Source organism: Doryrhamphus excisus, linkage group LG3, assembly GCF_037039965.1.
Source record: "Doryrhamphus excisus strain RoL-2023G ecotype Guam linkage group LG3, RoL_Dexc_Guam_v1.1, whole genome shotgun sequence".
Lineage (NCBI taxonomy): Eukaryota > Metazoa > Chordata > Actinopteri > Syngnathiformes > Syngnathidae > Doryrhamphus > Doryrhamphus excisus.
In genome coordinates, this window is record NC_136359.1 from 22925882 (window position 1) to 23070060 (window position 144179).

The window sequence follows — 144179 nt, forward strand, 5'->3', positions numbered from 1 at the left end:
GTAAGGAACAGAGACAATGAAGGGCAGACTCACATGCCGAGACACCCAAGCCTGTTTGAATCAGATGATACTAAGCAATAACAACCCATATTTTTTGGGCTGCACGGTGAACAAGTGGAGTTTGCATGTTCTTCCCGTGCTTGTTCTTGGTTAATTGAAACATCCATCCATACATTTTCTATACCGCTTATCGGACCGGTGGCCAGCCAATCACAGCCGAGCACATATAGACAAACAACCATTCACACTCACATTCATACCTATGGACAATTTGGAGTCACCAATTAACCTAGCATGTTTTTGGAATGTGGGAGGAAACCGGAGTACCCGGAGATAGCCGAGGGTGGAATTGAACTCAGGTCTCCTAGAATACAGCATATTATTATTCAAAATATGTAAATGTTCCATATTTTTGGGGGGTCTAAAAGAAGCATTTTCAAGCATAAAAATGGTTAAATAAAAATACAAACATCAGTAAAAAGATGCAAAGATTTTCATGTAGTATCCTATACTAGTCTCTAGGTGTCAGTAACATTGCTATAATGTTCCGTGAGACACACAAGCACCAAACATCAATGCCAGAAAAACTTTTTTTTTTTTTTTTTACTGCAGTTCTGAATGATGTCACAATAGGAATAAAATTCCTAATAAGAACAAGCTAGGAGACCCTAGTTCAATTCCACCCTCGGACATCTCTGTGTGGAGTTTGCATGTTCTTTCCGCGCATGCGTGGGTTTTCTCCGGGTACTCCGGGGGGGAGAACATTACGGGACAGTACGACCATTTGGAATGACCTGAAGAAGAAATACTTTTGTGTACTAAGTAACAAGAGTCAAACAGGGGGTGTCGAGGAAAACATGTGAGAGCTGTTCACTTCATGAACAAAACTACAATACCGACACGACAAAATGCAAACCACTCTTTAGCGACAATAAAAGAAGAAGGCCATGTTCTAATGAGCCTCAAAAATGATGTCATTATCATATTTTGATGTCAACCCCAAATGACCTAACTGTTGGCGCTATAATAAGACGACTTGGAATGAGAATTAATAACAACACATGAAAGACTCGGCAGACTGGTTCTCAGCAGTCTACTTGCCAAATCCAAGGTTTACATGATCCCAGCCATCTGACAGCTGCTCAATAACCAACACACGTCGAGCCAAATGACTTTATTATATTTTACTTCAAGTGTCAAGTTTCATAAGAATGCAAATAATCAAGAATTGCATGTCCGTTATTTTAACGTTATCATTATCGTTAAGCAGCCTTATTTACACTTCATTAGAAACTGCACACAGTGACTTCCTGTTAAAAAACGTGTTATGTAATCAATGTGTGTTTACAGCTGAGTATAAAGGTTGGCGGTCAAGTGACCCACCCAATATATGTAATAGCAACTGGTTTATAAATGACTTAAATTTACCCCAATAATTGTAATATAGTCCATTTTCATTTCACAAATAAAGAGTAGAAATAGACTAACAATAAAATATAAACACGCTATAGAACACACTATGCTGAACAGTAGGTGCTTTCACTGTTGAGTCCCCAAATACCAGAAAACACCCCAACAACACCAGGATAAGATGCTAGATTTGTCGCTTTTGAGAAAATATGTCGTCAAGGGGGTTTGGAATGTTACCTTAAATCCGGGGTCTCAAACATGCGGCCCACGGGCCAAATGTGGCCCGCAGGACACTAGTTTGAGGCCCCCTCCTTGACATGAAAGTTTAATGTTAGTGCGGCCCATGCAAGTTTGATATGGATGCTGTATGGTATCAGAAAAAATTATTACGTTTGATTAATGTTCATGTTAAAGGTTAAATAACTGTTAATAGTTATCCTCCCTATCCGTGTGGAAGTGGTAAGTTTTTGGCTATTAAAAAAGTATAAATGTGACTATAGTTGTGTTTTATCATGTCAACAGGGCTCTAATAATGCTTTATTAATTTTAATCTGAAAAAAATTGTTTAGGTTAATTGGCGACTCCAAATTGTCCATAGGTATGAATGTGAGTGTGAATGGTTGTTTGTCTATATGTGCCCTGTGATTGGCTGGCCACCAGTCCCGGCTGTACCCCGCCTCTCGCCGCGACCCTCGTGAGGATAAGCGGTATAGAAAATGAATGAATGAATATGCTGTATTCAACTATTAAACAGCATTCTTTATTAATTAATTAATTGTTAATTAATTTATTTATTAGTAGAGGAACGACATCAAATTTTGAATTTTTGAAAATAAACATTTTTGAGACATTTTTGAGCAGAGGACTACAAAGACAACTGCTGATGACATCATAGACATGCGACGAGCTGACTTCCGGTTCCGGTTTTGTGATAAAATACATTGAGAACGAAGTTGCACGAGCTAAAATGTACGCTAACTGTAAAAAGTACACTGTTATCTTAGTTTTTTGCCATTCCCTGGCGGTCCTTAATGGTAACGCCTCGGGAAAAGCACGGAACTACTGTGTAGTTGCTATGTATCTTCAAACAGACAGAGATAATCATGTATCTCAGGGGAATGGAGTGAGAAAAGAAAAGCTCAGGGCATCCAAGGCTGAACAAAGAAGAAGGAGACAGCCAGGTAGCACTTGACACATCAAACAGCAACATTTATATTATTACATTTCGGCGTGAATGCTTAACAAACATTTAGAGGACTCTAGCTAATATGTAATTTTGACTATAATAATAATAATCGTTTGTCTTTTTAATTGTAATGTATTTTTTGTTGCATATCCGTAACAGTTTTATGTTTGTCTACTGGGCGCTTAGCGCCCTCTTCAGGTTTGAGGTGGTATGACAGGGCCAATAGTGCTTAAATTGATACCTTTTTTTTTACTGGAAAATATTCATAGACTTTCTTTATTGTCATTGCACAATAACACAGCAGTGAAATTGCCAACGAAATAATAATAAATAATAACAATATAATAAATAAATAATAACAATAACAAAATACTAACAATAACAATGTGGAAAATAAATAGACATCAAATATGAACAACAATGTACATTCAGGCTCATTGAGTAATTTTATGATTTGGACTTTTTATTTGTTGATCACTGAGATTTTATACAAACAAAATATATTTACTTCTAACAAACTTGTGTGATCAATTTAACAATACAACAATATCAACATGGTGTCAGTCTTTGTAGTTTTCTAAGCAGAAACACATTCATGACCATGAATGCATGATACTGCTCTGTGCAATGGATGCAGTGTTTCTTTGGTGCTTCCATCGGTAACCACAGACAGGCGATTGGAAGCCGAGCATGTCAGCGGATGATGCTAGTAACCAGTTTTTAGCATCCTGCTGAGTCACTGCCATCCCACACCCCTCCCCATCTCTTAAACATTCTGACAGCACACACTGCAAGGCAAGCCGCAACGTCACCCATACTCCATTACTATCCAAAAACTCAGGGAGATGCTTGTGCATTTTATGTGTGTACTTATTGAAGGACAATGATGAACTTTTTCTATTTCAATGAGGTACCTAAGATGGTACCTAAGATTGAAGATACCAATGATGCTTTGGTACTCCTGGGTGCAGGGGAGCAGTTATATTTGGTTTAGTCAAAAATAAAATTATTTAACATTATTGTTCGCGGGGGTGCTGGAGCCTATCCCAGCTGTCTTCGGGCGAGAGGCGGGGTACACCGTGGACAGGTCGCCAGCCAATCACAGGGCACATATAGACAAACAACCATTCACACTCACATTCATACCTATGGACAATTTGGAGTCCATGTTTTTGGAATGTGGGAGGAAACCGGAGTACATGGGGGAGAACATGCAAACTCCACAGAGATGGAATCGAACCTAGGTCTCCTAGATGTGTGGCCTATGCGTCTAGCCCAATTCCAATATAATGTAAAATGTAAATAAAATTGCAAATTCAGTAACTTATAACTAAAAAATAACATCCATAAAATTGCCTTTAACTATAAAAATAAATGACATGAGCCAGAAATTATGTTTTTACGTTGTATTCTTACCTGTATTTTTGAATGTTTTTTTTAAACTGTCAATCAAAAAACAAAAAAATAATGTTAATACAATTTAATGTAAATACAATTGCAGATGGATAGTAACTTTAATTATTTGTGTTGCATTTATACATGTAGTTTTAATTATAAATAATAAAAAATAAGATTAGAACACCTTTTAAAAGTTACCCTGCATTATTATATATTGTTTTTCTATGGTTGGGATATTTAAGAATATTTTTATTACAATTACAAAAATAACTCAACCAAAATTGCCTTCAATTAGCTATTTACATTAGCCAGAAAATATTATTTACCTTTTATCCTTACATGTTTTTTTTACTGTAGAGTTGAAAACTTTAAAAAAGTAAATTACATTAAAAAAATAAATTAATATATAGTGTAATAAATTTGACTTTGTCCAAAATAAAATGTAAACATGGTTTGCACATTTAACAATAAGCAAAATTAACAACCCTACAGTGGGATATTTAACAATAATTTAAATAAATTAGCAAATTCAACAACTTCAACTTAAAAAAAAACTTAAACAAAATGTCCTTCAACTGACATCACAATAAATGCCAGAAATTCTCTGTTAGACTGTATTTCATTGTGAAATCTCAAAATCAACAAACATTAGAAAACCAAAAATATATATTTTTTGAAGATGTAGATTAGAAAACCTATAAACAAACAAAAAAAAGTTGGAAAAAAATTCTGTTCAAAGAAGATAAAAAAGATGAAAATGTATAGCCAATATAATATTCATGTATTACTTGTATAATCATGAAATGGTGATGAATAAAAAATGTGCTGCATGTAAAATACGTGGACCTTTGCCTGAGTGGATTGACTTACAATACAATAAAATTGATTATACAGTAAAGTCTCGTTATATCGATATTGTCGGGAGTCGGAAAAAATATCGATATAACCGGACTGTCGATATATCCGATCCTGCGCCGAACTGCATTAAAAGTGGGCAATAATGCACTCGACATTGTTCTATAGTATAGAACAATGTCGAGCAGCTTAAATCAATCTTTGCTTAAGGATTTCCATCACCAGAGCGCAGCACACACACCGATTCCCGCACTTCCTGGTTCACAGGTCATGCTCAACCCGCCCCACATAGCTGGCCAAACACATGCCTGCAACAGAAGAACCAACTGCGTTCGTGGTTTCTCTCGAACGAACCACGAACGCCAGCATGTACATATGAAAAACATTGATTATTGCAATCGATAAAAAGATATCTGAATACAACACAATTAAATACATGTATTTGTACGCTTGTGTCTTCGTTGGAATAGGTGTGTATGCTATGTCAGTTGGTTCTTCTGTTGCAGGCATGTATTTGGCCAGCTATGTGGAGCGGGTTGAGCATGACCTGTGAACCAGGAAGTGCGGGAATCGGTGTGTGTGTGCTGCGCTCTGGTGGTGGAAGTGTGAAAAATAAAGTTGACTGGAAGCAGCCGTTCGCCGTGTTCTTTTTTTGGTATTGAAATCCTTAAGCAAAGATTGATTTAAGCTGCTTTTGTATCGATATAAGCAGACCAAATTGGCTGGCGGGAGATGAAAAGGGCATCGTAGTAACCGAATTATCATAATAACCGGGTATCGTACTAACGGAACTAATTATATCATAAAAGACTAGAAATTTGCCGGGAAATGAAAATAGTATCGTAATAAGCAGTAATTCGTTATAACCGATATCGATATAAGGAGACTTTACTGTCATCTGTTTTTGCATGACTTTGCGTTGTGTTCAGTGCACAGATTTGAAGTGGTGCAGTGTGTGTGTGTGTGTGTTTGTGTGTGTAGGGGTGTGGCCTCTCACTCTGGATAAGAACCAAAGCCACGCAGAGACACCTTACTTCCCTTCAATGTCACACGACTAATATTTGTTGACATTTTGAGCGCGGGGCTACAAGTCAAGAACATGTGGCTATTGAAATGTTGAATATTGAAATGTTCCATGACATGCTATTATGATATTTATGATATTTATGTTCATGTGTAACCTTTTTTTTTGCATTACCATCACGTGTTTATATGTGCGGGGGGGAGCATTTTCACAAGTCTCCATGCAGAGGTGGAGATAGGCGAGGGTGGGGGCTGCTTGACTGCAGCATACAATGTGGTGCACAGCTGTATGGACCCCCCCCTCCCCTTCTACAAGGACAGCAGAGAGCTCCAATGACAATGTTGAACTAATGTATAGGGATGCCATACACGCATCCATGAAGTGTTACCTTATTAATATATATGTATATATATTAATATATTAACTGAGATGTAACAGGATACAGAAGAGAGGTGCTGAATGAGTAAGTTTTTGGCTCCCTGGAGGATAGGAGGTATTGTGCATGAGCTTGCAGGTTTCCCCCCCCACAGCCTCCCCTCTGCACCCACCCATCCATCCCATCTCCTCTCTTGTCCCTGCGTCAGATGATGCGCAGGCGCGCTGGCTATAAAAGCACCCGTCCCGGACCAAACTTCTCACTTTTCTTCTCACAACCTCCACTTCCCGGCAGAGACCAGCTAAGCAGCCGCAAAGATGAGTTACTCCAGCGAGGTGTACAGCAGCAGCTCCTATCGTAAGATCTTCGGTGATGCTCCACGAGCGGGTCGTGCGGGTCTGGGCGGCGGCAGCATCAGCAGCAGCCCGTCCCGAGTTCACACCTCCGGGTACCGCAGCCGCACCTACGGGCCCCCGTCAGTGATGTCCACCGCCAGCTACCGCAGGAGCGCGGCGCCCGGCAGGGTTTTCTCCTCCTCCATGCAGGACTCCCTGATGGACCTGACTCAGTCCACGGCGGTCACCAACGAGCTCAAGATCATCCGCACCAACGAGAAGGAGCAGCTGCAGGGGCTCAACGACCGATTCGTGTCCTTCATCGAGAAGGTGCACAACCTGGAGCAGCAGAACAAAGTCCTGGAGGCGGAGGTGACCTTGCTCCGGCAGCGCAACAGCGAGCCTTCGCGCCTGCACGAGCTCTACGAGCAGGAGATCCGGGAGCTCCGCGCCCGCGTGGAGGAGCTGACCCACGAGAAGAGCCAGATGCACCTGGACTGCGTGCAGATGAGCGAAGCCCTGGAGCGCCTGCGCGAGAAGCTCGACGAGGAGGCCAGGCTGAGAGAAGAAGCCGAGAACGCCCTGAAGGGCTACCGGAAGGACGTGGACGACGCCACCCTGGCGCGCCTGGAGCTGGAGAAGAAAGTGGAGTCGCTCCTGGATGAGATCGCCTTCCTGCGGAAAGTTCACGAGGAGGAGCTGCAGGAGTTGCAGTCGTCGCTGCAGGCCACTCAGGTACCCACGCACGTAACACACGTCAACGTTATATTGTAGTACAACGTTGTATATTGCACCGTAGTACTTTTATATACACTCGCCCGGCTCTTTAGGAGTACTTTCCCCGCATGCGCACTGGCTAATTTATGGCCCTGCAGTCTCACCCCTTCCCCTTGAAAACTTATATTAACTGTCTTTGTATAAAATAAAATTTAAATGTTCTGTTTTGGCTAAAAAAACAATCAAATGTAATGTATAAGAGAAAATAATTGAGTACAAAGTATTATTTTGTGTTAGTTTATCAGACTATTTTGCAGTAATGTTATTGCAAATATCCCTAAGGACATACATGGTCATTGTGCTGTGAGGCATTCAATGTCATTTGTTTCGACTCCACTACAGTGTTATCTGATTTAGCTCTAATTTTTTTTTTTTTTACTACAGTAAAGTATCACTGTAGTATTGATGTGGGGATGGTAATGAAGATTAAGATTAAGATATGCCTTTATTCGTCCCAATTTGTAATATGGTAATCAGGAAAAACAAACATTAAAACCACAAAAACAACAGCAAAAATGGGGAAATCAGCAGTGATTGTATCAGAATAAAGTCAAAATATGAACAGAAAAAAAATTAATTAGAAAACATTTAAATTTGATGAGAATAAGGTGATGTTATGAGGGAAAATAATGCAGTTTTAGTACCATAAAGCTGAAATATTAAATAAAAAAGATTTATTATTTTATTAATACTCATATTATTTGTAATTGATCATTACACGAAAGAAGGAGGGGAAGGGAGAGTGGGGAGAAAAATCATACTTGGGTGTGGTCCCCCCAAGTAGCAGGAGTCAAGTCAACCTTTTGACTTGACATAGTATTCAACACAGTATTAAAAGTGTGTATTTTTTCAGTCTATAACAATAATACTGTTTATTATGTTGCATAATTCAGTGTGTCAACAGCTTTGGTGAGTCAGGGTAACTTATAGTGGAATCAATACATTGAATATGCAGCAGAGAGGGATGGTTGCCGGGTAGATTTCTCCAGGGTTTTGTCGCCTTCTGGCAGGCAGTTTTACTGCCGTGTAAGCGATTGACGGCGTAGCGCAAGATGCTTGAGTCAGCGGTCTTCCGTGGCAGAGCAGTGCACCTTTTTTTTTTGGTTTCTGGGAGTGTTAAAGACCTGCCTCACTGTTACTGCTTTTCTGCTCTTTTTGGGAGTGCCGTAAAAATAAAACAGGAGTTACTTACAAAAAAAAAACACCAACCAGTCATACATGGCACTTCCACATCACGAGTATAGAGCTGCAACAATAAATCGACAAATTGATTATTAGTTTATTATCAAATTTATTGCCAACTGTATTGGTATTACATTAATTAGCCATTTTAGGACCTCGGCTTTGTATTTTTTTTTTATTAGCCCACACATTCTAAAAATATAATTTAACAAGAACATTTAAAGGACTCAAGCCAAAAATCAGTATGTGGATCAAAAAAAATCCGATGAGGCGACTCCGCAATCAGGAAAAAGCCGAAAGAAAATGAACATTAAAACCACAAAAACAACAGCAAAAATGGGGAAAATCAGCAGTGATTGTATCAGAATAAAGTCAAAATATGAACAGAAAAAAAATTAATGAGAAAACATTTGAATTTTATGAGAATAAGGTGATGTTATGAGGGAAAATAATGCAATTTTAGTACCATAAAGCTGAAATATTAAATGAAAAAGATGTTATTTTTTAATCCTCATAATGTTATCAGAGACAAACAAAACAACAAGTAATTTTTTAATTTTTGCTAAATTTGGTTGCATAGGTCTATGAGAATAAAGTCAGAAATATTATGGGAATAAAGTCAAAATTACTGGAAAATATTTACAAGGAGAAAGTTGAAATACTGTAGTTGGAAAATTAATTAAAAAAAATAACATCAGGAAAAAATATCTGTAAGTTCACAAGAATAAAGTCAAAATTCTAAAAATATATGAGAATTTTATGAGAATAACTGGTAATAAAATAAAATTTTAAATAATAAATAATAAAATAATGTCCTTTATGTTGCATAAAATTGAAATATTAAAGTAAAATAATTCATTAAAAAAACATGTAAAATGATGAGAAATGAACAAAACAAATATAGTGGTACTTTAGGTAGGTTAAATTAGGTTGGTGAAAAGTTGTAATATTATGAGAATAAGTCGAAATATTATGGGAAAAATGTCATAATATTATGAAAAGAATATTTCAAATATGGGAGAAAAAAAGCAAAGAGCGACCTTCATACTAATAATACGCTTTTTCACGTACATCACACAGCTGAGATGCAGTTTTTTCTTCACATACAGTGAAGAAAATAAGTATTTGAACACCCTGCTATTTTGCTATTTCTCCCACTTAGAAATCATGGAGGGGTCTGAAATTTTCATCGTAGGTGCATGTCCACTGTGAGAGAGATAAACTAAAAAGAAAAATCCAGAAATCACAATGCATGATTTTTTAACAATTTATTTGTGTGATACAGCTGCTAATAAGTATTTGAACACCTGAGAAAATGAATGTTAATATTTGGTACAGTAGCTTTTGTTTGCTATTACAGAGGTCAAACGTTTCCTGTAGTTTTTCACCAGGTTTGCACACACTGCAGGAGGGATCTTGGCCCACTCCTCCACACAGATCTTCTCTAGATCAGTCAGGTTTCTGGGCTGTCGCTGAGAAACACGGAGTTTGAGCTCCCTCCAAAGATTTTCGATTGGGTTCAGGTCTGGAGACTGGCTGGGCCATGCTAGAACCTTGATATGCTTCTTACGGAGCCACTCCTTGGTTTTCCTGGCTGTGTGCTTCGGGTCGTTGTCGTGTTGGAAGACCCAGCCACGACCCATCTTCAATGCTCTGACAGAGGGAAGGAGGTTGTTCCCCAAAATCTCACAATACACGGCCCCAGTCATCCTCTCTTTAATGCAGTGCACTCGTCCTGTCCCATGTGCAGAAAAACACCCCCAAAGCATGATGCTACCACCCCCATGCTTCACAGTAGGGATGGTGTTCTTCGGATTGTACTCTTCATTCTTCTTCCTCCAAACACGCTTATTGGAATTATGACCAAAAAGTTCTATTTTGGTCTCATCTGACCATAAAACTTTCTCCCATGACTCCTCTGTATCATCCAAATGGTCATATGCAAACTTAAGACGGGCCTTGACATGTGCTGGTTTAAGCAGGGGAACCTTTCGTGCCATGCATGATTTCACATCATGACGTCTTAGTGTATTACCTACAGTAACCTTGGAAACGGTGGTCCCAGCTCTTTTCAGGTCATTGACCAAGTCCTGTCGTGTAGTTCTGGGCTGATTCCTCACCTTTCTTAGAATCATTGAGACCCCACGAGGTGATATCTTGCATGGGGCTCCACTCCGATTGAGATTGACCGTCATGTTTAGCTTCTTCCATTTTCTAATGATAGCTCCAACAGTGGACCTTTTTTCACCAAGCTGCTTGGTAATTGCTCCGTAGCCCTTTCCAGCCTTGTGGAGGTGTACAATTTTGTCTCTGGTGTCTTTGGACAGCTCTTTGGTCTTCGCCATGTTACAAGTTAAAGTCTTACTGATTGTATGGGGTGGACAGGTGTCTTTATGCAGCTAACGACCTCAAACAGGTGCATCTGATTCAGGATGATACATGGAGCGCAGGTGGACTTCTAATGGGCAGACTAACAGGTCTTTCAGGGTCAGAATTCTAGATGATACACAGGTGTTCAAATACTTATTTGCAGCTGTATCACACAAATAAATTGTTAAAAAATCATGCATTGTGATTTCTGGATTTTTCTTTTTAGTTTATCTCTCTCACAGTGGACATGCACCTACGATGAAAATTTCAGACCCCTCCATGATTTCTAAGTGGGAGAAATAGCAAAATAGCAGGGTGTTCAAATACTTATTTTCTTCACTGTATACTGTGTATAATCGATCACTCGATTAATCGAAACAAATTGCAGGCCTACAAGAGTATCGTACAACTTTGTAAACATACAAGTCAGAACAGGAAATGCATGATAACTAAACAGAAGAACCCTGAAAACTCTCTTATGTCCAGGTGTCAGTGGAGATGGACATGAGCAAACCGGACCTGGCGGCGGCCCTGAAGGACATCAGGGCCCAGTATGAGAACCTGTCATGCAGGAACCAGGCGCAGGCAGAGGAATGGTATCGCTCCAAGTTTGCAACCGTGACTGAGGCTGCAGCTCGCAACCAGGATGCCATCAAGCACTCCAAGGAGGAACTGACCGAGTACCGCAGGCAGGTGCAGGCCCGCACCTTGGAGATTGAGGCCCTCCGGGGCCACAATGAGGCCCTGGAGAGGCAGATTGCTGAGATGGAGGACCGCCATAACGGTGAAATTGGAGACATGCAGGTACGTGGATAGGTTGCACACGCAATGCTTTTGTGGAAGACCACCACCCAAGTCTTTAAACGTCATGACGTTATGTGTGTGCTTGTAGGACACCATTCAGCAACTGGAGGCTGCACTGCGCAGCACCAAAGGAGAAATGTCCCGTCACCTACGGGAATACCAGGATCTGCTCAATGTCAAAATGGCGCTGGACATTGAAATTGCTGCTTACAGGTTTGCTGAAGTACTCTTTACTGTTTAATGCTCGGTTTCAAAAGGCGTGGTAAGACTGCCCCTTTGTGATGTCACAGAGGGGTGGACTTCCTTATATGGGCGCGGCTGTAAGCTTGATAAATAGGTGCAGATTCTGGAAGTACTAGCATGCTAGCATATCCCGTGTAGCTGCTCTACAGGACTCCACAACTCAATACAAAGGGACGGAAAAATGTGCATAATCTGTCCCATTTAAGAGTAGAACGTTTCAATAGAATATGAACTGAATATACTGAATATATATATAAATTAAAAAATATTTAATACTAATTTAATATTAATTTAGTATTAATTTAATATTAAATTAATAATAATTTAATATTAATTTAATATTAATTCAATATTAATTCTATATTAATTTAATATTAATTTAATATTAAATTAAAATGTATTAATTTAATATAAATGATAAATTAAACGGATAAATGAACATTAATGTTACTTTTGCATTCATTGAAGATGGGATTGTTGATAAATACACAATATCAACAATTGCTGATGTTGCAGCAAAGTCAACTTGGACACCACCTTCTTGTTTTGCTATGACTTCTTTGTTGAGTTTAGTGTTTCTTCCTTTTTTAAAAAAAATCAAAATGCTAACACTTCCCAATGTTCTTTGGCTTCATTTTGGGTTACTTTGCAGCCTTAATCAATACGAAAAGCAACATGGACACCACCTTCCTGTTTTGCTATGAGTTATTTGTTGAGTTTAGTCTTTCTTCCTTTTTTAAAAAAATCTAAATGCTGACACTTCCAATGTTCTTTGGCTTAATTTTGGGTTACTTTGCAGCCGTAATCAATACGAAAAGCAACATGGACACTACCTTCCTGTTTTGCTATGAGTTATTTGTTGAGTTTAGTATTTCTTTAAAAAAAAAATCAAAATGCAACACTTCCAATGTTCTTTGGCTTCATTTTGGGTTACTTTGCAGCCGTAATCAATACGAAAAGCAACATGGACACCACCTTCCTGTTTTGCTATGAGTTATTTGTTGAATTTAGTAGTGTTGCTTCCTTTTTTTAACAAATCAAAATGCTGACACTTCCAATGTTCTTTGGCTTCATTTTGGGTTACTTTGCAGCCGTAATCAATATGAAAAGCAACATGGACACCACCTTCCTGTTTTGCTATGAGTTATTTGTTGAATTTAGTATTTATTCCTTTTTTAAAAAATTTAAATGCTGACACTTCCAATGTTTTTTGGCTTCATTTTGGGTTACTTTGCAGCCGTAATCAATACAAAAAGCAACCTGAGGTGAGAAACACAATTGAATTCAAGAAATAACTTATGGCAAAACCCATAGGTGGTGTCTGTGTTGATATCACGGCCACATCGTGCCAGCCAACAATCGGGTCTTGAATGAAGGTAAAACTAACCTTAAATGTTCATTTATCCCTGCGAGAGGCAAGGTACACCCTGGACTGGTCGCCAGCCAATCACAGGGCACAAAATATTTTCCTTTTTAGCGGTATGCTTCCAAGTAGTTTCATTCTTTTTACCACAACTAAATTATATCCAATTTTCCACCTACGGAGGAAAACAAAATGGCTATTTTTGGTTATATCGAGTTCCAACGTAATAGCGACAAATCTGTCCTTGACTTGTCTTTGCAGGAAGCTGCTGGAAGGCGAGGAGTGCCGCCTCAGCACCGTCGGCGGCGCCATGGTCCAGTCCGGTTACCCGGGCTTCTCCTACATGTCATCCCGCACATACTCCTTAGGAGCATACCGGAAGTCTAAGCCTGAAGAGGAGGAAGAAGAAGAAGAGAAGGAGGATGAGGATGACGGGGAGGAGAACGACGACGACGAGGGCGAGGATGAAGACGAGGGAGTCGACCAGGAGGGAGGTGAAGGCGAGGAAGAAGAAGAAGAGGAAGAAGAGGAGGAAAAGCCAAAAGAGAAGGATGACAAGGAGAAGAAGAAGGAGACCCCCACTGGGAAGACCAGCAAGAACTAAAACCGCTTACGTAGCATCACCAGCATCACCACATCTCATCGACCATGCTTATTATCTCATACGGTTGCATCATCCATTTGCAAAAAATGCTGAATCAGCAGAAACGTGGGATCCGGTAAAAGCTAGCATGACGATACTTTTCCTTGTCGGCAAATATTGTGCCATTTCTGAACAACAAGAGCAATCAAAACCTTCGACTAGCACACACGAGCACACAGACTTGACAGCCACGCCAACGTTTTACGGTGCTATGTGATTTTTCACAGATAAAAGTTGGCCGACATTTTTATCCGAGCACGATCAGCTCAAAACGTAAACATAATTAATTAAGTCCGTCCATTCATTGCTCTCTTTTTGTCAAAAACACAGCAATAACGCCAATCAAAAAACGTTTTTTTGAATGCAAGTGCAGGTTATAGTCAATATCACCGTGCAGGGGTGCCGCATTAAGGTACCTCCAAAATTGGTTTGGCTCAACGTATTGTATAGTTTGGCTGCATCCCTTGTTTCCATGCGTCATGTTCCACCATCTTATTCAAAACAAACATGACCATATATTTTATGTTGAATGTAGCCAACGGGAGTGTGGATGAGCGGCAGGCAGCTGACCGTGACACTGATAGTCCTCCACTGTGACTGCAAGTGGCAGGTGGGTCACGGTTCTGCAGTGTACACAAGGGCTATTTTCACCCTAACCCCCTTTCCTTATTACTTTACCTTGAACCGTTAGTAACCGCCGTTCATTAACTCATTCATCATTTTCGCGTCTCTTCGACGAATGCATGGCCTGATTCTGCAATTTGGAAATCCTGATTTGCTTGTTGTCGTGTGTTCAATTTCAACTTGCCTTAACCGTAACCGTAACTGAAATGCAACAATCACATTGTAATAGTTTTCCGGGGGGGGGGGGGAGAAGAATGCTACATACATAAATGTGACTGTACATGCTGCTCCTATCATGCAGTGATATTTCTCTCAAAAGCCAAATAAAGCTACTAGTGAAGTGTGGGTCGCGAACCAAACAGCTTTTTCCAGATTTCTTATGTGTTATTTTATCACATGATGCGACGTCCGACACCATGTCCACTTAAACGTTGACATTTTTAAAACAATGTGTAGGAATATTACAAAGTTCTGAAATATGACTTGAAGTCTAAATTCGCGACTTCAGGTTAGAGCACATTTCACAACAGGAAGTTGTGCCTTTGGTCACACTGAGTCAAGGCAAAGGCTTCAGGAGGACAGAGGATCAAACTAGCAACCATCAAGTTGGGAAACGACCCCTCTACTTCCAAAGGGGTAAATTTCTATTTTGTCATATCATTAAGCAGCATTGAATATAACTACTGTCTAGTTACACAGCATTAAAACCTGTATACAGTGACTTCCTGTTCAGTGCAAAGAAAGCTTCAAAATAAAAACATGGTGGTATTAGCCTGGATTCTCATACAGAAACTAAATAAATACACCATTTTTTTTACTGAGGTGGTACTCATGCCTAAGATGGAGGATCGAACTAGCAACCATCAAGTTAAGAAACGACCCCTCTACTTCCAAAGGGGTAAATTTCTATTTTGTCATATCATTAAGCAGCATTGAATATAACTGCTGTCTAGTTACACAGCATTAAAACCTGTATACAGTGACTTCCTGTTCAGTGCAAAGAAAGCTTCAAAATAAAAACATGGTGGTATTAGCCTGGATTCTCATACAGAAACTAAATAAATACACCATTTTTTTTACTGAGGTGGTACTCATGCCTAGGATGGAGGATCGAACTAGCAACCATCAAGTTAAGAAACGACCCCTCTACTTCCAAAGGGGTAAATTTCTATTTTGTCATATCATTAAGCAGCATTGAATATAACTACTGTCTAGTTACACAGCATTAAAACCTGTATACAGTGACTTCCTGTTCAGTGCAAAGAAAGCTTCAAAATAAAAACATGGTGGTATTAGCCTGGATTCTAATACAGGAACTATCAAAATACACCTTTTTTTTTTTTTTACTGAGGCGGTACTCATGCCCAGGATGGAGGGTCGAACTAGCAACCATCAAGTTGGGAACCAACCCCTCTACTTCCAAAGGGGTAAATTTTTATTTTGTCATATCATTAAGCAACATTTAATATAACTACTGTCTAATTACACAGCATTAAAACCTGCATATAGTGACTTCCTGTTCAGTGCAAAGAAAGCTTCAAAATAAAATCATGGTGGAATTAGCCTGGATTCTAATACAGGAACTAACAAAATACACCTTTTTTTTAGATAAATAAATAAACAAATCAAGAATAAAGAAAATCAATCAATCAGTAATAAATAAATAAATCTAATAATAATAATAATAAAACGGCAAATAATAAAAACTTAAAAAACCACATATAGTTGGTGGGTAGACAAACTATTTTTTTCAGATTAAAATGAACAAAGCATTATTAGAGCCCTGTAGACATGACAAAACACGACTATAGTCACATTTATACTCTTTTTATTTACAACATATTGCGAAACTGCCGGGTCTTGAGACACATGCTAACTCGCAAACTAGAGAGCTAGCGACCTAAACGGTAGCCTTCAAGTTATTTCCTTTAAACTTAAATAGCCAAAAACTTACCACTTCCACACGGATAGGGAGGATAACTATTAACAGTTATTTAACCTTTAACATGAACATTAATCAAACGTAATAATTTTTTCTGGGTACATGATACCATACAGCATCCATATCAAACTTGCGCGGGCCACACTAACATTAAACTTTCATATCAAGGCGGGGGCCTCAAACTAGTGTCCTGCGGGCCACATTTGGCCCGCGGGCCGTGTGTTTGAGACCACTGATCTACATTTTATTCTAACAATTGCCTGCCTGGTTTTTGAGTGTGTTCCAGCCTTCCAGTGTCAGCGTGATGAACGATGATCTTTCTCGCTTGACACGAGGAGACTAATGGCTCTGTCAGGGCCCCCGTGAAGTGAGGGCATAGACATGGAGAGTAGATTTATTGCAAATCCGGGGGTTGCAATCAATGCCATGGCGAGAGCATGTCATGCATTGCTCGCTGAAACGTCGCCCTTGATCCGCTCATCGTGTTTGTGAGCCGCAGTCAGCAGTTTTGCTGCGGCGGCGATGCATACTCAATCGAACTCTCTAGCGATTCCTTTGGGTTGAAGCTGGATGTGCTCAGCATTGATATTTCATAATAATGTTGATTTTATGTACGTCACATATGCAGTGTAGGGAAGTAACCATGCATGTTTGACTGCATATTCACTTTACAATACTTATTATTAAATACAGGGCTTATTATCCTCCTTTATTGTCTTATTGTCTCTTCTCTCCCCCATCACCTCCCTTCTGTCTCCCACACCCTCACCCCGTTGCTCCATTGCTATATATAGACTTCTGCATTGCAGATGTCCCACAGCCCTGCAGAACTGAAGGAGCTGCTAAAGAGCCTGTGCCGAATTTTCTATTTAGTTACCCAGTCATATCGCTGCGATGATATGATATAGTAGTGCGACACGGCAGGTATCCTGTATGTAGCAAGCATGAGGTCCACCCCCCCACAGTTAGAACCACTGCAGTTAAAATCATTGAGTGTGCGTGTATGTGCGTCCATTTATTGTGAATATTTCAACGGCAGGAATAATATTACTTATATTGTGTGTATTCTATTGGCTGTGTAGATTATTTAAATGTATTACAATACACTGTGACTATTTTGCACCTAATTCAAAACACCTATAGTATGTGTAATTGTATTACTGTTATTGAACATATAGCATATCCTTTAACCTAAAATGTCCTTATATGGCGGCAGACTTTTGTTTTTTTAAGTAATTTGCAACAGCAAAATTACTTAGAATTTGCTTGAGAATTAATTTTTAAAAGATTTCTTTGTAAAACAAAGCGAATAATGGTAATGGTAATGGTAATGGTAATGGTAATGGTAATGGTAATGGTAATGGTAATGGTAATGGTAATGGTAATGGTAATGGTTTTATTTCATTTGAACATGCATCAGATTACAATTGAGTGCATCCCATAATCAGTTTCCAGTTCCACATGTCCAAAAGGAGTAGGAAGAAGCAAAGCTTATTAAATCCTACCCCTCTATCTGGTAATTTTACAATTAGTAACTGTTACATTTGTTCACTTCCTGCTTTCCTGATATAGTTTAAGTGATTTATCAATTAAATTAAATTAAATTAAATTAAATTAAATTAAATTAAATTAAATTAAATTAAATTAAATTAAATTAAATTAAATTAAATTAAATTAAATTAAATTAAATTAAATTAAATTAAATTTTAGTTTTATTTTAGTTTTATTTTAGTTTTTTTTAAATTTATTTTTATTTTATTTTATTTTTGTCACATACCAAAGTAGGAGGTAAAAAAAAAATCAAGGGTAAAAAAAATGCTTCCAAATTTATACAAAAAAATTGTTAAAATCTACAGTCATGAGCTTTGGCAGCTACAAAAAAATCACTTGTTTTCTCCATAGACCTCATCCACAGACCTCACAGCTACAAGACCCCAGTTCAATTCCACCCTCGGGCCATCTCTGTGTGGAGTTTGCATGTTCTCCCCGTGCATGCGTGGGTTTTCTCCGGGTACTCCGGTTTCCTCCCACATTCCAAAAACATGCTAGGTTAATTAGCGACTCCAAATTGTCCATAGGTATGAATGTGAGTGTGAATGGTTGTTTGTCTATATGTGCCCTGTGATTGGCTGGTGTACTGTCCAGTGTGTACTCCGCCTCTTGTCAGAAGACAGCTGGGATAGGCTCCAGCACCCCTCACGACCCTCATGAGGAAAAGCGGTAGAAAATGAATGAATGACAGTATCTTTTAATGCCTTAATCACACCCACTACAAACCAAGTCAACACCCTCGGAGATGTCAGATAATATTGAACCGTTGGCTCTGCAGCGTCCACCCCCCTTTGCAACAAGCTAGTAAGTATTTATAGATGCTGACTGCTGACACACACACACACACACACACACATAAACAAAACATGAGACCCTGCTGCCACTTGGTGGTAAATCTGAAAATTACAGTGGACCCCTTTTATTTCCTTCTATATGTGCCCTGTGATTGGCTGGCCACCAGTCCATTGTGTACACCGCTTCTGGCCTGAAGTCAGCTGGGATAGGCTCCAGCACACCTCCACAGTGAGGATGGGCAGTATAGAAAATACATAGAAAAATCTAAATGTTTTATTTAAATCTTAAATGCAAATATTAGCTACATTTAAATGAAAGTAAATCCTAAATCTAAATATGAACATTAAATTTAAATATAAATGGCAAAAAGTCAATCTTAATCTTAATCTTAATGGGGACCTATCATGATCATTTTCGGCCCGGTACTACATAGAAATCTTTCTAGATCTTACAGAATCTGCACCTATTCCAGCTGGATTTCCTTGGATTTCCAAAACGGTCTGTTTTAATTTATTCCACCCACGGTGAGCCTCAGAGTATGCACATTGCAATGTGATTGGTCACACTCCCGAGCCCTACTGAGGACTTCTGGACTACTGCCGAACCCCACTTTCTGATTTTTGTCAGTATTGGAGTTGATAATAAATGAATAAACCGTGCAGAGAGCGGTTCTATGTTCTATTTCCATGTAATATTTACATTTTAGATTTAAATTTGGATTTATCATTTAGATTCAAATTAAATGTTTAGATTTAGCATTTTGTTTTACAGTTAAATTTTAATTTAAGTTAAAAGGTTATTCAAATGTGAGGAAAATGAGTTAAATGTGAGAAAAGTGAGCTAAATATTTAAAATAAACAGCTCAACTGATTGTTTTCTCGATAATGTTCAACTCGTGGTGAAACATTTGCACAGTTGTGTGCGCTTTGCATCAATGACGTCACAATTTGCCAACAGTTGTCAAGGTAGCGTTAGTGTTAGCGATTGTGACGTAAACACACTTTAAAAATAAAAGCACAGTTTGAACTCTACAGTAGATAATAGTCGTAAATAACACAGCACTCATTTTCGTAATCTTAAATACGACAAATCTTGAAAATGCTTCTTCGACTGAACATTTATTTTAACCTTGTTGTGACATTATCTGCAGCTGCTGAGAATATATTTTGAAAACCGGAAATGTGTTCCAATTTTCCACATACGCCAGTAATGAAAGTTAAACCCGTGTAAAAAAACATATCTAGAGTACCCTTGTGTCAGGGAACCAAGGAGCTTCATTCTTGTTTTTCGGTTGTGGTTCGCAAAGATGACGGCAGAACTGAGGCACCGTGGAGCCAAAGACACCGAGGCAACCTTACAACAACAGCCGTCTGAGGACAAGGTTAGCTTTTTACATTAGCTCCGAATCCGTCCTGCCCGCCTGAATAATGTGATGCTAACGCTAGTTAGCCAGCTAGCCACCTAATTCATCAGCACAGGGACGGTGTTATTACAGAAAGTAAACGTTTATTGCTGTTTTTAAAATGTGGCTTATTTGTTCTCAGCCACCGATCGACACTATAGTGACGATGCGGATTGTGTCACCCGTATTCGAAATACCAGACCCTTCAGGATTTCGCGATGTTTTAACCTACATAGAGTACCTTGTGTGTACTTCATGTACACAGGAAGTAAGCGTGCTTCCTTGTCAGAGTGGTTGTTGAAGCTGGGGGGGGTCAAGGCAAACCTCGTCATTGGGGGCCTCCACATCCTGCTACTGCACTAATAATTTTTTTTTTTAATTTAAATTTAATTAATTAATTTTTACGAAAGGCTAGAATGTAAGTTCTCAAATTTCCCGAGCTAGATAAAGCCTTGAACGTTCTCCTGGTGGATTATTAGCTAACTAACACTTAATATCACTGTAATTGTTAAGAATATCAATAAATATTTAATATACTGCCTTAATACGCACATCTTTGTGATGAAAAGTCACTCCCAGCTTCATCCTTAAATATGTCTGTGCGTGTGTCTTTTTGCTGGTTGATTTATTGTCGATGATATTCGACAATATGCTCCTTTTGAAAAACAAAACATTATCAAATATTATCACATATCATTATAATTCACATTTGAACCACTAGATGGTACTCAAGTGCAGTGTACCTGTGTGAAGTAGGGGTGTAAGAAAATATCGTTTCCGCGATATATCGCGATACTTTGTTCCACGATACTGTATTTATATTAAAAAATATGATATGGATATTTTTAGGTATTTATCATAGACTGTATATGGTATTTATTCAAGTGCAGACACGGCAAAGGTTCATTTCTGATTTTAATTGAAACCTCCGATGGTTACTTTTTACTTCCTTTTTTTTTTCTACACAAGTTTGATATGGATGCTGTATGGTATCATGTACCCAGAAAAAATTATTACGTTTGATTAATGTTCATGTTAAAGGTTAAATAACTGTTAATAGTTATCCTCCCTATCCGTGTGGAAGTGGTAAGTTTTTGGCTATTTAAGTTTAAAGGAAATAACTTGAAGGCTACCGTTTAGGTCGCTAGCTCTCTAGTTTGCGAGTTAGCATGTGTCTCAAGACCCTGCAGTTGCGCAATATGTTTTAAATAAAAAGAGTATAAATGTGACTATAGTCGTGTTTTGTCATGTCTACCCACCAACTATATGTGGTTTCTTATGGTTTTATTATTATTATTATATTTATTTATTTATTACTGATTGATTGATTTTCTTTATTCTTGATTTGTTTATTTATTTTTCATCTTATTTTGTACAGAAAAATAAAAAGTAAGATATTTCAGAACAGTGGAATGTTTTATCAGAGCTTTTATTGTAGAAAATTGGAACCAAAGCAAAGTTTTTAAAATTTTATTTGTTTTTAATAAATGCGTTTTGTTTGTTTTTTTTTGGAAAACCTGATGCGGCCCAGTCTCACCCAAACCCAGGCTCCAGTGGCCTCCAAGTAAATTGAGTTTGAGACCCCTGTTTTAGAGGAAACAGAAAACAGGAAATGCAAGCGTCTATTCCTGACTGAAAATACTGTTTCCTGGCTTCCATGGTTATTAACCTGGATGTCTGTGTGTCTCATTGGAAGAGGAGGGCCGGTTGTTGTTGTTGTTGTTGTTGTTTAGATCGGCTCCAACAGGCTCAGGGTTATGTGAAAGAGTGGTGGCTATTTTTAAATCAAGCCTCCAGAGAGGCAGCTGTGGTTGCCGTGGAAACCACCAGGCGTGCAAGATTGTGTACAAATGTGCACAAGTATTTTTATGCATGCAGCTTTTGGAATTAATTATAATCTGATGCGTGTGTATATGTAGTTTTATATGCTTTAGTATCGGAATACAAGTGAAAGATCCACTTCACTGCCTTGAGATATGAGTCACAGAAGGCAGACTGTATAGTCAAAGGAACCAATCCTGATTATTATTATTATTATTATTTTGCAGTATTCAGTGTTGTTTAAAATGTGATTCTAGCTTTTTAGAGTCCTGTGTTGTCATGTTGCGACAGTTGCACAGCATACGGTCAGCGAACCATCTGCTGTGCTGTGATAACTCCCATTCCTAATTTGGTCACTAACCACAGAGGGTTCACTCTTCTGCTCAGTGTTAGTGATGTGTGAAGACCCTCGCACTGAGCAGCAGTGCAAAGATCACCGTGTGTTTTAAAAGGCATTCCATCCATGAACAGATAAATCGAATTATTTAGATTATTGCTAAATGTTCATGATACAGGTACTAAACTTTGTTTTATTACAACCAAAGCTACTGTACTGTACAGCTACTATGAGTGGCGAATATGATTTTCAATAGTAATGTTATAGAGTCAATGGCAGGGACAGTACAAGTAAAGTGTGATTCAATAGCCACGTTTACATGAGGAGTTTTTCTCTTTCTGAATGACATTTCCGAAAGCAATGGTATCCATGGAAAGGAATATTCCAATGGCGTGTCTACATGCGCCGCTATAATCAACCAGAATAGTCAATGGGGCATGCCCAGTAAAGCGTAAACACCAACATCACGTGATACCGACTTCCTGGACTTTTTCTTTCACTTGTTGGAATAACTCCGTATTGCCAGTTTTTCCTTCGTCCGGTCTTGGAATTTAGTTTGAATCAAAAACAAACGTTCCTTAGCAGTCCAGTGCCGAATGCTCGCCTCCATTTTTAAAACTGAAGAACATCTGGAGCTGCGTGTTACGTCATATCTCAGCATTCGCTGAAAGAACGCACCCGGGAACAGGAAAAGATAAAGTTCAATCTTGCTAATATTTTATAATTAAGCTCGGCGCATGTTTTATATAGATATGTATTTTCTTTTTGAATAAAAGTGGACTTGTGAATGGCGTATAGAAGGGTTTAGATTCTGTTCCACAGATGGCGCTAATGCACATTGCAATGGTCAATGTGAAACTTTCCAAAATGAATCAATATCATTGGTTCCTATACATTTATTTAATTGTGGCGGCCTGCCATTAGTGTTTTTTTTCCCATTACCTAAGCGTGTTATACTCATCTATTCAAGAATGTCTTTAAAAAAAAAAAACAACAACATAATGTACATTTTTAATAACACAAACCAAAATGCTCCGTTTTGTACAGTTGTTCAGAAAGAATCAGAATTTTTGAAAATCTCCAGTTTTGCATCATCATCAGATTAGATGATGTCATCATCTAGCCCTCCACTCCTGCAACCCAGCACCACAGATAGCTTGCGGCCCTGTGGGAAACACAGAATGTGGCCAAACATGATAATGGTTGTAAAACGTGAATACATGTATTAGCATTTTAAAAATAACAGTAATACTGAGCAATACAACTATTACACAGTAGTTAGCCAGTAAAACAAGAATTTTGAGGAACTCTACTTGAACCAAGAGGCAATTAAGCGTAATTGGTATGGCGAGTACTTCAATAACAAGGTGACCATTTTAGCAGTGTACTATGGCCATAATATAATTTGTGTTGTGTTTTCTCCTGCGACTAGTTACAATGCTATATTTGGTGAAATATATCTGATCGGATGTTCCGATCAGGATTTTATTCTACTCATAATCCATGAAAGTTGAAACATTTGAATACAATTGGCCAATATTGCTGTGGAGATGTTGGAATGTTAACTTTTTTTTTTTCCTGTGCTGCTTTTTATTTTAGGGTTCAGATAGTGAGCTGAAGTCGGAAAAAGATGACGGGGCAGACAGCCACCCTAAGGTGGACTCAGGGGTCCCGGAGGTGCCAGTCCCACCTGATGACACCCCAGAAGTGTTAAATAAAGCCTTGTCCGGACTCTCCTCAAGGTGCAGTTTGTAGTTTGACTGGAAAAATACTTCAATATACAAACACTTGTTATTCATACATACTGATTTTAAATGCTACAGTGACTTACCCCGCTCTCCTGTGAGACAGTTTTGGTTGGATTTCAGTCATGACAAACATACTAGCAAACTTTTTACATAACTATATTTCTCATAAATTTGGTTTGGTGGACGGGTTTCATCTCTTATATCCTTATTTCAATAAGAAAAAGCTTGTTTAATGTTTCTTTTAGCTCTTTTACTGTCTTTCAAAACACACATTGTACCCTTCAGATGGAAGAACTGGTGGGTTCGAGGGATTCTCACTCTGGCTATGATTTCCTTCTTCTTCATCATCATCTACCTGGGCCCAATGGTGCTTATGATGATTGTGAGTATGACCAGCATCAAGCATCATCAGCCTGTTTGCTTTTTACTGCACCAAAAAACGATGAACTGGAAATAATTTCCATCATTTTTACTTTTAATGGGGTTCAGCAGGATCAGCCTCGGTTGAGGTTTGCATTCTACAGAATGACATTCTAATTATGTTGTCATTATGTTGTCATTGTCACAACTACCGTATTTTCTGGACTATAAGTCGTTTAGGAGTATAAGTCGCACAAGGCCAAAAATGCAAAATAAGAGAAATACACTTGTTACTTGCAACTTTGGGCTATAAATTTCCCTGCCATGTTTTTTTCAAAACCATATTATTTTTTTTTTCATTATTACCATATTTTCTGGACTATAAGTCGCTTAGGAGTATAAGTCGCACAAGGCCAAAAATGCAAAATAAGAGAAATACACTCGTTTCTTGCAACTTTGGGCTATAAATTTCCCTACCATGTTTTTTTCAAAACCATATTAATTTTTATTTTTAATAATTACCATATTTTCTGGACTATAAGTCGCTTAGGAGTATAAGTCGCACAAGGCCAAAAATGCCAAATAAGAGAAATACACTCGTTCATTGTAACTTTGGGCTATAAATTTCCCTACCATGTTTTTTTCAAAACCATATTAATTTTTATTTTTAATTATTACCATATTTTCTGCACTATAAGTCGCTCAGGAGTATAAGTCGCACAAGGCCAAAAATGCAAAATAAGAGAAATACACCCATTCCTCGCAACTTTGGGCTATAAATTTCTTTGACATGTTTTTTCAAAACCATATTAATTTTAATTTTTAATTATTACCATATTTTCTGGACTATAATTCGCTTAGGAGTACAAGTTGCACAAGTCCAAAAATGCAAAATAAGAGAAATACACTCGTTTCTTGCAACTTTGGGCTATAAATTTCTTTGCCATGTTTTTTTCAAAACCATATTAATTTTCATTTTTAATTATTACCATATTTTCTGGACTATAATTCGCTTAGGAGTACAAGTTGCACATGGCCAAAAATGCATAATTAGGTAGAAAAAAAACATACATAAGTCGCACTGAAGTATAAGTCACATTTTTTGCGGGTAATTTATTTTAACTATTTGACCAAAACAGACATTACGTCCTCTTGGAAGGCAACTTCTATCAATAAAATAATAGAGAACAGGCTGAATAGGTGTAAGATATGCTAACACTATTCTTATTCGGCTACACAAAAAATAAACATGAACAGAAAAGGTGTCTTTTTTCATTTACAAGTCGCTCTGGAGTATAAGTCGCAGGAACAGCCAACCTATGAAAAAAAGTGTGACTTATAGTCCGGAAAATACGGTAATCTAAATGTCCCTTAAGACTTCTGCGTGGTACTGTACCTACATATAAATATAAACCTGTGTTATGCATGTCCGACATGTATGCACTGCAAAGTTAAAGTGTTCCATGCACAGTAATGATTACCTACGGTCAAATGAGCATTAATGCTTCATCCGTAACTGTGTGTTTCCTTTTGCAGGTCCTGTGTGTTCAGATCAAGTGCTTCCAAGAAATCATCACCATTGGATACAGTGTTTACCATTCGTACCATCTGCCATGGTTCAGGACATTGAGTTGGTGAGGGCCTCAGCCTATAAAATCAATATGAAACACATATTTTTTTTTTTTACCCCCCACTTATTGCATCTCATGTTTTTTTTTTTTTAATTTGTTGCAGATTTCATGAGGTTTGGTGTCTTAGTTGTTGAAACGTAGTTGTAGATCATTAAGTGAATCAACAAGTAAAGCATAATCAATTAGATGTTCCCCGATTAGATTAGAACTCCCATTGTTCCTCCACGATCTATTAGATAGCTCTTTTATTGTTAAACTACTGGACATGAGCACTTATAATGTGCAATTATAGGTTAGGTAATAAGTTAATGGTTGATAGTTATAGTACGTAATAGTTAATAATGTAATATTCCTGTCTTAAATCCCTGATCAGGATTTCACAATTTGGTTCATCACACATTGTGCTTTGAGTACTGCATCTCCAGATGTTTGTTGTTGTGAGGGTTAACGTGGTTTGCGTACAGGTACTTCCTGCTGTGTGTCAATTACTTCTTCTACGGCGAGACAGTCACCGATTACTTTTTCACGTTGGTGCAAAGAGAAGAGCCGTTACGCATCCTCAGCAAATACCATCGCTTCATCTCCTTTGCGCTGTATCTCACAGGTATAACAGTAACTCACACACACAATGCCATAATATCATCTTGTGTTAGCTTTCTGGTATCACCTCTTATGTTAATGGGTCAGTTTTGACCCATGTATTAAATCAGCTATAAAATACACTAAAAACAATAAGTTACCATCAAATTTGCTTCTTAGGCTTCCTCGTCTATGAAAATGTTGGTTTAAATACATTTGGTGTGGCCATGTAGGCCATTTTTTGTCACTATACCCGTCGATTTCAATTTCCATAAAAATGGTAAAATGAACCTCAAAAGAATCATATTCATAAATTGAAGGTTCTTTTGTTACCTGGCTATCACTGAGGGATATAGAACAGTTCACCACCAGCAACCTCTTCATCTGACTCGCATCATCCGTGTCTTCTGGATCATACTCCACGTTGTCCTCCTGCTCATCTCAATGGCTATGCTGGTCTATCGTCTCCGTAATGGCCACCAAAAAATTTGGTCCAGATCTTGGTTCACTGTACTTCTTGGCATTCTTTCCATAATCCAAATTGTAAATGTGAAATCAGCCAGTCAAATGAGTGAATTCACATCACATGTCTGGACCTTGTTTTTCTGCGGGTATACTGGAAAAGCGGTCAAAAAGCTTACATGATGAGAAGAGGAGCTGGTTGTCATTGTGTTGGCTAATTGTGCACTTATGATTTCAGTTTTGGCTCAAAATATTGCTTTATAATCATATTATTATTATTACCGGGTCGAAACCGACCTTAGCAATACAGTGGTCATTATTTCAACCAGACCATTTTAAAATTTAGTAAAAATTATTTTTTGGTGTTTTTTTTTTTATTTTTTTTGCCGACCCTAACACAAGAGGAAGGTTAAGGATAATTTTTCAAAACCATATATATGTGGACTTAAAATACAGGTGGCCCTTGGTTTAGGACGTTCTGTGGTTATAAACACATTCCTATAAATTAAAGACTTAATTTTGCTCATTAAATTAAAGACTTAATTTTGTTCCGTAAACGTGGTGTAGTGGTTAGCGTTCTGGGATTTGGAGCGGATTCATCAGGTTCGAAATTCCACGAGTAAGCATCATCGGTATTCGTCAGGAAGGGCATTCCGAATATCAAGCCAAAAAAATCAGTTTACAGACTAGAAAGATCTGCTGTGGTGACTCCGTAAGGAAAAAGCACAAACAAACAAACAATCCAATTTGAGAATACAACATTTAGAGGTCAGAAAAGTGGAAAAAGCAGAATAGGTTGATAGAATAGGTGATTCTTTACTAAAAAATGTACCACTCTTAAGTGACTTAATACAAAAGGCTTAATCAATGAATGTTCCAAAAAGTACAATACAGTAGAACACAAACTCCAATATCTGGCCTTTCCCCCTCTCCTCATCCATAGAGGCTTTGGGCGAGCCAGTTTTTAATAAGAGTGGCTAAGGGACTTTTTATTTGCACCTTATTACTGATCTATACACCTTCTCCCCAGTGCTTATTCAACTATAAATAGAATGTATCCAACAACCTTGAGTCAGTCGCTGCATATCAACACTGTCTTTCAGCTAAAGTAGGTCAAACTAGAATTATTCAGTTTGACCAAAGATGACCTGGATTCTGACTTAATTAATCTGCCTCTAATGTACATTGCATTGACAACTGTGCGTATGTGTGCATATTTCAGGTTTCTGCATGTTTGTGCTGAGCTTGGTGAAGAAGCACTACCGCCTTCAATTCTACATGGTAAGTCGCACCCGACCCGCTCCTTACCTCCGCCATGAGGGGACTTTGGTTATTGATGAGGCCTGGCAGAGGGCGTTTATCGTTATTAGACACGTGGGCAAGTGGTTGTCCTAGAAATCACTGGCAAGCTTTCATCTTGACTGAAAACACAACATTAGCCACGTTTACATGGACCCAAATATTCCAATTCCATTCGGGTTATTTGCTCAAATGGAAAGAATGTAACCTTTGTATACACCTCATTCTGAAAGAAAAGTGTCAATCTGAATGAATATATAATGGGATTCCCAGGGGTGGAATATTCCTTTCCCCAATCCGATTGAGGTATCTTGTACCCGCTCAAACGGAAAGTTGTCAGACTGCGTTCTTCTTCTTCTTCTGTTGTTTATTGGCGGTTGGCAAGCAGCTTTGGTGTGCATTAGCGCCATCTGTGGAACAGAATCTAAACCAGGGGTGGGCAAACTACGGCCCGGGGGCCACATCCGGCCCGCCAAGTGTTTGAATACGGCCCGCCCAATCTTTCCAAAGTATTTCATTTAAACTCAACATACAACCTGGCATCATGGCCTGAGCCAACCTTTTGATGGTTTTATCAATTTCGTTTTTTGACATGGTCTGTTGTTTACAAAGTGCTCCTGAAAAAGGGACACAAGCACATAATAATAATAATAATAATTATTATTATTATTATTAGATTATTAGATTATTAGATTATTATAATAATTATTAGAACTATTATGATTATTATAATTATTATATTAATGCTAATTATTATATTAATTATATATAATATTATTGTTATATTTACATATTTTATATAATAATAATATAATGCTTATTATTTTAATTTTATTGTAATTATTATCATTTTTTTTTTAATATTTAAATATAAATATAAAATAATAAATAATAATAGCAGATTGCATGACAATTTTACAGATACAATAATACCAGGTGGACTGTTACGTGTAAAATATATAGCCGCCCCCCCCTGTAAATTTTGTCATATCAATGCGGCCCGCGAGTCAAAAAGTTTGCCCACCCCTGATCTAAACCCTTCTATACGCCATTCACAAGTCCACTTTTATTCAAAAAGAAAATACATATCTATATAAAACATGTGCCGAGCTTAATTATAAAATATTAGCAAGATTGAACTTTATCTTTTCCTGTTCCCGGGTGCGTTCTTTCAGCGAATGCTGAGATATGACGTAACACGCAGCTCCAGACGTTCTTCGGTTTAAAAAAAATGGAGGCGAGCAATCGGCACTGGACTGCTAAGGAAAGTTTGTTTTTGATTCAAACTAAATTCCAAGACCGGACGAAGGAAAAACTGGCAATACGGAGTTATTCCAACAAGTGAAAGAAAAAGTCCAGGAAGTCGGTATCACGTGATGTTGGTGTTTACGCTTTACTGGGCATGCCCCATTGGCTATTCTGGTTGATTATAGCGGCGCATGTAGACACGCCATTGGAATATTCCTTTCCATGTATACCATTGCTTTCGGAAAGGTATTTCGGAAAGAGAAAAACTCCTCATGTTAACGTGGTTACTGTTCGATTATTTCCAACAGTCAAAAGAATTGTTAGGAAAGCTGGTTGCTATATTACACATAAATGTGTATTAAGCAGAATTTTTTTTTTTTTGGAATTCAATCAATAGTGTTTTCATAACGAATCATTAATCATCATTAACCACTGGAACCAAAATGTCTCCTGAACACCAAAGCAATTTTCTCCAAAAAGCTTTTCAGAGTGTTTTTAAATGTAATCTGTGTAATTTCTGTTTTCTTTCAGTTTGGCTGGACTCACGTGACTCTGCTGATTGTTGTGACTCAGTCTCACCTCATTATTCACAACTTGTTTGAAGGGATGATCTGGTATGTAAACAGTCGTCCTGCACTATGTATTACTTCAAGTAAGCAGTTGTGTTATTTGTAGGATTTTCTTTTGTTTATGCTCGTACGTCTATAGGTTTATTGTGCCAATTTCCTGTGTGATCTGCAATGACATCATGGCCTACATGTTTGGTTTCTTCTTCGGCCGCACCCCTCTCATTAAGGTTTGTTTACATCAGGTTTTTCAGATTTAAATATAATTCCCCAAAACAAGCAAAATTCGTGTGTATTAAAGTGCTGTCTTCCCTGCAGCTGTCACCCAAGAAAACGTGGGAGGGATTCATTGGTGGATTGTTCTCCACTATCGTGTTTGGCATCATGGTGAGACTTTATGTCTTCTTAGACAGTCGCTGTCATCTTATTGTTACTTTGGTTTTAAATAACTGGCTTTTTAAATATTTCTTCACAGCTCTCCTATGTGATGGCAGGCTACCGCTACTTTGTATGCCCAGTGGAGTTCAACAACGATTCCAACAGTTTCCAGGTAGACTGTGAACCTTCGGAGCTATTCCAGCTTCAGGATTACGCACTTCCCAGCGTCCTGGAGTCTGTAACTGGATGGGTGAGTTCAGGACATTTGCGATGGACATATTTGAAACGCACTCTAATGTCATATTATACATGGAGAAGGTTTTTGTTTGTTTTTTTGCTGTGCTATTAGGAAAAAAATGTTGTATAAAGGTATAATGCAGCTGATGATTACTGCTTCTAATCTTCTATGACTTTTCTCTGCAGACCACAGTGCGCCTCTATCCCTTCCAGATCCACAGCATCGCTCTGTCCTCTTTCGCATCAATCGTCGGGCCCTTTGGTGGCTTCTTCGCTAGTGGCTTCAAGAGAGCCTTTAAGATAAAGGTAAATGGATATTATACAATAGCCACGTTTACATGAGGAGTTTTTCTCTTTCCGAATGACCTTTCCAAAAGCAATGGTATACATGGAAAGGAATATTCCAATGGCGTGTCTACATGCGCCGCTATAATCAACCAGAATAGTCAATGGGGCATGCCCAGTAAAGCGTAAACACCAACATCACGTGATACCGACTTCCTGGACTTTTTCTTTCACTTGTTGGAATAACTCCGTATTGCCAGTTTTTCCTTCGTCCGGTCTTGGAATTTAGTTTGAATCAAAAACAAACCTTCCTTAGCAGTCCAGTGCTGATTGCTCGCCTCCATTTTTAAAACTGAAGAACGTCTGGAGCTGCGTGTTACGTCATATCTCAGCATTTGCTGAAAGAACGCACCCGGGAACAGGAAAAGATAAAGTTCAATCTTGCTAATATTTTATAATTAAGTTCTGCACATGTTTTATATAGATAAGTATTTTCTTTTTGAATAAAAGTGGACTTGTGAATGGCGTATAGAAGGGTTTAGATTCTGTTCCACAGATGGCGCTAATGCACACCAAAGCTGCTTGCCAACCGCCAATAAACAGCAGAAGAAGAAGAAGAACGCAGTCTGACAACTTTCCGTTTGAGCGGGTACAAGATACCTCAATCGGATTGGGGAAAGGAATATTCCACCCCTGGGAATCCCATTATATATTCATTGGGATTGGCACTTTTCTTTGGGAATGAGGTGTATACAAAGGTTACATTCTTTCTGTTTGAGCAAATAACCCGAATGGAATTGGAATATTTGAGTCTATGTATACGTGGCTAATGATGGGATGGATATTTGACTACATTTTGTTGATTGACGTGAGACCAAGTCAGTCATTGTTAAGAATGATGACGTGTGAACTAACAGGTAGTCCATGACAGACTCCAGTAAATGTCTTGTTTTCCAGGATTTTGCCAACACCATCCCAGGACACGGGGGAATAATGGATCGATTTGACTGCCAGTACCTCATGGCCACCTTCGTGAATGTATACATTGCTAGCTTCATCAGGTACACACAATGGGAGAATGACTTCACGTGGGCTTTGGTACAACTGCATTCAATTCAATTCATGCAAGGCGATATCAGTGTGTGCTCTGAGGCAAAAGTGTGACCTGCGGGCCATTTTTGGGGCCGTATCTAGCTTTTTATTGGCCTTTATCATAATAAAAAATAAAATGAATTCATTTGTAATGACATAAACAACCATGATAAAAAAAAAAGACCAGTTGAAAAATTGCAAGAGCTGACATTTAGCATTTTGTTTGATTGTCCTTTGTCAGGCGGCCATTTTGAACTGAAGTTAGTCATTACCACACAGACGAGTGATACCTTTTGACGCCCCCCTCACAACCTGAAGCACCATTGTTTCATTGAAGCAAAAAGCACCCCAGATTATGATGCTGGAAGAATCTCAGGTGGGATCTCCTTGTCATGCCAGTAACGTTGGAAGCCATTGTGACCATCAAGGTTAAATTGTTCCTCATCATACTTCCAGCCTTTTATTATCCCACGTTAGGTGCTCTTGTGCAAATTTGGGTAGCAGATTGAAGCAGATGAAGAGTTTTTTTACCGTTAAAACCCTTCTCTCGCAGATGCTGGCATTGGTAACAACCTTAATTTGGTCTGAGCATCATCCCGTATTTTGATGGACAACCAGCCTGTTTCCTTTTTATGCTTGTTTGCAATGAAGTGGTTTAGCAATGTTTGTATTTTGAGGCTCTACTTAGAACCTTCTTAAGATCCTACAGTGCAATTTTTGAGCTGGTCTTAAAATTTCTGATACACATTATTTAATATTACACCAATTTGCTTTGTCACTAAGATGCGGGTGTTTTATTGACCTATCTTGGCATATATCAACTTACCTGTGACTGCTTTTAGCATCTTTTATACACAAAATGTACCATACTCACATTCTATAGCAGACCTCTGTGGAAAAGCTTTGCCATGTTGACAATTGCTTGCTAGACGGTATTGATCTAATCAGGGCTCGACAATAACGATGTACCGATGGCCCGGGGCAAGTTAAAACAAAATTCGGGCAAGTAAATCCAATCAGTGATATTCCCGTCGGGCAAGTGCACTTTGGCATACCATACTGCAAAGTTTTTTTTGTTTTTTGACAATTTGAAGCGGTCACAATGAAACACCACCGATTAGATCAGGGGTGGGCAAACTACGGCCCGGGGGCCACATCCGGCCCGCCAAGTGTTTGAATACGGCCCGCCCAATCTTTCCAAAGTATTTCATTTAAACTCAACATACAACCTGGCATCATGGCCTGAGCCAACCTTTTGATGGTTTTATCAATTTCGTTTTTTGACATGGTCTGTTGTTTACAAAGTGCTCCTGAAAAAAGGGACACAAGCACATAATAATAATAATAATAATAATAATTATTATTAGATTATTATAATTATTATTAGAACTATTATGATTATTATAATTATTATATTAATGCTAATTATTATATTAATTATATATAATATTATTGTTATATTTGCATATTTTACATAATAATATAATAATTATTATTTTAATTTTATTGTAATTATTATAATATTTTATTATTTTTAAAATATTTAAATATAAATATAAAATAATAAATAATAATAGCAGATTGCATGACAATTTTACAGATACAATAATACCAGGTGGACTGTTACGTATAAAATATATAGTCTGCCCCCCCCCCTGTAAATTTTGTCATATCAATGCGGCCCGTGAGTCAAAAAGTTTGCCCACCCCTGGATTAGATCCAAATACCAAGTGCTGATTTTTGCACAAGCGACAAAATCTAGCGGTTCCGTTTCTCTGTGTATTTTTCTCACCTTTTGCTTCACAAATTGAGCATTTTTTTCTGCATTAAAAACACTTTACTAGTACACAAATGTGTCTATTCAATAATATTTCATTGTGGTAAGTGTAAGGTAGTATGTGTAAGGTAGTATGGCATATGCCATGTTAACATACGTTTCAGACATTCCTCCAAATACAATGCATCAGTATTATTATCTGATGAATTATTAGCATATTCGGTTAGCAATTAGTTCTCACCTTAAGTAATTTTTATTTTTAATGTAGAGCCCTGCTAACTGTCATGTCTCTGATGGTGCGTCCTTTCAGGGGTCCTAATCCTAGCAAGGTGATCCAGCAGCTCCTGGCGCTCCGGGCTGACCAGCAGCTCTACATCTTTAACTCTCTTAAGGCGCACCTGACCGAGAAGGGCTTGCTGCCGGCACTGGAGGAGGCGGCCGCGTAGACCTGTCCACAGCTTCGGGTCATTCCATTTTGGGTATTTCACTAGTCCTGTGTGTGTGTGTGTGTGTGTGTGTGTCCATACTAAATGTGAACCACGTGTTACAGCATTCAAGTACTGTACATCAAGTCTATTCCCGACTGTTTGGTGTTGAATACACACAGTATTCTATATATACAGTTAAATGTGTGTACGCTATTTTTTTATTACGCATCTTTCTTTTAATGCACTGTTCTCAACTCACTTGCGCTGTGTGTTTTTTTTTTTTTGTGATGTCTTTTATATTTATACTTTTTAAATATTTCAGTTGCGGTTGAACGTTACCCGTCGCTATCTATTGATGTGTTCGAGTTCAATACGATGACATCAATACGACGCCCCTCCTCACGCAAAACCAAACGCCGCATATGGTACAGTAAACTTCGGATATATCGGATTCAATTGTTCCCACTGGTTTTGTCCGATATAAGCGAAATCCGTTATATGTGTATACCGGAAAATGTCTGTTTTACGCATATATCGGATTTATATCCGGTATAAAAAGGCACTTCCTTGACTATGTTTCCAATGTACCTGGACTGGGCAATGAAAAGAGACTTTAACTTTATTGGACTCTGAGCATAACAAATCGTTAATTAAGCTAGGCCCTGTCACGCCTGTCAGGCCTACGTTATTTCCAATAGTGAGGTTAAGATCTCATTCACTGCTGTGCTAGTATTATTGACGTCACTCACTTTTATATTTGCCCTAAATCTGAATAATAAACGTGAATATAAATCGCGCAGGCAACGCTGCAAATGACGTCGTATAGCGGCCTGTCACGATTCGGCGAATCGGAGCGCCACGATGCCATCCGATATATGCGAGGGAAATTTAATGGAAATGCATTGGAACGGGACTGGAGATTTTGTCCGAAATAGGCGAAATCTGTTATAAAAAATCCGATATATGCAATGAATTTTTATTGGAAATGCATTACAGAAAAATCGGTTCTTTTTTATCTGTCCGTTGTGAGCAAATTTCCGATATATCCGAGGTTTACTGTATGTTATATTTCATGTATTTATGTTTTTGTGTGAGTGTGAGGGCACAGGCAACACCCGCAGCGTTACTGACATGTTCTTAATTAGCCACATTAACACCGACTTTCATTTTTATCTGTGAAGTTAGAAGCTGTCAACTTGTTTTTTTTCTTAACGTTAGGTCAACTTTCCCGATCAAATCACCAAGGAAGCATTTAGATGCTTTTTATCACTGCCATCGTCTGCTTATGTCTGCCGATTTTAATGATTGCAGATTTTAATGATCCGCAGCAGACTAGCTGAAGTGTTATTTTTTGTGTCAACTATCAACCTCCTCACGGTCCATTCCTGATTCAATCAAGAAGGTTTAGACCAGGGGTGGGCAAACTTTTTGACTCGCGGGCCGCATTGATATGACAAAATTTACGGGGGGGGGGCAGACTATATATTTTACACGTAACAGTCCACCTGGTATTATTGTATCTGTAAAATTGTCATGCAATCTGCTATTATTATTTATTATTTTATATTTATATTTAAATATTTTAAAAATAATAAAATATTATAATAATTACAATAAAATTAAAATAATAATTATTATATTATTATTATGTAAAATATGCAAATATAACAATAATATTATATATAATTAATATAATAATTATAATAATCATAATAGTTCTAATAATTATAATAATCTAATAATAATAATTATTATTATTATTATGTGCTTGTGTCCCTTTTTTCAGGAGCACTTTGTAAACAACAGACCATGTCAAAAAACGAAATTGATAAAACCATCAAAAGGTTGTCTCAGGCCATGATGCCAGGTTGTATGTTGAGTTTAAATGAAATACTTTGGAAAGATTGGGCGGGCCGTATTCAAACACTTGGCGGGCCGGATGTGGCCCTAGGGCCGTAGTTTGCCCACCCCTGGTTTAGATGGTAGATTCTTGAGCACCTACTGCCAAATGTGATTATTTTTGTTTGAATGTTAGACATTTTTCAAGTTTCTGATGAAGCACGGCCTCACAGCTAGGAGACCGGGGTTCAATTCCACGCCTCGGGCATCTCTGCGTGGAGTTTGCATGTTCTCCCCCCGTGCATGCGTGGGTTTTCTCCGGGTACTCCGGTTTCCTCCCACATTCCAAAAACATGCTAGGTTAATTAGCGACTCCAAATTGTCCATAGGTATGAATGTGAGTGTGAATGGTTGTTTGAATGAATGAATGAATGAAAGTTTCTGATGAAATTATGAACTTAACAGATAATTTCTCACTATAAATAACTTTTTTTTTAAAGATTATTTTAATATATAACCAACATTAATGCCATATTTTACAACATTGAGGTTTTTTTTTTTTTTTTCAGATAACTGACATACTCGGTTATGTTATTTAGCGGAGGTGCAGTAAATCGATTTCACAATGAGTATCACAATGTTTACACACTTCATGTCCATGTTTGTGTTTTGTTATGACAGCATTCCAGAATGATTTTGTGATGAATTAGCGGTGCAAGCTAATAGCAGTGCAAGGGTCCATTCAAGACGAGGTTTTGTTGGGTTCATCACATTATCACCATGGTGTTTGTGCACGTTCATGTTGTCACCAGTTTTAAATCATGATTCACATCGTTATGTAAATACGAATAAGATATGGAGGCGTGGACGTCACGTGGGGCTTGTAAATGTGAAGTCAGGCTTTTAGCAAGATTGGACAGGACGTCAACAAGGTTTTGATGTCCTCCGAAATATATTTTAGGACGTATTAATTCATTCACCTGCAAAAGTGTTGTTTTTTTTTCTTGTAATGAAACACTGAAAGCAGGCAAATGTGTTTTTTTTCCTTAGATGCATGTTATTCATCTGTGTCTTAAATGGAACTTTATCCATAAAGTATTTATTTATACCCATCAAAATGATTATACATTTAAGATTTTTACACATATTTTGAGTGTTCTTTAACATTTTTGCCTAAAGCTACTGTATAGTCATTTAGAAAATACTGCAATAGCAGAGGAGACCTGCTGGCTTTCTTGCAGTCTGCTGTTTGTTGGCTGTTTTTCTGGGCTCTACAGTACTCTTTGTCCTTTGTCTTTATTATTATTATTTTTTAGACACGACCACTAGAGGGAACCAGAGCTCCCATACAAAAGGGTATCCCCAAAATCTGGACAGACCTGCAAAAATACACATTAATATATATATAGATATATATGGAGAAATAATACAAATACATATTTTTAATTTTTTTTAATATATTTGTATATCTTTTGCTTCAAATAGTTTTAAAATTAAAAAAATAAAATAATTTATGAATCATTGTTTGTATAATATATGTATATGATATGGCCAGACTTTAGGGGCACCCTGCTGATGAACAGAAAAACAATCAACTCTAATTTTATAATCACAGGACAAATATTCTTTACTGTCAGAAATGTTATATTTCCTCCGCCAAGACTTTTGCTGGAATGTATTAAAAGTTGTGCAACATTGAAGTAGCACGTTATTGGCTCGCCTTTGTTTTGCATTTTATTTTGTGGTTCAAGAGTCTCCTATGAATAAAATGCGTTCTTTATATTATTCCTAGGGAGTGGAGTGCTTTGTGTTGTACATTTGTGTAGAAAAATGTACTCTTGATGCTAAAATGTACTTTTGCCTTGTCAGAAAATAAAACAAAAACAAACAAACGGTATGTGTAACTTATTCCTTTAATATAAAGGCTCAGGTCATTTTTATTTTTTGTTTTGGGAGCGGTAGTCAAATTGAGTGTTTTTGGCCAGGAGAAAAAGAGTGAAGATTTATTGAGTGTAATATTCTAAGAAGAATCATTTTAATCAGTTGCTGTCTAAGGCAGAAAAAATACACAACAAAAACATGACATAACTCAACAGTTGCTGGTTCGATCCGTCAATCAATGATTCATCATTAATGTATAAATAAGTGGAATTCAACTTAATTTATGTCAACATTTTTATGTCAAATTTCATTATTTTGTATATTGTCATTTTTAGTCATAGAACATAGAAAAATCAAATAGTGCCCCCTACTGGTGAAAATTCATTTTCCATGGCAATTGATCCTAAAACTACATCCTACATCCTACATCAGGGGTCTCAAACTCAATTTACTTGGGGGCCACTGGAGCTCGGTTCTTGGTGAGACTGGGCCGCATCAGGTTTTCCAAAAAAAAAAAAAAAAAAACGCATTTAATAAAAAGAAAAATGAATAAACTTTGCTTTGGTTCCGATTTTTTACAATAAAAGCTCTGATAAGACATTCCACTGTTCTCAAATATCTTAATTTTTATTTTTCTACACAAAATAAGATGAAAATAAATAAACAAATCAAGAATAAAGAAAATAAATCAATCAGTAATAAATAAATATAATAATAATAATAATAAAAACTTAGTTGGTGGGTAGACAAATTATTTTTTTTCAGATTAAAATGAACAAAGCATTATTAGAGCCCTGTAGACATGACAAAACACGACTATAGTCACATTTATACTCTTTTTATTTACAACATATTGCGCAACTGCAGGGTCTTGAGACACATGCTAACTCGCAAACTAGAGAGCTAGCGACCTAAACGGTAGCCTTCAAGTTATTTCCTTTCAACTTAAATAGCCAAAAACTTACCACTTCCACACGGATAGGGAGAATAACTATTAACAGTTATTTAACCTTTAACATGAACATGAATCAAACGTAATAATTTTTTCTGGGTACATGATACCATACAGCATCCATATCAAACATTAAACTTTCATATCAAGGCGGGGGCCTCAAAGTAGTGTCCTGCGGGCCACATTTTTGTCCCGCGGCCTGCATGTTTGAGACCCCTGTCCTTGCTCAAATTAGTAGGCACGCTCAATGTCGCCCCCTATTGGTGGAATGTTACACTTACTGACATGTAACACGGTGCTTTAACGGTGGCTCAGGTCATCCAGTGCTGGTCTCCCGGCCTGATGGATGGTTGAACTCCGGTTGGCGAAATAACCATTTCACGCCGTTTCTATAAACATTTGACATTTTTAAAAGTCCTGAGTCCCCTTTAAGACATTGATTCAAAACAAGTTAGAACATGGATGCAAATGCAACATGAGGAAACACGAGTGTGTTTTGAAAGTGTGACAAAAAAAAACCAAACATGAACACACAGGAAGCAGGAAGTGTGATTTGCGATAACTTTTCTCTGCGTGTGTGTGTGCGTGTGTGTGTGTGTTTGTGTAATTAAACACTGACCTATGCTAAAAATTGAGCATAATGTCTTTGAAACTACCTCGCCACTGGGATTTTAGCACTTTTAAAACCGAGACAGCACGGATAGGTAAGTGGATATGCGGCGTTCACTGACAGCGGTATGCATGGTACTTCTTAGAATTCACTATAAAAGTGCAAAAAAAAGGAGTTTTGGACATTAGGTCAAATGTAGTACAGTTCCGTTGTGTTTCAAGGAGACGTAGCAACAGATGAGTATTTTTCTCAATATTTTTGGCGACGAGTGTGGGTTGAATTTACAGCAAATAAAATGAAAGAAAAAAAATGCTACATTTTATGCATGAAATATGCTAACGCCAATCCAATGTCATGCATGCTTGGTGTTATTGCTGACAAAGCAAATGAGTGTACATATATCTCATTAATAAATTCATTTTCTTTTCATAATATACTGATGGTCAATAAAAAAGTAAGCACTTATTTGAAAATAGCCCACCTTTGAGACCCCTGTTTGGCCGTAATATCATATACGTAATATCGTAATATAATTTTTTTTATATTATATTATTTTTTTCACGTGGTGTTGTTAAATTTATATATTTATGTATTTTTAATAATATATAAACCACACCTTGCTTCCTCAGGCTCATTTATCGACTGTAAATACGTGACAATGACCGGAAGTAGCATTTTGTTGAACGACTCTATTTTGCCATACAAGTTTAACGTTAGCCTCTTCTTATTCTCATCTTATATTTGGATTAAATTTACAATCATGTCTGCAATGTGTGCTTCCACATACAGTAGATCCGACCATTACATATTCAATGTAATAAATATTGGGCAAATTACTTTAAAAGTTATTAGTTATAGCTATAGCCGAGCGCGTGACTTGCAATTCTCTGCCGAAACACTTGGGGGCAGTGTTTTTCCGAGAGTGAGCAACCAACTATGTAGACTTATTGTGCAGTCGTAGTAAACAATGGCCACTAAGATAAGATAAGATAAGTCTATTTTATAATATATATAATATTATTATATATATATAAGTCCATTTTAGTTGGTTTCATGCAAGAATCAAGCTGTAGTTCAATAGTTTCTGTTGTGATCTGGTGCTATACTATGTTATGGTCGCCCATAAAAATGTCTATTTTGTCGTTCACTCAGGACACAATCCAGGACTAAATACTCCATATGCCTCACACGCGTATTAAAAGTATTTTAAGTATAAAATGTACAGGTACTCACCGCTAATGAATGATAATGATTGAAAGAGAACAGATGGAATTGTAGTGGCACACAACAATGGTGCATTCAAGGACTGCTTTGTAAAAGTAATACATGTATGCTGTATATTTCACCTGTTTTATCACATATTTGTAAATGATTACCGACTTACGGTGAATTAAGTTTTTTTTTACAGCTTACTAGCACATGATAAAAGTGTAACTCTAAAATATTTTTGCCTTTTTAAAATGCATTTCTGTGTGTGGCCTTTGTGTTCCTCAGGAGGCTTTGAGCTGCCTGTTAATGACGCTTTTGAAATGAGACCAAAGAATATTCAAGCGTGTAGGTGGAGGCCTTCAAAGTGTAGTCCTCAGGCAGTCATGCAGCCACTTCCTGTTTATTCCAGCGAGGCCCTACTTCTTCTCTGTCATTTGATCAACAAAACACACTGAATTCATTGCGTAATTGGGCCTCTCGACTATCTCCCATTAACGTCATTGCATGTTGTGCCTGCACGTTTCATAAACACCTTGTCCGCTTGTATTAATATTTTTGCAAAACTATCGCAGCTCTGTGCAGACAGCCCCAACAGGAGCTTGGTCAGCATAAAGAAGCAGCTTCGACGCTTTAGAGCAGGTGTCCTGCGGGCCACATTTGGCCCGCGGGCCACTTGTTTGAGGCCCCCGCCTTGATATGAAAGTTTACTGTCAGTGCGGCCCGCGCAAGTTTGATATGGATGCTGTATGGTATCATGTACCCAGAAAAAATTATTACGTTTGATTAATGTTCATGTTAAAGGTTAAATAACTGTTAATAGTTATCCTCCCCATCGGTGTGGAAGTGGTAAGATTTTGGCTATTTAATTTTAAAGGAAATAACTTGAAGGCTACCCTTTAGGTGGCTAGCTCTCTAGTTTGCGAGTTAGCATGTGTCTCAAGACCCTGCAGTTGCGCAATATGTTGTAAAGAGTATAAATGTGACTATAGTCGTGTTTTGTCATGTCTACAGGGCTCTAATAATGCTTTGTTCATTTTAATCTGAAAAAAATAATTTGTCTGCCCACCAACTATATGTGGTTTCTTAAGTTTTTATTATTATTATTATTATATTTATTTATTACTGATTGATTTTCTTTATTCTTGATTTGTTTATTTATTTTTCATCTTATTTTGTGTAGAAAAATAAAAAGTAAGATATTTGAGAACAGTGGAATGTTTTATCAGAGCTTTTATTGTAGAAAATTAGAACCAAAGTGAAGTTTTAAAAAATTTTTTGTTTTTAATAAATGCGTTTTTTTTTTTTTTGTAAAACCTGATGCAGCCCAGTCTCACCCAGACCCGAGCTCCAGTGGCCCCCCAAATAAATTGAGTTTGAGACCCCTGCTTTAGAGCTGCTGGTGCATATTCATTCTAAAAAGAGGAAGTAGTGCAGATGCTTTTTGTTATGTTCTTCTCTCATTGATGTCTTTCAGCTCGGTGCAAGAGCATACTACCCGGTGAGGGAATACCAAGTGTGAGTTCACGGCTCTCCACCAGGTCCATGGAGAAGCCTCTAAAAACCGGCTGGCTCAAGAAACAGCAAAGGTCTTTAGTGAAGAACTGGCAGCAGCGCTACTTTGTGCTGAGGGGCAGCACTCTAACCTACCACAAGGATGACAGAGAGACGACCATCTTGGTGAGGAATTGTCGTTTTGTAGTCTGATTAGTTTTAAAGAGGAACTGCACTTTTTGGGAGGAATTTTACCCATCGTTCACAATCTTTGTGAAAAATGAACTCATTTTATTCCCTTTTCTGTGCATTTTAACACAAGAAAACAAGTTAATATAAGTTAGCTAACAATGCACATCATTTGGACACATTTATTTTGATGACAAAACCCTCAAAAAATCTGTTTTATCATTTGATATCCATGCTGTGATCATGCAAGAACAAATACATGGATGATAACATGTAATACTTCAAGTATCTTGGTGTAGGACGGCTCTCGTTTAGTCTCATGTTCTAGACTAGGTAGGACAGCTCCAATCTGAGAGACTAGGTAGGACGGCTCTCGTTTAGTCTCATGTTCCAGACTGGGTAGGACGGCTCCAGTCTGAGAGACTAGGTAGGACGGCTCTCATTTAGTCTCATGTTCTAGACTGGGTAGGACGGCTCCAGTCTGAGAGACTAGGTAGGACAGCTCTCATTTAGTCTCATGTTCGAGACTAGGTAGGACAGCTCCAATCTGAGAGACTAGGTAGGACGGCTCTCATTTAGTCTCATTTTCTAGACTAGGTAGGACAGCTGCAATCTGAGAGACTAGGTAGGATGGCTCTCGTTTAGTCTCATGTTCGAGACTAGGTAGGACGGCTCCAGTCTGAGAGACTAGTTAGGACGGCTCTTGTTTAGTCTCATGTTCGAGACTAGGTAGGACAGCTGCAATCTGAGAGACTAGGTAGGACGGCTCTCGTTTAGTCTCATGTTCCAGACTGGGTAGGACGGCTCCAGTCTGAGAGACTAGGTAGGACAGCTCTCATTTAGTCTCATGTTCGAGACTAGGTAGGACAGCTCCAATCTGAGAGACTAGGTAGGACGGCTCTCATTTAGTCTCATTTTCTAGACTAGGTAGGACAGCTGCAATCTGAGAGACTAGGTAGGATGGCTCTCGTTTAGTCTCATGTTCGAGACTAGGTAGGACGGCTCCAGTCTGAGAGACTAGTTAGGACGGCTCTTGTTTAGTCTCATGTTCGAGACTAGGTAGGACAGCTGCAATCTGAGAGACTAGGTAGGACGGCTCTCGTTTAGTCTCATGTTCCAGACTGGGTAGGACGGCTCCAGTCTGAGAGACTAGGTAGGACGGCTCTCATTTAGTCTCATGTTCTAGACTGGGTAGGACGGCTCCAGTCTGAGAGACTAGGTAGGACAGCTCTCATTTAGTCTCATGTTTGAGACTAGGTAGGACAGCTCCAATCTGAGAGACTAGGTAGGACGGCTCTCATTTAGTCTCATGTTCTAGACTAGGTAGGACAGCTCCAATCTGAGAGACTAGGTAGGACGGCTCTTGTTTAGTCTCATGTTCGAGACTAGGTAGGACAGCTCCAATTTGAGAGACTAGGTAGGACGGCTCTCGTTTAGTCTCATGTTCGAGACTAGGTAGGACAGCTCCAATCTGAGAGACTAGGTAGGACGGCTCTTGTTTAGTCTCATGTTCAAGACTAGGTAGGACGGCTCCAGTCCAAGAGACTAGGTAGGACGGCTCTTGTTTATTCTCATGTTTAGTCTCAGTTTTGGACTCATCATCAGTCTTTGTGGCTGCATGGCGGTCGAGTCGTTAGCGCGCAGGCCTCACACCTAGGAGACGAGGGTTCAATTCCATCTCAGCCATCTCTGTATGGAGTTTGCATGTTCTCCCCGTGCATGTGTGGGTTTTCTCCGGGTACTCCGGTTTCCTCCCACATTCCAAAAAAAACATGCTAGGTTAATTAGCGACTCCAAATTGTCCATAGGTATGAATGTGAGTGTGAATGGTTGTTTGTCTATATGTGCCCTGTGATTGGCTGGCCACCCGTCCAGGGTGTACCGAAGACAGCTGGGATAGGCTCCAGCACCCCCCACGACCCTCGTGTTTGCCTTTAAAATGAGTGAATTCAGCTTATGTTTTATTTATTTTTTATTTTTTAGGGACTCATCCCGCTGCAGTTCAGCAAGATCAATGAACTCACCCCAAACTCGGATGAGAACGGGAAATATATCTTCGAAATCATACCAGGTGATATTCAGATTACAGCCATATGATGGTATTTATACATTTTTCCGTTAGGCAGCTTTTCACTTTCTATTTCGTATGAACTAAGAAAGAGAAAAAGAGGATGTGTAACCAACTCCAAATAGACAGACGTCTCGGTCAGATGGATCCTACTGTTCTACTGTTCATTCTTTATTTACAGCAGGTACAAATGGGGACAAAGAACGCTGCCCTCATGTGTTCATGGCCAGCTCCCAGACTGATATGGAGGAGTGGGTGCGCACGCTGCGCAGGGTCATCGGTGTTCCGAGTGGAGGTGCAATTACATCTCAAATTTGACTACAATTTGTTTAGACTTACCCCAGTTACCCATCAAAACCACAAAGGGGAATAATGTGCAGTATATGTAGTATTACAGTAAATAAAACAAATCAGTTTTTCTAGTACATTTCTTTGGGATCAGTCTTTGATATTATGTTGCATGTCCTGTTTTTTTTTTTTTCATTTCCATTTTTTTTTTTTTTTTACCGTTCCAGAAAATGGTCTTAATGTTAAAGAATCCTTTAAAAACTTCCCGGATCCAAACAGTGATGGGAATCACCCCCAAAATTATACCAGTACTTCTGTATGAAATTTCACTCAAATTTATTACAACCACAACCACAAAGTTATTGTGAACAAAAAAAGATAAATACCAGCAAAAACCTGCAAAAAAATTCACTTTTTTTACGAAAATGGTCTTATCTCACAATGTTAAAGAATCCTTTAAAAACTTCCCAGATCCAAACAGTGATGGGGATCACCCCCAAAATGATACCAGTACTTCTGTATGTCATTTATAACAATTCCTGAAAATTTCACTCAAATTTATTACAAAAAAACAACAAAAAAACATAAATACCAGCAAAAACCTGCAAAAAAATTCAGATTTTTTTAAACGAAAATGGTCTTATCTCGCAATGTTAAAGAATCTTTTAAAAACTTCCTGGATCCAAACAGTGATGGGGATCACCCCCAAAATTATACCAGTACTTCTGTATGAAATTTCACTCAAATTTATTTCAACCTTTCAAGTTATTGTGAACAAAAAAAAGATAAATACCAGCAAAAACCTGCAAAAAAAAAAATCACATTTATTTACGAAAATGGTCACCCCCAAAATGATACCAGTGCTTCTGTATGTCATTTATAACAATTCCGGAAAATTTCACTCAAATTTATTACAAAAAACAAAAAAAACAACAAAAAAAAACATAAATACCAGCAAAAACCTGCAAAAAAATTCAGATTTTTTTTAACGAAAATGGTCTTATCTCACAATGTTAAAGAATCCTATAAAAACTTCCCGGATTCAAATGTGATGGGGATCACCCCCAAAATGATACCAGTACTTCTGTATGTCATTTATAACAATTCCTGAAAATTTCACTCAAATTTATTACAAAAAAACAACAAAAAAACATAAATACCAGCAAAAATCTGCAAAAAAATTCAGATTTTTTTTTTACGAAAATGGTCTTATCTCGCAATGTTAAAGAATCCTTTAAAAACTTCCTGGATCCAAACAGTGATGGGGATCACCCCCAAAATGATACCAGTACTTCTGTATGTCATTTATAACAATTCCTGAAAATTTCACTCAAATTTATTACAAAAAACAACAAAAAACATAAATACCAGCAAAAACCTCCAAAAAGAATTCAGATTTTTTTTTACAAAAATGGTCTTATCTCACAATGTTAAAGAATCCTTTAAAAACTTCCTGGATCCAAACAGTGATGGGGATCACCCCCAAAATTATACCAGTACTTCTGTATGAAATTTCACTCAAATTTATTTCAACCTTTCAAGTTATTGTGAACAAAAAAAAGATAAATACCAGCAAAAACCTGCAAAAAAAATCACATTTATTTACGAAAATGGTCACCCCCAAAATGATACCAGTACTTCTGTATGAAATTTCACTCAAATTTATTTCAACCTTTCAAGTTATTGTGAACAAAAAAAACATAAATACCAGCAAAAACCTGCAAAAAAATTCAGATTTTTTTTAACGAAAATGGTCTTATCTCACAATGTTAAAGAATCCTTTAAAAACTTCCCAGATCCAAACAGTGATGGGGATCACCCCCAAAATGATACCAGTACTTCTGTATGTCATTTATAACAATTCCTGAAAATTTCACTCAAATTTATTACAAAAAACAACAAAAAAACATAAATACCAGCAAAAACCTGCAAAAAAAATCAGATTTTTTTTTTACGAAAATGGTCTTATCTCGCAATGTTAAATAATCTTTTAAAAACTTCCTGGATTCAAACAGTGATGGGGCTCACCCCCAAAATTATACCAATACTTCTGTATGTCATTTACAACAATTCCTGAAAATTTCACTCAAATTTCTTAGAATCTTTCAAATTATTGTGAACAAAAACAGATAAATACCAGCAAAAAAACTGCATATAAAATGCACATTTATTTACAATTAAGCATTTTCAAGCGTATACCGGCTAAATGAAGTAAAATACAATACAAAAATAAAGACTGATTCATTCAAAGATGTTATGTTATGTAGCATTCTACACTGGTTCGGTGAGACACACAAGCACCAAACGTCATCGCAGGAACAAAAGGCTTTTTTTGCAAGTTTGAATGATCTCACAATAATCCCTAATAAAAAAAAAAACCCTCATAAAAACACAACCTACTAAGCGAAAACCCAACTTTCAACCTTCAGTGTCACTTCCTGTACACCCATTATTAAGATTGCATCATAATTAAAACTGCACCACATCATTATTTTACGGCTTTTTCTGTCTCTGCTGTGTTCCTGTAGTCTTTGGAAAAAGTCTGAAGGACACCGTGGCGTATGAGCAACGTTTTGGGCCCCACATGGTGCCAATCCTTGTCCAGAAGTGCACGGAATACATCAGAGAGCACGGTCTAAACGAGGAAGGCATCTTCCGACTTCCTGGACAAGAAAACTCAGTCAAACAATTCAGAGACGCCTTCGATGCAGGAGAGAGGCCGTCTTTCCCCAGGTGAGGCACCCTTAAAAACTACATAGGATCTATATAGTCTATACCAGGGGTCTCAAACATGTAATCTAACATGTAATGTCGCTCTGATGTACCGGTTCCTGATCCTATCCATCCTGGTCACTCCCAATGAGAGCCTCAGCATCCTCATCTCTGCTCCCTCCAGTTCTGCTTCATGTCTTTTCCTCAGTGGCACTGTCTCAAGACCAGGGGTCTCAAACTCGCGGCCCGCGGGCCAAATGCGGCCCGCGAGACGCTACTTTGAGGCCCCCACCTTGATACCAAAAGTTTAATGTTGATGTTGCACACCGGACATAATTAATATGATTTTGCCCCACCCGTACTGTTACCCTACCCTTTTACCCCGCCCTGTTTTGCTTTAGATTAGCAATGAAGCTAAAGGCTTATGACGCTTATGGGTACAAATAAATGCAGGAAATGATTTGGAATAAAATGTATAGTATAAAATGTATAAAATGTAAAGTTACGACGCTGCTCCCAGATGGAACTGAGTACGATGCTAACTTGCTAATTGGGTCAAATTATTAGTTTCATTAATGTTCATGTTAAAGGTTAAATAACTGTTAATACTGTACATTTGAATCTGAAAAAATCATTTCTCTACCAACTGTATGTGGTTTCTTATGTTTTTCTTATTTGCTGTTTTATTATTATTTTACTTATTTATTACTGATTGATTTGTTCTTAATTTGTTCAGATATTTTGGTGTAGAAAACCGGAACCAAAGTACTGAAAAAGTGTAGGGTATAGCAGAAGCAAAAGCATTGAAGATAGTTTTTTTTTTTTTTTTTTTTTCCAGTTTTTAATAAATGCGTTTTGGGTTTTTTTTTTTAAAACCTAATGCTCCGGTGGCCCCCAGGTAAATTGAGTTTGAGACCCCTGGTCTACACACACACTCCCATGAATGAATCACTTCAATCCTGATAGCGTTTTACAAACAAGCTTCTGTAGTACATTTCAGCAAGTACAGAACATGAGACATGCAGCGGGACTTGGATTTTTTTTTTTCAGTGCAGCGTGACACCACATCCTGTTCTGGCGGGCATGCAAGAGGATGCCTGCAGGTCTTACACAATGTCATAACCTTTTTTTTCCACAGCTTGCATTGCCAAAATAGATGGGGTGTAGTATGATTGAACTCGGCTGCACAGTGGTTGAGTGGTTAGGGCTCAGACCTCGCAGCTAGGAGACCAGAGTTCAATTCCACCCTCGGCCATGTCTGTGTGGAGTTTGCATGTTCTCCCCGCGCATGCGTGGGTTTTCTACGCGGATTCCAAAAACATGCTAGGTTAATTGGCGACTCCAAATTGTCCATAAGTATGAATGTGAGTGTGAATGGTTGTTTGTCTATATGTGCCCTGTGATTGGCTAGCCACCAGTCCAGGGTGTACCCCGCCTCTCGCCCGGAGACAGTTGGGATATGAATGAATGATTGAACTACATCATGTCATATAATGTTGGTCAGGGTTGTCCAACATCCGGCCAAGGGGCCTTTTGCAATCCACTATGTTTTTTTATTGGCACATTCTAAAAATAGCGTTTAACAATAAAAATAAACAACAGCAAAAATCAGAAGTTTTATTAAATATTACAAGAAAAAAGTAGTCATAATATTGTGAGAATAACGTCATATGAGTGTAATAATAATAATGTAATTTTAGTTGAAATGCCAAAGAAAAAAGATGTGTTTTATTTTTAATGAAGTGAAACAAACAAAGAAAAAAGCAAAAAAAAAAATTAAAGTCAGGTTATGGGAAATTATGAGAATAAAATGTAAATATTATGGGAATAAAGTAATTAAGAAAATTTAAAAGAAGGTTTGAAATTGTCAGAAAATTAAAAACTACTAAATATTACGAGAAAAAAGTAGTCATAATTTTGTGAGAATAACATCATATGAGGAAAAATAATGTAATTTTAGTTGAAATGCCAAAGAAAAAAGATGTGTTTTATTTTTAATGAAGTGAAACAAACAAAGAAAAAAGCAAAAAAAAAAAATTAAAGTCAGGTTATGGGAAATTATGAGAATAAAATGTAAATATTATGGGAATAAAGTAATTAAAAAAAATTAAAAGAAGGTTTGAAATTGTCAGAAAATCAAAAACTACAGCAGTAATGGAAATGTAATTTTACTATAATATAATAAAAATATTAAGAGAAAATAGCAAAAAGTCGCAATTTTATAAGAATAAACTCACAATATCATAACAAAAAAGTAAATTTTAGTAACATAGAGTTTAAATATTACAGAAAAAAATATTTTTCAAAAGTCATGATATTATGAGAAATAAACAAAATAAAGGTTGGTGGGAGGCGGATTATAATAGGGGAATAAAATAGTAGTATTATTGGAAAAAGTCATAATATTGCGAAAAAAATGTATGAAGATTATTTAAGATAAAATAAATTATTTATTTATTTTATTATTTTATTTTTATTTTATAGATTATTTAAAATAAAAACAAAAAACAGCACAAATGTGGAAAAAAAGCAAGACCAAAGACCAAAGCTTATATATATATATATATATATATATATATATACATATATATATGATTTACTCATTATATTTATATTAATGAGTGTTTTGCATGCTGTCTCCCACAGTGGCACAGATGTGCACACAGTGGCGTCACTTTTTAAACTTTACTTACGGGAGCTGCCGGAGCCTGCGATACCATGGACTCAGTACCAGCATTTCCTGGACTGCACCAACCTGCTGGATTCCAACAAAGAAGAAGTATGTGGACTTATCCTGGCTCCGACATCATGCACTTTATGTGAAATGTGTCTTTCTGTGTCATTCAGGGCCAAGAGATGTTGGAGAAACAGATCTCCCTCCTCCCGCCAGTCAACTACAATCTCCTAAGCTACATCTGTCGGTGAGGGAAAGCATTCAGACGTTCCTGTAGGCCACATAAAAAGAACCCATATTCAACAGTGGGTCTTGTTGCTTACCAGGTTCTTGTTTGAGGTGCAGCTGAACTCGAAAATCAACAAGATGAGTGTGGAAAACCTGGCCACGGTGATGGGAATCAACCTGCTCAAACCCCAGATACAAGACCCCTTCTCAGTGATGAACGGTGCGAACACGGCAAACATCCGTACAAGACGTCCTCCTTGACAAACGTTGCATTCCTACATTATTTTTTATTAATGGAGATTTACAGAGGCTTCATCAATTCATGCTCAAAACCAGATAGGACAAGTCTTGTCAGGGAGACTAGATAGGACATCTCTCATTAAGTCTCATGTTCAAGACTAGATATGAGAGTTCCAGTCTGAGAGACTAGGTAGGACGGCTCTCGTTTAGTCTCATGTTCGAGACTAGGTATGACGGCTCCAGTCTGAGAGACAAGGTAGGACATCTCTCGTTTAGTCTCATGTTCAAGACTAGATATGAGAGCTCCAGTCTGAGAGACTAGGTAGGACGGCTCTCGTTTAGTCTCATGTTCGAGACTAGGTATGACGGCTCCAGTCTGAGAGACAAGGTAGGACATCTCTCGTTTAGTCTCATGTTCAAGACTAGATATGAGAGCTCCAGTCTGAGAGACTAGGTAGGACGGCTCTCGTTTAGTCTCATGTTCAAAACTAGGTAGGACAGCTCCAGTCTGCAAGACTAGGTAGGACGGCTCTCATTTAGTCTCATGTTCAAGACTTGGTAGGACAGCTCTTGTTAAGTCTCATGTTCGAGACTAGGTAGGACAGCTCCAGTCTGAGAGACAAGGTAGGACGGCTCTCGTTTAGTCTCATGTTCGAGACTAGGTAGGACAGCTCCAGTCTGAGAGACTAGGTAGGACGACTTTGGTTTAGTCTCATGTTTGAGACTAGGTAGGACAGCTCCAGTCTGAGAGACTAGGTAGGACGACTCTTGTTTAGTTTCATGTTCGAAACTAGGTAGGACAGCTCCAGTCTGAGAGACTAGGTAGGACAGCTCTCGTTTAGTCTCATGTTCAAGACTAGGTAGGACAGCTCCAGTCTGAGATACTAGGTAGGACGGTTCTTGTTTAGTCTCATGTTTGAGACTAGGTAGGACGGCTCTCGTTTAGTCTCATGTTCAAGACTAGGTAGGACAGTTCCAGTTTGAGAGACTGGGTAGGACAGCTCTTGTTTAGTCTCATGTTCAAGATTAGATAGAACAGCTCCAGTCTCAGAGACTAGGTAGGACGGCTCTTGTTTAGTCTCATCTTCAAGACTAGGTAGGACAGCTCCAGTCTGAGACTAGGTAGGACAGCTCTCGTTTAGTCTCATGTTCAAGACTAGGTCGGACAGCTCCAGTCTGAGAGACTCGGTAAGACAGCTCTCGTTTAGTCTCATGTTCGAGACTAGGTAGGACAGCTCCAATTTAAGAGACAAGGTAGGACGGCTCTCGTTTAGTCTCATGTTCAAAACTAGGTAGGACAGCTCCAGTCTGAGAGACAAGGTAGGACGGCTCTCGTTTAGTCTCATGTTCAAGACTTGGTAGGACAGCTCCAGTCTGAGAGACTAGGTAGGACGGCTGTCGTTTAGTCTCATGTTCGAGACTAGGTAGGACAGCTCCAATTTAAGAGACAAGGTAGGACGGCTCTCGTTTAGTCTCATGTTCAAAACTAGGTAGGACAGCTCCAGTCTGAGAGACAAGGTAGGACGGCTCTCGTTTAGTCTCATGTTCAAGACTTGGTAGGACAGCTCCAGTCTGAGAGACTAGGTAGGACGGCTGTCGTTTAGTCTCATGTTCAAGAGTAGGTAGGACAGCTCCAGTCGGTGACTAGGTAGGACGGCTCTCATTTAGTCTCATGTTCAAGACTAGGTAGGACGGCTCTCGTTTAGTCTCATGTCCGAGACTAGGTAGGACAGCTCCAATCTGAGAGACTAGGTAGGACAACTCTTGTTGTCCGTTGGAACTGTCCTATCTAGTCCTTGAGCATGAACTGATGACATCTAAGACTTGGATTCAGCACCCTGAGAATAAAATGACCTAAATGAATGAGAAAAGCCTTTCTAAATAGGAATAAGCTACAATATGAAAAGTTATGAAAATGAGCCTGTCGGATCTTTGGTTTGTTTTTCTCCACAGCAACGCCTCACATCCAGAAGTTGATGACGGAGATGATCAGACGGCACGCGACATTGTTCCCTCTCAGCAAAGATGTTCCTCCTTCATCTCCCTCCAACAAGACCGGGAACCAGAAGAACTCTCCTCGCAACTTTGTTGGCTGGGAGTCCACTGAGGTACAAACGGCGAACATCACCCACATTTGAATGATGGAAGAGATGCGGGTTTGATATCTGTGTTCTAGATGGATGAGGCGGAGTGCCACCGCAGTCCAGGTCCCAGGAGAGGAAACTTCAGAGATGTCCTTCAAGATCCTCCTCTTTCATTTTCTTCTGACAGCTGGCAAGGAAGCGCTCGCAAACGCACACAAACCCTGCCCGCTTTCAACTGCCCCCTTACGGGGATGGCGGCAAAGGCAGGCGCCGTCAACCGTTGGAGTCGCATCCAAGATACGGTGGAGAGAAGTGGTACTTTATCAGAGGACATCTTTAAGATCTTGGATCTCCGAAACTCAGGATCTTTCTCGTGCACCAATGAAGGAGAAGCGAAGTTCAACGGTGGAGACGGGGCAGTCAAGAATGGTTCTTCTCCTAATATTTCCCCAAAAACTGACAGTGACTCACAACCTTCTCAGGCCCAAAAGAGTACCGAACCCTTGACAGGAAGTGGATCAGCTCAGGAAGTCAGCACCAGAAAGGACAGCCAGCACTTGGATAGGTGGGGAGTCACACAATTGCTCATTCTGTGCCAACCTGCTACCGTGTCCTTGCATCCTGGAATAACATGACACAATCATTAGCCACGTTTACATGGACCCAAATATTCCAATTCCATTCGGATTATTTGCTCAAACGGAAAGAATGTAACCTTTGTATACACCTCATTCCCAAAGAAAAGTGCCAATCCCAATGAATATATAATGGGATTCCCAGGTTGTGGAATATTCCTTTCCCCAATCCGATTGAGGTATCTTGTACCCGCTCAAACGGAAAGTTGTCAGACTGCGTTCTTCTTCTTCTTCTGTTGTTTATTGGCGGTTGGCAAGCAGCTTTGGTGTGCATTAGCGCCATCTGTGGAACAGAATCTAAACCCTTCTATACGCCATTCACAAGTCCACTTTTATTCAAAAAGAAAATACATATCTATATAAAACATGTGCAGAACTTAATTATAAAATATTAGCAAGATTGAACTTTATCTTTTCCTGTTCCCGGGTGCGTTCTTTCAGCGAATGCTGAGATATGACGTAACACGCAGCTCCAGACGTTCTTCAGTTTTAAAAATGGAGGCGAGCAATCGGCACTGGACTGCTAAGGAAAGTTTGTTTTTGATTCAAACTAAATTCCAAGACCGGACGAAGGAAAAACTGGCGATACGGAGTTATTCCAACAAGTGAAAGAAAAACTCCAGGAAGTCGGTATCACGTGATGTTGGTGTTTACGCTTTACTGGGCATGCCCCATTGACTATTCTGGTTGATTATAGCTGCGCATGTAGACACATGATTGGAATATTCCTTTCCATGGATACCATTGCTTTCGGAAAGGTCATTCGGAAAGAGAAAAACTCCTCATGTAAACGTGGCTAATGATACTATCCATCCATCCATTTTCTATGCCGCTTATCCTCATGAGCATTGCGGGCATGCTGGAGCCTATTCCAGCTGTCTTCGGGCGAGAGGTGGGGTCGCCAGCCAATCACAGGGCACATATAGACAAACAACCATTCACACTCACATTCATACCTATGGACAATTTGGAGTTGCTAATTAACCTAGCATGTTTCTGGAATGTGGGAGGAAACCGGAGTACCCGGAGGAAAACCCACGCATGCACGGGGAGAACATGGAAACTCCACACAGAGATGGCTGAGGGTGGAATTGAACTCGGGTATCCTAGCTGCGAGGTATGCGCGCTAACCACTTGACCGCTGTGCAGCTATGGACAATTTGTAGTCTCCAATATTGGAATATTGGAATATTCCTTTCTATATACCATTGCTTTCGGAAAGGTCATTCGGAAAGATTCCATTCGGAAAGAGTAAACGTGGCTTTTGCCAAACTTGACACTTTTGTACAAAATGCATCAAAATGGTCACAGCATCCTTTCATGTTCTTGTATCTGAACCCTCACTGGAAAACAGAACAATATCTGACCTTTGTGTCGTGTGTCTTGCAGTGTGAAGCAGGAGATGAAGAAGTTGAAGGCTGCAATAGCGGAGCTCCAATCTACTTTAGATGCTCAACGTTGCCTGGTGGCAGATTTGGAAGCACGTCTGAGAAACACGGAGAGCAGCCGAGATGAAGCTCAGAGACAAAATGAAGAACTTCAAAGGCACATTCAGAAGCTCCTCTCTGGAGAACATCATGCCCCCACTTAACGGTCCCTTGGACCCTCAATAGACATGAAGTGGAAATGTCTAATGTTATTGTTTTATGGCTAACATTCAATAATATTCTGAAAGACTTTCTAGGTGTTTCAGATGGGGACCTGTGATGTTTAGCAGACAGGAAGTGATGTCAGGGTTCAGATTTCAGTTTTGTTATTAATTAGGGAATATTGTGCCTGTTGTGAGATCGTTCAAAACTGCAATAAAAGTGTATAGTTCCGGCGATGGAGTCTGGTGCTTGTGTGTCTTACTGCACATTGCAGAAACATTACTGACAGCTAGAGACCAGTGCGGAATACTACATATCATCACATACATATTTGAATATCCGTATCCAATATCCATTTTAGTTTATTTTGATATTTTTATGCTTGGAAATGCTTCATACAAAATTTGCTATGATATTTGATATGATATGATATATTTGCTTAGATATGATATCACATTCAGTTGCACCCATTGCAAATGACATTTTCCTCCCAAATACACACATTAACCCTAAGCCTAAGCCTAAGCCTAACCCTTTATTTCATCTTTTCTTATTAAAAACACACAACTCATTATTTGAATACCATAAAAACAAACCTAAGATTCATTTATTACAATAGAATAACAAAGGCGACATTAAAAACACACCAAAAAACGAAAAATCCAGATATGGGATTTAACCCGAACCCTAACCCTAACCCTAACCCTTACCCTAACCATAACCCTAACCCTACCCTAACCCTAACCCTAACCCTAACCCTACCCGAACCCGAACCCTACCCTACCCTAACCCTAACCCTAACCCTACCCGAACCCGAACCCTACCCTACCCTAACCCTAACCCTAACCCTAACCCTACCCTAACCCTAACCCTAACCCTAACCCTTACCCTAACCCGAACCCGAACCCGAACCCTAACCCGAACCCTAAACCTAACCCTAACCCTAACCCTAACCCTAACCCTAACCTAACCTAACCTAACCCTACCCGAACCCGAACCCGAACCCGAACCCGAACCCGAACCCGAACCCGAACCCTACCCTAACCCTACCCTAACCCTAACCCTAAACCTAACCCTAACCCTAACCCTAACCCTACCCTAACCCTAACCCTAACCCGAACCCTAAACCTAACCCTAACCCTAACCCTAACCCTAACCCTAACCCTAACCCGAACCCTAAACCTAACCTCAACCCTTACCCTAACCCTAACCCTTACCCTAACCCTAACCCTAACCCTTACCCTTACCCTAACCCTAACCCTACCCTAACCCTACCCGAACCCGAACCCGAACCCGAACCCGAACCCGAACCCGAACCCAAACCCTACCCTAACCCTACCCTAACCCTAACCCTACCCTAACCCAAACCCTAACCCTAACCCTAACCCTAACCCTAACCCTAACCCTAACCCTAACCCTAACCCTACCCTAACCCTACCCTAACCCTAACCCTACCCTAACCCTAACCCTAACCCTAACCCTAACCCTAACCCTAACCCTAACCCTAACCCTAACCCTAACCCTAACCCTAACCCTTACCCTAACCTTTTACAGCCATAAATCATTTAGGCCACTATTTACCACCAATAACACAGACAAAAACACAAATAGTCCAAAAAGTGTTCAGCAAAAGAATGAGGATTTGAAGTAAAAAGCAAAACAATGAGGCAATGTCCTGCCGGGAACAAAAAAAAAAAAGATAAGCCTGAGAAGACAAAGGGAAAAAAGTGCATTGTAGCAAAGTCAACAGCGATCGTAGCCAACATGCTAACACAGGTCAGGTGACCGCCAATCATTTGCGTCGTCATCAAGGGCAGCGTTGTTTTCCTATATACTATACTATACTATATACTACGTATATACTATATACTATATACTATATACTATATACTATATACTATATACTATATACTATATACTATATACTATATACTATATACTATATACTATATACTATATACTATACATTATACTATATTATATTATCACTATATCACATATATCATTACTTCTTTCAATGTGTATTCTTAATGCTTTAAACAGTATATGTATTTTACTTTACTTAGCCATTTTTATGCTTGAAAATGTTTTCCATTCATCAATAATCGATGCCACTTATCCTCACTGAGGTCGTACTTGTATGCTGGAGCCTATCCCAGCTGTCTTCGGGACAGGCGAGAGGCGGGGTACACCCTGGACTGGTGTCCAGCCAATCACAGGGCACATATAGACAAACAACCATTCACACTCACATTCATACCTATGGACAATTTGGAGTCGATAATTAACTTTGCATGTTTTTGGAAGGAAACCGGAATACCCGGAAAAAAAAATACACGGGGAGAACATGGAAACTCCACACAGATATACCCAAATGGAGATTCGAACCCCGATCTACTGACGGTGGCCAACATGCTAACCGCTAAATTAGCAATTAATTAATAAACGTGGTGAGAGATTACTGTATTTCCAAATCTCCCAACCAAATTTCCGATGGAAAACTCGTAGCGAGCAAGCGTGTGTGTGAGTGTATCACTGCAGGCCATTACCAAACCTCTGTTGCGCCAGCAGTGCAACAACGCAGCAGATAAGAGCATGTCTGTCAAGCGTCAGCCTGGCAGATGAGTGGCAGATGCGGGAAAAAGCTCATTCCTTCCCTTCTTGGCGAGGCACCGCAATCACGAGTGTATCTCCGGGTCACACAAAGAAGCTGTGGAATGACGGACTGTTGCAGGGTGGCATGTGAGTTCAGGTGGTGGGCAGGAATGTTATTCCCAACGGGAAAGAGGCCAACCAAAGTCTTTTATCACATCAGGAAACGTCTGAGCAGCAACGGTGACGGCAACAGTGACAATCTGCTTTAACACGAACACGCAATGTTCCATTCACGAGTACAGTAGAGTCAGAGGTCATAGGTCATCCATATGTCATCATTCTCATATATCCACGTCGTCGAATTGATCATAATTGGACTGTTTGTTTGTTTTAGGAGACATTTCACATTTTAGCAGGTTCATGATTAAAGACTAGATAGGACAGCTTTGTTCTGGTAATTAGTTTTAAAGTAGCTTTCAATGCAGATCCAGTAGCTCTGAACTTGGTAATGGCTTAATTTTCATTTGGAGCTGTCCGACCTAGTCTTGAACATGAGACTAAACCAGAGCCGTCCTACCTAGTCTCGAACATGAGACTAAACCAGAGCCGTCCTACCTAGTCTTAAACATGAGACTAAACGAGAGCCGTCCTACCTAGTCTCGAACATGAGACTAAACCAGAGCCGTCCTACCTAGTCTTAAACATGAGACTAAACGAGAGCTGTCCTACCTAGTCTCGAACATGAGACTAAACGAGGGCCGTTCTACCTTGTCTCTCAGACTGGAGATGTCCTACCTAGTCTCAAACATGAGACTAAACCAGAGCCATCCTACCTAGTCTTAAACATGAGACTAAACGAGAGCCGTCCTACCTAGTCTCGAACATGAGACTAAACCAGAGCCGTCCTACCTAGTCTCAAACATGAGACTAAATGAGAGTCGTCCTACCTAGTCTCAAACATGAGACTAAACGAGGGCCGTTCTACCTTGTCTCTCAGACTGGAGATGTCCTACCTAGTCTCGAACATGAGACTAAACCAGAGCCGTCCTACCTAGTCTCAAACATGAGACCAAACGAGAGCCGTTCTACCTAGTCTCTCAGACTGGAGCCGTCCTACTTAGTCTTGAACATGAGACTAAACAAGAGCTGTCCTACCTTGTCTCTCAAATTAGAGCTGTCCTACCTAGTCTCGAACATGAGACTAAACCAGAGCCGTCCTACCTAGTCTCAAACACGAGACTAAATGAGAGCCGTCCTACCTTGTCTCTCAGACTGGAGCTGTCCTACCTAGTCTCGAACATGAGACTAAACCAGAGCCGTCCTACCTAGTCTCAAACATGAGACCAAACGAGAGCCGTCCTACCTAGTCTCTCAGACTGGAGCCGTCCTACTTAGTCTTGAACATGAGACTAAACAAGAGCTGTCCTACCTTGTCTCTCAAATTAGAGCTGTCCTACGTAGTCTCGAACATGATACTAAACGAGGGCCGTTCTACCTTGTCTCTCAGACTGGAGATGTCCTACCTAGTCTCGAACATGAGACTAAACGAGGGCCGTTCTACCTTGTCTCTCAGACTGGAGCTGTCCTACCTAGTCTCGAACATGAGACTAAACCAGAGCCGTCCTACCTAGTCTCAAACATGAGACTAAATGAGAGCCGTCCTACCTTGTCTCTCAGACTGGAGCCGTCCTACCTAGTCATGAACATGAGACTAAACGAGAGCCGTTCCTCCTTGTCTCTCAAATTAGAGCTGTCCTACCTAGTCTCAAACATGAGAATAAACGAGAGCCGTTCTACCTTGTCTCTGAGACTGGAGTGGTCCTATCTAGTCTTGTACATGAAACTAAACAAGAGCCGTTCTACCTTGTTTCTCAGACTGGAGCTGTCCTACCTAGTCGGGAAAATGAGACTAAACGAGAGCCATCTTACTTCGTACTTTGGTATGTGACAAAAATATATATATTTTTCAACTTAAAGTATATTAGGAAAGCAGGAAGTGAACAAATGTAACAGTTACTGATTGTAAAAGTACCAGATGGAGGGGTAGGATTTAATAAGCTTTGCTTCTTCCTACTCCTTTTGGACATGTGGAACTGTGAACTGATTATGGGATGCACTCAATTGAAAAAAAAAATTAAACCATGTTAGGAAAGCAGGAAGTGAACAAATGTAACAGTTACTGATTGTAAAAGTACCAGATGGAGGGGTAGGATTTAATAAGCTTTGCTTCTTCCTACTCCTTTTGGACATGTGGAACTGTGTACTGATTATGTGATGCATTCAATTGTAATCTGATGCATGTTCAAATGAAATAAAACCATTACCATTTTGCCTGATCCTATACTGTACATATACAAAAATATTACACTCATTTACTCTGTTTCAGCTAAGATATGTATATTTTGTTTCAGACAGCTTAGCATATATTGACCTAAATCATATTTAATACATAAAATGCATCAATGTGGCCCCCACATTGCATCATCTTTCTGTTAACGGCCCTCAGCTGAAAACAGGAAATGTGAAAAAAAGGTTAATATTCTTCATTCTTAGTCATTAGGCCTCACAGCTCATTACATTTTAATTCCATTCAGACGACTGATTAATATTTCTGTCCAACGAACAGACGAATCGACAACGGCGAGGAGAACTCCGCCATTTACAAACCAAATAAACAAATGAAGAAAATCAACTCTGGTGCACCCACCCAAACAAAATAGCACTTCCACAAGGAAGAAGCTACAGGACAGTGTTTACAAAATCCTCATTAAGGAAGTTGTGAGATAACACACACACACACACACACACACACACACCATAAGCAGAGCCCCCCGTATCGTAGATAAGAAGCTACGAGAAAAAGCTGGGTCGAGACAGCAAAGCACAGACCGTGCTTAGGACACAACAGAGATGACTTTACGGACATCGAGAAGCCTAAGTCACGCTGCCATTGGACCTGCAGCACAAAAGACATCAAAAGGTGTGCATGGTGAGAACCGTAAGGCGACATAACGCTTAGACGCCATTACTGAGAACCGCAAAGGTCAAGAACACTTTTTTTACTGACTTGGGGCTGCACAAAGCAAATTATTGCATTTTTCGTTCTCCATGGCGAGCATTTTGGTTTATTTATTGGGAACTATTTGCAGCACCAAGACTTTCCTCTTGCTTTTAACCATTCAGTTGCTTCGGGGGCCTTTGTGTGCAAAGAGCACCCCCATAGCTAATACGGATCAGAGACTTCCACCGCACGAACTGGGACGGATCGTGGACTCGACACAGTTGGAACAGGACAACAATCTGAACAGGCAGGGGGTCTTGGAGAGTTTGAAAGAACAGTTTTTGCAGACTTTTAACCTCTCCGGATTGGGTCCACCTCCACTGCCGCCTGGAAGCATACGAGAGGAACCGCCTGAGTACATGATGGAGCTCTACAACCGTTTCGCCAATGACCGCGACTCCGCGCCCAGCGCCAGCATCATCCGCAGCTTCAAAAACGAGGGTACATCTCCTCTCCGTTTTTTTAGTTTTTATTTACGACTTTAATATAGGACAGGATATTTACATTTTAAGGACTTTCAAGATCATTACAGTAGACCCGCACACAATTTACTGATTTTTGGTTGGCCACCAGTAGAAAACATCCCATTCGCTTAAGTTGCTAAGCATTTATAAAAAATTATATAATTTAGATGTCTTTATACCAATGTTTTGTTGTTTTTTGTTTCTAAAAAGGGTTTCAAAAATATCAACAAAAAAAATGTTTAATCGGAATCGGACGAAAGCAAGATGGCAGGAGAATTGTCCAAAATAGATAAAAGATAAATTAAATTAAATTAAATTAAATTAAATTAAATTAAATTAAATTAAATTAAATTAAATTAAATTAAATTAAATTAAATTAAATTAAATTAAATTAAATTAAATTAAATTAAATTAAATTAAATTAAATTAAATTAAACCGTGAACTGATTATGGGATGCATTCAATTGTAATCTGATGCATGTTCAAATGAAATAAAACCATTACCATTACCATTACCATTACCATTACCATTACCATTACCATTACCATTACCATTACCATTACCATTACCATTACCATTACCATTACCATTACCATTACCATTAAACAAGGAGCTGAATGGCAATGTTCACAAAGGTGTGTGATCCAGGAATGGACCAATAAATATCCTGGTATTCAAAAAGTCCATTACATCATGCTGTCCACATTTATAAGACAACAATTGATCAACAAATGCCTCGTCATTCATTGCCAGGAAGTTCTCGGAAGGAACATCATGGCCGCTGAGGATCATCAGCAGGTTGCAACAGAAGTACACTGGAAGAGAGACAATTGTGTACTGAAGTACTGAAAAGTACTTTATTATTATTAAGTCTGGGCTTCCCTACTAAGACTGTGACCCGGACCCGGATAAGCTGAGGAAAATGGATGGATGGATGGATGGGTTTACCATATCCTGGATGACTGAGAACCTACACTTCATTCATTCATTCATTCATTCATTTTCTATGCCGCTTATCCTCATTAGCATCGCGGGCATGCTGGAGCCTATCCCAGCTGTCTTCGGGTGAGAGGCGGGGTACACCCTGGACTGGTGGCCAGCCAATCACAGGACACATATAGACAAACAACCATTCACACTCACATTCATACCTATGGACAATTTGGAGTGGCTAATTAACCTAGCATGTTTTTGGAATGTGGGAGGAAACCGGAGTACCCGGAGAAAACCCACGCATGCACGGGGAGAACATGTGAACTCCACACAGAGATGACCAAAGGTGGAATTGAACCCCCGGTCTCCTAGCTGCAAGGTCTGTGTGCTAACCGCCGTGCAGCCCAACTTTTGACAATTTTTTCCTTTTTCCACAGATTTTTCTGCGAGTGCTTTAGGCGTTGGAGGAGTACGCCGCCACCAACTTCTCTTCAACGTGTCAGTCCCGCAACATGAACGCATCACGGCCGCCGAGCTCCGCCTCTATACGCTCGTCCAGACTGACCGCCGTCTGTACACCGGCGTTGACCGCAGAGTCACTATCTATGAAGTGGTACCCCGTGATGGAGCGCACAATACCACCGGTGAGAACGTTCTCGTAGAGGGACAACTCGACGAGGTGATGGAGCTGGTGGAATTGGCTTCACGGCAAGTTTTTGGCACCGATGACGGCTGGGAAGCATTTGATCTCACTGCTTCCGTTCAGCGGTGGCGTAAATCCGAGCACGGCACCACGCATCGATTGGAAGTGCACATTGACAGCATGGCGGGTGATAGCGACCCTCAAGGGTTCGGAGAGGAAAACGAAATTAAGAATACCGACGACATGAAGATCGATACGAGCATGAAAGAAAAACACAAACCTCTGATGATCGTTTTCTCTGACGACCAAAGCAACGACCATCGAGACGACAAGCAAGAACTCAGCGAAATGATCGACCATGAAACCTCAAACGTCATTTTCCGAAACGACTTGGATAATGACTTAATTCCCACCGACGCAGATTCCGAGCCGGATGAAGCTGACCTGATACAAATGCGCTCAAATCTAATCTACGACACTTCCTCACGTATCCGCCGCAACGCTAAGGGCAACCATTGCAGGAGACAACCTCTGCATGTCGAGTTCAAGGACATCGGATGGGACAGTTGGATTCTCGCGCCCACCAGCTACGACGCTTACGAGTGTTCTGGGATTTGCTCGTTCCCGTTGACAAAACACGTCACACCGACTAAACACGCCATCGTTCAAACATTGGTGAACATCAACAGTCCTCAGAAAGTGGCGCGGGCGTGTTGCGTTCCCACCAAACTGGATCCGATTTCCCTTCTGTACCTGGATGACACAGGCGTCGTCACGTACAAGCACAAGTATGAAGGCATGGCTGTGGCTGAGTGTGGTTGTAGATAGTCGATACTCACATTTACATTATAATACCAAAGACTCTTTGAAAGAGCGATCCAATCGGGTGGGCAGTGCACAGAACCATTGCATCAGGTGCGGTTCAAAGGAAAGCTATGGTCCATCCATCCATCCATTTTCCTCGGCTTATCCGGATCCAGGTCGTGGGGGCAGCAGTCTTAGTACTCTTTGAAAGAGCGATCCAATTGAGTGGGCAGTGCACAGAACCATTGCATCAGGTGCGGTCCAAAGGAAAGCTATGGTCCATCCATCCATCCATTTTCCTCTGCTTGTCCGGATCCGGGTCGCGGGGGCAGCAGTCTTAGTGCTCTTTGAAAGAGCGATCCAATCAGGCGGGAAGTGCACGGAACCATTGCATCAGGTGCGGTCCAAAGGAAAGCTATGGTCCATCCATCCATCCATTTTCCTCCGCTTATCCGGGTCCGGGTCGCGGGGGCAGCAGTCTTAGTAGGGAAGCCCAGACTTCCCGATCCCAGGCCACCTCCTCCAGCTCCACCGGGAGGACACCAAGGCGTTCCCAGGCCAGCTGTGAGACATAATCCCTCCAGCGTGTCCTAGGTCTGCCCCGGGGGCCTTTTCCCGGCTGGGGATGCCCGGAACACCTCACCAGGGAGGCGTCCGGGAGGCATCTGGACTAGATGCCCGACGAGCCACCTCAACTGACTCTTCTCGATGTGAAGGATAAGCGGCTCTACTCTGAGCCTCTCCCGGATGACTGAGCTCCTCACCCTATCTCTTAGGGTGAGTCCAGCTACCCTACGGAGGAAACTCATTTCAGCCGCCTGAATCCGCGATCTCATTCTGTCGGTCATGACCCAAAGCTCATGACCATAGGTGAGGGTGGGAACATAGATGGACCGGTAAATTGAGAGCTTTGCCCTCTGGCTCAACTCTTTTTTCACCACGACGGTCCGGTACAGCGACCGCATTACTGCACCGATCCGTCTGTCGACCTCACGCTCCAAATATCCCTCACTCGTGAACAAGACCCCGAGATACTTAAACTCCTCCACCTGGGGCAGGACCTCATTCCCAACCCGGAGGGAGCACTCCACCCTTTTTTCCGACTGAGAACCATGGCCTCATGGCCTGGGTGCATGGGCGACCTGTTCTTCGAAAGCTATGGTTCATTCATTCATTCATTCATTTTCTACCGCTTTTTCCTCACGGGGGTCGTGGGGGGTGCTGGAGCCTATCCCAGCTGTCTTCGGGCGAGAAGCGGGGTACACCCTGGACTGGTCGCTAAGCCAATCACAGGGCACAGACAGACAAACCGAAAGCTATGGTTTCTCCAGTTATTTATTATCAATAATAGCGGCCAACTTTTTGCTTTAACTAAGCACTTTCTGCACTGTTTGTTCTGTGGGAACCGGTGGACCAGCGGTTTCCCCCCCTTTGCTCAATCCCCGACATGTGTTTCCCTCTACACTTATCTCCGGCCTCACTTCATGCACTAATCAGCACTTCGGTGAAATGGCCTCCTCGAAGGCAATCTCACAACACATGAACTCTCCAAGCCTGTGGCCTCCTGATACGTTAGGCACCACGCGAGGGTCCGACTGGCGAGGTTATCTATCCGAAACCCAGTTTCCCCTACTTCACATGCCTCTTTTCCACTACCCGCCGCCCCCCCCCGACGGCAAAGTCACAGTGATAGCAAGGTGTTTGAAACTGAGAAACATGTATTCCACCGTCATTCCAAGGATGAGGGGGGAAGTGGAACAGAACAAGAAGTAGACCGCATTCTTCGGCGGTCTTAACTCCGTCTTCAGCACCCCGAGTCGAGTCATTTATTCGCTATTTTGGATGAGCGACTGTGGAGCAGAAAAAGAACTACCGTGTTGACTTTTCTTGGTTTAAACCCAAAGGAAAATTTGTTGTTTTTTTTTGTTGTTTTGGCTTTTGATACCTCTGCTGCTTGAAATAAATGACCTGCTATTTATTGCTCTAATTTATTATTTTTTAATAAAATAAATAACTATAAATGGAATTGTTGTTACATAACGATGAGCATGTTTGACTAAAACCTTTGGACCTTTTTACGACCCGATAAGACGAATTAGAATATATGAGCTATTATTAAGTGTGACTGGACACATTTTGATTGTTGTGGTGCCATTTAAGGAAAGTTGATATTTTTAGTTGATGCTTAATGATCATTAGGCCTGCTTCCTTTATTCAACGGTATCAGCACAAAGGTCAGAGTTCTTCCAAACAAAGACCCATGGGAAACTGACTTCGAGGGTCCGTTAATGAACAGGACTGATCATCTGCTGCTTACACTGACACGAAAAGGAAAATGTGAATTAAAAAAAAAAAAACAATAATCTCAATAATGATAGGGAATCTCTGCTGTCAAAGTGTTGGATTCCGATGTTGGATCGCGAATGATGTTGCTCTTTTGATGTACCAAACGTGCAGTAAAGGTTGTAAATAAAGGATGTGATCCATTTCATGCTCTGAAACATTCTGAAAAAAAACTTGTCGTCAGTGCTTTGTTGTAAAAAATTTGAATTAGAATTCAACGTATGTTTTAACTTTATATTTTGACACTCTCAACAGATGCCATCTTTGGCTGTGACAACACGGACAGATTCAAACACATGCAACCATGAACTCACTGAAAAGCCAATAAAGACACATTCACAACATTAGCCACGTTTACATGGACCCGAATATTCCAATTCCATTCGGGTTATTTGCTCAAACGGAAAGAATGTAACCTTTGTATACACCTCATTCCCAAAGAAAAGTGCCAATCCGAATGAATATATAATGGGATTCCCAGAATTGGAATATTCCTTTCCACAATCCGATTGAGGTATCTTGTACCCGCTCAAACGGAAAAGTTGTCAGACTGCGTTCTTCTTCTTCTTCTGTTGTTTATTGGCGGTTGGCAAGCAGCTTTGGTGTGTATTAGCGCCATCTGTGGAACATATAGACACTTCATTCATTCATTCATTCATTCATTCATTTTCTATGCCGCTTATCCTCATTAGCATCGCGGGCATGCTGGAGCCTATCCCAGCTGTCTTCGGACGAGAGGCGGGGTACACCCTGGACTGGTTGCCAGCCAATCACAGGGCACATATAGACAAACAACCATTCACACTCACATTCATACCTATGGACAATTTGGAGTCGCTAATTAACCTAGCATGTTTTTGGAATGTGGGAGGAAACCGGAGTACCCGGAGAAAACCCACGCATGCACGGGGGAGTACACGCAAACTCCACACAGAAATGCCCGAGCGGGGAATTGAACCCGGGTCTCCTAGCTGTGAGACCTGGCAAAACGGCAACAGCAACAGAGTCAACTATAATGGGTAATATGAATGGAAAGATGACTGTAGGGGTGTTATTTCATGTCTAGAGGGCTCTATAAATATTAATTCATTCATTCATTCATTTTCTACCGCTTATCCTCACGAGGGTCGTAGGGGATGCTGGAGCCTATCCCAGCTGTCTTCGGACAAGAGGCGGGGTACACCCTGGACTGGTTGCCAGCCAATTACAGGGCACATATAGACAAACAACCATTCACACTCACATTCATACCTATGGACAATTTGGAGTCGCTAATTAACCTAGCATGTTTTTGGAATGTGGGAGGAAACCGGAGTACCCGGAGAAAAACCATGAATGTACGGGAAGAACATGCAAACTCCACACAGAGGTGGCCGAGGGTGGAATTGAACTTGGGTCTTTTTGCTGTGAGGCCTGCATGCTAACCACTTGGCCCACAAGTCAATATCAAGATGCCCAAGTGGAGATTCAAACCCGGATCTTCTCAATCTCCCGACTGTGAGACATGCTAAACTCAATCAGTCAATACAGTCCAACATAGTACCCAAGTGTAGTATACTGTGTATAATAGAAATAAAAGCAAGCAGTTTGAGTTCTAATGGACTTTTCATGTAGTAGATTGTAATAGTAGGTCAAAGGTCGATGGCTCTAACGAGGCGGTCCGAGCTATGTAAGGCTCACTAATTGAATATTTACAAATGGGGGGTGAAATAGAATCTGGCCTTTGTCAGCGAAGAGCCGACTTTCAGGAAATATGATGAAATGGGAAGTGTTTAGTATTTACTCAAATGATAAGAATTCCTGGAGGATGCTCTGTGCCTTTTCTCTTTCTTGTTTTGACACATCACCGTCCGCTCAAATAGTCTCAAGGTCGCTTTTTTGTGGCGGACTTAGCGTACGTGATCCATGTAGCGCACCTTACAGCAAGTAAACAAGAGGGAGTAGTTCAGGAACATTCCGTAATAATAATAATAATACATGTAGTGACATCATAAAATGGGTTCCCGGGTGCCGACGTGTATTTCGTGTGCACGTGGTACACGACTACAGGACTTGCCCTGAGTCCGACGTGAGGTCTGTAATTGTCGTTTTCCGTTTTGGGTCACGTTTTTATCATCTCATCTCTTGGTAACACCACCCACCACTCCTGCTTTCTCCTCGTTTCCCACAGAAAGCACCGACTCGCTAACTGTATGCATATGTGGGCTCCTACGGGGCGGCCATCTTTGAACACTTTTCATTGACTTTGGCTGTTATGAAATGGCGAAGACAGAAATGAAATCCAGATGATGAGTTGTTTATGCGAGTCGGGAAATAGTGCTGACTCACTTTTTGCATTTCCAGTGCAGTCACAGATTTTTAAAATCAAAACATTGTTTTCATATTTGTATAATATTCACTATTATGTGTTTAATAATTAGGACATTTATTAGTAGAAAAAAAAATCTCATTTCCATTAACACAGAAAGCAGTCAAACACTAATATACATGCATAAAAAATACAATTTCATATACTATTTATAACCTGCAAAGCATTCTGGGTAACTTCCCATTAGTTAATTCTCCATTATGTGTTTAATAATTAGGACATTTATTAGTAGAAAAAAAATTATCTCATTTCCATTAACACAGAAAGCAGTCAAACACTTACACACTAACATACATGCACAAAAATACAATTTTATACTTACTATTTATTACCTGCAAAGCATGCTGGGTAACTTCCCATTAGTTAATTCGCCATTATGTGTTTAATAATTAGGACATTTATTAGTAGAAAAATAAATAATCTCATTTCTATTAACACAGAAAGCAGTCAAACACTTACATACTAACATACATGCACAAAAAATACAATTTCATGTACTATTTATAACCTGCAAAGCATGCTGGGTAACTTCCCACTAGTTAATTCGCCATTATGTGTTTAATAATTAGGACATTTATTAGTAGAAAAAAAATTATCTCATTTCCATTAACACAGAAAGCAGTCAAACACTTACACACTAACATACATGCACAAAAAATACAATTTTATACTTATTTATAACCTGCAAAGCATGCTGGGTAACTTCCCACTAGTTAATTCGCCATTATGTGTTTAATAATTAGGACATTTATTAGTAGAAAAATAAATAATCTCATTTCTATTAACACAGAAAGCAGTCAAACACTTACACACTAACATACATGCACAAAAAATACAATTTTATACTTATTTATAACCTGCAAAGCATTCTGGGTAACTTCCCATTATTATTATTTTTTTGCTATTTGTGGGTGATTTTGTGCACAAATAACAAGGATCTACTAAAAAACTGGACTTTTGTGTTTACCTTGACATTTCAAGGTACTTCAAAGGGGAACTGCACTTTTATTTGAATATTTTGCCCATTATTTAAAATCCTTATATGAAATATGAACACATTTATTTCCCTTTTCTGTGCATTTTGACAAGTAAAAAAAGGAGTGTCCAAAATTGTGGTCTGCAGGTACAAGAGTAAAAGAGTTGAAATATATAAAAAAATATATTATTGTTAAGTCGTAATGTTATAAGTAAAAAATAAAAAAATATATAATTTGTGTCATATTGCTTTGACTGAAAAGTTATAATACAAGTGGGCATAAATTCTAAAAAAAATATATGAAATCACCCAAAAAAATGCACCAAAGTTCTTGAAGGTTCTCTAGTCTGCGTATGGACTGTTTTTCAGTTGCAAAAATGCACAAAATGCTAAATATGTCAACATTTGAGCACACATCTAAATTAGGAAACATGCCTTACTGTGATTTTTTGCATGCTAAATTCCACAGGATTAACTAACATGTATGTATAGCATGTATAAATCTTGCATTATGAATTACATAAAAACTATTAAGTTGACAGTTTTGGGTTTTATATGACTGAGTTTGTGTTGTAAAAATATTGACTCAGGGTACAACTGAAAGATTTCTATCTCTACAACATATGGTTTTGGTTTCTTAATCTTGTCCCTGTGGGTCCATCGGATGGAAAATAGGCTCGTGGGGGTCACAGAGGTCTATAAATAAGACAGATATATGAGCTCCATGCAGACAAGTCTTTGTGTGTTTTTATATCAAGTGAAAACATCAGTGGCGGACAAAGTAAACATAGACTTCATATAATCAGTCATTTACTGTACTTTATGTTACAAAATACATACAGAATATTCCAGAATATTTAAACACAGCAATCATATTTCACATTTTGGATGATTACCGAAACAAGAACACATAGAAACTTAGAAAAACTTATTTAAAAACAAATATTTGGATGGTTGACTGTCTTGTAAAAATAAGAACATTGTGTACATTGTTTTTATGTTCGAGGACTGTTTTTTTGTGTTTGATCTTTTGGATGGTTTTGGCAGGAAGTAGATGATTCTGGAGCTTATAAATGGGTATAAAAGTGCGCCTGTACACCTGGTCATGCTCCAGGGCCACTCAGCTGGGTCTCTTTTTTTCCTATTACTTTTTAATCCTGTTTTTGGTTTCGTGAGCTCCATCCAGGATCCCAGTCCCCAAATTCCCGACCTGAGGTACTAGTGCACATACAGTGCCTCTCCATATATTGCCTCTACATATATTGCATCTCGCAATATGCCTGAGCCCTCAACAGTTATTATTGCACGTACATCAATATGGCTCAATATTAGGGGAAAACCTCATATTCCAAATATACAACATAAGGTGGCTAGAAATATTTCAATATTGAACAAAAGCAAAAATTTGTTCTGAATCAGAAATCACTCCACACTCTTTATTGCTCTCTGGCTCTACCATATCTTACCTATTGTGTGAAAATATGGGCTAATAACTATAAAAAGCAATCTTCACTCGCTAAATGTACTGCAAAAAAAGGCTAGTAAGGATAATTCATAATGCCGCCTACAGAGAACATACTAACTTCTCATTTGTAAAATCACAAATACTTCAACTTGCTGATATAGTTCATCTTCAAACAGATAAAAAAAAATAATAAAAATAAAAATAAAAATAAAAATAAAAATAAAAATAAAAATAAAAATAAAAATAAAAATAAAAATAAAAATAAAAATAAAAATAAAAATAAAAATAAAAATAAAAATAAAAATAATGATAAACCATATTAGGAAAGCAGGAAGTGAACAAATGTAACAGTTATTGATACTCCTTTTGGACATGTGGAACTGGGAACTGATTATGTGATGCATTCAATTGTAATCTGATGCATGTTCAAATGGAATAAAACCATTACCAATATCTGTTTTTAAGGAGAGCTGAGTTCAATTCCACCCTCGGCCATCTCTGTGTGGAGTTTGCATGTTCTCCCCGTGCATGCGTGGGTTTTCTCCGGGTACTCCGGTTTCCTCCTACATTCCAAAAACATGCTAGGTTAATTAGCGACTCCAAATTATCCATAGGTATGAATGTGAGTGTGAATGGTTGTTTGTCTATATGTGCCCTGTAATTGGCTGGCCACCAGTCCAGGGTGTACCCCGCTTCTCACCTGAAGACAGCTGGGATAGGCTCCAGCACCCCCAGCGACCCTCGTGATGATAAGCGGTAGAAAATGAATGAATGAAAGAAAAATGATTCCTTGAAGTCACGTCTGCTTAGGCAGCTACAACCAGCCTCCACCAAAATATCGTAGCAGTTCATTCTTACATAAAAGACCATATATGTTACTCAGAAAATATGCAATAAAAATATTATTTTATTATAAATATCATTCTAAAACACAAACTCCTATTTACAAGTTCAAAAAATTCCCTCTGTCTTCATTAGGAAAAACATGATCTCAATCCCCAGAGTATGAACCAAAGAGGCGGTCCCAGTGCGAGAAATAGGGGGCATAGTTGACCTTGTGCCAGATATGATGAATATGGTGTTGGGGGGCTCCCCCCAGAAGAGGCAGCAACCTGTGCAGACCCCAATTGTAGCCGCAGTGGTCCTCCACTGCCAGCCAGGTGTTAAGAAAGTGAAAGAGGGCCTCACTCATGGGGTGGCAGTCCACCAACCAGGCACTCACGAGTGCTAGTAGCAGCAGGGAGAGCAGCTCGGAGGTGCTGGCGTCTTGGGCCTGGAGGGCGAAGGATATCTGGTGATGGTGGTGCTGCTGGTGGATATTGCGGTAGAGCCAATGAACCCTGATGAGGAAGGAACAAAGCATAGTCAGCATCAGTCTAAAGCAGGGGTCTCAAACACGCGGCCGGCGGGCCAAATGTGCCCCGCAGGACACTAGTTTGAGGCCCCCACCTTGATATGAAAGTTTAATGTTAAAGCGGCCCGTGCAAGTTTGATATGGATGCTGTATGGTATCATGTACCCAGAAAAAAATATTACTTTTGATTAATGTTCATGTTAAAGGTTAAATAACTGTTAATAGTTATTCTCCCTATCCGTGTGGAAGTGGTAAGTTTTTGGCTATTTAAGTTTAAAGGAAATAACTTGAAGGCTACCGTTTAGGTCGCTAGCTCTCTAGTTTGCGAGTTAGCATGTGTCTCAAGACCCTGCAGTTGCGCAATATGTTGTAAATAAAAAGAGTATAAATGTGACTATAGTCGTGTTTTGTCATGTCTACAGGGCTCTAATAATGCTTTGTTCATTTTAATCTGAAAATAATAATTTGTCTACCCACCAACTATATGTGGTTTCTTAAGTTTTTATTATTTGCCCTTTTATTGTAATTATTATATTTATTTATTTATTACTGATTGATTTTCTTTATTCCTGATTTGTTTATTTATTTTTCATCTTATTTTGTGTAGAAAAATAAAAAGTAAGATATTTGAGAACAGTGGAATGTTTTATCAGAGCTTTTATTGTAGAAAATTGGAACCAAAGCGAAGTTTGTTGAATTTTTTTGTTTTTAATAAATGCATTTTTTTTGGAAAACCTGATTGGGGCAGATAATATTGTTGATCTAAATGCGCTTACATGCTAAACAGATTTGCTCTGTGTCAGGAAAGGTGTAAGCTACAACTTCCCTGTACTATTAAATTGTATTTATTAATATTTATTAATATTTTATTAATAATATTAATAATAATATATTATATTATGTTATATATATATAATATATATTTATATATTATATGTATATTTATAATATATTATATAACATATATATATTATATATATAATATATAATATATTATATCTATTATATAATATATTAATATCAATAATAATATCACTTATATAATAATAATTATATATATAATTACAATATCACTGTTTGACATCATTAATACTGTAATAATAGCATACCAATAGCATAAAGACATCAAGGATAAGATGGTAGATTGTGTAAGGAAGCACCCAATGGAGGTGTGTACTTCTGCTGGTGTGCATATTCATATATGCGAATGCGTGTGTGTGAATGTGTAATTGTCACTGAGAACGACAAAAGGAACAGTGTTTCTAAATTATTTTCCGTTACGCTACATTTCCAACTTTCGGGAGACTTCCGTCTCTTCATCCCTGTTAAATATTTTTTTCCATTTTGTCTCTTGAGGGTTTCTTCACTGCATTTCATATATCCTGGTCTGGGTCAGCATGCTGGGTGCATAAAAACACTACACATAGAGCTAATACTACACTGACAATGACAGCACCACTGCCATCTACTGTACTGGATTTGCAATTACACTTCATCCTCATAGGCAAAAAAACCCCAATGATACCCAGGGTATTTCCTGGTGTGAGTCAATGTGTACTGGTAAACACAGTAAGGCCGTATTACACACTGCAAAGACAATGAGTTGACAATGTCTTGAAAGAATAATTGAACCTTGAAAAAAAAAATAATTGAATTGCAATCTTAATATAATTTTTTGGTATTCCTTTTGTGTTGTTTGGGCTCTGTACTGTTCTCTCTGTTTGTGTTCCACAGAGTCGAATTTCCCTGATGTGGGCGGAGCACAGCTGCATCCCATCTACAACTGTACCCCCCCCACCCCCCACCCCCCACACGGTTAATTGGTTCCAGACCTGACCGCAGTAAGTATCATTCAATATAAATAAATGTAATATTTGCATATTTAAGAGTATTAAAAATGCTGTTTTTTTTACCTATTTACCATTAGCCCTGTACACATGAAAATGACACCCCCTGTACCCCCCCAACCTTTACACTATTACAAGAGATGGTTGCCACTCATAGCGAGCTACAGAACTAATTAATTAGCCTTATTTAATTGTTCTAAACTTAGTGTTTCAAACTGAGTGGGGAAAAGAAATAAGCCAAAACTACCACTTCCACATGGAATGGGAGAACTTTTTTCCCACTTTATTTTGTCAGACATGCCATGGCTGACTCTATGCACTGTTAAGATAATGTAATCTAAGGTCATGTCTCATCAATGCAAAATGACTTATACTTCAATGTATGTTTTTTTTAACTAATAGGCCATAATAGTCAACCACAAAACAGCAACAATTTATGAATTAAAAAGTGAAAACCCAAGTTTAAACTGCGATGTAGCGATGTATACAATGTCATTGACATGGAGAGATAGATAAAATAAGTTACTTTTTTTTTTTAACATTATTTACATTATTAGCAGCATAGACAATTCAAGTCACGAGCTCAGTCCTCGGCCTTAATCTCGCGACACATCTCTCGCGATACAAGCACAATACAAAGCTACCCACCTATTGTTTTTTTCTGTGCCTTATCCTCACGAGGTTCGCGGGAGCCTCAGTTGACTTCCGGTAACCGGCAGGGAACTACAAAGCTTATTAAAATCGTAATTTATGGTATATTTGAAGGGTTTTTAAAATAAAGTAGCACAATAACTACTTTCCTTGGTAAGTGTATTTGTGTAGCAATTCCCCCAATACTGGTAATATGTAATAATATGTCGTTAATAATATAATGTCATTTACAAAATGCTAACTGCTACAATGGTGCACGAGCCAGCACGGTCATCCTTTGATGTTTTGTACTCACCTGTGCATACATAAATGCCATAGGAAAAAGAAGGTGTCAAAAAGCAGAAAACAGGCAAAAACCTCCAAAAAAAGCTGCCAACAAGACGGAGCGTGATAAGGGAGAACCGGGGGGTTCCGTAGCGTCTGAAGGAGCGCCGTGACGGGCAGCACGGCGGTCAGGTAGCGGACCACTATCCTCCACAGACACTCCAGCCATTGGCAGACGGGCGACGGCGGCTGCGCGGAGATCCTCCACGAGCGGATGCGCTGACTGACGCCGGCCAGGACATCCAGCATCAGGAAGGGTGTGCAGAACATGACGTGCAACATGAAGGCGCTGCAAGCAGGTAGGTAAGGAGAGAGCAGGACATCTTTGTGTTCGCTCCTCACGTAGTCCCACAGATTTTGGAGAATCGGGTCTCCACTTTGCGAGGAAGACGCGTTCATCTCTTACAATTCCTTCTTCAGTGTGAATTCCCCGGTGAATGCCTTCAGAACACTTTCGTTTTCAGGTGACGTGTTTGCTTATAAAGTTCTTGGCAGAAGAGTGATGCTGCTGCATGTTGCGCCATCATATTGTTCAGCCCACGCAGCACTTGGAGGAGGAGGGGCATCACACCAAAGGGTACGTTTTGTACACTTCAGAAAAGTTCCACAAAAGTCACTCATAGCCTTTTTATGTAATACTTAAAACCAGGTGTGCCGTGGAGGTGTGGGAATAGAACTCCAAGGCGCCTGCCTGACGGAACAAACTACGGAACTTCATCCCTAAATGACCACTCACATAGACAGACTTGTACAATCTAATGGCAGCCATTCCAGAATGTATCCAATAAATGCAAACATACATACAAAAGTGGTACAATGGTACCATAAAAACCTTTACAGACCTCCCATACTGCACGTCTTGGTTGGCCAACAGCACAAGTGAGATCTTCTGTCTTCCACAAGACTTGTTGTGAACTATACAAGCCCGTAAAATGTCTCTCGTAAAAGTGTGTGGGTGTATCAGAGCACATTTTTAAATTCATCGTGCGACACCGAATAGCCAACCATGAATTAAAGCATAAATAGAACACATGTCCAAACATTTTCCATCGAGGACCTTTGCTACATTTTGTTGCAAGGGGCATTTCCCAAGTGACGTCAACGTAGTCTAAAGTCCCAAGAACACAAACATGAGAGAATAATTTGAGCAAAATTTTCAGGGTGGAAGAAACATCTGGAGATGAAATCAAGAACTTCCAGAACATGGAATTAAGCCATATTAGAACCACCGGTGATGGAAGTACTGCGTATGTCTGCGGTATGTTTTTGCAGAAACCACAAAATCCCCAAAAATACAGCGGAATAGGTGCAGATTCTGGAAGAACTAGAACGCTTTCCGTCCTGGTTATTGTGTGTAGTTGCTCTATAGGAGACCAAAGTCAATACAAAGGGCCGAAAAATGAGCATAGTAGGTTCCCTTTAACACACCTCATAGGCACCTGGTCTGCCAGAGAATAAGAAGATGTAGCTGGAGGGATCAGTGTTGAATACGTCACTGTCAATCTGGAAGCCACATCACATGGAGGGATGCCGTATTATAACCACCGGTGATGGAAGTACTGCGTATGTTTTTGCGGCAACCACAAAATAAAAAAAAATACAGCGGAATAGGTGCAGATTCTGGAAGAACTAGAACGCTTTCTGTGCTGGTTATTGTGTGTAGTTGCTCTATAGGAGACCAAAGTCAATACAAAGGGCTGAAAAAGGAGCATAGTAGGTCCCATTTAACACACCTCATGGGCACCTGGTCTGCCAGAGAATAAGAAGATGTAGCTGGAGGGATCAGTGTTTAATACGTCACCGTCAACCTGAAAGCCACATCACATGGAGGGATGCCGTATTAGAACCACCGGTGATGGAAGTACTGCGTATGTCTGCGGTATGTTTTTGCGGCAACCACAAAATAAAAAAAAATACAGCGGAATAGGTGCAGATTCTGGAAGAACTAGAACGCTTTCTCCCAGAGGCCTTTGGTATCCTCAAGATGTTTTCTGGCATAATTGATATAAGCCTTAATGTCCTTTTTCTTGAGTAGTGGTTTTCGTTTGGAACTCCGCCATGTAGGAAATTCTTATCATGAGGTCATGAACACTGACCTTTACTGAGACAAGGGAGGCCTGCAGTTTTTTGGATGTTGTTGTGGGACCTTTTGTGACCTTTTGGATGAGTCGTCGCTGCGGTTTTGGGGTAATTTGATTTAATCCTGGGAAGGGAAGGTTCCCCACTGTTCCATGTTTTCGCTATTTGTGGGTAATGACTCTTACTGTGGTTCTCTGGAGTCTTTAGAAATGGCCTTATAACTGTTTCCAATTAATCTCAGTGATATTATGTTTTAATGGGGCAGCAATCCTTTTTCCACAAAGGGTAAATGTAGGTGTGGAACTGTTTTCTTCCTTAATAATAACAAGTTTCATTCAAAACTGGATTTTGTCTTCACTTGTGTGGTTATTGGCTAATATTTAAATGTGATTATGTGAAACATTTAAGTGTGACAAACATGCAAAAGAGGAAATCTTGGAAGGGACTGACACTTTTTCACACCAGTATACATATCATAAGACTCGGAGGAGCTATATTGGACCTTAAATTAGAAACATTCGTTCATCAAGTTGCTTGTTCCTGTAAGATCACATGCCAACAATTTATTAGACCCATGCTTCCCACTGGGCTGCTTTCAGGACAATTTGACCAGCAAAATTATTTTAATATGTTCCAGTCATTCTCGAACACTCATTCTCGACTCTGTAAGGACACTAATGATGTAATATCATGCAATTCATCTACGACAACACAGCACCCTTGAAGGTTCAGATTTTTGGACATGTATGACACCCCCATAAGCAGTGAAGTCTGTCAACAATGACTCCTAAGCAATGTTCTAAGCAGAGTTCTGGTCGGATTTCGGTAAGTGAGGTACTCTGACCATTCTAGATATTCGTTTTCAAAAAAAGTGACGTGATAAATCTATCCGATTCTTCTGGTTTTACTGGGGAATTTTGGAGTTAACATAAATTAACGGCAAACATTCATTAACTGAACTGGATGATCACAGAAGCCTTTCCTTGGTGAAGGAAAACCCCTTCATAACGTCAAGCTTAAATTTCAACTTAACTTCCAACTTTAACTATTAATTAAAAACAGAATGGTGTGGTCAAGTGGCAACATAACTATTTTGGATTTATGTTAGGGTACACGTGCAAATAGCTGACAGTTCTGTAAGTTCATGGCACGATACTTTAGCTGGGTGCCAACTGTAATTTTGCTAAAACATTAACACTGCAATGACAATAACAGTCTATTCTGTTCTATTCTATTACGCATAAGTCTCCACCATGCCTTTACCAGCATTGTTCATTCAACCATTTTCTCCGACATTTAAAAAAAAACAAGCAACTGTAGCCTACATTTATAAGAACTGATTAGTTTGTTTTTTTTGGGTGACATGGACAGTTCAAAAAATCCACATTACACTGACTGAAAGCATTTGGACAAACATGTATGACGAGGGAATGGAACAGCTCTGGACCCAAAGAATACCACGTCATGGTGGAAACATGTCTGACATTGGTGTGTTTAACTGCTCATGGAACAGTCTTACTTTATTGATGAGGTAACTGTAACACAACGAATGAGGAGGTGTATCGGCTGATGCCAAATGCTACATTCACAGTGCAGATTGATTACTCATTCTAAACATACATCGAAATCAACTAGCATCCGCATCCCAACTGCAATTCATTACGTCTTTTAGCCATTAATTTGTCACACGATTCTTTAAGCCAAAGGGCGTGTGGGAAAAGTTGCGGTTCATAGTCCAGAATTTTAAGTAAATATCCTCTGATTTCAGTTTTTCAATGCAAGTATTATTCATTTCTTGAGTGATCCATGAAAGCAGACTTATTATTGTCTTTATGTTTCAGGTCAAACGAAATATTCACACAATAAGCTTCAGATTAATTGATTAAGCCGTAGTTGAACGTAACCTGTTCATTTCAATAGAGAGATTGTTGATCGTCCAATTCCATGTCATCATTCCAATGTGTGGGCAAAAACTACATTTTTATAAATCGACACAAAAACATCACAATCCCGAACATTTTTTAAAACTTCAGATTTAAATTTCCAGGAGTCTCCCCCAGAATCTCGAAGCTTTTACACGTAAAACATCATCTGTCATTCTATCATAAAATGAAAAAGGCAAAACAAGAGAGAACGGAACGTTTGTTGTGAAGGAACTTATTTAGCAGTACAGGTTTCAACCTGAAGAAATCATTAAGGACTCCAAATATTACATTACTGGAATGGAATTTGAGACAACGACTAACGTGGCATTTAAAGGGCCATATGACGTGACAAAAAAATGTTGATGTAAACATAAAAATGACTTTTTGTCCTTCAAGCGCTAATCCCTATTTGCATCCTGTCAAACATATTGCAGGCGTTCACATTTGGTTGTGCTTAATGCAGTCTCACGCTAGCTGTGTTCATCGTGGCAAAATGAAATACTGGTACACCTAATGCGTATGAATATTTATAAACATCAGGTGTCCAACCCCCCTTGACCTCAGACCCATGATGCCATGCAACATTTTCTTCTTCCACCAATCTAAATGGAGAGCCATCCCAGAAAGGTTTCCATTCTGATGTTTGTTAACAGGTTTCTAGCAGTGATTCTGAGATTCTTATGAAAATAGGGTCTCCGGTCAGGAGAGCGACCTGCCACAGTTTGACTCACTTGGCCTCCAACATTTAGTCCGTGTGTGGTCCTCCCAGTACCTTCTTTTCTAATCCACATCCAAGATCTGCTCGCCCATAAGGTCCATGGCGGCAGAGGCCTTTAGAGAAGTGCCGGCTGAGTCCATGAACATCTGGGGGATGTCGTTTCCGAAATAGATTTTGCTGTTGGCAGCAATGGCCTTGTACTTCATCAGCTGCAGGTATTCTGGAGTTAATTTCATCTGTGAAGAGTGGAAACAGAATCACAATGCTTCACACATTACACACTTGTTGGTTTTAGTCCTCTTGTGTGGTTCGTTTCATCAGGTGTGAACCTTTTCGGGCGCATCGACCAAATTTAAGATTCTTTAAGTTTGTTGGTTCCAAACAAACTTTGGCCAGTTTGATTTGTGGTCAGATAGCAATCAAACCTTAATCCGTTTTACTGGACATGTCTTCGGTTTAAAGTCCATTTGGATGTTTGCTAGTGTAATGTAGCATAACAGATAAATGGCTAGATTAGAGCAGTTTCAATCGCAAGTACTAGCCAAACTTTCAGAATTTCATAATCATGTTTGTTTTGGAGATGGAGTGGGTAACAAATGACTTAATTTACAGTACTGCATTACATGGACTATAAGAGGGGTCTCAAACCCAGTCTTTTGTGGCCCCTTACTAGACATACAAGTTCATACAAGAGTGCGTCCCCCAAAGCCTTGGCGAGTTCATAGGCACTTGCTCAGGCAAGCAATAACCAACAATGAACAATGAACAGGGGGTCAACTAGGCAGAACATGGCTTACAATTACAGGGCTAACATTTGATGATCTGAGACATTTCAATGTGACAAAACGTGAAAAAAATAAGAAATCAGGAAGGGGACAAACACATTCACATCACTAGCCACGTTTACATGAGGAGTTTTTCTCTTTCCGAATGGAATCTTTCCGAAAACTATGGTATACATGGAAAGGAATATTCCAATTTCTTGTCTCCATGCGCCGCTATAATCAACCAGAATAGTCAATGGAGCATGCGCAGTAAAGCGTAAACACCAACATCACGTGATACCGACTTTCATATATTCATTCGGATTGGTACTTTTCTTTTGGAATGAGGTGTATACAAAGGTTACATTCTTTCCGTTTGAGCAAATAACCCGAATGCAATTGGAATATTTGGGTCCATGTATACGTGGCTAATGTGTACACAAGGATTTTGGGCTCCAAAAGGTTGGTGACCACTGATTTATAGAAAAACGAGTGTTTTCCAGAATGTTCTCCAGCATCCTCAAAAAAAACAGTAAATAAGGGCAAGAAATATATATCCTGAAAGGCAAACAATACAAACTTTGCACCAACAAGCAAATATTGAAATTGACCTGAGTAATTGTAATCCGCTCATTCCAATCCACATTCACTCCCTAGCATATAAATGCACAGATTTTATTTCTCTGTTTTAAACTGTAAATATATATTCATTCATTTTCTACCGCTTTTTCCTCATGAGGGTCGCGGGGGTGCTGGAGCCTATCTCAGCTGTCTTTGGGCGAGAGGCGGGGTACACCAATAACAGGGCACATATAGACAAACAACCATTCACACTCACATTCATACCTATGGACAATTTGGAGTCGCCAATTAACCTAGCATGTTTTTGGAATGTGGGAGGAAACCGGAGTACCCGGAGAAAACCCACGCATGCACAGGGAGAACATGAAAACTCCACACAGAGATGCCCGAGGGTGGAATTGAACCCTGGTCTCCTAGCTGTGAGGTCTGCGCACTAGTAAATATATATATATATATTAAATACTAACTTAAATAGACAATGGTTTGATGGCGCCATCTCCAGCGCAGGGCGTGGTCTGACATGTCAATTCAATATTTTCTCGCAGGAAGATGCTTTGACAAGATGTGATGTGAGTAATGCATGCCTGTAATTGTTTCTTAATGACTAAAACTGATTTCAAAATGCATTAAGCCACTCACAATGTATTGCCCACAAATAGCGGGGAGGAGTGGGGGGGGGGGGGGGGGGGATATAGACAACATACTATGGCTTTAAAACTGTCAGAAAGGTTCCAGGACTGTTGACAATTTCGTTTTTTTTCTTACCTTGTTGGCCTCTGCGGCTCTCTGTGCAGTGTAGAACTCGGCATCTGCTTTGGCCTTTTGCCGTGCCAGGAAAGCACCGTCTGTGGATCATTGGAGATACCGACTTTGCTGATTGTATTAATAAACGGATCATAATTGATCATAATTTCTTGACTCGGTTTAGTTGTAGCAAGGAGATTGCATCTTCTAAACTATCACACACTTGTCATGTTTAACAAAAAAAAAAAAAGTGGCGCTGATGAAAGTCATGATAGTACGCTGCATTTGCGCCCCCGCAAATATGGAAGACATTAGACATTACACACGTACACGTCCTGCTGGGACATGCCAAATATGCTCCGTTGTGGAAAAAAAATGATTGACTGTATCGCAATCTAAATCTCTTCCCCTCCAGAATACAAACCCTCAATTTCAGAGATCTTTTTTTCAGTTTCCTTCTCCATGACTTTCTGTCCAAACTTGATTTCTGCCACCTGGGCCACTTTTTCAGCCTCTGTAAAACAAATGATCCAATATCTGTGTTTTTTTTTTTTTTTATAAATGCCTCTTTTTTTTTGTAGATTCTAACATTACTCTTACCGATCACAGCTTTGATCCTTTCTGTCTCTGCTTCTTTCTCCACAACCTTCTGTGTCTGCTGGGAGATCAGCAGTTTTGTCTTCTCACTCTCCCTGTGAGGAAGAACACAACCTTGAACATTGGCGTCGCCTTGATATGGAAGTTTATATGATATGGAAGTTTAATTTGTTTAATTTCTTTAATTTGTTTGTTGATTTGCTTATTTATTTTTCCATCTTATTTTGTGTTGAAAAATAAAAAATAACATTAAACATTTATTTAATAATTTAACAATAAATACAAATTAATTTGTTCATTTGTTTCATTTGTTTTTTGATTTGCTTATTTATTTTTCCATCTTATTTTGTGTCAAAAAATAAAAATTAACATTAAACATTATTTAATAATTTAATAATAAATTAATTCATCATAATTTATAATAATTTAATGTTTTATCAGAGCTTTTCCAAAGAACCAAAGCACTGAAAAAGTGGAGGGTATAGCAGAAGCATTGAAGACTATTATATTATATATATATTTATTAATATTTAATACAATTAATATTTATTAATATTTAATTTTTATTTTTTTCTGTTTATATATATATATATATATATATATATATATATATATATTTTTTTTTTTTTTTTTTTTTTTACCTGATGCGGCCCAGCCTCACCCAGACCCTAGCTCCAGTGGCCCCAAGGTAAATTGAGTTTGAGACGCCCGGTGTAAAGCTATGTCCAAACCTTTCAGCTTATGAATATGAATGACTGAATACTTACATACACACAAATATTTTAAGTATGAGAGAAGAATAATGTCACTTATTTATTTATTTTATGTCACAGACAACAAGGGGCCGCATACAAGTGCTTTTGGATGGGAGAGAGGCCCACAGCAGCACCCGTTGACAGTTAAGAGCAATATATGCCTACCAAAAAATGTCCTATCTCGAGCGGTGTCAATGTAAAAAAATTTTAAGGTCAAATAAATATAACAACAGTAGCACCACTGATCCTGCGGCTGTGTGTTTCTCCAGTCATACCTTATTATTCATTAGGCTATGCTAGTCATACCTACAAACTACTGTATGCGGTGCCTGCTTTAACAATGTGAATGCAACATTATTACCCCATTAGTACTGTAACCTCAGATCTTTAGTTTTAGCCATTCTTTCATTTTGAAAAATGACATGTCTTCTGACAGTTGACAGTGGTAATTTTACTTTGAGTTGTTTAAGACTGTTATGATCAAGCATACACACTTTAGCAGGCCTTGTAATAAGCTTTAATTACCGCCTAGGGAAGAGCGTTTATATTTTATTTGTCTGGTTATGATGGTTGATTGTTAAGCTTTTAAACTAGGTATTCCTATAAAAGTGAACCCCCCCTGTGGACTTCTGGAGTGCAGCGCAACATCTGACAGCCAGGCAGCAAAACCGTGCCTTAAATCTGAAAATCTTCCAACTTCAAACCTCAAATCCAAGTTACACTTTTTCCATCCAAAAGCGCATATGTTCAAGCATACGTATGTTCACAATCACGGATGGAAATGGGGAATGGCGTTAATGGTTAATGGCGTGCATAGGTACATGCGTTCACATACACAAACATGTAGTCTCAGTGATATGTGGGGTGCGGCTTGAATGCTTTCATCATAAAGAGGTTGGGATATACAGTCGTACGTTCGAATGCTAGTATCGTGCTCATGTCAACAAAGCACAAATGTAATTGCACAAGTGCTGGCTTTGTTCCACTCGCACAGTATAATTTGTAGGCGCATAATGTAATAATTCATTCATTCAACCGCTTATCCTCAAGAGGGTCCACAGGGGTGCTGGAGTCTATCCCAGCTGTCTTCGACTGAGAGGCGGGGTACACCCAGCACTGGTCGCCAGCCAATCACATGGCACATATAGACAAACAACCATTCACACTCACATTCATACCTATGGACAATTTGGAGTCGCCGATTAACCTAGCATGTTTTTGGAGAGAACATGCAAACTCCACACAGAGATTGCCAAGGGTGGAAGTGAACCCGAGTCTCCAAGCTGCGAGGCCTGCGCTCTAACCACTCCCACACCGTGCAGCCCAACAGTAATAATTTACAGTAATAATAGGCCGTATTCAACCACGAAACCGCTTGATTTATTATTTTTATTCATTCATTCATTTTCTACCGCTTTTCCTCACAAGAGTCGAGGGGGTGCTGGAGCCTATCCCAGCTGTCTTCGGGCAAGAGGCGGGGTACACCCTGAACTGGTGGCCAGCCAATCACAGGGCACATATAGACAAACAACCATTCACACTCACATTCATACCGATGGACAATTTGGAGTCACCAATTAAGCTAGCTAGCACACTAGCATGTTTTTGGACAGAACATGCAAACTCCACACAGAGATTGCTGAGGCTGGAACTTATCTCGAGTCTCCAAGCTGCAAGACCTGCGCTCTAACCACTCCTCCACCGTGCCGCCCAAAAGTAATAATAGACTGTATCCACGAAACCGCTTGATTTATTATTCTTATGTTTTTGAAAAACGGTGAAGCCATGAAATTGCCAGTGGCCAGTCACAATCGTCATTATGGAGAAGACATCTTGACTGTCGATGCAAATGACGTTGCTACAAACCGCACATGGACAGATAAACATCACCAACATGCATCAATGATGCAGCATGTGTCAATAACAAAAGTATGTGTTTAAAGATTATCAAGTGTTTTATGTTTTTTTTAATGTCCTCCTTGACTGTGTGAGTTGTGCAATTTTACGCTCTCTGTGTGCTCTTATTACATTCTGCTTTGGCCCCGCATGCCCGCATGAATGAAGAATAGATTTGAGAGGCAGTGATCCGTCGTGAGTGTTACGATGACTAAGCAACGCCTGCAGGCTGATACATGTGTCTGTAAAACCTGAAATGTGATCACACGTTGACATTTATCTAGCACTGTATATCTATAAGCTTAAGCATGCTTTTTATAGTTTGTGTGCGAGAGCACATGATGTCAAAGTATAATGATAATAATTATATTGATAATAACAATAATAATATTAGAATGATAATAATAACAACAGGGGAAAAAAAGACTGTGGCATGAGAATGATTATATCTTGCAAAAAGGGGTAGGCATTTATAAGATTTGGCTTCAGCCTACTCCTTTTGGGCTTGTGATGAGATAGTAAATAATGGAAAGTTATATTTTGATTGATGTAAGAAATGCACTGTAATGTTTCATACATTTGCCCAAAAAAAAGTATGATGCTCAAAAACTGACAAAAACCAGCTGTGCTTTCCGCTATTAAGACCTGGCAGTGTGAGTTACAATAACAGTAAGTCCATCCATTGGGGGTGGATGGTTACACAATACATAGTAAGAGGCCAGGGAACATTCCTTGTTGACACAAAAGAGAAAAAAAAAAAAAACTTACATGAGCTCATAATTCCTGCGGATGCTCTCTGGGATGTTGGGCTTTGTGACACGCACGGCCTGCAGAGAGACAAACCAAACACAGAAAGGACTGGTTAGTTTGTAGTCGAGGACCTCAGGTGCAAAATTCCCCCCCAAAAAACTTGGCAAGATTATGGGCTTCCCAGAAAGAGTAGCTATTGTTTCAACTGGTTTTGGTTATTTATAGGAAACTGCAGGCCAGAAGTTGAACAGTCAGCGAAGAAATGTGTGTTTATGATTGGGTTCTTTATTAAAACTTCCTAAAAAAAACAGTCTTGTACTGATGGCTAATCCTGTGGGGATGCTGGGTTTTTGTTTTTTTTTGCAGAGGTTGCAAAAGCTAACTATAAAAAGCCTCCTGGTCTTTCTGTGACACTGTGTATACAATGTTGACATGAAACTCAAGAGGGGTTCAGCTGTTGGTTACTTTAGCCCCCCATACGATTTTTTTCAACTGTTAAACTTTGTGGGAACAGTTTATGGAAGGTCCCTTTCTGTGCAAGGGTGAACAACAGTGAACAAGGGTTCATAAAGGCATAACAGCTCTCACTTGAGCCCCCGTCAAACACCCTTTGGGATAAACCACAACAAAGATTATGAGCTATGCCCTCTCAACCAACGGTGACCTTTGACTTTACAAATGTTCTTCTAGGTGAATGGACTAAATTCCCAAAGCTTGGGGTAGTGAAGGTAGCAAATTCTAGCTTCGACTGTTTTGGTTTCACATTAATATTATGCTGCTCTATTTTATGTTGTTATTTTGCTCCAAAACAACGAGCCACAGGCTGCAAACGGTCCCTTGACCGGACTTTGGACACCCCTGCTTTTGCAGCAACTTTGCGTTTTGATTTGTTTCCTAAGAAATATGCAACCTATTCGTTCAGGAAAATATGGTTTTTTATTGCACCTATAAAATATTTTGTGTCCATTATTCAATTGTATTCAAACAGTAATATTAGTTATAATTAAAGATGCACAATGTTATTTTCAAGACTGATACAGATAACTGATAACATTTCATATCTATTATTTTTTATACTGTAGTTTGTGCACACAAGGTGGCAAGAACGAATTAAAGAAACAGTACCTGTGGAATTGTCCTACCCAAATACTGTATCAAGACATCACAACTATTAAAGGGGACCTATTGTGTTTTTTCCACTTTTTCTGACCTATAAATGTAGTCAGAATGTTGTTTTCAAGTGTTAAATGATGCCAAAGTTTCAGATAATGATGTTTGCACATTTGGAAATGAGCTCTGAAAGAAGTTTGGGATGGCTCAAAACGCTCGGTTTCAAAAGGCGTGGTAAAAATGTTCTTTTGTGATGTCACAGAGGGGCGGACATCCTTATATGGTTCATAAATTAAAACAGACCGTTTTGACAGGAAGCACAATCCTAGATGTAAAACATTTTCTTTGCTAGTTAATGTGTATAGCTGCTTTGTAGGAGACCACAACTCAATACAAAGGGTCGAAAAATTAGCATAGGTCCCCTTTAACAAAACATGTGGACATAATCTTAGCTTGTTAGCTTCGTTTGTTGCGAGTGAACGAGTTAACTAATAGATGGCAATTGAATGAACAATTGATGATAAGCCCTATGAAGGAGCTGTATATAAACAAGAAATAATGTTCTAAAGCCGACCAATCACAGTCAGTTTGAGGATGTTTTTGGGAGGTACGAAAAATGTGTACACATTGGCAGGTCGGCAATCAGAAGGCAGAAATTCAGGTGAAGTGGAACGATAGAAAGATTGAGTAATGAAGTAGCATGGCACTCTTGTACTTTCCGCAGCCTCTGGAGTCACATTAATTCAAAAGTGACGTTCCGTTTGAGTCATCTTTAACAAGGAACAAGTTCTAGCAGATACCAGTGTCTGACTCCCTCGGTGGTTGATTATGCAAGGCTGCTATATACACTACCGCTCAAAAGTTTGGGATCACTTGCAAATTTCTTTGTTTTCCTAAGAAAAACATTTTCATGCATTTCACAAACAATTAATCAGATGATTTTCAAAGAACGATCTACATTTTAGCATAGAGGCCTACTAACAACAACTGTCAGTCCTCTGCATCAATCTCCTGGTATGGCTGCTAATCCAAATTCATCATTTTATAAGCCTAATAGATTATTAGAAAACCCATCTAAAAAAAATCTCCTACCGTGCTGTTAACTACTCTCTTCAGAGATCAGCACAAACTGGGTCTAACAAGGACATAAAAAGGAGTGGGAAGCCCCAGCAAGACAAATATCTAAGAGTGTGTAGCTTAAGACAAAAGCCACGTTTACATGGACCCAAATATTCCAATTGCATTCGGGTTATTTGCTCAAACGGAAAGAATGTAACCTTTGTATACACCTCATTCCCAAAGAAAAGTGCCAATCCGAATGAATATATAATGGGATTCCCAGAATTGGAATATTCCTTTCCCCAATCCGATTGAGGTATCTTGTACCCGCTCAATCGGAAAGTTGTCAGACTGCGTTCTTCTTCTTCTTCTGTTGTTTATTGGCGGTTGGCAAGCAGCTTTGGTGTGCATTAGCGCTATCTGTGGAACAGAATCTAAACCCTTCTATACGCCATTCACAAGTCCACTTTTATTCAAAAAGAAAATACATATCTATATAAAACATGTGCCGAGCTTAATTATAAAATATTAGCAAGATTGAACTTTATCTTTTCCTGTTCCAGGGTGCGTTCTTTCAGCGAATGCTGAGATATGACGTAACACGCAGCTCCAGACGTTCTTCCGTTTAAAAAAAATGGAGGCGAGCAATCGGCACTGGACTGCTAAGGAAAGTTTGTTTTTGATTCAAACTAAATTTCAAGACTGGACGAAGGAAAAACTGGCAATACGGAGTTATTCCAACAAGTGAAAGAAAAACTCCAGGAAGTCGGTATCACGTGATGTTGGTGTTTACGCTTTACTGCGCATGCCCCATTGACTATTCTGGTTCCAAGTGATCCCAAACTTTTGAGCGGTAGTGTATCTTACAGTACAATGCTTACAGCTCTGAAAAATACCGATACATGAAAAATGTTAACCCCCCCCCTCAACAGTTTGATCTTTATTGCAATATTTACATGTCTTTCTATGACTCTTCCAGTATATCTGTTGCAACCTGCTGATGACACACAGTCACTCCAGGCTCCTGTTTGAAGCCTGGCAATGATGAGGTACTGTTGATCAATTGATAGGTGTGGACTTAGTCTCATGATTAATGGATTTATAGTGGTTTTCTTGGGGGGGAATTGAGGAAACTGACATATTGACAAAACACATTAGTGGAATTGATTGTTGGCATGTCAAACAAATATAGTGCATCAAAGTTTTCACAGTACCTGTATGATAAGACCAGGAGCCATGCTTGTTAGATCTTCTTGCAATGTCAGTTTCAGGTTTTCATCAATTTGGTCTGTGGAGAAGAAAGTGGGTGTGCCCTTAAGAATACAATCTTGTCAGACTGACAGGTATCACACACCAGCGACAACATACACTATGTGGTCACGAGTGTTCCTCTGGGTTCCTATTTCACTTTCTGTTTCCTTGGCTTCTCCTCTCCTTAAATGTGCTCTTATATGGCCTCTTTTCACCCTGTCCTGGTGTCGCAATACAGCTCTTCTCCAAAGCAAGAATTCTCATGACACTTTAATCTTGTGACACCCCGAATACTGCATATATATTTTAAAATTCATCCTTTTCAGTACAGGCCATTTTAGACAATTTTTACAGAATATTTTGTTCTATGTCTATATAAATAAGAAACCCACCAAAAGAAAGGTTAGACTCATCTTTCATCAGAAAAAAATAATTTTTTTCTACCTTTTTCCATTATTTAGTAATCAGCAGCAGAACATAGGTAGGTTTCAGGAAACTTCAGTTCCCAACAAAAAAAAAGTAGAACGACCGCTTTTTTGTGAAAATACACATTTCAAGCATAATTATCACTTTGACACAATTGTTTTGCTTCTGTGACAGCTTAAATATCTAAACAACATTACCACAACATAAACAATATAAAAATTGTTTTGCAAATGTTTACACCATGAACTATTTAGTTGTCACATTTGGAAGTAAACTGTGCATGTGCACGTGCACATACGTACATATGCATGCGGAAAAAGATTCCCTACAATGCATAACCTTCTGCACGCTACGCTCCTCCATGCTCTTACACGTTCTTGCTGCTGAGTGAGTAAATAGAGCAGAAAAAAACAACAAGTTTTCCTCAAGCAGATTGGATGTTTCAACGTTTTATCACAAGTCATCATCTCCCAAGGATGGCGCCCACGGCGGACTGGGCCAAAATTAATTAATTAATGAAGACATTAACTTGTGACTGTATGAGCCCCTGGATGTCCTGCATGGAAGTATGGACAGAAGTGGTAGGTTGTGTATAGCTGAAAACCAGTCGGAATAGAATGTGGCCACCATTTGCCTCAAATAATGTACATGATCCAAATCAAGTTTATATTGTTGATGAGTGTACATTAAATTTGATTCAATATGCATAATTCATAATAGAGTGAAACCGCAAAATTCAAAAATGGCGAGGAACGACCACTGACTTTTGTGAGCTAATGTAAGTTGTAGAGTGGATCCATGTTGGTAATGTAGATGTTCCACAAAAGTAGTACTTTGCTCAGTCTGTAACCTACTGTACATACCAAACAAGCCGATGTAGACCTCCTGCAGAGAGTGAACACTGCAGAACTGGTTGAGTTCGTGGTGCACCTTGTTGAATATCAAAGCTTTGTCGTAGTCTGCAGTGAAGTTCTTCACGATGTCAAACACTGCAGCGGGAAAGGAAGGCGTTATGGCGAAAACATGCACTTATAGTAAATGACTTTCTTACCTGCTGAGGGAACAAGGTAGTTGACCACCTCTATGCGATCAAAGTAGATCATCACTCCTCCACTAGAGAGAAAGAGTTTCATTATTTGCAGTCAGTGAAATCAAGCAAACTCAACTAAAAAGCAGTGGGAAAAACATCAGTCCATGGATGAATTGTATATTACAGGTGTCAAACTCAAGATCGGGGGTCAAATCCATGGACCTTATGAAACAAAGTGCTAAAAGCGATCCGAGTAAGTAAGCGAATCCATTCATTCATTTTCCATACCGCTTCTCCTCATTAGGATCGCAGGGTATGCTGGAGCCTATCCCAGCAGTCGCCAATAACGCAACGCAACGCAGCGTAACATAACATAACATAACATATAATGTAACATAACATAACATATAACATATGACATAACATAACATATGACATAACATAACATATGACATAACATAGCATAACGTAACATAACATAACATATGACATAACATATGACATAACATATAACATATGACATAACATAACATAATGTAACATAACATATAATGCAACATATAACATAACATATAGCATAACATATAACATGACATAACATATGACGTAACATAACATAGCGTAACATAATGTAACGTAACATAATGTAGCGTAACATAACGTAACATAACGTAGCGTAACATAACGTAGCGTAACATAACATAACAATAACAACCCAACATGTTTTTGGAATGTGGGAGAAAACCCACTTTGAGAACATGCAAACTCCACACAGCGATGCTCAAGCGGAGATTCGAACCAATGTCTTCCCAATGCCCTGACTGTGTAGCCTACACGCTAACCACCCAACCACTGTGCGTCCGGTAAGCGTATAAACTACTCCTCTGGCATTTCAATTTTAAAAGTAGAAACAATATTGTATAATGCACCAAATTCACAACATTTTTTACATTTAAATAATTAAACAGTACATGACAAAAAACGGCAGCACTTTCACTATTACACCTTGTCTGTACAAAATAACACTTTAAAAAGGCATAAGTGGTAATTTTAACTCCAACAAAGCAGGCTGGAGAATGCATCATTTGCCCATTTTACAGTACAAACACTTCAGGGTTCCACATCTCACAGATTGTGATTTTTTGTGTTGATATATAATACTGTAGCTTTTGTCCAGAAATTGCGAGAATAATGAAGGGGTGGTTGATTAACAATCACTATATCGAAACCAACAACCACACCAAAACTATAGTCGTATATCATAAAGTAGAAAATTCAAGCAGGAATGAATGGACACACAAAAAAAAGCACATTCCCCCCGCTAAAATGTAAAAAATGTCCATTTGGGTGGGAGATATTGTCCAGTTTGGCCCATAACCTAAAGTTGGCCCCTTGTGTGATTGAGTTAGAAACCCTTGCTACAGTGCAACAACATATGATACCACTAATCAAAACAGAAACCTTACCTCGTACCACACGGGACATTCTTGACCTCATCTGTCTGCAGTGTTGTCTACAAGGCAGAAATAATTCATTATTTCCAGATATTACAAATGTCAGGAGCAATTTAATAAACTTCATGACCCATGAAAAGAGAACAATACTGTATCTTACTTGGGTGGTATGATATCACTATCAGCATGTCATGGTTTCATTTGTGCATGGAATAGTTAAGGGAGCTTTTCATTTACAAAATGTATATTACTGTGATCGGGGACCCTTGGTTGTTCACTTGAATCACCTGAACAGATTTGTAGGTGGTGATGAATGGAAGCATGAGATGGAAACCAGGTCCACTAATGGTGGTCAAGAGAGCTCCGCCCCTGTTGTGCAAACAAATTGAACAAGCACATTAGAAATTGGAACAAAAAAATGACAAGAATTAAAGTATTGTAGTATTTGTCAAATGTTCTGAGATGGTCCACTTTTAGAGTTTGACCATAGTTTTGAACGCAGCACTGTGCAGCCGTGTATTGCAGCACAATACAGTAACCCTTTATTTATTGCCGTTAACTGGTTTGAAACCATGATAAATGATGTTCCGCAAAGCACAATTCCTTATTTATAACTATAAATAATACATAATATAAAATGGGGCTGCACGGCGGTCAAGTGGTTAGCGTGCAGACCTCACAGCTAGGAGACCAGGGTTCAATTCCACTCTCTGCCATCTCTGTGTGGACTTTGCATGTTCTCCCCGTGCATGCGTGGGTTTTCTCCTCCCACATTCCAAAAACATGCCTGTTGTTCATTTAAACCTGCAACAAAAGCCTGTTGTTCCAGCCATCGAGTCTGGTGACATTACTGACACTTACTGACCAATGTAGAATACTACAGATCATTACAACGTCTATGCATGTGTCACAATTATGTTGCAATTAGCCTTTTGTATGGTTTAAAATGCTTAATTCTGAAAAAAAAAATGGCATGGGGAGGCACGGCTGCATATTCAATATATCAATATCAATAATCGCTAACATTGGCGTGTGTGTTTGTGTGAGATACGCGAGGCGCGGTTTGCAATAGCAAAGTAAGAAGGAAGAAGGCAGGTTTATAATGCTTAAAGCACATTTGGTAGATTTCCCCCCCATCGTCCCAGCCTGGTCACCACAAATACAAACACTATTATTAACTAAAATGAATACTGTAATACAATTTATGTAACATTCGGCAACCTTGCAAGTTTATAAACTGGTTTATTTTATTGTTGTGAAAAGCCTATATGTTAACAGTGTTATATTTACGTTACTGAGAAATACTGAGGTAAATTTCAACTAAGCGTGCCGCACACTTACCTGTAGTAAACGCCGGTGTGGCCTTCATCGATCTTGTGCACAGAAGCCAAGAGGGCTGCTCCAGCAAGAGCGACAACGATTGAGAATATGGCACCCCACTGTGCCATCCTGGTGAACAAAATAAACGATAATAAAATAGTGACGAGCTAGTTTAAATACGATACAATGTTGACATGATCAGAAACTCTTAGGTCTCAAAATGTAATCTGACCTGCATTCAGTCAGCAGTCTATGTAGTAACACATGTATGCTGGCTTCTTGCTCGCTGGTTATCTCCTCTCAGCTCAAGCTTATCCGGGCATCAGCTGGGACTGACCTTTGTCACCCTTAAAGAGGATTGAGCCTAAAGTGTGAGAATGCGGTCATCTCTGGTCATAAAATATATTGACAGTACTCGTACAAGTGCGTAATTTGCACAGGGAATAAACCCCAATTATAATCACATCATTTCGATTTAATACAAATCTTGCATTAATATCTTGTTGATTTTCTTTATTTATATAATTTACCAGCAAAACTGTTTCATGTTTCATCATCCGGTAATGTAGTGAAGTTATTTTATTGATCAATAACGCGATAGCCTGCACAGAAGCGGAATTTCTGCTGCGGTTGGGGCGGTAATCACGATGATGACAGACGCTCCTTCAAGCGACATTACGTACCAGTCCTGCTGCTTCATGTCGTGAATTTTGACAAGCTTTGGGAAAAGCTTGAATGTTATTTTCTTAAATTCTGCTTTAACGCCACGTCTTATTTTTAATAGTATGTCGTGGTCTAATATGTTGTAACATCCTCCTAAGACCCGAAGGCATGCATTTTTATTTTCTCTTTGATATTTAGGCTAATTGGGACCTGATGAGTGTAAAAAACAAAGAATTATCTTTTTACATGATGTAGTTTCTGAGAAAAAATGATGTCCACATAGGAGGACATTTGTTTTAAATTTGAGTGAACGTTGAGTAATGTTGCCTGAACACAGCAGCATTTTTTCTGAGTGCAAAAACAAAATTCAAAGCAACAACCCCTTTACGCAAGTCATATGAAGTGCTGCTACATCAAGTTTAGCAGAATGGTAAATCGTCAAATTTTCTTAATTTTGCAAAATTCAACTTCCACGACACACATTGAAAACTTCCAAACATATTTACCTGGTCGACTTTTGGATTGGGAGGAGCCATTTGAATGTTTGGGTGGGTTGTCAGCCATCTTGAATTTTACAGGTGCTTTGTTACACTCTTCTTCCACCACTAGGTGGCAGTTTAACATCCTCATAAGTGGACGCCAGGGCCTTGTAGTCCAAAATTTAACACTGTCGTCTTGACAACCAAAAATGTGATGTCCACACATATACAAATATGCCTACTGAACTGGTGATACTTACTAATATGTGAACTCGGTTGGCCATGTTTGAGTGCTTACGTTGGCTGCCAGTACCCGGATGTTGTTGTTGTTTTTGTATTGGATCCTAACCACCCGCAATCATTGCCGTCTTGGATGGACTAACTCGGTTAGTTACGGTTGATGATATCAATTAATAAGGCGAGAACTCGAACGGTTGCTGGAAAAGTGCAGCCAACTGATAAATACTCTAATCGTCATTTCCTGTTTCCGGCAACAACAGTAATGGATTTGGGACAGCACTACTCTATCCAAATCCGCGCCCTTCAAAACCTTTTCTGTAAGGCATGTAAATAGCCAATAACAATACTACATATAGACATAGAAAACAGTATAATAAAAATTAATCTTACAAATACAATAAATACAAATAAGGCTATAATAACTCGGAAACACTCGGATTCGACTACTCAGTGTGGAAGTAAGCACACTCCACATCGGTTTACAATAAGGCTTCAGCAACATAAACTTTACATAGAATCATTACATCGAATGACTGTAATGACTTTAAACATCAGTTCCCATTTAAAGCGGTACGATTAAACGTCAACTTCATCTGCTATCAAACAAATCTGAATAACATTCAATGAGATTCACGTTTCTAAAGCGAGCTGGGATTGTGAGGTTCCAGTTGCTTACATTATAGAGGGAATGTCATTCTTTAATTTGATGTTTTGCTACAATATGAGCTATGTGACTGCCATAAAATTACAGTCAGTTTGGCTAAAGCTAGGTAGCAAACAACGTGAAACATCTGTCTTTTAAACAAGTTGAAACTAAGACCAGACCAGTACCTCTTTTTTCTGTATGCATATTAACAAATGTTGTGTTCTTGATAGAATATCCTTACCTTTTATTTCGTCCAAAACGCCTCCAAACAGAAAAGAGGTACAATGCACCTCAAATCACCTGTCTTCTTCGCAATGTCGCCACCGCAGGTTACTCAGAGTGCTATCGGCCTCTAGTGGACGAGACGTTGTACTACAGGTTGCATGCAAGTCCAACTAAAGTGTTACAGTACTCACGTTACGGATAATAAAATCTATATAGTAGCAGTGATAACAACAACTGAAATCATTGTATTTATTTACAAAAAACTTTCATTATTATTGATTTATTACACCAAGCACAGCACATTCATCATGTCCAAAAATATCGCGACTAAATAAATAAATTACAAAATTATAAATATATTCAGAAAGTATGCATATGAATAAAAACCGCGACACTAGCCACGACAATTGCTAGAAAATTGATAGATGGATGGTATTTGTTTCAACATTTTTTTTCTTAAACCACATGGCAATAAATGTGACGTTTGCCCGGCTCATTAGAAACTGCGTTACTACCTAAAAACACCAGATGTCGACAAAGACCGGACATGTACTATTTCATACTATATTTCATCTATATTGCAATGCTTAATCTTATTTAGAAAGTACATGCTTTTCTTCCACAATTCCATCTGTCTACAGTATCAGTAAATTATATTTAGATTTCTTCTGTTCAGTTTAGGTTTTGCCTCAGAATTAGATACATTTCATTTAATCTCCAATCACCTCCAAAACACAAAGGTTTCTCCACTCAAAATGACTATGGTGGTTTATTTTTAGACATTGGCCTCTTGAGAAATGTACAAGAGGAGCACAGCTAACCCCAAGGTGTGCCAATGGCAGCTGTGTGCTTTGCATTTTAAGCCAGACGGATGGGGTTGGGGGAGAGGGGGGTGGGGGCGAGAGAGGGAACTACAGAGCAAGGGAAAAGAAGTTTGTCAGAGTTCATTAAGTATCAAGGGAACATCGCTGGAACTGGCAGAGTAAGGCGCGCTGGGGCCCTGGTGCCATTAATCACGACTGACATGAAACTAGGGGCTGAGGGAGGAGGCGGAGGGAAGCAGGGAAGGAGGGATGGAGGGAGGAAAGGAGGGAGGACAGCTCTGCCAGAGACTCTGGTAGTGATTATATAGTGTGCAAGGCTATAAAGTTCAGGAACGTTTGCAAAGATGACGCTCGTGCTGATCAATTGAGAACTCAAAGAGTAGAGTGGCTTTGTCTTGGCAGAAATATGCATTTCCATGTTGTAACACTCACAATAATAACCTTAAATGTCATTTTTTTTTCCAACTCGGAATCAGATAATACATATAACTGAACTATTTCCAGGATGGCTTGCAAATTATATGATGAATATTTTTTGTGATAGCGCACCCACAGAAGAAACAGTAGGGAAAATGTGACACAAATATATATCTAAGTCTCCCTAAGACGGACCCCTGGAAGCATTGGGGATAGTGAGGCAACTGCACGCTACCACCCTGGAAGAAGAACTAAATGGAGGCGAGAAAAGAGAGTAGAGAAGATGGAGGCCTCTGTTAAGTGCTGTGCTTGAAAGCCAGTCCGGCCTCATTAGCTGTCAGTTGTAACAATACTGAGCTGGCAGCGAAGACTGCTCCCAGTCTCAGTGCCATAAATCACAGGCTGACAGGGCCCTGACAGGGCTGGGAACTTACACACATGCAGGACTTGCTTTTTCCCTGGCCCTCTTTTCTTTTGCTTTTTTTTTTTTTCCATTGCTCTCACTCTATTTATCCTCCCACTCCCGTCCTCTTTCTTTGTTGGTGCCACTCCCCAGACTTTCTCTTTTTATGTCTTTCCATCTCTGTCTCATTCAGCACATTGTGTCTTGACAATTAGGATATACAGTACTATAAGTCGGCCATCACCGAATAGCCAAAATGGGACCCGGTGATGGCCCATTACAAACCTATGACCTATTCATATATATTCATATAATCACGCTAATTACATAAGGCAGGGGTCTCAAACTCAATTTACTTGGGGGCCACTGGAGTTCGGGTCTGGGTGAGACTGGGCTGCATCAGGTTTTCAAAAAAAAATTAAAAAAAGCATTTATTAAAAAAAAAAAAAAATTAAAAAACTTCGCTTTGGTTCCGATTTTCTACAATAAAAGCTCTGATAAAACATTCCACTGTTCTCAAATATCTTGCTTTTTATTTTTCTACACAAAATAAGATGAAAAATAAATAAACACATCAAGAATAAAGAAAATCAATCAATCAGTAATAAAAAAATAAATATAATAATAACAATAAAACGGCAAATAATAAAAACTTAAGAAACCACATATAGTTGGTGGGTAGACAAATTATTTTTTTCAGATTAAAATGAACAAAGCATTATTAGAGCCCTGTAGACATGACAAAACACGACTATAGTCACATTTATACTCTTTTTATTTACAACATATTGCGCAACTGCAGGGTCTTGAGACACATGCTAACTCGCAAACTAGAGACCTAGCGACCTAAACGGTAGCCTTCAAGTTATTTCCTTTCAACTTAAATAGCCAAAAACTTACCACTTCCACACGGATAGGGAGGATAACTATTAACAGTTATTTAACCTTTAACATGAACATTAATCAAACGTAATAATTTTTTCTGGGTACATGATACCATACAGCATCCATATCAAACTTGCGCGGGGCCGCACTAACATTAAACTTTCATATCAAGGCGGGGGTCTCAAACTAGTGTCCACATTTGGCCCGCGGGCCGCGTGTTTGAGACCCCAGCACCATAACACATTTACAGCAACGCTGTCTTACATGGCTAGTTTCATTTTAATACAGTAATCCCTCATTTATAGGGAAATAATTTCAGATGGACTGTTGTATCAAATGTGTATCAAATATATAGTCTGCCCCCCCCCCTCCGATAATTTTGCAGGCCTGTGAGTCAAAAAGTTTGCCCACCCCTGGTCTAGAGGCATCTAAATGTTAGAAAACTGTATTTTAAAGGTTGTAAACAGGTTTTAAATACTGGAAAACTGCAAAAATATTCCATTTATAAATAAGGCATCCTACTATGCTGAAATTCACTTATTGCTGTGGGTTATCTGTGATAAACGAGGGATTGCTTCATCAAGAAAAGCCTTTAGTACTGCTCTTTGCTCTTCATTCAATGACAAAAAGTAGTTTTTTATTGTAAATGTATGATTGTGGGGCGGCATGGCGGTCTAGTGGTTAGCGCGCAGACCTCACAGCTAGGAGACCATGGTTCGATTCCACCCTCGGCCATGTCTGTGTGGAGTTTGCATGTTCTCCCCGTGCATGCGTGGGTTTTCTCCGGGTACTCCGGTTTCCTCCCACGTTAATTAGCGACTCCAAATTGTCCATAGGTATGAATGTGAGTGTGAATGGTTGTTTGTCTATATGTGCCCTGTGATTGGCTGGCGACCAGTCAAGGGTGTACCCCGCCTCTCGCCCAAAAAGACAGCTGGGATAGGCTCCAGCACCCCCCGCGACCCTCGTTATGTTCCGTTTGCATGCTTGAGTTGCTAAAACTGTCTGCCACCAGATCCAACATGGCGACATGTGTTGATATGCGGGACACAACTGGATCTGAGAGGAAGGAAGCTAAAGCGTGTGAGTCATCAATCATCACTTTTTGACCAATGAGCACACACGCACGTATATATAGTATATCCGTAGCTTTCATACACAGATGGCTATAAATAAAGCTAAGTAACATGTGCTTCCATGCAGTAAGTGTGTATAAATAATGAATATAAACAGAATGGGTGCACAGCTGGGTCCGTTCTTAAATTTAACTTGAGGGGAGGATGTATGGGAACCTCCTCTTCTTAGCATTAACTAGCTTGTAAAATATTCTCCTAATGTACCACAGTCCGCTACAGCACTTTGAATGAGTTGTCGTTAATTGTCATGACACAGAAGTTCCGTAATCCCTCGTTTATTAGGGTTGATCCAGACAATACTTTTTTTTTGGCATTAATTCTAATAAAAGTACAATGAAAAAATATTTTAAAAATATATTGCAATTCACTAATTCAGTTTCAACTGCTGTTCTGCACTCTGTGTGTATGCTACCGGCCCCGCCTCTCCCCACCGAGACAAAGGGACTGTAAAAAGGGCTCACTCCATTCATGTCATGCTGAAACCAATACATTAATTAATATATTTTTGAAAAATAGTGGACCGAGTGGTTAGCGTGCAGGCCACACAGCTAGGAGACCCGAGTTCGATTCCATCCTCGGCCATCTCATTAGCAGCCAAACCTTACCAAATTGTAACAAACATAACTAGGTTAATTGGCTACTCCAAATTGTCCATAGGTATGAATATGAGTGTGAATGGTTGTTTTTCTATATGTGCCCTGTGATTGGCTGGCGACCAATCCAGGGTGTACCCTGCCTCTCGCCTGAAGACAGCTGGGATAGACTCCAGTATAAGCGGCAGAAAATGAATGAATGAATGAATGAATGGTACTTGCTTTGTATATTTTTAGTGTTAAGTTGCTGTGTGATGATCGTAGCACCGTGAGTCAGACTGTTGTATTGAGTAATGACCTCCTGCTATTTAAGCGGTAGAAAATGAATGAATGAATCATCTGGCTATTTATCCGATACCAAGTAAATACAGGACCGGTATCGCCCATGTGCATACCGATACTTTTTAAAAATGATCAATCTAAGTTCATCAATCTAAATCTGAATGTATTTTTATAACCTCTTTTTGTGATTTGCCTTTTAGATGATTAATCTGTTAAAAAACAAAAACAAAAAAAAACTTACATTATATTAGGAAAGCAGGAAGTGAACAAATGTAACAGTTACTAATTGTAAAAGTACCAGATGGAGGGGTAGGATTTAATAAGCTTTGCTTCTTCCTACTCCTTTTGGACATGTGGAACTGGGAACTTATTATGTGATGCATTCAATTGTAATCTGATGCATGTTCAAATGAAATAAAACCAACCATTACCAAAACTAAGAAAATAATTAATACGTTTCTAAGTAAATATAAAATACTATATACTGTATACTATACATTGAAAGTTTTTATTCAGAAATAACACTAAACTACTTGACAACATTACAGGCCTACAAAATGATGGAAATTCTACGATTTTCAGGAAACCAACTGAAACCAACTGAAGCTCAAGTATCGACCTTTTTACATTGGTATCAATCAATATTGATATCAACATTGAAATGGATATTATGGTTATTTGGATGGATCCGCCCACTACTTGTTGCCAGTCAATCCCTGCAGGGCGACCATTCCCACAAAGAAGCAAACACATTAACCGTGTTGTGCTTGTCAAGGGGTCAGTGTTCCTGATATTCCTGATTTCTTGAGCTTCGGCAACTTCAAGTTCTTGCACAAGTTTCTAAAACCGGCCTAGCACTGTGGCGTTATGTTAATCTCCTTGCTGCAGAAATCAACCTTCAACATCTTCCCCATGGGTGTCCGCCTTCTTTTGCTTTGTGAAACAATATTCAAGTATGTGTGTGGGTGGGCAGGCCGAACATAGCCCCGAACGTATGTGCAGTTTTTTCTGAGCTGTGGGGGTGTGGGAAAGTGATTACAGTGGACTTCATAGGCAACTGAGGAAGAATGACGAAATTGCAAAAAGATCGGCTTAATGGTGTTGGGCCAACAGCTGCTAGCCATTCATCAGAAAGCGGTTCCACTGTTCCACCGTACAGGGCCGTTCTGCCATGGAATCATCCGGATCCAGAAGCAAAAGCTAGCATTAGCACTTTGCATTACTGTTACCAACAGTGCTAGAAAGGTTTGCAAGTTTGAATCATAAGCTTCTTATGCTGGAGTTTGAGAACAACATCATGTTCTATAAATTATTATAATTACAATTATAATATTGCAATGGGTAGGAGCCGGCAGGTCCCAAAAAAAAATTCAAAAAATAACCACTCTAAATGGCACATCACCTGCAGAGACCGTTACGTAACTAGTTGCATGATGCAAAACAAAACAAACCAGCTTGGACGGTGAATAAAATCCAAAATTAAAATCAACATTGCCTACTTATACACATAGGAGAATGACGTTACTTGGCATTGCTTTGGTTTGCAAATTCACTGTATTTATAAATGCAAAGTATTATTATTAATGGAAAATATTCCCAGACATGGCTGGTGGTAGGTTGCGTTAATACGCATTCATTTTCAGTGTGAAAATGAATATTAATAATTATTAATATAATTGTTAATATAATAATTTAACATAATATGTAATATATAATATATAATAATATATTAATATATTATATTATAATGTATAATATTATATATATATTAATATAAAATAGTTTAAAGTGATTATTTTTTTAAATAATATATTAAAAATAATATATATATAAAATAAAAATAATATACTAAATTAAAAATATTAATATAATATATAATATATTAATATTAATATATTATATGATAATATATTAATACTATATTATATTAATATAAAATTGTTTAAAGTGATTATTTTTAAATATATATATATAAAAAATAAAAATAATATATATATAAAATAAAAATAATATACTAAATTAAAAATATTAATATAATATATAATAATATATTAATATTAATATATTAATTAATATATATATAATATATATTATATATATATTAATATATTAATATAACATTGTTTAAAGTGATTATTTTTAAAAATAATATATATAAAAAATAATATACTAAATTAAAAATATTACTATAATATGCAATATATAATAATATATTAATATTATATTATATTAACATATTAATATAAAATTGTTTAAAGTGATTGTTTTTTAAAAATAATATATATAAAAAATAAAAATAATATACTAAATTAAAAATATTAATATTTTATGTATTTTATGTTATTTTATATAAATCATTGCCAAGATGTCACTTACAAGGATAAATGGCAGCATGTATTGTAAAAACATGTAAATGACTGTGCCCGCCTTTGGAATAAACCCATTATAACACACTAACACACTATAACAGTGTGCTTTCTCCTTCCTGTTGACCCAGCCCACCACAACACACGTCTTCAACGTATGTGTGTGTGCACACAAACCCACAATTTAGCATCAGCACCTACACACGCAGGCGGCCGTACACATGCACACAATGAAAGCATGCACACACAAACCTACACGCACACACGCTATTAGGTACACACTCACAAACTCACACCCTCTAACCTCACTATGGTCTCACACAGCAGGCCTGCCATAAATCAATGGGCAGGATCGTGTCTGCCAGTTAGACTAAACAAGAGCATTTGTGAGGATTTGCTCTCGCTCATTAATCATCTTGACAGGTTGAAAAACACATTTCCCCTTTAATGACTGTATTTGGATAATCAGCTCTCTTCCCTTCCCGCCCTCCTTTTGCTCTCCTTGGCTGCTATGTGGGGAGGGGATTTGACTTTTTTTTTTCCCCCTTGGCCATAAGCGCCTTCATTACCGTGGGGGCTTTTGGGTAACACACAATTATGGTAGAAAAGGTGAATTAGGGTCTGAAAAGGTGAGGGAGGGGTCTCTGGAGAGCTGACAGGTTCACCAAAAGAGTAAAAATAATCACAATCAGCTGACCAACCCCCCCCCCCCACACACACATAATCCAATAACATATTGACGTGTGTTAACTTGTGGTTCAACTAGTGTTTGCTTTGACACTCATTGATCTTCTTATATTATCATTCAATAGTGGCGAGTAAATTTAAACATTTAAATTTTAGGGCTACCTGGATTATGTTATTGGGAGTGAACAATGGCGATTGAAGAGAGAAGGGGAAGGGTTCTGGAGCTGAATCAAATCTAATAATTGCAACAATCACTTATATTGCAAATGCTGATCCGAAATTGGAGGAGAACATCAACATCACACTAGCAGGATGGATGGATGGATGGATGGAAGGATGAATGGATGAATGGATGGATGGATGGATGGATGGATGGTGGATGGATGGAAGGATGGAAGTATGGAAGGATGGATGGATGGTGGATGGATGGATGGAAGGATGAATGGATGGATGGATGGATGGATGGTGGATGGATGGATGGAAGGATGGATGGATGGTGGATGGTAGATGGTAGATGGTGGATGAATGATGGATGGATGGATGATGGATGGATGGATGGATGGATGGATGGATGGATGGATGGATGGAAGGATGGATGGATGGATGGATGGATGGATGGATGGTGGATGGATGGAAGGATGGAAGGATGGAAGGATGGAAGGATAGATGGATGGTGGATGGATGGATGGAAGGATGAATGGATGGATGGATGGATGGATGGATGGATGGAAGGATGGATGGATGGATGGTGGATGGTGGATGGTGGATGGTGGATGGTGGATGGATGGATGAAGGATGAATGATGGATGGATGGATGATGGATGGATGGATGGATGGATGGATGGATGGAAGGATGGATGGATGGATGGATGGATGGATGGAAGGATGAATGGATGGATGGATGGATGGATGGATGGTGGATGGATGGATGGAAGGATGAATGGATGGATGGTGGATGGAAGGATGGATGAATGGAAGGATGAATGAATGGATGGATGGAAGGATGGAAGGATGGAAGGATGGAAGGATGGAAGGATGGAAGGATGGAAGGATGGAAGGATGGAAGGATGGAAGGATGGAAGGATGGATGGATGGATGGTGGATGGTGGATGGATGATGGAAGGATGAATGGATGGTGGATGGATGGATGGATGGAAGGATGGATGGATGGATGGATGGTGGATGGATGGAAGAATGAATGGATGGATGATGGATGGATGGTGGATGGATGGCTGGATGGTGGATGGATGGATGGAAGGATGCATGGATGGATGGATGGAAAGATAGATAGATGGATGGATGGTGGGTGGATGTATGGATGATGTATGGATGGATGGATGGATGGATGGTGGATGGAAAGATGGATGGATGGATAGATCAATAGATGATTTAACATGAAAACATATAAGAAGAACTGGAAGATAAGATTGTAATCATCCTAAATTATTCTGGAGAGAAGTAAAACTGACGGACACAAAATGAATAAAGCGTTTACATTATGAGTACAAGTTGTTCTAAATTGGAATCCATGCAGTTGTCAGTCAGAGCATGAATCAAGGACAATCTGAACTTCCCCCTCATTTCCTGCCAGGGCATGCTCATTTCCGAAGACTTGTGACATCTCTGCTGCAATCTCTGAGAGCAGCAACAAATGGAGTCCAGATGGATGCACAGTCAAGCCCGATGAGCGGTGCACGAAACTGTGACTTACAGTCCATATTGATTCTGTCACTGGAGAGCCAGGCGGGTATGTCTATTAATGTTGATCACAAACACCACAACAGGTCTCATACTGTATTTGCGGGAATCTACACTATTTTTTTTTATCTGAAAGAGGAGCGCAGCTTTTAGTTGGTACAATTATTTTTATGAATTCCAAAATATTTCCTTTTTTATTTAATTTAGCCAACATTTGGTATACTTTTTTTCTTCTTTATTTCAAACATCCAAAGCACAACAAACCAACCAAAATCAATACAAATAATAAAAATACTTATGTATATACAAACGTACACATGTTCGAAAAGGAGTCAAAAACTTATCTAGTCCCACCCCCCCAACCACCCAGATTCCAACCTCATCCCAACAAAACATATATTATTCCTTGTCTACACAGAATACCGGCTCTCGCCCAAAAACAGCTGGGATAGGCTCCAGCACCCCCCGCGACCCTCGTGAGTATAAGCGGTAGAAAATGAATGAATGGTACTTCATTCATTCATTTTCTACTGCTTTTTCCTCACGAGGGTCGCGGGGGGTGCTGGAACCTATCCCAGCTGTCTTCGAGCGAGAGGCGGGGTACACCCTGGACTGGTCGCCAGCCAATCACAGGGCACATATAGACAAACAACCATTCACACTCACATTCATACCTATGGACAATTTGGAGTCGCTAATTAACCTAGCATGTTTTTTGGAATGTGGGAGGAAACCGGAGTACCCGGAGAAAACCCACGCATGCACGGGGAGAACATGCAAACTCCACACAGAGATGGCCGAGGGTGGAATTGAACTCAGCTCTCCTTAAAAACAGATATTGGTAATGGTTTTATTTCATTTGAACATGCATCAGATTACAATTGAATGCATCCCATAATCAGTTCACAGTTCCACATGTCCAAAAGGAGTAGGAAGAAGCAAAGCTTATTAAATCCTACCCCTCCATCTGGTACTTTTACAATCAATAACTGTTACATTTGTTCACTTCCTGCTTTCCTAATATGGTTTATTTTTATTTTTATTTTTATTTTTATTTTTATTTTTATTTTTATTTTTATTTTTATTTTTATTTTTATTTTTATTTTTATTTTTATTTTTATTTTTATTTTTATTTTTATTTTTATTTTTATTTTTAGTTTTATTTTTAGTTTTATTTTTATTTTTATATAGCACATCATGACTGGTTCAAGACTCTTCATCCTTGTATTTAGCAAACATCAACTGCTTGTATTGTTTCTTGAATTGGCTCATCATTGTGCATTGTTTGATTTCCTTACTCAATCCATTCCATAGTTTGATTCCACATACTGAAATGCTATGGCTTTTTAACGTAGTCCTAGCATAGAAGTGTTTCAAATGTACTTGGTTTGCAGATATTGGTAATGGTAAGGGTTTTATTTCATTTGAACATGCATCAGATTACAATTGAATGCATCACATAATTAGTTCACAGTTCCACATGTCCAAAAGGAGTAGGAAGAAGCAAAGCTTATTAAATCCTACACCTTCCATCTGGTACTTTTACAATCAATAACTGTTACATTTGTTCACTTCCTGCTTTCCTAATATGGTTTATTTTTATTTTTATTTTTATTTTTATTTTTATTTTTATTTTTATTTTTATTTTTATTTTTATTTTTATTTTTATTTTTATTTTTATTTTTATTTTTATTTTTATTTTTATTTTTATTTTTATTTTTATTTTTATTTTTATTTTTATTGCCAAGGACCGCCGTGCCGCCCCAGTGAAATAATAATAAAATAATATTGCACTTTTGCAAGCATAACTCCATTCAAATAATGGCAATCCCCTTAACATGGCGCCTAATAGAATCCCAACCAGCGGTGCAAGAGGCTGATGGGTCGAGGAGGACAGTTGAAACAGTCAGTCTCAGGGTTACAGGGAGACATAGAGCAGACGTTGTGTTTGTGTGACAGGCCCTGACGAGGGATGTGTTCACGCCATCTGGCCTTGCCTTAACACTGCGGTCACTGTTGGATGCCAAAAAGCTCTGTATTGCATCCTGATGTTAAACACAGAGGTGGTAGTCATGGAGTTGAGGTTAACGTTTTGTTTCAGAGACAGAAAAAAAAAAAATAAAAGCCCTCTCGTCTGTATGTGTGTGTGTGTCTTTTTCTCTCTCTTTTTTCTCGCTCTCTCTCTCTCTCTCGCTCTATCCTGGCTGTCAGCAGCAGTGGTGAGCTGAGTAAGAGCTGGCGTCTAATTGAAGAGCAGCTCCACACCCTGTCGTCATTAATCACTAGTTCTGTCAGCTGGCTGCTCAGGACCTCACAGTGGCACTCGGCAGTGTCTGTGCATCACACAGGGAGGAAAATATTAGTCCTCTCCATCACCATCTGTCACAGTTACTTCTTTGATTCCTGCTATCAATCTATTACCGGTGCTGCCGAGCTACTATTCACTTTTTCGGACAGGTAGAGGTCAGTGTATGATTTATTAGATACCCCCTAGTGCGAAAATTATAAGTGTTTTCATTTTGTTCGTTCACAGGCTTGTTAGCGGGGGAAATCTCCATAGCCAATTTGCAGAGCTGGAACCTATTCAATTTTGGTGGGAATACAAAAATGTATTTTTCATTTCATTTTATTCATTCATTCATTTCAGCAAATGAGGGTTGCACCCGCAAACGTAATAACTGCCCACAAACAATGTGGCAATTAAATTAAATTAAATTAAATTAAATTAAATTAAATTAAATTAAATTAAATTAAATTAAATTAAATTAAATTAAATTAAATTAAATTAAATTAAATTAAATTATATTAAATTAAATTAAATTAAATTAAATTAAATTAAATTAAATTAAATTAAATTAAATTAAATTAACAGTTACTTTTACAATCAGTAACTGTTACATTTGTTCACTTCCTGCTTTCTAAATTAAATTAAATTAAATTAAATTAAATTAAATTAAATTAAATTAAATTAAATTAAATTAAATTAAATTAAATTACATTAAATTACATTAAATTACATTAAATTAACAGTTACTTTTACAATCAGTAACTGTTACATTTGTTCACTTCCTGCTTTCTAAATTAAATTAAATTAAATTAAATTAAATTAAATTAAATTAAATTAAATTAAATTAAATTAAATTAAATTAAATTAAATTAAATTAAATTAAATTAAATTAAATTAAATTAAATTAAATTAAATTAAATTAAATTAAATTAAATTAAATTAAATTAAATTAAATTTAGAAAGCAGGAAGTGAACAAATGTAACAGTTACTGATTGTAAAAGTACCAGATGGAGGGGTAGGATTTAATAAGCTTTGCTTCTTCCTACTCCTTTTGGACATGTAGAACAGTGAACTGAGTTTTCACTGTGCCGAAGGGGTAATTTTGGCTGGCCGGTTACATTACACACGTTACACAGTTTAAACATGAGGGCAAAGGACAAAATACAATTGTTTCCAGAGAAAAACAGCAGGGCTGGCAAGTATACCAAATGGGAAAAAAATTTGACTATGAGTACAATAACATAGTATTATTTGCCCATAACTTGCTGCTTTATTCTATTGTACTTATGTGGTAATAAACACGTTTTAGCATTTAAAAGGAAACTGGTAATTTGAGGCTAATTTATAAGAACAGTCAAAAAGTCTTATTATGGTTTTCTTAAAGGTCATTTTGTTTGTTAGTTATGTTTTTAAATGCTCCAGAAAGGCTCTTGTCTCATAATTCAGTCGCTGTGTTACAAAGCATTGAGGTGGAGTGCGCATACTTGCACAAGCACACAGCCTCACATAGGCAACATAAATGAAGTGTGTGGGTGTTGACTCAGCTGCAGAGAAGAGTGTGTGGGGGGAATAGATGGCGGAGACTGATGAGCAAGGGAATAAGGAGGCATTTGATGAACAAGTGCAAACTGGCAACAGTGAAATTAATTCCGCCTCCCAACATGATTGAACGTCCTCCACTCTGTGTGACCTCTGCTGTAAACCCTCTTTGTCTGCTGTACCTGCAATTTGTGACATTCATTCAAAAAACCTTGATAACAATGTTGGCACGATACAGCTGTGATTCCCGACCACTGCGTCGTGCAACATTAGAGTGCTATGGGAAATTATCTGATTTCACTTAATTGGTTAAAAAGTCTTTACAGTGGGACTAGTCGTACAAAACTGGCTGACAGATGTCAACATAAGCAGGTGTCGACATAAGGGTTTGTCAGTATCGTCAGAACTGAAAATGAAACTAACCATTGCTTGTACATTTACTTGTGACTTACTTGTGGAAATGGTTTTCTATAATTTGTGCATATTGGTAATGGTAATGGTTTTATTTCATTTGAACATGCATCAGATTACAATTGAATGCATCCCATAATCAGTTCACAGTTCCACATGTCCAAAAGGAGTAGGAAGAAGCAAAGCTTATTAAATCCTACCCCTCCATCTGGTACTTTTACAGTCAGTAACTGTTACATTTGTTCACTTCCTGCTTTCTAAAATAAAATAAAATAAAATAAAATAAAATAAAATAAAATAAAATAAAATAAAATAAAATGAAATAAAATGAAATAAAATGAAATAAAATGAAATAAAATGAAATAAAATGAAATAAAATAAAATAAAATAAAATAAAATAAAATAAAATAAAATAAAATAAAATAAAATAAAATAAAATAAAATAAAATAAAATTTAGAAAGCAGGAAGTGAACAAATGTAACAGTTACTGATTGTAAAAGTAACTGTTAATTTAATTTAATTTAATTTAATTTAATTTAATTTAATTTAATTTAATTTAATTTAATTTAATTTAATTTAATTTAATTTAATTTAATTTAATTTAATTTAATTTAATTTAATTTAATTTAATTTAGAAAGCAGGAAGTGAACAAATGTAACAGTTACTGATTGTAAAAGTAACTGTTAATTTAATTTAATTTAATTTAATTTAATTTAATTTAATTTAATTTAATTTAATTTAATTTAATTTAATTTAATTTAATTTAATTTAATTTAATTTAATTTAATTTAATTTAATTTAATTTAATTTAGAGAACAGGAAGTGAACAAATGTAACAATTATTGACTGTAAAAGTAATTTAATTTAATTTAATTTAATTTAATTTAATTTAATTTAATTTAATTTAATTTAATTTAATTTAATTTAATTTAATTTAATTTAATTTAATTTAATTTAATTTAGTGTCAATATAGTGATATATAGCACATCATGACTGGTTCAAGACTCTTCATCCTTGTATTTAGCAAACATCAACTGCTTGTATTGTTTCTTGAATTGGCTCATCGTTGTGCATTGTTTGATTTCCTTACTCAATCCATTCCATAGTTTGATTCCACATACTGAAATGCTATGGCTTTTTAACGTAGTCCTAGCATAGAAGTGTTTCAAATGTACTTCTTCCCTGAGATCATATTTCTCCTCTCTTGTAGAGAAGTATTGGATGACATTTTTAGCTAATTGGTTATATTTAGCCTTATGCATTATTTTAGCTGTTTGAAGATTAAGATAAAAATATTAAAAATGAATCATTCTGTTGTACAATCGTGCTATGTTTGGTTACTACCACATGGGACAATCTATCGTATGTACCGCAGGGTTTGCGGTACATTTTGTACATTCTGTGTGTGCATGCATGACAGGCTGGCCAAAAGCCCTCACCACCACGACATAATGTCCCATTTCCAACACCGCTCATATTTCAAGCGAGCAACAGTGTGTCTAAAAGCAGACGAAAAGGCAAGACATTTGGTAACAAAGTATAGGGTGGACTATACTACATATCGGAGAGTGTCTTTGTCTGTGACGCGTAAGGAAAATGGATAAAGATGAGTGCATTGGATGAAAGTAGTGAGATGAGATGAGAATTGCATGATGCAATTATTAACGCTGCTCTTTTTACTAAAAAATAAAATAATCATCACTCTACACTCACTCGTCACATCACTCTTGCAATTGCAGATTTATAAAAAGAAACCAGGGGTATCCAAAGTGTGGCCCGGAAGCCAGTTGGAGTCTGCAACTTGTTCTTTTTTCTTTCTAATTGATTAGTGAGGAATAATATTAGATATTACTCTAATTGGCTTTGCCACCTATAACACAAAGCTCATATAGCCTATAGTAAAATATTCTGACCTATTTTGGATTATTAGAGATTAGCTGCCAGTAGATTGCAGTTTCATTTTTATGCTTCATTTAAAAATAATAACTATAATAATAAAATAAAATAAAATAAAATAAAATAAAATAAAATAAAATAAAATAAAATAAAATAAAATAAAATAAAATAAAATAAAATAAAATAAAATAAAATAAATAATAAATAATATTATAATACTACTACTACTACTACTACTACTACTACTACCACTACTACTACTACTACTACTACTACTAATAATAATAATAATAATAATTTAAGACAATTTGAGTAGAAAAAGGTTGTTTTCTTTACACACAAAACACATTTCAAAACCGAACTGTGAAACCATCCGAAACCATAACTGTGGGTTAGCTGTACACTTTCAACCCAAGTTAAGCCTGCTATGATTTTGATTATGATTTTTAAGCATAACAGAACAGAAAGCCACTTTGCGAGTGCACTCTTGTGTAACTAGAACATACACACATAGAAATAGAAATGACCGCTTTCGGTCTGAAAAGCCGTCGACCATATGTAATAATAACACGCTGCACTGTGACTTAATGGGACTGACTTAGGATTCCAGTATTTACTGCAAATAATGTATCTTTAGTGCCTGGAAGAACATTTAAATGCTCTTCCACTTGATGGCAGAAGGTGTAAAATTAACTTGCATAATTTTTACTTTTAAGGGTTGTGAGTTTTTTCAGGATAAAATATGTGCCTTGGTTCAATAAAGGTTGGGAAACATTACAGTACACTACAGTATTTGGAATTGTGCTGATCCCCACTAACACAATTCACATGGACTTCTGCAGCTCAACTATAGGGGGCAACATAAGCCAGTATAGCAGGGGTCTCAAACTCAATTTACCTGGGGGCCACTGGAGCTAGGGTCTGGGTGAGACTGGGCTGCATCAGGTTTTCCCATAAAAAAAAAACGCATTTATTAAAAACAGAAAAATATACAAACTTTTTCAGTGCTTTGGTTTCGATTTTCTACAAGAAAAGCTCTGATAAAACATTCCACTGTTCTCAAATATTTTAATTTTTATTTTTCTACACAAAATAAAAATAAATAAACAAATATAAAATAAAGAAAATCAATCAATCAGTAATAAATAAATATAATAGTAATAATAATAAAACGGCAAATAATAAAAACTTAAAAAACCACATATAGTTGATGGGTAGACAAATTATTTTTTCAGATTAAAATGAACAAAGCATTATTAGAGCCCTGTAGACATGACAAAACACGACTATAGTCACATTTATACTCTTTTTATTTACAACATATTGCGCAACTGCGGGGTCTTGAGACACATGCTAACTCGCAAACTAGAGAGCTAGCGACCTAAACGGTAGCCTTCAAGTTATTTCCTTTAAACTTAAATAGCCAAAAACTTACCACTTCCACACGGATAGGGAGGATAACTATTAACAGTTACAGTGAAGAAAATAAGTATTTGAACACCCTGCTATTTTGCTATTTCTCCCACTTAGAAATCATGGAGGGGTCTGAAATTTTCATCGTAGGTGCATGTCCACTGTGAGAGAGATAAACTAAAAAGAAAAATCCAGAAATCACAATGCATGATTTTTTAACAATTTATTTGTGTGATACAGCTGCAAATAAGTATTTGAACACCTGAGAAAATGAATGTTAATATTTGGTACAGTAGCCTTTGTTTGCTATTACAGAGGTCAAACGTTTCCTGTAGTTTTTCACCAGGTTTGCACACACTGCAGGAGGGATCTTGGCCCACTCCTCCACACAGATCTTCTCTAGATCAGTCAGGTTTCTGGGCTGTCGCTGAGAAACACGGAGTTTGAGCTCCCTCCAAAGATTTTCGATTGGGTTCAGGTCTGGAGACTGGCTGGGCCATGCTAGAACCTTGATATGCTTCTTACGGAGCCACTCCTTGGTTTTCCTGGCTGTGTGCTTCGGGTCGTTGTCGTGTTGGAAGACCCAGCCACGACCCATCTTCAATGCTCTGACAGAGGGAAGGAGGTTGTTCCCCAAAATCTCACAATACACGGCCCCAGTCATCCTCTCTTTAATGCAGTGCACTCGTCCTGTCCCATGTGCAGAAAAACACCCCCAAAGCATGATGCTACCACCCCCATGCTTCACAGTAGGGATGGTGTTCTTCGGATTGTACTCTTCATTCTTCTTCCTCCAAACACGCTTGTTGGAATTATGACCAAAAAGTTCTATTTTGGTCTCATCTGACCATAAAACTTTCTCCCATGACTCCTCTGTATCATCCAAATGGTCATATGCAAACTTAAGACGGGCCTTGACATGTGCTGGTTTAAGCAGGGGAACCTTTCGTGCCATGCATGATTTCACATCATGACGTCTTAGTGTATTACCTACAGTAACGTTGGAAACGGTGGTCCCAGCTCTTTTCAGGTCATTGACCAAGTCCTGTCGTGTAGTTCTGGGCTGATTCCTCACCTTTCTTAGAATCATTGAGACCCCACGAGGTGATATCTTGCATGGGGCTCCACTCCGATTGAGATTGACCGTCATGTTTAGCTTCTTCCATTTTCTAATGATAGCTCCAACAGTGGACCTTTTTTCACCAAGCTGCTTGGTAATTGCTCCGTAGCCCTTTCCAGCCTTGTGGAGGTGTACAATTTTGTCTCTGGTGTCTTTGGACAGCTCTTTGGTCTTCGCCATGTTACAAGTTAAAGTCTTACTGATTGTATGGGGTGGACAGGTGTCTTTATGCAGCTAACGACCTCAAACAGGTGCATCTGATTCAGGATGATACATGGAGTGCAGGTGGACTTCTAATGGGCAGACTAACAGGTCTTTCAGGGTCAGAATTCTAGATGATACACAGGTGTTCAAATACTTATTTGCAGCTGTATCACACAAATAAATTGTTAAAAAATCATGCATTGTGATTTCTGGATTTTTCTTTTTAGTTTATCTCTCTCACAGTGGACATGCACCTACGATGAAAATTTCAGACCCCTCCATGATTTCTAAGTGGGAGAAATAGCAAAATAGCAGGGTGTTCAAATACTTATTTTCTTCACTGTATTTAACCTTTAACATGAACATTAATCAAACGTAATAATTTTTTCTGGGTACATGATACCATACAGCATCCATATCAAACTTGCATGGGCCGCACTAACATTAAACTTTCATATCAAGACGGGGGCCTCAAACTAGTGTCCTTGTTATTTACAACATATTGCGCAACTGCAGGGTCTTGAGACACATGCTAACTCGCAAACTAGAGCGCTAACGATACTTAACGGTATCCTTCAAGTTATTTCCTTTCAACTTAAATAGCCAAAAAAGTACCACTTCCACACGGATAGGGAGGATAACTATTAACAGTTATTTAACCTTTAACATGAACATGAATCAAACGTAATAATTTTTTCTGGGTACATGATACCATACAGCATCCATATCAAACTTGCGTGGGCCGCACTAACATTAAACTTTCATATCAAGACGGGGGCCTCAAACTAGTGTCCTTGTTATTTACAACATATTGCGCAACTGCAGGGTCTTGAGACACATGCTAACTCGCAAACTAGAGCGCTAACGATACTGAACGGTATCCTTCAAGTTATTTCCTTTCAACTTAAATAGCCAAAAAAGTACCACTTCCACACGGATAGGGAGGATAACTATTAACAGTTATTTAACCTTTAACATGAACATTAATCAAACGTAATAATTTTTTCTGGGTACATGATACCATACAGCATCCATATCAAACTTGCGCGGGGCCGCACTAACATTAAACTTTCATATCAAGGCGGGGGCCTCAAACTAGTGTCCGCGTGATTGAGACCCTGCTGTATAGTCACCCAATGACTTTGAAAAATAAATAAAAATGCACTAAAATGTAAATATCCAAACATATAATCCATCAAGATAAGGCTAGTAGAAGAGAATTCAGATGGACTGTTCTGTTAAAGTGAAGCGGGGGGGGGGGGGGGGGGGCGGCTCCACTCTCTAAATAAGAAAAATAAGTGTGTGTCCACAGAGTGGTGATCAGGGAGCTGTGACCTTGCTGGTGAGGCAGGGACTGGATGTGGTTTGGGAGGGTCATCCATTTTGTTAATGGTCCTGTCAAGTGACACCTGTGCTTGCCTTTCCCCTGTCTGGAGTTGCTAATGAACCGCGAGAGTAGAGGAGTCTGGGAGTCGGGGGGGGGGGGTCAATAGCCAACCATGGAGACTCTTTGCACTGCGCCACAGACAGCATGTCCGCCAAGCCGGAGACAGACAAACGTTATCAGCACCCAAATACTCTTACACCAGATGGACCGACTCCTTCCTGTTAAATTAGTGTCACACAGATTGCTGACTTAAGCAAGAAAATGATGACAACCGCCACGTTTGAGGTTCCCCGCCTCCCTCAGGGGGCGGGGGGGCGAGATACCAGGACTTTGATGAATATTTCTCTATTAACTGCATCCCTTTGTCAGCTATGGCCTTTGTGTTCCAGGCCAATCCGTCACCAGCGTCAGAAGATCCCGGGTCAACACCTCCTTGGAATCATTATTCAAGTCCCAGTGACCCCACTGTACACCCACTATCCACTTCTGCTGAGAACGCCGTTTTCAGGGCTTACAAACAGGAATTGGCAATTAAATTCTACACTCACATCAATGCCGCTCACGGAGAGGGAGGAGATGGGGGGATGGAAGTCCTTTGAGAGCATCTAACGGGGCTAATGTGACCCAGTCTGGCCTCTCTGGGACGGCCCTGTCAACTGATATGAGCTATGAAATATTACACAGAGAACAGCCAAAATGATGGATAGACCTCCGTACTGTAAGTGCAATAGAAAGACTGATTGGTCACCGGCTGCTGCATTGCATGATATATTGCAATGTTTCCCAACTTTTATTGAGCCAAGGCACATATTTTACATAATAAACATCACACCATCAAACAAAAATGTTTTATGACTGGCAACAGGTTCATTATGTATCTTGTGTATCTTTTAGCAGAAGCCTGTCAACAAGAATTATTGACATATTTGCAGCAAATACACAATAATTATTTTGACGTGCCACAGCACAGTGGTTGGGAATCATTGTTTTATTGTATATATTCATTACTAATATATACGTAAATGAGAGAAAACATGTTCAATATGCAATCATCGTTTATTTAATAAAATAAGACTTTGCCCTGTTGGTTGGATAGTACAGTCCTTATTAACAGATTTGACCTATGAACTTATTTTTTGTACCATCATGGAACCCGACACGACCCATACACGACATAGGCTTGAAAAAATATTACATCTTTGCATATTTACAAATAAAAATAATAGCAATTGTTCAAGATCATTCTCACCGACATGCACTACTTCTCCGGTCTGATTAAGCCTTAAAAAAAAAAAAAAAAAATGACAATAAACGATCAGAAATTAATAACAAAAGAAGTTGCTGTGACATAGGCATTATGGTAATTAATATAATTAAATTGTTCTGTTTATTTGAACGGTTAAAAAAAAAAACACCCCAGAGTTGAATAGCAAGCGCTTATGTGAAAAAAATAAATACAGACTTTTGTGTTCTGATTATTGGTGTCATTAATAGCTTCAAGTCCTTTGACAATGTGGCGTTAAAATCCATCCTGTAGCCTTTTTTTTTTTTTTTGCCTTTTTGCAGCACCAGTCCCGGTCCTGAGGCTATGAAAGGTGGTATTCCAAAGCATGAAGCTAAAGACACATCTCCATTAAATCTATCTTCAGGGTTGCTGTGAAGAGGTCAAGCTGGTGGTGCCTTCAGTCTGTGAAGATATTTATGACATCACTGGTACCCAAGAGCTGACGCAGAGCCCAGTCTCTGGCTATACAGAGCGTAGGGGGAGTAGTAAGCCGATGAGGACGGTAGAGATGGTATCGGAAGTCCGGGGGCTCCAGGGAGGTGGGATTTGCTGTAAGGGTGGTAGCGGGCCAGGCCCAAACCAGGGGATCCGCGGAGAGAGAAGGAGTTGGGTACGGACCCAGGGCTGCTGGGCGGTGGGAGATGAAGATGGCAGGAAGCTGTGGATGAAATGGATGAAGGGTACGCTGACAAGAGCTTACTGTCCACCATGCCGGGTAGAGCCGTGTGGGTACGCAAGTGGGCGAGCAGCTCCTCTGACGTGGCGAACCTCTTATCACAGGGGCCTCCGACGGACACCCAGTTACACGAATGGGGTAGCGATTCATTGGGGACCATGAAACCATACGTATAAAGGGGGTGCGAGAGGGACGGGGTGGTGCTGGAAGATAAGGAGTTAGAGTGCAAAGAGTGCAGATGGTGGGAAGGGTACACTAAGGGGAAACCAGACTTGAGACTGGAGGGGTCATGGACACAAGTGGAACAGTTACTCCCCCCTAAGTGATGTGCGTTGGGGTAAGTCAGACAATAAGGGTCCCGACATAAGCCCTGCATCAACGACGGCGGAGACGCTCCAGTGAGCGGACTAGAACTGGGGTGTTTACTCGGAAGTCCTAACCCCAAACTAGACTTGGTAGGATCCAAAGCAGGAACAAACTGTGACGGGTAACCGGCATAGGCTCCAACTATGGAGCCATGGTAGCCCATCGACGCCGGAGGCAACGGGAAGACAGAATGTCCTGGTTTAAAAGGGGACACGGGGGCAATGTGACCGGAGACCAGGTTAGCTTGAGACGAGGCCGGTGTGTCAGACTTGCTCTCAGGCCTCGGACTGCTAGCAGCGCTAGCATTGCTGGAGTTGGCGCTGGCGCGTACGTGACTGGAGTTGGCTAAGTGAGCCCCGTCCATCGCCGGTTTTGCTGCGTCTGAGTCTTTTTTATCAGCGCCATTGCTAACATCCGAACACGGTTGCTCCAAATTCGCGGGTTTGCTGTCCATATGCGGGGCCTGCGGTTGTGTAGCCGGGGAATGGCTTTGTCTTTGAGGTTGGTTCTGGGTGTGCGGCGGAGGGGAGCTTGGTGATTTGGAATGTGGCGGAAACGATGTACAAGAACTCGAGTTTCCGTTAGCCACTCCTCTGAATGCTTTCTCTGAAGTCCCCTTCGACACTTGGACGTCTTTACGGGAGTCGACTGATGACTTGGAGTAAGGTTTGAAACTGGACTTGTCATCTGAGGACTGGTGCTGATCTCCTGGCTTGGAGGACCGACTTGTGGCATCCTTGTCTCCTAAAGTGCCTGACGAGAGGGAGGCCAGCTTGGAAGAGGACGGAGGCTCCGGTTTGCCAATTTGAGAGCAGGTCTGAGCCAGCAAAGCTAAAGGACTCTTCTTGGCATCCAGCTATAAGGAAGAAAACAGGTGAATAGTTTAGTTGTTTGGAATATGCAACACAATTTACATAACACCACATCACATGTAACTGAAACGGAATAGAAACAATTAATGTTTTTCATAATCAATTAATGTATGCCCACCTGTATTTAACATATGTACTACTTTTCTAAGGCAAATTAAAATGTCTCATAGTGCTGATATAACTGCAAAGATGAAAAGTAATTTGTTGCTAATAATAAAATTATAAAAAAATTCTAAAAAATAAGACAGATGACGGAATATATAATTAGCAATTAAATACGTAACAGAAAATAAATTTAAAAAAATTAAACAAGGGAATAAAAGGTACCTACACATAACATTGTACAGTAATAAACAATAAATAATGCATTCGGTAAATAAGAAATAAGTCTGCAATAAATATACACGTCAATATGATGGAAGAATTCAGTGAAAGCAGGCGATGGTTAATAATTAAGTAAAGAAATAATAATAATTAAACGACTTAGCAATCTCATAGTTTAAGCGCCATTACGCACGTATCTCACAATTATGACCTCCGAAAAAAAGCACTTAACTATTATATGTTGTTTTTTTTAAAAAATCTTGGAATAAATAAAATCGTGTTGAGGTTTTACAATATGGACCAACTTTTTTTATTTTATTTATGTGCTTCTTCTCACCTCGATGCTAACAGGAGCGGACTGGAGAGGTTGAAGGTACTCCGGGTGGAGCAAATGGCCGCTGTGCGCCGTCAACATCTTTACAATCCTGATGGGGAGCCTTTTGTCCTGGCGTGACGGCTCTAGCGGTGACGAACAAGACTCAAGTCTGGGACTGTGCACTCCCGAGCGGCGTGGACCGGTGACACCCACACGGACGTTACTATCCGGGGACTGGCTGCGTAAAAATCTGGATCCACTTGCGAGATCTCTCATCGGGGGTCCAGAAGTGTGAAGGAATGGCGGTGGAGAACTTGTGGAATGAAAATTTATTTACCAGAACAGCTCATAATGATAAAAACAAAAAAAAAAAAAACAGAAATGTGAGATAATCCAAATACGGCTTGTGCGCAATGCGGAACAAGTAAATCTACAAGGAAACAAACGACATCCTTTCAAAGACTATAATTCTGGCATCCCGGATCCGGTGTTAAAAAAAGAAAGCCACCATGTCTAGACACTTGTGTCAAGAATATTCCCGAAGAGGAAGAAAAGAAAAGAGATGTGCTCCAACGTCCGATTCTCCGTCTGACTACTGCAGTTTGTCCCTTTTCCCCCCACTTCTATCACGTCTCCAAAGGGGCGGGGCGGTGTATTTAAGTACGCAGCCGTCATCCAATCAGAGGCGTTATTTTTTTTTACAAAGAGGGCGCGTCTACAAAAAAGGGGGCGGGGATAACCCCATGGCCTCTCCCTCATGCATGTGTGACCTCAACATGCTTCATGCATCATTTACACACAATACACTCTATACCAGTGGTGTCCAAAGGGTGGCCTGGGGGCCATTTGTAATTTGGTGGCCCCGTCGCGCATTGAAAAATATAATTCAACAAGAAAACTAAAAAAAGATCGATAGATAGGAGATCATTTTAATGTATCATGAGGACCGTGAGTACATCCCTGCTGGGGAGGAACACATAAAACTTTTTAGTGTATTTTCACACCGCAACTTCATTATTGCATTCAAAGTTTAATAAAAAAAACTAATAAAATAATACATATATCTGTATTTTGTGGTGGCAGGTCATGTAAAAAATATTTTAAAATTCTCCCCTAAATAAGGTAGAGAAATATTTAATTTATTCACATATATATTATATATATATACTTTTTTTATTGTTTATTTTATTGTATTATATATATATATAATTTATATTTATAATATATAATTTTTTTATTTGTATATATATATAATTTATTTATATAGATATATATATATATTTATATATTTATTATTTAGTTATAAAAGAACAACACATGAGAGGTTCAATGGTCTGCTTAATCACATTATATTTAGTGAAGTAAGAATGGAACCATTTTGAATTTATATGTATATAATTTATATATATATATATAATATATAATTTTTTATATATAAGTTTTATATATATATATATAATTTATTTATTTATATATATATATTTTTTATTTATAATTTATTTATAAAAGAACAACACGTGAGAGGTTCAATGGTCTGCTTAATCATATTATATTTAGTGAAGTAAAAATGGAACCATTTTGAATTTATATATATATAATTTATATATATATAATATATAATTTTTTTATATATATTTTTATATTTATATATATATAATTTATTTATTCATATATATTTTTTTATTTATAATTTATTTATAAAAGAACAACACGTGAGAGGTTCAATGGTCTGCTTAATCACATTATATTTAGTGAAGTAAGAATGTAACCATTTTGAAAAAAAAAAAAATATATATATATATATGTATATATATATATATATTTAATATATATTTTTTATATATAATTTTATATGTATATATATATATAATTTATTTATTTATATATATATTTTTTATTTATAATTTATTTATAAAAGAACAACACGTGAGAGGTTCAATGGTCTGCTTAATCATATTATATTTAATGAAGTAAGAATGGAACCATTTTGAAGTCATTGACACGTCATTCAGAATTTTTTTCTTCTTCTTTATTAGAACATGAAAAACATCCAAAGCACAACAAACCAACCAAAATCAATACAAATAAAAAATACCCATGTACATATAAATGTACACATGTTCAAAACGGAGTAGGGAGAAGTCAAAACTTATCTAGTCCCACCCCCCCTTAATTAAACAAATTAAAAATGTCGTGGAATATTTATATCAAAGGAAGCCATCACAATCTATTTAAACCACTCATTACATTCACAGTTTATAGTAGTACCTTGTGTATTTTCAGAGTCAGCGATTTTTTTCCATGACTCTAAAGAGTACCATAACCACAAGAGCCAAAGTAGAAGTTATTGATACACACATTAAAACATTAACGACTGCACATAAGAGCTATATAAATCTAAATTATTCATTTGACCTGTCAGCTTCAGTGTTGCCAGATAGGAACTAATAAATTGTGCCAGTGTAAAACTATGGTATTTTGAAGAAAAGTATTGCACATACATGATTTAACGTTACTCAGAAGCGACTAGTACAGTAAAACACTACCACAGGCCGTGTATAGTATAGCTTCTAATGTACATTCACATGTAAATAAATGATGTGGGTCAAGAAACTGCCAGTGGGAGAACAAACTTCTCCCCAACGCGATCAAGTGCAACATCAGGCGTAGTGCAGGACGTGTTTGCTACTAGCCATGTATTATTATTATGGGTCAAATTATCATACATTATGAGAACTTTCCATCAATTGAACTTCCTCGAATGGGCTGCAGATAGTCTTCACTCAGTAAACTAGGACCTTCTATATCCGGAAGTCCTCTTGAGCGCTTGGGAGTGTGACCAATCACAGCGAAGTGGGCGTACCGACAGGAGTAAATTAAACAGACACAAACACAAAAACAGAATTTGGTTAATGGTAATGGTTTTATTTCATTTGAACATGCATCAGATTACAATTGAATGCATCCCATAATCAGTTCACAGTTCCACATGTCCAAAAAGGAGTAGGAAGAAGCAAAGCTTATTAAATCCTACCCCTCCATCTGGTACTTTTACAATCAGTAACTGTTACATTTGTTCACTTCCTGCTTTCCTAACACAGTTTAAGTTTTTTATTTTGTATTTTGTATTTTGTATTTTGTATTTTGTATTTTGTATTTTGTATTTTGTATTTTTCATTTTTTATTTTTTATTTTTTATTTTTTATTTTTTATTTTTTTTATTTTTATTTTTTTGTTTTTGTTTTTGTTTTTGTTTTTGTTTTAATTTTATTTTTTGTCACGTACCGAAGTAGGAGGTGATATGAGCATCCGATGACATAATGGGTACCATAATAAGTGTCAATATAAAAAATAAAACTAAAACTAAAACTAAAAATAAAAAATAAAAATAAAAATAAAAATAAAAATAAAAATAAAAATAAAAATAAAAATAAAAATAAAAATAAAAATAAAAATAAAAATAAAAATAAAAATAAAAATAAAAATAAAAATAAAAATAAAAATAAAAATAAAAAATACAAAATACAAAATACAAAATACAAAATACAAAATAAAAAATACAAAATAAAAAATACAAAATACAAAATACAAAATAAAAAATACAAAATAAAAAACTTAAACTGTGTTAGGAAAGCAGGAAGTGAACAAATGTAACAGTTACTGATTGTAAAAGTACCAGATGGAGGGATAGGATTTAATAAGCTTTGCTTCTTCCTACTCCTTTTCCTTTTGGACATGTGGAACTCTGAACTGATTATGTGTTGCATTCAATTGTAATCTGATGCATGTTCAAATGAAATAAAACCATTACCATTACCATTACCAAGGTTTCAATGTATAATAAAGATTATATCTGATTTCCTTTCTGACATATCTGGGATGTCCCAAGTGTTTTTTGGGCCATTCATTTCATGATTCAGCTTTAACTCTCAATTTTTCGAAAGCCTGCACTCACATACTCCCAGATATTTTACCTTTCATCACGTCTATATTTAAATATACATAATGAAGTTACCTTCAAGAACAAACAAGCAGATCTTCGACTGGCGTTGTGTTCTTCTTTCACCTGCACGTCTATTATGAATCATCATCTTGCTTTTGAGTTTTAACAGATAAACTTGTCTGTTTGACAGCCCGGCCTTCACATCATCGACAATCAGTTTAAGCCAACGTCTTTATCATAAAAGCTGAGTGACTGTTTATCTGCAGCTGAAAGCAGAGACGCGGTGACTCGGTTGTCACTCAACGGCGTCACTGTTTGACCTGTCATCGTTGGGCTTAGCGTTCATTCATCACCCGCACGTTGCCACTCATGCCTCGGCGGCCTGCAGAGATCCGAAGAACTGCGAGCACGGAACACGCATGCCGGATTTAGTGTCGGCATTGTCTGTCGGTGTCCCCTTGGTTGAGACACGTAAACAGGTGACGCACGTAACCGTAGCTGCTTTGTCACGCTGAGATTTACGCTGAAAGCTTATTGTCAATTTCAAACAAAGCGTTTTTACAATGCAGGACCGTTGGGGTTCATGTGTGAGCTTTTCCGACTCATGCAGTCAACCCCCTTGTTAAAAGGGTGAGCGGCTGCCGTGTGGGTGGGGTTGCACATGGAAGGGACGGGTGGGGGGTATTTAAAAGTAGACCAAAGAGGAGGGGATTGGCAAAAGCCAGACAAAGGCAGTGAGAGAATGAAACAAGGGGTGGGCTCAAACAACAGGGAGCAACTTCTTTCATGTGGCTGCTAACAGCTGTTTCAGCGTGTTGATGACGGATGGCTGTTTCCTGTTGTGGATATTTTAAAGGGGACAGCTTTTTCCGTTAAAGAGGATTCTCAGCATGTCCAGGTCCTTGCCGGCCCTCGAGGCATTTCCTTGCCTTTCTTTAGGCCGAATCAAAGCAATGTGTTAGGTTGGGGCAGCGACCGACAAAACCCCCAGGATGAGACTGATTGAGGCCCAGGAGGAGTGAGGAGGACCCTCCGTGTCCCTGTGATCCTGAGATTTATAGAGCCGCCGAGGCTTGTAATGGACGCCATAGCTCTGTGGTGGGCCCTAATTCATCCTGGTGTTGAAAGGCTGCTGTTTGCCTGACCCCACTCAGTACGTTTACACGCACGCATTAATCGGATTACTGACATAGTTGTGATACTAGTGGTGGTACTTCTTGACAAAGTCCCAGATTGGCTCTATTTACATTGTTGGTCAAACTGTGTTCCGCCGAAACCCTAGAGGGCGACTGAAGTCATTTCAGCTCATTTAGCTAGTTGTGATATTAGTTGTGGTACTTCTCGACAAAGTCCCAGATTGGCTCGAATTACATTGTGTTCCGCCAAAACCCAAGAGGGCGACTGAAGTCATTTCAGCTCATTTAGCTAGTTGTGATACTAGTTGTGGTAGTGCTCGACAAAATCCCAGATTGGCTCTAATTATATCGTTGGTCAAAGTGTGTTCCACCAAAACCCTAGAGGGCGACTGAAGTCATTTCAGCACATTTAGCTAGTTGTGATACTAGTTGTGGTACTTCTCGACAAAGTCCCAGATTGGCTCTATTTACATTGTTGGTCAAACTGTGTTCCACCGAAACCCTAGAGGGCGACTGAAGTCATTTCAGCTCATTTAGCTAGTTGTGATACTAGTTGTGGTACTTCTCGACAAAGTCCCAGATTGGCTCTAATTACATCGTGTTCTGCCGAAACCCTAGAGGGCGACTGAAGTCATTTCAGCTCATTTAGCTAGTTGTGATACTAGTTGTGGTACTTCTCGACAAAGTCCCAGATTGGCTCTAATTACATCGTGTTCCGCCGAAACCCTAGAGGGCGACTGAGGTCATTTCAGCTCATTTAGCTAGTTGTGATATTAGTTGTGGTACTTCTCGACAAAGTCCCAGATTGGCTCGAATTACATTGTGTTCCGCCAAAACCCAAGAGGGCGACTGAAGTCATTTCAGCTCATTTAGCTAGTTGTGATATTAGTTGTGGTACTTCTCGACAAAATCCCAGATTGGCTCTAATTATATCGTTGGTCAAAGTGTGTTCCGCCAAAACCCAAGAGGGCGACTGAAGTCATTTTAGCTCATTTAGCTAGTTGTGATACTAGTTTGTGGTACTTCTCGACAAAGTCCTAGATTGGCTCTAATTACATCATTGGTCAAAGTGTTTTCCACCAAAACCCTAGAGGGCGACTGAAGTCATTTCAGCACATTTAGCTAGTTGTGATACTAGTTGTGGTAGTGCTCGACAAAATCCCAGATTGGCTCTAATTATATCGTTGGTCAAAGTGTGTTCCACCAAAACCCTAGAGGGCGACTGAAGTCATTTCAGCACATTTAGCTAGTTGTGATACTAGTTGTGGTACTTCTCGACAAAGTCCCAGATTGGCTCTATTTACATTGTTGGTCAAACTGTGTTCCACCGAAACCCTAGAGGGCGACTGAAGTCATTTCAGCTCATTTAGCTAGTTGTGATACTAGTTGTGGTACTTCTCGACAAAGTCCCAGATTGGCTCTAATTACATCGTGTTCCGCCGAAACCCTAGAGGGCGACTGAGGTCATTTCAGCACATTTAGCTAGTTGTGATACTAGTTGTGGTACTTCTCGACAAAGTCCCAGATTGGCTCTAATTACATCGTGTTCCGCCGAAATCCTAGAGGGCGACTGAGGTCATTTCAGCTCATTTAGCTAGTTGTGATACTAGTTGTGGTACTTCTCGACAAAGTCCCAGATTGGCTCTAATTACATCGTGTTCCGCCGAAACCCTAGAGGGCGACTGAGGTCATTTCAGCTCATTTAGCTAGTTGTGATACTAGTTGTGGTACTTCTCGACAAAGTCCCAGATTGGCTCGAATTACATTGTGTTCCACCGAAACCCAAGAGGGCGACTGAAGTCATTTCAGCTCATTTAGCTAGTTGTGATACTAGTTTGTGGTACTTCTCGACAAAATCCCAGATTGGCTCTAATTACATCGTTGGTCAAAGTGTTTTCCACCAAAACCCTAGAGGGCGACTGAAGTCATTTCAGCTCATTTAGCTAGTTGTGATACTAGTTGTGGTACTTCTCGACAAAGTCCCAGATTGGCTCTAATTACATCGTTGGTCAAACTGTGTTCCACCGAAACCCTAGAGGGCGACTGAAGTCATTTCAGCTCATTTAGCTGTGTGGGTTCCTCAACAAGGAAGATGCCGCGTGCTAGTCGGTAACTGAAACTTTCCAATTTTCGACTGATTTTTGAGTCCCAGCTGTCTTTGGGTGAGAGGCGGGGTCCGACCTGGACTGATCGCCAGCCAATCACAGAGCACATATAGACAAACAACCATTCACACTCACATTCATACTTTCATACAGGGAAAGGAAGGGTGTTTTTTTTTTGCAGCTGCGCTGTAATAAGACACGCTTACTTGTAGGCATACAGGGACTGCAGATAAGCCTGGACGTCTGTATTAGGTATTGTTGCCAGGAATAAACAATCTGGTTCTCATTCTATGATTTGGTTCTTTAAGATTCATACCTACATTCATACCTATGGACAATTTGGAGTCGCCAATTAACCTAGCATGTTTTTGGAATGTGGGAGGAAACCGGAGTACCCGGAGAAAACCTGCGCATGCGCGGGGATAACATGCAAACTCCACACAGAGATAGCCGAGGGTGGAATTGAACTTTGGTGTTTAACTGTACTGACTGATATTTGACAAGTCCGTCTCATGAAATTCTGCTTATCGTGTTTGGTCATGCTGAGACACTGTTTACCGCACATGGGGATTAGTGTTGTCTGTCATTAGTCCGTGTGATTGCTCAGCAATACAAACTCATAATAGTCCAGTCTTTTTTCTTTTTGCAGCCATTATACTTTTACAGGCATTCACTGGTGTCAGCCAGACACAGTCAGGGTCTGGTTGAATGTAGTACTGTACAAAGAGAAGGAGAGCAAAATGATAAAAGGCAGAGAAGGGAAAACGAGTGTAAATAACTCCTATTTAATTATCTGTGACTGACTTATGGGGTGTGTGGAATGGGGATAGAGGCTCGAGGCTGGGGCCTGTTCGAGTCCTCGTGTTTCTCCAGCGGCAATAAAACCAAGGGGGAAAAAGTGGATTAAGACAGTTTCATGGGGTGTAGCAGACATGGCATTTAGACCCAAACACTTAAAAGGAGCCTTGCAGGCAATGTTCCAGCAAAGACAGTTGAAACAAGGATTTCCTTGAGCTAAAAGGTCTGCAAACAATATCTACACAGTGTACTTAATGCATTCTCGCTTCCTCGTTTTTGTCTTGCACGGAATAATCCTTGCACAGAGCATGAACTCACAGCCTGTGCAGACAACAACAACCACAAAGTAGTAGAATATCGTCATGTGTGTGTGTGTGTGTGTGTGTGTGCGTCAAGGCCAGAGTTTCACCTGACAACCTTATCTCGTCACTTTAGTAAGGAGATTGTCTTTCTTGTCAGCTTGTCACTTCTCACAAGCTAACACTCTTATCCAGCCTGCCTCCCGTCGTCTATCTGTCTGCAATATAATCACGCCCGGGATAATCGCTTCCCCTCCGTGTTCAAAGAATGGAACTTATATTTCCGAATCCTACACGACGGCTGCACCTGAGACACACTTACAGTCACATTGCTCAAACCATGCGCAACTTTTTTTTTAAATCTTCAACAAAAGCCACCATTGTCCTCAGCATGGAAAAGTTATCTAGAGCACAGAGAGAGGAGAAGGAGGAGTCAGGGTGGGGAGAAGGGATTTCGTTTGTTCTGCCAGACGGTGTCTGCCTCAAATCAGATTGCACAACAATCTGCAATTGTTGTGTGAAATTTAAGATGACATTAAAAGATGTTTTTTTTTTTTTTTTTAGAGGAGTTCATTTTGGGAGAAGCACAATTTATGCAATTACAAAAGCGGTGTCCAAACTTTTTCCACTGAGGGCATGAAATTGAAATATTTTTCTGTAGATATGTATACATTGGGAGTGACCATGATGGATAAGATCAGGAAGGAGAACATCAACATAAAGTCAGAGAGGCCAGACTGAGATGATTCGAACATGTCCAGAGGAGAGATAGTGAATATATTGGTAGAAGGATGCAAAAAAACTAGTCTGGCGGCACGGCGGTTGAGTGGTTAGACCTCACAGCTAGAAGACAAGGGTTCAATTCCACCCTCGGCCATCTCTGTGTGGAGTTTGCATGTTCTCCCCGTGCATGCGTGGGTTTTCTCCGGGTACTCCGGTTTCCTCCCACATTCCAAAAACATGCTAGGTTAATTAGCGACTCCAAATTGTCCATAGGTATGAATGTGAGTGTGAATGGTTGTTTGTCTATATGTGCCCTGTGATTGGCTGGCCACCAGTCCAGGGTGTACCCCGCCTCTCGCCTGAAGACAGCTGGGATAGGCTCCAGCATCCCCCGCGACCCTCATGAGGATAAGCGGTAGAAAATGAATAGAAATCCTCCCCCTGAGGACTCTAAGTGGGTTTCGAATAGAGGATAAGGGAATCTTAAAGAACCAAATCATAGAATGAGAACCAGATCGTTTATTCCTGGCAACAATACCTAATACAGACATCCAGGCTTATCTGCAGTCTCTGTATGCCTGCAAGTAAGCGGGTCTTATTACAGCGCAGCTGCAAAAAACGCACCCTTCCTTTCCCTGTATGAAAGTATGAATGTGAGTGTGAATGGTTGTTTGTCTATATGTGCCCCGTGATTGGCTAGCGACCAGTCCAGGGTGTACCCCGCCTTTCGCCTAAAAACAGCTGGGATAGGCTCCAGCACCCCCTGCGACCCTCATGAGGATAAGTGGTAGAAAATGAATAGAAATCCTCCCCCTGAGGACTCTAAGTGGGTTTCGAATAGAGGATAAGGGAATCTTAAAGAACCAAATCATAGAATGAACAACAATACCTAATACAGACGTCCAGGCTTATCTGCAGTCCCTGTATGCCTGCAAGTAAGCGGGTCTTATTACAGTGCAGATGCAAAAAAAACACTCTTCCTTTCCCTGTATGAAAGTATAAATGTGAGTGTGAATGGTTGTTTGTCTATATGTGCCCTGTGATTGGCTGGCCACCAGTCCAGGGTGTACCCCGCCTCTCGCCCAAAGACAGCTGGGATAGGCTCCAGCACCCCTGCGACCCTAGTGAGGAAAAAGCGGTAGGAAAAGATTGAATGAATGCTAAGAAGACGTATCAATCTCAAATTTGTGCCAAAATTTGCAGCATCACCGACTCCGACAAACAACTCAGTCAGTCAACAGCAGCCTGAAATGAAACCCGGTGAGTCTTTAAAGCCTCAATCAATTAAAAAAAAAACAATCAATGTCAGTAAAGGAGTGGATTCCAAACTTGACACATCAAACATTTATTGAAGCCGCCCACCTGCGTCGTTAACCTCTCTGTGGGTGAATGAAAGCCTGTATCGGACAAAGTGAACCTGACAAAGGCAATGCATAAAACTGCCTTGCCGGCTGACTGAAAAACAACACATTAAGTGGATTTTTAAAACCTTCTCTTTGTTAAATGAAGTTCGGCTTTATTTTCAGAAATCCACCTTCCATAAAAAAAAAAAAAAAAAATTAAGAATTGGCAGCCATTAATAATACATTCCACATTCTCTGGCCAAAATATTTTCCTCAACCGGGTCCTTGTGATGACAAAGCACTGTGCTTGTCCCTGGCAGTAATTCACCGGCTCAGATGGATACATGAAAGCGAGGTAATATATCAAACGACTCTCCTGTGACATGCACACAGACTGCATTAGCCCCGGCAAAGTCGCATACAGCTGTTTGTTATATGACCGTGTATTGTCATACAGGATACAAGCCAAGCTGACACTTATGAAATATTTTCCTTGCTGACCTTAGCTACCGCCTCGGCGAGGGAGATTAATCCTCTGTCGGCAGACACTGCAAGACACGCATATACACACACACACACCAGCGCACATACATGACATATTTTCTTACCTGTGGTGACTGCAAAACAGCGGCTTTGTTCTGGTTGTAATGACTATAGCTGCTTTTGATTTATTTTAGTGGCCCTTGATAAGTGTGGCCCTCGGGAGTAGGAGAAATATATGAATGTAAATGCGAAAAGGTGTAGACTAGGGTTGGCCAAATTTTACCACCAAATATAACCCAAAAAATATAACCAATTAGCTAAAAATGTCATTCAATACTTCTCTACAAGAGAGGAGAAATATGATCTCAGGGAAGAAGTACATTTGAAACACTTCTATGCTAGGACTATGTTAAAAAGCCATAGCATTTCAGTATGTGGAATCAAACTATGGAATGGATTGAGTAAGGAAATCAAACAATGCACAACGATGAGCCAATTCAAGAAACAATACAAGCAGTTGATGTTTGCTAAATACAAGGATGAAGGATATTGACACTTACTATGGTACCCTTTATGTCATTGGATGGTCATATCACCTTGTACTTCAGTACATGACAAAAAATTAAATTAAATTAAATTAAATTAAATTAAATTAAATTAAATTAAATTAAATTAAATTAAATTTTATTTTATTTTATTTTATTTTATTTTATTTTATTTTATTTTATTTTATTTTATTTTATTTTATTTTATTTTATTTTATTTTATTTTATTTATTAAAGGGTTCCTCCTGACTGTGTCAAATTTAATTTAATTTAATTTAATTTAATTTAATTTAATTTAATTTAATTTAATTTAATTTAATTTAATTTAATTTAATTTAAACTATATTAGGAAAGCAGGAAGTGAACAAATGTAACAGTTACTGATAAGTGAAAAGTACCAGATGGAGGGGTAGGATTTAATAAGCTTTGCTTCTTCCTACTCCTTTTGGACATGGGCCTTGGGCCTGTCAACATCTCCACATAGCTAACTGCCATTTGACGCCCCTGCACAATCTGAAGCTCTTTTTTTTTTTTCAAGGAAAAAGCACTTCAGGTCATGATGGTTCCTCTTGACTGTGTCATATGGAAAACATCTCAGGTGGTACCTCCTGATTCAGGTCTAATAGGTCATGGAAGAAACAAACAGAATCTCTTAATGCTCTAAATGGGCAGAACAGATTCATAATGACCGACCACTTCATGACCAACAATTACATTATACTCACAAAGAGTCCCAGATATAAAATTAGAATAAAAGTACTATAGTCCGCAGAATATGACGTTGCCAAGTCAAGAGTTTTATTGTATGTTTTTAAGTTACCGGAGAGGGAAAGCAGACTTGGCTTTTTAGTTCCCTGCCAGAAGGTTGCAAAATAAATGGCTTGAGACAGTGTAGAAAGAAGGGGTGAGGAGGGTTAGAGGGGGTGAGGCTGGAGGGACTGGAGAGGAAGAAGAGAGCAAAAGAGTAAGTGCAGTTTTCCTCTTCATCCACGGTGATGAATGAGTTTTTCGAACAAGGCAGAATATACATCATATCACCCTTAATGGGCGCACATTTCTCCAGTCATAACTCAGTGTTTGGAAATAGAGAGGGGAGGTTGAAATACGACATCGTATATTCCTCCCAGCGACACTTTTACGAGGCCTCCCTGCAGTATAAAGGCATTGATTGCTATTTCAAAGCTCTGTGTCAGTCTCTGAGCTGAGTACCTCCAGCTGCCTGTGAAAGGGAAGCCAGAAAGTTCTTTCCCACATGGAGCCTCCAAAGATGCTTGGTTCTATCAGGTAAACATGAGAGATCTGGATACTGGAAAGAATGCCTGAGGGTACATTTGACATGGCAATGATAAAAAAAAAAAAAAAAAATGTTTTTAGTGTTTTAGAAGACTTGCACCAACAAATGACACGAGTGTCAAAAAATTCCAAGGTCACACAGAAGTGCAAAAAAAAAAACCATCACAATATGCACACAGAATGCAAACGTGCACTAAAATGCGAAATGTATACTTTTTTGTAGGCGTGTCATTGCTGACTCAGATCTGTACTGAACACTTGACATGCATGCACATGTCCTCGTTTTTGCACACACGGTTTCCAGCGTTTACACAGCAACAACAATGTTATTATTCTCACATATTCAAACTCACGGAAATATAAAAAAAAAATAATTTCCGACTCTAAAATTTTAGTTAAAAACTATTAAATGCCACTTCTGTTCAGTACAGTCCCAAATATGTTTTTTTGGTATTTTGAAAGACAAACTTTGAGTAGAGTCGAGGTCCAAATTTTCATTCATTTTCTGTACCGCTAGTCCTGAGAGTTATTCCAGCTGACATTCACATGCACACCTATAGACAATTTTGAGTCTGCGATTCGCCGAAAGTGCATGTTTTTCTTGAATGTTGATGAATATATACACTGTAAACTCGAATAAGTTAGCAGAACTTGAGTTCATAAACTCAAACATTTTAGTATATCAGAGCTTTAATATTTGGAGTTGATATTAGATATTCGCTTTTCCTCACGAGGGTCGCATGGGGTGCTGGAGCCTATCCCAGCTGTCTTCAGACGAGAGGCGGGGTCCACTCTGGACTGGTGGCCAGCCAATCACAGGGCACATATAGACAAACAACCATTCACACTCACATTCATACTTTCATACAGGGAAAGGAAGAGTGCTTTTTTTTTGCAGCTGCGCTGTAATAAGAACCGCTTACTTGCAGGCATACAGGGACTGCAGATAAGTCTAGATGTCTGTATTAGGTATTGTTGCCAGGAATAAACAATCTGGTTGTCATTCTATGATTTGGTTCTTTAAGATTCCCTTATCCTCTATTCGAAACCCACTTAGAGTCCTCAGGGGGAGGTTTTCTACAATATAGACAAACAACCATTCACACTCACATTCATACCTATGGACAAATTGGAGTCGCTAATTAACCTAGCATTTTTTTGGAATGTGGGAGGAAACTGGAGTACCCGGAGAAAACCCATGCATGCACGGGGAAACTCCACACAGAGATGGCCGAGGGTGGAATTGAACCCTGGTCTCCTAGCTGTGAGGTCTGCGCGCTAACCACTCGTCCGCCGTCCCGCCCTGTAAAAAGTTCATATTAATAAAAAATTACAAGTTAAATAAACTGAAATGACAGAGAATGCGACTGACAATCAACATTTATAAGTAGAACTTATAAGAAACTTTTAAGTTAATTATACTTATACCAATTAATTATTTTGAGCATTCGGTGTCTTAAGTTGTATGTAAACTATGTTTTTAAGTTAATCTTACTTATATAGTTCAATTTAATCAAAACATATTAGTTAAAAGTACTCAAAATGTTAAATGAACTTGACATAATTAAGTTATTAGAACTTTGAGTATGCATAACTTCATTTATTTAAGTACTTTGAACATTCGGGTTTATAGTGTACAATACAGTTTAGATACAGAAAGGGCTCTTCTAATTTGAGGCTAAAATATGAGTGAAAAAAGAAGTGAAATGACCTATTCCATCACTTTTTCGTCCAATAAAATGATGGAACCATGAAGTCAAATTCACTTCCTGAGAGATTTGGCATGATGGAGCGTCAGACTCCTGATGGTTTTGGCCAATATGAGGTTCTTTTGAGTGAGTGATTCCCTGCTGTGTAGTTACAATGTTCATGTGAGCTGCCATTAAAAACCAAATCCATGGTCGAGCCAAGGTCATTCATTTCACTGCCTGCGGGGAGGAATTCCTCTGAAAGACAGGAAAAAATGTAAGCATCTCCATTTGTGTCTATATATATATATATATATATATAAGTAGGTCTGCTGATGAAATTTACAGTTATAGATCCAAAATGTGATTTGGAGTCTGGGTGAAAAGGGAAGAAACACTAGTTTGGCAGTCAATAAAGAGTTTGCTTGTCACCTTCACCGACATTTACGATCAACCAATGTTTTCACTTAATAGAATGTGCAACTAGGAGCTTCTGAGAATGTGATAGACCTCATCTGTCACTGGTTATCGGCAGTGCAGGAACACACTAGGGATGTTCTGCTGCCGATGCCGGTCCCGATCATCCATGAGTGAAATTGACCAATACCCATACCAATATCGTCCACATATGTGAAATATGCTTATTTCCAGCCAAACAAAGCCACTTATTTCTAGTTTTCTCACATTATTAACTGAAAACCTGAATGAAAAGCAGGTTTGTCCATCTCTGCTGGGTCCTTCCAGCCGCATCCGCTGCCTTCTGAACCGCAAATGCAGCCGACCCCCTCCCTTTGTGCTCTCGGCATCCCGGAGAGGAGACAAAACACCGGCAGTCGTCCGTCAGCTTGGGACCATGCTGTCTTCTGCGTGCATTGTATTTTTGCATTTGTATATTTCGACACTTTAATGCTTGCAAATGATTAATTTAGGCAACAAATACAAACAATTTTCTTAAATATACATTTTACCATAATATACGTTTTACCAATAACAGCCCATATTCAACCACAAAACAGCATGGTTAGGGTTAGGGTTAGGGTTGGGGCTGGGGCTGGGGCTGGGGCTGGGGTTAGGGTTAGGGTTAGGGTTAGGGTTAGGGTTAGGGTTAGGGTTAGGGTTAGGGTTAGGGTTAGGGTTAGGGTTAGGGTTAGGGTTCGGGTTCGGGTTAGGGTTAGGGTTAGGGTTAGGGTTAGGGTTCAGGTTCGGGTTCGGGTTGGGATTCGGGTTGGGGTTAGGGTTAGGGTTAGGGTTAGGGGTTAGGGGTTAGGGGTTAGGGGTTAGGGTTCACACTCCCCCCGCTGAGAACGGTAACAACGGTAACAACGGTAACTGCTTGACGATTAATCAAAGATTTGAAATTTGCATGCATCAACTTCTTGTTGATTCTTGTAAGTAACAACGCTCAACGCTGCCATCTGTTGGCATCTAAACAAACTACACACATCGATCCCGGGCGCAGTAATATACCATCGATCGTGATCCATCGTTAGCGCACAAATCGATCGATTTCTGCGCTAACGATGGATCCATCTCGGGCGCAGCGCTATCGATCGATCGCACAGATCCATCGTTAGCGCGTAAGATACGTAATGACAACATCAGTATATGAGATATCAATAAGAAAGGAAAAATATGTTTTTACAAAGGCCTTACTCTTAAAATAAACAGATCATTGAGTTAAGCCTTATATACAACAGACACTATACATTAAGAGGTAAAGAGACACAGCACAGAGGAGATTTGTGGTGTAGAAACCCCCCCCCCCCTCCCTGGGTGTTTCAGTATCCAACAGTATATTTAAAACCTCATCTGGACAACTGCCACAAGCACCTCATTTATTCAAGCTGAGGCCATGTTGTGTAAAAGCCCAAAGTCTTTTAAAAGATCAAAGTTCCAGGATATAAATTCTAGGATAAGTTTCCCTGCTGAGCCCACTCGGTTCCCCTTTCTCTGACTTTCTCCTCGTACTGTACTTTAATGCCACATAAATCAAACAAGGGCACACACAAAGATCTTACTCCTAAAATATTATGCAAACCTTCATTTTGTGCCAAATCCACACCCGACCATTCAAATTGCAATTTTTCAACATCTAAGTCTTCATATTCCTACAGGGAGAGTCATTATTTGACGCAAGTTTGAGTACAAAAAGGAAAGATTGAGACTCTGACCTTTGATTTCACCCTCCTTGATGTTTAACGCTGAATACAAGAAAGAAGTTTATCCCTCAGGCCAACCATTTAGTGTGACATTAATTGCTCACATTAGTCTCCCGACACAAGTATTGGGCATGTGACGTTTTAAGGGCGTTGCTGTCTTTGATGACAGGATGTTGTGCCATGTGCTGCATGACTGACATGGAGAAATCACAGTTCTTGTACAATTTGTAATTACGTAGCCTTTTCACACAATTGTCTATGCCTTTCATGGAAATAATTACTGCTTGTGACGGATAAATCGTACGAGGTGTTGTTCACATACTGACGTGACTGTCACAGTACATGTAAGGTGATGGCACTCACATGGGACAAAGACAATGAATGTCCCTTTTATATTTTCATGTGGTTGTATATCATATAGTATTTACATAGACCACAGATACACACAATTATAACCATTGGGCATATCTAAAGGTACAGATGTTATTGCTAGGGCCCAATGAGTCATTCATTCCCAGCTGTCTTCGGGCGAGAGGCGGGGTACACCCTGGACTGGTGGCCAGCCAATCACAGGGCACATATAGACAAACAACCATTCACACTCACATTCATACCTATGGACAATTTGGAGTCGCCATAATGACATAATGTGTCATCGTGAGGACACGTGAGGACACATGCAAAACCCGAAGGTGGTTTCATCAAGACAATCACTATTGACTGCAAGAAATAACTCATTGCAAAACCCGAAGGTGGTTTCATCAAGACAATCACTATTGACTACAAGAAATAACTCATTGCAAAACCCGAAGGTGGTTTCATCAAGACAATCACTATTGACTACAAGAAATAACTCATCGCAAAACCTGAAGGTGGTTTCATCAAGACAATCACTATTGACTGCAAGAAATAACTCATTGCAAAACCCAAAGGTGGTTTCATCAAAACAGTCACTATTGACTACAAGAAAGAATTCATCGCAAAAACCGAAGGTGGTTTCATCAAGACAATCACTATTGACTACAAGAAATAACTCATCGCAAAACCCGAAGGTGGTTTCATCAAGACAATCACTATTGACTACAAGAAATAACTCATCGCAAAACCCAAAGGTGGTTTCATCAAGACAATCAATATTGACTACAAGAAATAACTCATTGCAAAACCCGAAGGTGGTTTCATCAAAACAGTCACTATTGACTACAAGAAAGAATTCATCGCAAAACCCGAAGGTGGTTTCATCAGGACAATCACTATTGTCGACAAGAAATAACTCATCGCAAAACCTGAAGGTGCTTTCATCAAGACAATCACTATAGACTACAAGAAATAACTCATTGCAAAACCTGAAGGTGGTTTCATCAAGACAATCACTATTGACTGCAAGAAATAACTCATCGCAAAACCCGAAGGTGGTTTCATCAAGACAATCACTATTGACTACAAGAAATAACTCATCGCAAAACCCGAAGGTGGTTTTATCAAGACAATCACTATTGACTACAAGAAATAACTCATTGCAAAACCTGAAGGTGGTTTCATCAAGACAATCACTATTGACTGCAAGAAATAACTCATTGCAAAACCTGAAGGTGGTTTCATCAAAACAGTCACTATTGACTACAAGAAAGAATTAATCGCAAAAACCGAAGGTGGTTTCATCAGGACAATCACTATTGACGACAAGAAATAACTCATCGCAAAACCCGAAGGTGGTTTCATCAAGACAATCACTATTGACTACAAGAAATAACTCATCGCAAAACCCGAAGGTGGTTTCATCAAAACAGTCACTATTGACTACAAGAAAGAATTCATCGCAAAAACCGAAGGTGGTTTCATCAGGACAATCACTATTGACGACAAGAAATAACTCATCGCAAAACCCGAAGGTGGTTTCATCAAGACAATCACTATTGACTACAAGAAATAACTCATCGCAAAACCCAAAGGTGGTGTCCATGTTGATCTCGCTGCCACATTGTGTCTTTGAACAAGAGCAACATTTTGGGCATTCGGGAATGGATTAGTTGGATTTACATTATTTGTTATGAAAAAAAACATATTTTTGTTAGCATCCACTGTATTCATATTAACGGTAGTTCCTTTACAAAGTGAGAGAAAATATGCTACAACTGGCAGCATCGTAGAAACTTTACAACTGACGTGTGCCATCCCAATTTGTGTCATGGAAAGGTCGTCTTTGAGGTTGAATTGATGAAGAAAACAAATCTGTTTGTCAAGTTTGTGATCGAATTGAAATAATAAATAAGCAATATTATTCTACGTATGTGATGTTCTGTTCTGTTCCCAGTCATCTGCCACCACCCGCATTGGCTGGCAGATCGTATCAGCCAACACAGCAGCTGTACGTACTCTACATGCTGCGAGACAAAATAGGAAGAAGAGGCTTTAGTGATAAAACTGTGAAGGATTATCTGTCATTTGGCAAGCCCGTGCTGATTTACTATCAAAACGGATTTCGCTGGAAAAAGAAATGACAGGGATGGAAAGACGACAGAAAAGAGGCAACAAAAGTGGAGGCGGGAGAGGACTGACGAAGCAGAGGGATGGGGGAGTTGTCATGCTGGGATGGATTTTGTTTTCTGTTTAATTTCATGCCCACTCAGCCCCCCTCCGGTCCTGCCTCCCCCTCAATCAAATGAGCTGAATGTCAGTCACACATACATTTTGAAAATTGCCACGCAAACACAGTGTAATGATTGGAGTTGTCAGTCACAGAAATGTGCTTGTCTGCCAGTGGAGAAACTGGGAAAGAGTTGAAAGAAGATACTTCGGTGAATAAATTACGTTGTACGGGATCGCATACAAATATTTTGCGTCTCATTTGACAAAAAGCTCAATTTTGAACAGGTGTAAGAGTCAGCCTACATCTCTAATACCACTTATACAATATGCAATATTGTCACTCAACAACTTCCTCTCGAGCAAATATTGAAAAAGCTTGCATGCATAAGTTCATTTCAAAACCCGAAGGTGGTTTCATCAAGACAATCACTATTGCCTACAAGAAATAACTAATTGCAAAACCCGAAGTTGGTTTCATCAAGACAATCACTATTGACTACAAGAAATAACTCATTGCAAAACCCGAAGGTGGTTTCATCAAGACAATCACTATTGACTACAAGAAATAACTCATTGCAAAACCCGAAGGTGGTTTCATCAAGACAATCACTATTGACTACAAGAAATAACTAATTGCAAAACCTGAAGTGGGTTTCGTCAAGGCAATCACTATTGACTACAAGAAATAACTCATTGCAAAACCCGAAGGTGGTTTCATCAAGACAATCACTATTGACTACAAGAAATAACTCATTGCAAAACCTGAAGGGGGTTTCATCAAGGCAATCACTATTGACTACAAGAAATAACTCATTGCAAAACCCGAAGGTGGTTTCATCAAGACAATCACTATTGCCTACAAGAAATAACTCATTGCAAAACCCGAAGGTGGTTTCATCAAGACAATCACTATTGACTACAAGAAATAACTCATTGCAAAACCTGAAGGGGGTTTCATCAAGGCAATCACTATTGACTACAAGAAATAACTCATTGCAAAACCCGAAGGTGGTTTCATCAAGACAATCACTATTGCCTACAAAAAATAACTCATTGCAAAACCCGAATGTGGTTTCATCAAGACAATCCCTTTTGATTACAAGAAATAACTCATTGCAAAACCCGAAGGTGGTTTCATCAAGACAATCACTATTGACTACAAGAAATAACTCATTGCAAAACCCGAAGTTGGTTTCATCAAGACAGTCACTATTGACTACAACTTACTTCCTCTCGAGTAAATATTGAAAAAGCTTGCATGCATAAGTTCATTTCAGAACATATTTTTAGAGTTTGAACAAATCCTTCTTTGTGAGACTGAATCGTGCTCGATAAATTTCCCAGTATAAGATTAACGACATAGGATTGGCACTGTCCGACCTTTTGACTGAGCCGGCATACCCACTCCTACCAAATGCCCCCTTTGTGCTAAATTTGTCACCCCACTGACAAGCTAACATCCCTGTTCCTGGGAGCTGAGTGGCTGTCTGTTGAAGTTTTAATGGAGGTGTTAGATAAGGCACATTTGACCATCAAAGGGGGGAAACGGTCATCTTTTGAAGCCATGACAGCAAGCACACAAATTTTTACTAGTGCTTGAGGTGATTTTATAGCGCCCGGTTGACTGCCTATTGGGTGGGACCCATTCTGGGGGGGGGGTGTACAGAGGCAATGGTGGATCTCTCATGCAATGGAATTTCACTGGGTTTTTGAGGGGATTTTTCTGGCGGGATGAAAAAAAAATGGATCGGATCAGAAAATAGTCATGACACACAGACAGAACCATGTGACACAACAAAATATAGTATAAGACCAAAAAATATATTAAGAAAATAGTAGTCTTTTCAGCAGCAGCACGCATTAGTCACTTATGGTTATGTGAAGGGGCTGCACGGTGGACGAGTGGTTAGCACGCAGGCCACACAGCTAGAAGACCAGGGTTCGATTCCACCCTCGGGCATCTCTGTGTGGAGTTTGCATGTTCTACCCGTGCATGCGTGGGTTTTCTCCGGGTACTCCGTTTTCCTCCCACATTCCAAAAACTTGCTAGGTTAATTGGCGACTCCAAATTGTCCATAGGTATGAATGTGAGTGTGAATGGTTGTTTGTCTATATGTGCTGGGATAGGCTCCAGCACCCCCGCGACCCTTGTGAGGATAAGCGGTAGAAAATGAATGAATGAATGAATATCATTTCATGAAAACAAATACTAGTATCTAAGCTGTAAATATAGGTCTGCGCTTCTGATAGTGTTTAGGCCAGCAGAGAAGGCTTTGCTGGCCCTGACTACATACCACTGACAATACTACAACACAAAATGACATTTTAGACATTTGTCAAGTGTCAACTACTGGCCTAGCATTCGTATTAAAGTGTTGCTATTCTTGCAGATCCATTCTGACAATACAGTCAGATATAAAATATATAAAAATAAATGTTCTTTACAAGCAATACAAGATGTAATCTACATGGGTCGCATGTCCAGAAAACATTCATTCATTCATTTTCTACCGCTTATCCTCACAAGGGTTGCGGGGGTGCTGGAGCCTATCCCAGCTGTCTTCGGGCGAGAGGCGGGGTACACCCTGGACTGGTCGCCAATGAGTTATTTCTTGTAGTCAATAGTGATTGTCTTGATGAAACCACATTCGGGTTTTGCAATGAGTTATTTCTCGTAGTCAATAGTGATTGTCTTGATGAAACCACATTCGGGTTTTGCAATGAGTTATTTCTTGTAGTCAATAGTGATTGTCTTGATGAAACCACATTCGGGTTTTGCAATGAGTTATTTCTCGTAGTCAATAGTGATTGTCTTGATGAAACCACCTTCAGGTTTTGCAATGAGTTATTTCTTGTAGTCAATAGTGATTGTTTTGATGAAAGCACCTTTGGGTTTTGCAATGAGTTATTTCTTGTAGTCAATAGTGATTGTCTTGATGAAACCATCTTCGGGTTTTGCAATGAGTTATTTCTTGTAATCAATAGTGATTGTCATGATGAAACCATCTTCGGGTTTTGCAATGAGTTATTTCCTGTAGTCAATAGTGATTGTCTTGATGAAACCGTCTTCGGGTTTTGCAATGAGTTATTTCTTGTAGTCAATAGTGATTGTCTTGATGAAACCGTCTTCGGGTTTTGCAATGAGTTATTTCTTGTAGTCAATAGTGATTGTCTTGATGAAACCATCTTCGGGTTTTGCAATGAGTTATTTCTTGTAGTCAATAGTGATTGTCTTGATAAACACTATCATGAACTGAGTGTCTGTGTTCATTTGACTACAAGAAATAACTCATTGCAAAACCCGAAGGTGACCATGTTGATCTCGCTGCCAGACTTTGTCTTTGTCAACACGCCATCACATCCTTAATGAAGGTAAACGTAACCTTAAATGTTCATTTATCACTGACAGTTAATCACTTATGATGCGATAGACGTGGTTTCGGTTTCTGTTTTCATGTATTAGCAAGCTGCTAACAAGGGCCTTTGGTGATAAACACAACACAGTTGGACAAATTCATACCTATGGACAATTTGGAGTCGCCAATTAAGCTAGCATGTTTTTTGGAATGTGGGAGAAAACCCACGCATGCACAATATTTTGTGCTTCCTCAAAACATCAGAATAATTCTTCCACTTGCCAATAACTTCCCGTGAGGAACAAATGAAGTTATTCGCCTGCTCCGAGCTGCCTGAGCTCAACTCAAAAGAAGACAGATAGGCAAGAGGTGGGTGGAGGGGAGGTGTAATTAACGTTTCACAAACTCAATCCCTTTAGGCAAACTCTCGCTCCTCGTAGCACCTCTCGTCTTCCTCTTTGCCCCTCTTGTCACCTGGGTATCTTCCTTATGAACTTTAAGGGATTAGGCTTGCGAGGGCTGGCTGGTAGTTATGGCTGCCAGCAGGACTCCTCAGGTTTCACTCAGGGCTGTGTGTCTCCCCGAGGCGACAGGGGAGATGTCAGCGTCTGTCAGCTTGTGTCTGTCATCTAAGCCCTGTCAGCGCCGGTTCTGCCAACGCTCCATCACGGGGCTCTGTCGCTCCGTGTTTCCTTCTGGCTTATGATCTGAGACACCCAGACACCGCAACTGGATTCACAGCTCCAAAGCGTTCCTCCCGTCAACTACGTTCTTTTGTTTAGTGGGATGCTTTTACTTGACATAACAAAACACAAGGTCAAGGTGTGTGTCATGTTTAAGTGCATGAGTCTGAGTATGAGTGCGGCGTCGCATTGTTACGGGTCGCTGGGTGTGTCGCGTTGCTTGTAAATGTGAGTGAGCATGTGTGTGTGTGTGTGTGTGTGTGTGTGTGTGTGAGGGCAAGTCAAGCTTTGAGTGACAGTGTGAGTGAGGTGAAGCCAGGCGGCGGCTCTTTGTAAAAGTGCACCTACCTTCTCTTCTCACAAGTCCCTCCTGGCAACAAACTGTCACAGCTGACAGGCCTCACAAAAGAAGGAGAGGGAAAGAAGGCAGGGGGTAACGGGGATTTAAAAAAAAAAAAAAAAAAAAGTTTAAGAGATGAAATTAAAGCAAAGAAGGGAACCTGACAGCACCTTGAGAAAAAGGCATTGTCTGTGTGGGGAAATCTATCTGAGTGAGCGGGCTTTGATCAGTGGAGGATGAGAGTAGAGAAGAGCTTGTAAAGCTTCCTCCTGAAGCCCATTGAAAAGACAAGCGAGAAGAAAGTCCCACAATTACATACGATTCAGAAGATAATCGCGCTCTTGTTTTTGGAAAAATACTTTTTTTTCCCAGTGGCCATCATTGGAAAGGGAAGACTTTTCCTTTGAGAACTTTCACTTGATGTTTTTTCCCCTTGCAAACTATGCCAAAGTGCAAAGAAGTACACTTTAGTGTAATGTTGCAAGAGAAGAACAGTTAAATACATGAAGGAGGACACATAGTAAGTCTGCAGTCCACACAGTAACGCTTGTCGAAATGTTCAGATATTATGCTAGCTCGCTTCTAGTCATGTTGCTGACGGGTCGGGTCGCCAAGGTAACAAACATGAACAACAAGTACAAGTTGAAAACATTATTTTTTTGCCAAAAACTAAAGTGATCAGTCTAAAAAATTTTACAGAATTAAATTAAATTAAATTAAATTAAATTAAATTAAATTAAATTAAATTAAATTAAATTAAATTAAATTAAATTAAATTAAATTAAATTAAATTAAATTAAATTAAATTAAATTAAATTAAATTAAATTAAATTAAATTAAATTAAATTAAATTAAATTAAATTAAATTAAATTAAATTAAATTAAATTAAATTAGCCCTGTGATTGGCTGGCGACCAGTCCAGGGTGTACCCCGCCTCTCGCCCGAAGACAGCTGGGATAGGCTCCAGCACCCCCGCGACCCTCGTGAGGAAAAAGCGGTAGAAAATGAATGAATAAATTAAATTAAATTAAATTAAATTAAATTAAATTAAATTAAATTAAATTAAATTAAATTAAATTAAATTAAATTAAATTAAATTAAATTAAATTAAATTAAATTAAATTAAATTAAATTCACTAATCACTATATTGACACTTACTATGGTACCCATTATGTCATTGGATGGTCATATCACCTCCTACTTCGGTATGTGACAAAAAATTAAATAAAAGTAAAATAAAGTAAAAAAAAAACAACTTAAATTATATTAAGAGAGCAGGAAGTGAACAAATGTAACTGTTCCTCATTGTGATCTGATTCTTCTTCTTTTGTTCTTTAAATTATCGTGCACAGCGGACATGTGGTTAGCACGCAGGCCACACAGCAAGGAGACCCGAGTTCAATTCCACCCTCGGCCATCTCTGTGTGGAGTTTGCATGTTCTCCCCGTGCATGCGTGGGTTTTCTCCGGGTACTCCGGTTTCTTCCCATATTCCAAAAACATGCTAGGTTAATTAGCGACTCCAAATTGTCCATAGGTATGAAT

At 38.9% G+C, this 144179-nt stretch overlaps 6 protein-coding genes and 1 long non-coding RNA gene across 12 annotated transcripts; 5 read left to right on the forward strand and 2 right to left on the reverse strand.

Annotated features, from left to right (window-relative positions):
- Positions 1 to 2469: 2469 nt before the first annotated feature.
- On the forward strand, positions 2470 to 14935 carry neff1 (neuronal intermediate filament family member 1). Of its 2 annotated transcripts, XM_058071478.2 has the most exons (5): positions 2470 to 2591; positions 6544 to 7319; positions 11400 to 11717; positions 11806 to 11930; positions 13585 to 14935. In XM_058071478.2, exons 2-5 carry the CDS (start codon positions 6567 to 6569, stop codon positions 13925 to 13927), a joined length of 1539 nt encoding a protein of 512 aa, XP_057927461.2. In that variant the 5' UTR covers positions 2470 to 2591; positions 6544 to 6566; the 3' UTR covers positions 13928 to 14935. The 2 variants fall into 2 exon arrangements, with proteins under 2 accessions (XP_057927461.2, XP_078645317.1); XM_078789191.1 differs by lacking the exon at positions 2470 to 2591 and having other exon boundaries at positions 6435 to 7319.
- A 5138-nt stretch (positions 14936 to 20073) lies between these two features.
- cds2 (CDP-diacylglycerol synthase (phosphatidate cytidylyltransferase) 2) lies at positions 20074 to 38259 on the forward strand. The gene is made up of 13 exons (XM_058071270.2): positions 20074 to 20259; positions 24038 to 24180; positions 24472 to 24568; positions 26083 to 26180; positions 26642 to 26781; positions 28441 to 28499; positions 30297 to 30379; positions 30474 to 30561; positions 30650 to 30718; positions 30807 to 30959; positions 31133 to 31252; positions 32189 to 32292; positions 34411 to 38259. The coding sequence occupies exons 1-13, from the start codon at positions 20185 to 20187 to the stop codon at positions 34544 to 34546; spliced, it is 1365 nt and encodes a 454-aa protein (XP_057927253.1). The 5' UTR covers positions 20074 to 20184; the 3' UTR covers positions 34547 to 38259.
- A 1456-nt stretch (positions 38260 to 39715) lies between these two features.
- Positions 39716 to 55445, forward strand: arhgap25 (Rho GTPase activating protein 25). Of its 2 annotated transcripts, none has more exons than XM_058070506.2 (11): positions 39716 to 39904; positions 42494 to 42696; positions 44683 to 44770; positions 44952 to 45062; positions 47584 to 47788; positions 50414 to 50546; positions 50615 to 50688; positions 50768 to 50889; positions 52863 to 53017; positions 53086 to 53558; positions 55018 to 55445. In XM_058070506.2, the coding sequence occupies exons 1-11, from the start codon at positions 39841 to 39843 to the stop codon at positions 55217 to 55219; spliced, it is 1830 nt and encodes a 609-aa protein (XP_057926489.2). In that variant the 5' UTR covers positions 39716 to 39840; the 3' UTR covers positions 55220 to 55445. The 2 variants fall into 2 exon arrangements, with proteins under 2 accessions (XP_057926489.2, XP_057926488.2); XM_058070505.2 differs by having other exon boundaries at positions 39717 to 39904; positions 44949 to 45062.
- Positions 55446 to 60685: 5240 nt separating this feature from the next.
- On the forward strand, positions 60686 to 63866 carry bmp10 (bone morphogenetic protein 10). The gene is made up of 2 exons (XM_058070732.2): positions 60686 to 61314; positions 62709 to 63866. Exons 1-2 carry the CDS (start codon positions 60921 to 60923, stop codon positions 63740 to 63742), a joined length of 1428 nt encoding a protein of 475 aa, XP_057926715.2. The 5' UTR covers positions 60686 to 60920; the 3' UTR covers positions 63743 to 63866.
- An 8078-nt stretch (positions 63867 to 71944) lies between these two features.
- On the reverse strand, positions 71945 to 95887 carry erlin2 (ER lipid raft associated 2). Of its 4 annotated transcripts, XM_058071037.2 has the most exons (14): positions 95776 to 95887; positions 93739 to 93870; positions 93528 to 93635; positions 92474 to 92555; positions 92199 to 92245; positions 90754 to 90815; positions 90566 to 90691; positions 89240 to 89313; positions 85875 to 85933; positions 82459 to 82550; positions 82283 to 82372; positions 81880 to 81959; positions 79857 to 80004; positions 71945 to 72210 (listed from the first exon to the last, which is right to left on the reverse strand). In XM_058071037.2, exons 3-14 carry the CDS (start codon positions 93632 to 93634, stop codon positions 72098 to 72100), a joined length of 1080 nt encoding a protein of 359 aa, XP_057927020.2. In that variant the 5' UTR covers position 93635; positions 93739 to 93870; positions 95776 to 95887; the 3' UTR covers positions 71945 to 72097. The 4 variants fall into 4 exon arrangements, with proteins under 4 accessions (XP_057927020.2, XP_057927017.2, XP_057927015.2 ...); XM_058071034.2 differs by lacking the exon at positions 71945 to 72210 and having other exon boundaries at positions 79708 to 80004; positions 93739 to 93853; XM_058071032.2 differs by lacking the exon at positions 71945 to 72210 and having other exon boundaries at positions 79708 to 80004.
- On the forward strand, positions 75033 to 76180 carry LOC144898208 (uncharacterized). Its single transcript, XR_013627097.1, has 3 exons — positions 75033 to 75345; positions 75511 to 75623; positions 75696 to 76180. It is a non-coding gene; the product is annotated as an uncharacterized LOC144898208 (long non-coding RNA).
- Positions 95888 to 116147: 20260 nt separating the features above from the next.
- Positions 116148 to 119756, reverse strand: znf703 (zinc finger protein 703). The gene is made up of 2 exons (XM_058070628.2): positions 119172 to 119756; positions 116148 to 118494 (listed from the first exon to the last, which is right to left on the reverse strand). Exons 1-2 carry the CDS (start codon positions 119424 to 119426, stop codon positions 117019 to 117021), a joined length of 1731 nt encoding a protein of 576 aa, XP_057926611.2. The 5' UTR covers positions 119427 to 119756; the 3' UTR covers positions 116148 to 117018.
- Positions 119757 to 144179: the final 24423 nt, after the last annotated feature.

Bases quoted from the DNA above. Each gene is read 5' to 3' on its own strand.
- neff1 (XM_058071478.2), top strand. From the start codon at position 6,567: ATGAGTTACTCCAGCGAGGTGTACAGCAGCAGCTCCTATCGTAAGATC. The intron at 11,718-11,805 runs GTACGTGGATAG...GTGTGCTTGTAG, and splicing joins GTGAAATTGGAGACATGCAG to GACACCATTCAGCAACTGGA. The intron at 11,931-13,584 runs GTTTGCTGAAGT...TTGTCTTTGCAG, and splicing joins ATTGAAATTGCTGCTTACAG to GAAGCTGCTGGAAGGCGAGG.
- cds2 (XM_058071270.2), top strand. From the start codon at position 20,185: ATGACGGCAGAACTGAGGCACCGTGGAGCCAAAGACACCGAGGCAACC. The intron at 20,260-24,037 runs GTTAGCTTTTTA...TTTTTATTTTAG, and splicing joins AACAGCCGTCTGAGGACAAG to GGTTCAGATAGTGAGCTGAA. The intron at 32,293-34,410 runs GTACACACAATG...GCGTCCTTTCAG, and splicing joins TACATTGCTAGCTTCATCAG to GGGTCCTAATCCTAGCAAGG.
- arhgap25 (XM_058070505.2), top strand. From the start codon at position 39,841: ATGTCTTTGAAACTACCTCGCCACTGGGATTTTAGCACTTTTAAAACC. The intron at 47,789-50,413 runs GTGAGGCACCCT...TGTCTCCCACAG, and splicing joins GAGAGGCCGTCTTTCCCCAG to TGGCACAGATGTGCACACAG. The intron at 50,689-50,767 runs GTGAGGGAAAGC...GTTGCTTACCAG, and splicing joins CTCCTAAGCTACATCTGTCG to GTTCTTGTTTGAGGTGCAGC.
- bmp10 (XM_058070732.2), top strand. From the start codon at position 60,921: ATGGCGAGCATTTTGGTTTATTTATTGGGAACTATTTGCAGCACCAAG. The intron at 61,315-62,708 runs GTACATCTCCTC...CTTTTTCCACAG, and splicing joins CCGCAGCTTCAAAAACGAGG to ATTTTTCTGCGAGTGCTTTA.
- erlin2 (XM_058071037.2), bottom strand. From the start codon at position 93,634: ATGGCACAGTGGGGTGCCATATTCTCAATCGTTGTCGCTCTTGCTGGA. The intron at 92,556-93,527 runs GTAAGTGTGCGG...TTTGCACAACAG, and splicing joins CACACCGGCGTTTACTACAG to GGGCGGAGCTCTCTTGACCA. The intron at 80,005-81,879 runs GTAAGAAAAAAA...CACTCTTCACAG, and splicing joins GAGCCGCAGAGGCCAACAAG to ATGAAATTAACTCCAGAATA.
- znf703 (XM_058070628.2), bottom strand. From the start codon at position 119,426: ATGAGAGATCTCGCAAGTGGATCCAGATTTTTACGCAGCCAGTCCCCG. The intron at 118,495-119,171 runs GTGAGAAGAAGC...TCTTCCTTATAG, and splicing joins CCGCTCCTGTTAGCATCGAG to CTGGATGCCAAGAAGAGTCC.